This window comes from Sturnira hondurensis, unplaced genomic scaffold (genome assembly GCF_014824575.4).
Source record: "Sturnira hondurensis isolate 20B ecotype Veracruz unplaced genomic scaffold, ASM1482457v3 Scaffold0017436, whole genome shotgun sequence".
NCBI lineage: Eukaryota > Metazoa > Chordata > Mammalia > Chiroptera > Phyllostomidae > Sturnira > Sturnira hondurensis.
This window is the reverse complement of record NW_028090067.1, coordinates 4,186,446-4,300,995: the sequence shown is the minus strand read 5'-3', so window position 1 is coordinate 4,300,995 and position 114,550 is coordinate 4,186,446. Positions and strand designations below refer to the sequence as shown.

Below are 114,550 nucleotides of genomic sequence, written 5' to 3'. Positions count from 1 at the left end.
GTTTAATGATGAAATCTGTCTGATTTCTGTCAGCTTCTTCTCAGTCATGTGAGAACTTTCTCCAGTGGATGTGCTTGTAGGAGAACGGCCCTGCCAGGCCCACCCAGGCTGCTGCAGTGAGATCACTCCACAGCACTTGTGCTCCGTCCATGTGCCAAGTTTCCTGGTGTGTCACGGATGCTGTCTGTGGACCACACCCACGGGAACAGCTCAGAAACAGATTTTCCTTAACCACATGTGACATTGGTGAATTGGTACATTTTTAAAATAGGTCACATAGAGGTCTAATTGATCATTTTTCCTCCATTTGTTTTTCCGAGAAAACTTTAACAGGTTTGTTTATCATTGTTATGATGTTGAACTGCTGAAATGTGTTCACGGAAATGTTTTGACTTGTATTCATGCTTTATGTCTCCACGTTATATTAAAAATGCACACACAAATGGAAATGGAAAAACTGCCAATACCTGCTTTCTATCCCCTCTTTTCAACTTGCAATCATATACTTAGGCACCTTTTGACCCCATGGGGGGAAAATCTAACATTTACCACTAATAATAAGAAAAGGAAGAGAAAAATTTTAAAAAATAAAATGTTTCTCATCATAGTGGATTCTCAAGCACGTTCTCCATGTATGCAGAAGGCTAGCTGGATGTTTTTTAAGCATAATTGTTACCATTTTGCATGGAGAGCACACAGGTTGGTATCTCCAAAAAGGCCAACCGGATGAGTCTCACTTGCCTCTTGCAAAGCACCAATAGTTACAGTCTGGAAGCACAGATCTGTATTGAAGTCCTGAGCACTAGGTGCTATTTCTTGTACTAGGTGCTATAAGGGAAGTTTGTGAATAAGTTCAATGGACTTCTGATAACTTCTGAAGTACCACTCTACCAGGCCTGTGACAATGAGGTTTCCTTACCCCTCTGATAAAGGGTGTACTCCTTTGAGTAGCTTTGGTGGGCAGTTGCTTCCTAGGTGGATTACCACCAGTTCATTTGCAGTCAGCTTTGTGTGTGCCGTAGTGTAGAAGTCCTCCTTACTCACCCTCCTTCTTCTTCAGCTGGAGCTCAGCAAGCTAGGGGAGATGTGGTGGTGGCTGCAAACACCCCTCCATTTTCAACAAATATTTATTGAGAACGTATTCTGTGTCTGGCAGCTGTGAGATAAAGATGAATTGATCGCAGTTGCAGTCCATGGTCACCTCATGTGGCAACAAACCTAATATGCCTTATACATTGTCAGTGCAGACTGCTTTTGCTTTTCAAGTTCAAGTTGCTTTCCAACTCTTAATTATTCATAGCTTTTCCTTATAACCTGTGATTTTTATTTTTGCCTTCTGTTTAGCTCCTATGTTAGCATTATTATTTGCAAATATGTCAGAGCATCTAAACTTTTTTCTTTTTCTATCACCTTTTCCTTTTCACTCCTCTTTTGGCTCCATCGAGTGGGGTTTTTTTCCTGACAGTGCAAGCTAGTTGCATGTATTTCGTATCTAACGCATATTATTTCCTTTGTGGTATTAACTCCTGTGAGGTCTTGACCTGTGCTATCCAATACTGAATGAATGACTGTGTAAAATATTTCCACAAATATATATATATGAAATATTTTTATACACATATAAACTCTAGATGTGCAGCTACAAAGATGAATTGACTATAGTCTTTGCCCTTTTTAGTCTATACAGACCTGCCTTCATAAAACAAGAAAAAAACTTTATGGTTTCAATTTGACAAAATTAATTTTGACATTGCTTGGCCATGAGATGAGAGTCCAAGAACTTACAATTGGAAATCTGGTGTCCCTACATGTTTGGCGTTCATCACTAATACAGACTTTTCTTAGTGAAAAAGGAGCAGCTATGCTATGTAACCCTCTCTCTCTTTCTTAAAATAATTTTCTTATGGTAGAAACAGCCGTAATGCAGCTTAAGTTTGGAACAACGCCAAACAACTAGAATTTATTATTACCATCATCACCTTACCATTATCATTATCTCATCACAAATATTATTATCACTACTAATGAGATTTACAGCTCTATTAGTTTTGTGTTGATTCTTTCCCCTAGGAATTCTTCCCAACCCTACCCCATTTGTTAAAACCTCATCCTAATTGTGTTTATAAACACAGAAATGACCGTTTATTTAATTATATAATACTAAAGTAAAAACAACTGAATTGATACTGATTGGGGGTAGAAAAGCATTGCCCTACTGAAGTGATATAGTAACATGTCTCTCAGACATAATTATTTTTTTCTGCTTGCAGCCAAAGAGTATTTCTGAAACACAGGGTTATATTTGGAGTCAGACTCTTGAAGATCATCACTATTTGCTTGAGACGGACCCTACAGCCCTAGACAGAAAAGTGAAAAAAATAGGCAAGGAAATTGTGAACTGCACAATCCTAGTGCATGACAGTCACAAAAACAGTGATATGACAGGTGCTTCTGATGTGCAAAACAGCAACCTGCATGTTTGGAGGTACTGGAAACACTGTGGGAAGAAATAGGAACGTTTCACTGAAGTGTTAGATAGACCCATAGTCATCTCATTGCCTTTGAAAGTTATTTTATTTTTAATGAAGTTTTTTCCCCTGTAAACCATGAATATTAAGAAATAATCTGAATGATAAGAGAAATACAACTTCTAGGTAAGGAATTGACTTCAAAGTCAATATTCAATTTCATAAATATACACCATTGGAAAGGAAAAAACTAAATTTAAAAAGTGTATAAAGAGCAATCAACTAATAGAAAAATTAAAGCAATGGGAAATGACTAAAGATAGGCTATGACTCTAGCAATAGTTTAGACTGCTCAGATAGTACAAAACACTTAGTGCTAGGTAAAAATAAAAATCTCTTTAAACACTTCACTTACATCAGAAAGATAATAAAAGAAATCACCAGTCTTCCAATATTGTGACTATTCAAACTGTACTAAATGTTCTGGTTGGTCTAATTGGCAGTGGAAAAAGTTTAGAGAAGAAGAACCAAACTATACGTGTACGTACATAATGTGGTTGTTTATGCAGAAAAAGTCAAAGCCACAAATTATTACAACTAAGAATTTAGTAAGGTTGCTAGATATAAGATCAATATATGAAAAATTAATCACACTCCAATATATCAACTAAAACTTAGACATATTTAAAATATATATCATTTATAAAAACAAACTAAAATAGTGTCTAGGAATAAGTTTAATAAGAGATTGGCAAGGTTTTTATGAAGAAAGTTATACAATTATTAAAATGTCTTTAAAAGCACCTAAATACATAGAGAGTTATACCATGTTCAAAAACATGCAAACTCGATTCCCTAAAAATGTAAGTACTCCTAAACTCAATGATAAATGTAATTCAGTTTCAATTCAACCCAACCCAGAAAATGCGAGTAGTAAATAGAACTGAGTTCCTGGTATTTGAGGTGAATCTGGAATTTTTTGGAGAGCCTCATATAATTAATGATACCTCTGATAGAAAAAATAATCCTTATAAATTCTGGTATCAAAGGATGAATGTTCAGATATATACTGCAATTAGAAAAGCTACCTTATTTACCAAGAGCTGGAATATTTATGTCAATGTTAGGAGATTAATAATGTGATTTCTTGGCAAAGGAATTTCTGTCTCAGTTGCAAGATGGCCTTTTTCATCTGTGACTCAGAAGGGAGGCCTGGAATACAGGCCCACTGCCTAAGAGGCAGACTCTAGGTTTCCAGATCTAGAGAGGAGAATGTTTTATCAGATGCACCCTGCCACACATGAGAGCATCCAAAGCATCCAGAGGTATCTGAATGACTATACCTCACCCACAGGCCATTTGTTAAACTGTAACAGATATGCCACCTGTTCCTTTAGAGGCCAATAAGTGATCTTTGAACAGGGCTGGAGTTAAAAAGTAAACCTATGCTTCACGTCTTTGCATTGTTATAACTAAAACAAAACAACTGACTTGCTGTAAGTATGCAGTCAATATTTGCTTCTCAGATTGGCTCAGTGTTTACATTTTAAAGGAAGAACACAGTTGTGAAAAAGGTTTTCCAAATAGTCTGGTTTGCTTTGAAGCAGCTCTTGAAACTATAACTCCATGTAATCAGCTAAACTTTCTGTACTACAGTTACCTTTCCAACTCTGTAACCGTGAGTTTAAGGTATTTTACAGTGAAACCAGGGTCAGTTCAAAACATAAGAATATGGATGTTCTTTTTAAGAGTTAAATTATTTTTTCATTAAAAAATATGCATTCACAAGATAGATAAAGATTAAATCCTAGGTCAATAAGGTTTTTTTTTCTTTTGTTTTCTTCAATGATAGATAAAGATTAAAACCTTGGTCAATAAGCTTTTTTCTTTTGTTTTCTCCGGTAAGTGTGAAAGCATCATGTAGAATTGGAAAACTCTCAGACTGGTGACGTGATCAGTGTTTTCTTTCAACATTTTCTTCTGTGTTTCTGGCTCACCTTCTCACCCAGCTTTTCCTCCCATACATCCTCTTCATTGTCAGAAAGGGTACTAGACAAAAACTAAAGACTCCATGAAAGCATGCATGGAAAATCTGTTTCCTACAATATAAGTTTTGAGCATAATTTAGTTTTTATATACTTTTCTCTTCTGTTGTCTTTTCACTAGTTGCTAAAAGTGAGTGCAGTGTGAAAAGAGTGAAAGCAGTAATGATGTAGATGACTTGAATAGATCATTCAGTCTGATCGAGTTGACACTTATAGAACCTATTGTCCAACAATAGAGGAATACACGTTCTCCTCAAACTCACATGAAATACACACCAAGACAGACTGTATTCTGTGCCATAAAATATATATTAACAAATTTAAGAAAAAAATAGGAATTATAAGAGGTATGCTTTCAGACCACAATGAATAAAACTAAAAACATAAACAGAAAGATAGCACTTATTTCCCCAAATATTTAGAAATAAACAATCTACATCTGAATAAACTGTGTACCAAAGAATAAATTGCAAAAGAAATTCCAAAATATTTTGAATTAAAGAAAAATAAAAGTACAACAATACAAAATTTGTTGGATAGAGCAAAATTAACTTGCTTAGAGAGAAATTTATATCATTAAATGCATATCTTAGAAAAGAAGAAAGGTTGAAAATCAATAACCTCAGTTTCCACTTTAGGAAACTAGTGTAAAATTCAATTTATATATAATCCAATAAAAGAAATGCAAATAAGTATATCACTTTTCACACATTAAAGTCAGAAATTTATATTCCTAAAGTGTAATATCCAATGCTGGTATAGATAAAGTGAAATAAAACCACGTTAGTGGTAGTTGTGCAGATTGATACAACCCTTTTGGAAAAGAAATTTGGCAGTATGGCTTTAAATCTNGATTCCCAGTCAGGGCACATGCCTGGGTTGCAGGCTGGTTCCTTGCAGGCTAACTACCAGCAGGGGATGCACAAAAGGCAACCATACATTGATGTTTCTCTCCCTCTCTCCTTCCCCTCTAAAGATAAATAAATAAATAAAATCTTAAAAAAAAAAGAAATGCAAATAAGTATATCACTTTTCACACATTAAAGTCAGAATTTTATATTCCTAAAGTGTGATATCCAATGCTGGTATAGATAAAGTGAAATAAAACCACATGTTAGTGGTAGTCGTACAGATTGATACAACCCTTTTGGAAAAGAAATTTGGCAGTATGGCTTTAAATCTACCTTTTCATTGACCTGGTATTTTCATGTTAAATATTATAAAGAAATAATCCCAGATTAAGAAAACGTTTCACATAGAGAGGTATAAAAGTGTTATTTATAATATCAAAAATCTGAAAATAGTCCAAGTAGCCAAATAAGTGTGAATATTCACTGAAACAGTGGATGGCCATGAAAATTAATATTTTGGGAGAATTCTTACAACTTAATAATGTGAAAAAGAGTGTGAAACAAAAATTGTATGGATACATACATACAAAATACATACATTAATACATACAAAAATTGTATGTATTAATTGGATACAAATAAGATCAGAAAGAAATATGCCAAAACAAAAGGTTTCTTGGGATGCTGAGCCTGCCCTTTTAACAGATTTTCTGTATTTCTTAGAGACCCATAATGAACATCATGGTTTTGCTCATGGGCTTTGGAGACCAGCGACTTGGATTCCAGTTTGCACTCTGCCATGTCTCAGTTCTCATTTGTAAAGTGGGGATGATAAGTAAAGGTCTCTTCCTAAGGTCTCTTCCTAAGGTCGCTGTGAGGACTGACAGTGACAACGTATTTAGAGTGTTCAGCACTGGGGCCTGCCATACATGAAGTCCAGCCACTACTATGGGTTGTAATAGAAAAAATCTTATCAAGAGTAAGTACATTAGGGCATGTTCATTCAGATTTGCATAGGAGAGTTTTTGTTTCTTCATGGAACTCTATTTACTTACCCTTTGGATTATATACATATTCAAGCTATTTGTTCACTCATTGCAGAATATTTTTAGTCCATAAAGGAGCAATTAAATATTCTTTTATATAGCAAAAAAGGGGCAGACATACTAGAAATCATAAGTGTATTTGACTCTCTTTGTATATTGAAAAGTGCCATATCTAGACCCACCCCAGTGAGACTGAGCAAAGAATTCAAAGCTACTGGCTTTAGCTACTTATTACCTCAAGCCTGTAGGGTAGTTTTTTTTTCTTTCCAGAGTAAGAAATAATAACCTGTACCTCCTTGTTTTCCCCCTTGGGTGGGTAGAAAGTCAGAGAATACAATAATTCCACTGAGCAAACATCCTATAGGGTCATTTGTAGGCTGAGAAATCTCTTCTTGCTTCAGAATTCTTTTTAATAAATATTTTAATATTGCTTTAAAAGTCTTAAGATAGTTCTATATACTTTCATAACCAGAAAGAGTTCTGTCTATAGTAGGAGTATCATGTATTCTAACAATAATTAACCATTTTTTAAAAAAAGATTTCTTTTGTCAGTTGGCAATAAAACTTGCACTGAAACATTCCTGAAGGAAGGAAGGAAGTGGAAATGATGTCCCATTCCTTTATGATGAGGAATCTTCTGTAGTTACACTAAAGAGATGAACTGCATGCATGAAAAAGTGCTTACACTTCACCAGAAGTGCTTAGACATTTTTATATTCATTTTGTATTAACTTTGACTTTAAGGTTTTTATTCCTCAAGTTTAATATATAGGGAATATTTCTTTGAGCAAATAGCCTTTATAAGTAGAGAAGATTTAAGGTAGGACATTGGCGGTATTATTTTGAGTTTTGCAGGAACATAAATGAACTTCTTTATATTTTAACCTTGTGTGGCTATGGCTTCCCAATTTCTTTTGCTGATCATTTACAGGTTTTCAAAATGTATTAATACCCTGAAGCAGTTACCTTGAGCTCTGAGGACAGTGTTGTGGTTTGACACTGCTTGATGAGGTTCTTCTGACATTCCTGGTCACTGAATCTCTCTTTTACAATGAGCTCCGCTATACTGAATTCAGAGTTAAAACAAATTGTGCCATAGACTTATCCTCCAAATTTCACTGCAATCTTGTGAGATTTGAAATTAAAATATTTGGAAAAGTTCTTGTACTTGAAATTACAGTATAAGTTTAGGATTAGAAAACTTCTGTTGAAATTAAGAGCTCTAGGTAAGACCAAACTAGAAGCATATCTAGCTCAATTAACAGCTTGAATACATTGTCCTATATTATTAATCTTGAAATCATGCTTATAGACAAAAGTTTTTTATCAAATTGCTGCTTTAGGAGACTATGGGCTTTTTAAGATTGGTTTTATAATTTTTGAACAACAGTTTCTTTGATTTTAAGCTAAAGAGCTAAAAAAATATTTAGTAGCACCTTAGTGCTCTTGATTGCTGACATATGAGTGCTTCCTGGGCACAGAGAAGGCTCAATCCCAGCTCAGCCACCAAATCTAACTACTTGTAGAAACTTGACCAGGCTAGGACTTATGGGATAATAGGTTTTAAATATATAAATCTCAGTGAACCTTAGTTTTCTCATGCCAAAAAAGGAGGTTGGCTTAACTAACATTCAAAGTTTTTTCCTCTGCATAATAAAAATGCTTTATTATGATCATTGCAAATTTCAATGCTTTCATTATGATCATTGTAAAGTTATAAGATTAATGGTACATGATTTTGAAATAGTTCACTCCTCTTGGAATTTCATTTATGCTCATTATTTCAGCTATACCTTTATTTAAATAATTCCTAAACCTGCATCTGGAGAATTGACTGCACTCCTGAGCTCTAAAGCCAGGTTAGCTAACTGTCTTCAACACATGACTGACCTTGCATTCTCTCTAAACCAATCTGTGCAAAATGGAATGGACTCCTACTATCCCACCCCCCAAAACGACTAAATTTCCTGATTTTCCTATTATTTAAAAAAGAAACTATTATTTTTGCTTTCAATTTTAAAACATTTACTTACTAATTTTATATAGAGAGAGAAAGGGAGAGAGGGATAGAGAGGGAGAGATTTGTTCCACTTATTTATGCATTCATTGATTGATTATTGTATGTGCCCTAACCAGGGATTGAACCCACAATCTTGGCACACTGGGACAATGCTCTAACTAACTGAGCCCACCTGGTTAGGGCAAAACTATTGTTTTTTCCAACTAACCAGATTCAGAGTGAGTTATCAAGTCGTTCTTAACTTCCTCCTGTCTTCTGTCAATTCCTATGATCAACGACAAAGTCCTATCTATTCCTTGGGTTTTGTTTTTTCTTCAATCCATCTCTCTGTTTCCATTTTTCTATTATTATCTTGGTTTAGACTCAGACCTTTTCACAGAGCATCTCTTAACCCTCCCCCTAGATCCTTTCTTTTCTAATTGATTTTATGCTATTTCTAGATAACGGTGGCCATAATCATGTAATTGCCCAACACAAGTTAGCTGGACTTACCACAGCCTTTAACTTTTTTACCATAATCTACTTTTTCTTCTCCATTTCCCAGTGATCCAATAAACTCACTCTCCTGGAAGCACTTTATATATTCACAGCTGGGCACTTATGTGACCATTTCCAGCAAGGCTCATCTACACCAACCACGACATCCATCCACACCAGCCCACTTGTTACAGCCCAGCTAAGTACATCCTCCACGTAGCAGTTTTAACCTCCGGAGCCCACAGTGTTCCACCTGTCTCCATTCACCTGCTCCAGGCACTGCTTTATCATATCCTGCCCTAGGTTGTTATATTTTAAAAATAAAAACATAATCATACTAGTTATGTAGTATTGCTAGAAGTTCAGAAGGCAGAAAAACAATCATATTTAATATTTTGATATAGTACATGCACTTTCAAATGTATGTTTCCCATAGTTATAATTAAAGCATAAATATAATTTTGCTTCCTTTTTTTCCCTCATTCGATTTGTAAGAAAAAAAACTATAATTGATGATAATGAAGTAATCCATGAAGGACAATGAAAGATACAGGAGAACTAACCCTGTTGATAAAGGAGAAAGAAAGGTATCACAGCAGTTATGGTCTGAACTAAATTTCCAAGGACTGCCAAAGCTAGCCAGAAGGAGGAGAGAAGAGGAGGCAAGAGGAGACTGCGGATCTCAGTGACTGTGGGCAGAGCTAGAGGGCCTGTGGCAGGAACTGATCCAGCATAGACGGTTGGGGTGCCAGGTCAAGCAGAATGACTTCCATCGGTCAATGACAGGGAGCAAAGCAATATGTTAATAGGTGCTTGGGCCAGATACATCAGTGAAATTGCTAACTTTTAATGACATATACAGCCAGTGGTCTACTTGACATTTCTCTCCTTTTCTTGCTAATAGAAGCCTGACTGTTACAGGGTGGCCATGTGCCCAGTTAAAAAAAATCACCTCCTTAGACTTCCTCATGGTCTGGAGAGGCCACGTGACCCAAGTTCTGGACAATTACAAATAAACATGTGGGTGAGGTGGCTGGAAAAGTTTTTTAAGACTTAGCTGGCATGTATCTTCTTCCCTTCTCTCTTTTTCCATTTCTTTTGCCTAGAATGGGGACACAAGACCTGGAGGTGGAGCAAGCATTTGTGACCATGAGGAAGAAAACCACACAAGTCATGATGGCTTCACTGAGAAGCTGCAGTTGTATTGGACCGTCTACCTCCTGACTTCCTGTCTTGTGGAGAAAATTAGTCTCAATTGGTTAACCTACTGAGTTGGGTTCGTCTAACTGAATACAGTCTTATCTAACGTAATATTATGTCTTTTTCAGAGATTTGCAATGAACTTAACATATTAAAGGTTCCATGGAATCCTATGTAACTTGGTTTAACCAAATGTTAAGGTTATTTGACTACAGAACTCTTTTTCCCTCAGAAGCCTCAGCATATCTCACTGAACATCAGTGTTTTGCAGAAGTTTGGAAGATGCTACCCTCTTTGTGTCCATCCATTAAGGAGATGGTTGTGACAGTCTACAGGATAGGCAGTACAGGAGGAGAAACGTATTAGGAGAGAAAGATACTGAGTTTCTTTTTGAATGTATTGAATTTGATGTGTCCATTGATAATTGAATATACAGCCCTGAAGCTCATGAGTGAGATTTGGAGGTAAGCAAGATAGGTGGTGGTTAAACCCATCATGGCTCTATGGGTTAAAATTAAACTGTGGTTGTTATAGAAAACATTCTAAGAGTGTTTTTACCACTGAGGACATTGGCAGTCTAGTTTCGAACCCCTCCTTTAACTGCCTTGCTATGTCACCTCTCTGGGAAGAGGAAACAGGAAGAATAATCCAGTCAGACACACTGCAGTTCAAATCCTGACTCATCCATTTACTTATCTGTGTGACCTTGGTTCAGACACTTAACTTCTCTGAGCTCCAGTATTCTCAGCAGGGGTTGAGAACCCATCCTTAAAGCATTGTTATGAGAATAATGAAGTATTCGGCATTGTGTCTAGCAGGTTATAGATGTTTTATCAGTGCCAATTCCCCTCTCCCTCCAGTTGGATTTGTTGCATTGCTTCATACTTTCATCTTCTGTGTAGTGTGCCTTTTATAGATGTACAACAACATTCAAAATTAAGCTAGGGCAACAATTTAGTTCCTATCTATTAAATATCTCTATATAACTGGAGATGAAATTCCAGGACAGGCAAATACTATATGATTTTACTTGCATGTGAAATCTAAAAACAAAACAAACAGCAAAACAAAACAAAAACAGACTGATAGATACAGAGAACAAAGTGATGATGCTGAAGAGGAGGGGTTGGGGGACTGGGCAAAAAGGTGGAAGAAGTTTAAGGGGTATGAACTCCCAGTTACAAACTGAATAATGGGGACGTAATGTACAGCATAGAGAATACAACTAATAACATCATAATAACTTTTTATGGTGAAAGAGGGTCACTAGATTTATCAATAGTATATTTATATTAGACTCTATAAGGTATATGAATGTTGAATTACTATGTTGTATACCTGAAACTAATTTAATTGTATGTCAACTATAATTCTAAAATAAATATACAATTAAAAAAATAAAATTGTATAGGGGAGGGATTTGGAGGAGCAAATATAAGGGATACATGGGCAACAACTAGGAAGGGTGGAAATGGAGGGGAGCACGGGGGTTGGGATGTGATGGGAGTAATAGACAGAAAACTGTACTTGAAAAATAATTAAATAAATTTAAAATAAAATAAAATAAAATAAAAATTGGAAAACATCACCAGAAAAAAAAATCCCAGGGCAGGTGAAAAGATATTGTATGTAAATGATAGATTTGTATTTTACTATTTTATGTATTTAACTAAACTTAAAGAGCTTCCTGTGTGTCTTGCTCTTTTCTAGCACTTCATAAGTATTAACTCATTTAATATTCATAATAAAATTATAATTAGGTACTATGATTATTCCTATATGGCAAATGAGAAAATGGCTGCACAGAGAGGTTAAACAACTTGCCCACAGTCACACAGTCGGTAGGTGGCAGACCCAGGATTGAATCCTGGGGACTCAGACTTCATAGTCCCTACTCCCAACCACTCAGCTGCTGGATACAAGACATAAATAGATAAAAGGAATCACCCATCCCGCTTGCTGTTCTTTCATCCTCTTAAGGCCTCTGGTACTTGTCTCGCTACCTATTTTCCTACACTTTAAAGAAGTGGCCCTTTGACTCCAAGCATCTTTTCATCAATGTCAGAAATAGCAATATGTATAGGAAGCCTTAGCTAATAACTGTTTAGGGGAGAAAGTGTTTAAAATTTGTGTCAGTACAGTGCTGTCCAGAGCAGCTATCTGTGTAGCAACAACAGAACTGTTCTTGTTTGTTTGAACTTTCTAGGCTCCATATAATTAATCTAAACATGAGGGAGCACATGTATAGTTTTTGGTTTTGTTTTTAAGGAAGAACATTGCTCACCTTCTTGGAAGAGCACGTGTATTTTCAAAAGCTCTCACTCCCTTCCTAGGAATGAGCAGCTGTAGCCAGGAAGCACGTGCAGTAAGAACCAGTGCCAGCGGCAGAAGGCTGAGGTTAAAGCTGAAGGAAATTCCCAAGATGATGTCTTTCAAAGGGTATTTGAAAGACACCGACCAGGTAGAAAACAAAATACAGGATTATTTCAATGGGAACAATACTCTATTTCTTTTCCTCCCAATGGCCTTCTAGTTCAGAGAGATAAGATTGTATTCATGGAACACTGGTGGATAAGCAATGATTTTAAAAAAACGAAACCCACGTCCTGTCTTCAGTGTATACTTGTTGGATGATGTAAGTTTGGCACTTACATCTTTCGCATCACTTTCTTTCTTTAAATGAGCACAGCTATTCCTGTTCCTTCCCACACATTGATGCTGCAAGGAGAAATGAGATAATGTTTATAGTTTCACAGAGGCAAGATACTAGATACACTAAAAATCACTGTTGCAAGGTCCTTCCTTTCCTTGGAAATGCATGTGTATACCATGTGTATACAATGTTGCCGAAGACTCAGATTTTCCATACCAGTGATTTTTTTCTGGCAAATAGATACTTAGCCAATGCTGGACTAACAATTTATTTTTAAAATTTAACCATTTTTCAAATTTTACAATTTTATTTTGCTTACTTTTGTTCTTTAAATTTATGTTACCTGAAATGTATCTGGATAGGAACTTTTCCTTCTGGTTAAACAAAATATATTTTACCCTCTATCAACTATCTTTAAGACATCAATATATGAAAAGGGGATTTTTATTTGCTTCAAGCATATGAGCCAATGTCACAAAGCTGCTAATGCATTTTTAGGTTGCAGCAATGTAAGTCCTAGACCTGAGTTAAGGGAACCACTATTCCTGTTTTATTCTATATCGACCCAGACAAACCTGAAGTTGAGTGTTCTAGATGCACAGCACAAAAGCAGCAGTGACAAACTGTAGTGTATCTGAAAAGGGATGATTAAGATGGTGAAAGGTTTGGAAATCACGCCACTTGGTGATTAAACAAACACTTGGAGAAGAAACTAGTTAATGGAAGCAATGAAACTTTAAATCTTCAAATATAGCAGCATTATACACAGTAACCAAGACATGAAAACAACCTCAAGTGTCCTTCAGTGGCTAATTAGATAAAAAAATCTAGTGTGTGTGTGTGTGTGTGTGTGTGTGTACATATAGTGGAATATTACTCAGTCACAAGAAAGGATGAAAAGCTGCCATTGGTGACAACATGAATGGATTTACAGAGTATTAAGCTAAGTGAAACAAGTCAGGCAGAAAAGGACAAGAATCATATGTGGGATATAAAACAGAAAGCAACAAGTGAACAAACAAAACAAACTCACAGACACAGACAATAGAAGGTTACCCAGGGGCAGGAGGGTCATGGGAGGATGAAGAGGGTAAAGGAGGTCAAATATACTGGTAATGGAGGGAGACCAGACTTTCGGTGGCAAGCACAGAATGCATGATATGTTGTAGAATCGTAAGTTTGAAACTTCTATACTGTTATTAACCAATGCTACCCCACCACATTTAATTTTAAAACAATCTTTGAATACCTATCAGGAAAGAAATTGGACCTCTTCTGTAAACTCAGGTAGAATTTAACAGAGGTATCATTGCTGAATAAAACAGTACCAAAAGTGAAAAGGGCTGCTTTCGAGGCTTTCACTAATGGAAGTTCCTGGAAGAGAAACAGGATGACCATTGGACAGATTTGGTGGAGAGGGTTCCTGATAGGGAGAGCAGCTGGGCTCAAGGATCCCTAAGGTCACTTCTGATGCTGAATACCCCATGATCCACGAGGACCCTCACACACTGGACTACCTACAGTAGAGCGACACCACTACAGCCCGTGGTGCTTTGCCTCTGCATTGAAAGGCCTCGGATTGCTGGGGGGGGTTTTGTCCTAATGGCTACTTTTCACATTTCTCCCATCCTCCTTATTATCAGGTTGTCTCAAACTCATTCCTTGTTTTAATCACATTCTAAGTTGTAAGTTCTAATACGCTGTGGCCCAGAAAAACAGCGTGACCAAACTGATTAACGTTGCAGGAATAATTTAAGTGAAGACCTAAAGAGCTCTTCCATGAATAAGATTTTTGGCACACCAACATTTTCCCATCTATTTCAGTTCTTAAAGGCCCTCTGGCTTTCTTCCGAGTTCTCAGTAGTATTCTAGATTTAACTGTCAATTGTGCAGCTTCTAGAAACTGTTATTGAACTTCCATAGATTTGCTAAGCTTTAAAAAAACTAGGAATCATTACTGAAATATTCAAAAACACTTAATCACAGGCAATGATACGCTTATCAAAGATTCTCCTTATGTAAGTAAAAATTTCCTGAATAGTTTCTTTAAAATGAAAAGATAATTTCTGTCTAAATTATGATTGAGTTTAATTTGAATTCAGAACTAAGTTAGACTACCTGACCAAATACAATTGATGAGAATGCTAGTTATTTTTCTCTCCTGCGCTGTTCATATATAAAGTATTGTAAAGGTACAGATTCATTTAGAATGTAGAAAATAATGTTGATTTCACTTCTTTCCTTAATCCCTGTTCTTAGTATAGAGCAATTCAGTCTAAAACATTGAATGAAAGTTTCCTATATACCTAGCAGATATTCTCAATGGAGAACAATGAAGAACATAAGAAAAACCCAATAATGGTTTGTATAGACTAAGGATACAAACTGGCTTACCGTCAAGGAACTTACTGTCATGTTAAAGGGAACAAGAACCAGGGACACAGGCGGTGGTGGGCAAAGTAGCTTTATAGTTGTGACTATGCAACACAGTTTATTCTTGTATTATTTCTTAAATAACATATTGTTTGTATTATTTATCTCATATTTTTTATATTATTGCATATCCTTAATCCCAACCTGCTTGTCTTTTTCCACACAAACAACTGTAAACCCACTTTTACCCATCCTGTGTTACCAAGGCAGGATTGCTGCAGGCAGGAAATGCTTCTGAAACATGCAATGAGAGAAGTAGTTTCCCCTGAATATGCTGCTATATCTTATTATATCAGAAGTTAATAACAAATGTGCATTTTCTCCTTTAAAATTAGCTTTGACCATTAGGTCAATATTGTTGCTAAGAGCTTTTGGCTGTTATAATTCCCTATCATTTATTTGGTTAAAAAAATAATTTGAACAGGTGTTCCAGTGACTCCACTGGGGCCACATCTCTAAGACATGAAGAAAGTCCCAAACATTGGTAATATTTGAAAACGCAAAGTTTTTTTTCTCCTAAAGTGTTCCATGAATTGCAGTCCCATACTCTTTGCCACTTTCCAGTGCTGAACAGGAGAATAATTTTAATGTCTCCCAAGTGGATGATGCTGATCTCACCTCAGTTCCTCTTGGGAGATTTAAGCTTCTTATATGTCCCCAGCTGAGTCATTATAAATAATACCTACATGTGCCCCAAAGCTCTGAATTGTCCTCATCAGTAACACACAAAACTGAATGGTATCTGTGAAGTAGTTAATTTTCTGGAAACCATTCAAAGGCACAAAATAAACACTGCAATAAAATTGCTTTCTACTTAACTTTGTCAATTCCCCCATTAGCGTACATAGAACAATGTTTTCGTAGAACTTCCCCAAACCCTAGACTCAAGTGCTATTTAATCTCCTTCCATAAGCAGCAGCCTTGAGCAATTTATCCACAATTAGTTACTTGTGGTTGCTACTGAATTTTCCCCATAACATTCCGCAACATTATTGTTTCACAGCACAACGCACTCTATAGAATGAAAGGGCTTGGAAGGACCAAGGACGCGCTCTTTGTCTTGTCCCTGTCTGTAGACAGTGATGTTTTTAAACGGCGCACTTGCTAGTCCTGTGATCCTTTTCTTTAAGCACCTTGAGTTTGAATTGGGGAATACCTTTTACGTCAAAACCGGATACACCTCACCTAAGAGTATTGATTGCTTAGCCGAGAGGTCTTCCCAGCCACTTAGCAATTAGTGCGCCCTCGGATGCCTGTGACCCGGGGCTGGGTGGTGGGGGTTTCTTCCTGAGCTCGTGAGACTCCCAGAGAAGAGGTGTCTGGGGTGCGAGGAGAGAGAGAGGGAAGGCTGGTTTTCCCCGGGGATGTGGGAAGTAGGCGCTAGTCTGTTTCGCGGTTTTTTAAGCCCCTTGGCATGCCCTGACCTGAACAAGAAAGTCAACTGCTCTCTGGAATGTTCCGGGAGAAGGTGGGAGACTGCTTCCCCGAGGAGGCCTGTGGGTGCAGGAGGGCACCAGGGTGGGGGGCATGCAGGGAGATGCAGGGCAAACGCTAGGAAGGACACAAGAGAAGCTGGGGTCTGAGGTGACGGGCGCGTGTGGGGGATAAGGCGGGCGGGACCAGCTGGCAGCGAGGCACCGGGGGTGGCCGGTCGGGCCCAGAGATCCCTCCCGGGGCGGTGTTGACGACCCGGCCACGCGGTCTGCACCGCCCCGGCTGTCAAGTGAGCGCAGGGGGGCGGGAGGGCGGGCGGGAGGAAGGGGTGGAGGTGCGAGGGGAGGAGGGCTGGCACCGGAGCGCCGCGGTGTCGATGCAATAAAAATGCATCCCATGGAACTGCCCATGGAGAAGGACGGGACTCAGACGCAGAAGCCAGAGGAGGTGGCAAAAGCCGAGGAGGACGCCCGAGAGACAGCAGCAGCGGCGGCCGGGAAGTGAAAGGTCTCACAAAGTTCAGCAGCAGCTGCTGCGAGCGCCGAGCCCCGGGCTAGCAGCGGAGGAGCCGCAGGACCGCTCAGCCGGGCCGCGCGGCCGGGCCGGCTATGGTCCGGGGGCCCCCCGCCGCCCCCGAGGTGCCCGGACCACACCAGGCCATTGCGCAAGGGTAACCCCTCCGCCCGGCGCGACCCCGGCCCGCGGCTCCCAGCCGCCGGCGACCACTGACTAATCCTGGTGCCCCAGGAGGAGGAAGAAATATAAGAGCCCCGGTTCCTCCCGAGGACTATCGGCGCTTCATCCCACAACCGAGAGGGCTCGGCTCCCTCCCGCACCCGCCCGGCCCCAGTCCTCCCAGCTCCTCCCGAACATGGGGAGCTGCGCGCGGCGGCGGTTGCTGCTGCTGCTGCTGCTGCTCTGGGGCTGCTCCGCGGTGGCCGCAGGTGGGTGGTGACTGCTGCCGGCCCCCCACCCTTCTTCCCTTGCTCCCTCGGTTCCCCACTTCAGGACTCCGGGGTGCAGGGGAGTGCAGTTCGGGAGCGCTGAGCGCAGCTCCCGAGAATGAAATGTGTGGCCATGTTCCGCCTGTTTTCCCCGGTCTCCGCAGTTTAAAATATTGATACTGTTGATTGCTTTTTTTTTTTTTAATTGCGGTACACACGCCCTTGAATATCCTGGGTGCGCCCTGCTGGAGATACGGAGACCTTGGTTTCTTTCTCTGGGCTAGTGAAAAACTGTCTTTCCACTTTGTGAGGGAACAAAGGACCAAGCTCGCCATCCCCCGGCACTTCATGGCCTGAGGAACGATGGGGAGGGGTGGCCCAGCAACCTCGGGCGCGCGTGGGCCGGGGTCGCTCTCTCGGTGAGAGCGATCGCCGCAGTTCCCGACCTCGTGCTGAGTACTAAGAGATCCAGGTAGGGGCACCTGGGGCGGGGTGAATGCGCTCTCACCGGGGCAGTGGCTGGTACGTAGTGAGACCCGGAGCTTGGGACGATAGGGGGTGATCACCTTCCGTTTCGAGAGGCAGGCTGGCCGCCCCTGGGGAATTGGTACCCTGGCCAAGGCTCCGCGGGAGGTCGGAGGCGGGTCTGCTCCCTGTCTCGGTAACTGGACGACCAGCAGAGGCGTCGTCAGATGCGCTTTTCCTCTCACTCCCATCCAGGCTTTCTTGGGCTGCTTGTGGCTAGCCGTTCCTAGCTCGCCCTTTTTTAATTAGGGAGTATCTTCTTCTCCTCTACCTCCCTCTTGGGGGTCACCTGGTTTCCAATTAGATAGAAGTGCAGCTCGGTGTGAGGAGGAAAGAAAGGGAGGGAGTCTTTGGCCCTCCAGTCTTTCCAACTTATCTCGCTTGCTCCAGAAAGGGGAGTATAGGGACGGGCTGGTGGATAGAGAGCATCGCTTTCTTCTTCCCTTCAGTTCCGTCCGCCTTGTCCCCAGAGCCGCTGACACGTAGTAAAAGCCAGGCTCTAGAATCCGCATCCCAAACCAGTCAGACTCATGGGAGCATCCTTGCTATACTTGGCTGATCATTTATTTAGGAATCTCCAAGTGTTTTTGTCCACTCATTATTTATTTGGCTCCAATCTTTTCTGGACTTTTTGTTAGTTTAGAGGCCATTGAAACTGATCCAACACTTTCTTCAAGGAGCCTTAAAGGTCTAATATTTTTACTTTATTTCTTCCTACTTGTGAACCCCCGGCGTGGACTTATGCCTGCTCCCCTAAACACAAAATGAACTTTAATAAACCTTTCTCTTTCCAAACCATGTTATGGCAAAAACATGCAAGCAATCAAGAGGCTGTAAATAAATATCACAAGCCAAGTTTTTCAAGTCAAAAGTACTTGTACGGGCAGTATATGATTTTCCCTGAAATGCCTGGCAGGTGAGTCATAGCACATTGTGTATTTGGGCAATCCTGGCCACGGGCAACCATTGCCCCAGCTAACCAGAGCAGCAGCAAGTGGAGTCCAGGCATGATGCACACTTGAATGTGACATTTAAAGAATATGCCTAAGACATCCCTTCCTTTTGCTTGCAAAGGTCACGTGGGGCTGGTGAGCCTCAGTGTGTGAGATGTCTGTTTTCCTCTAAGCTGTCATTTGGCTCCCCAACAGTGGTACTGTGATAACAGTTCAGAGGTGCTCCCTGTTAAGAAGCACAAACGTTCAATTAGCCAGAATTTGGGGTTTGACTTCCTTTTCTTTCTTTCCCTGTCTGTTTTAACGTTTAAAATAGATGATTTTGCTTACGATATTCATAATTAAAGCAAGAAACCCAAGTTAAAGGATTATAATATGTAGTCAGGATGTTAATAAGTGCATAATGTTTATCATTTTCAGTAATTTTGAAACATTAAAGTCTGTTAGACCTTTGTTTGGCTGGAAGTGCCTGTTTCTTTAAGAAGGTGTTTTAGTTCACAGATAATGTTTAAAGGTGCTGTTGGTGGCAGCCAGTCTATAAACATTCTCCTGTTAAGCAAACAGGTAAGTACTATATAACCTGTCATAGGCAGAAACACTCAAGAGGCAAAGAGCATGTCAAGTAAGCTTTTCTGCCATTTGGCAGTTTAGAGGGGTTTTTTTCTTATTTATATTTATTTAATATTAAAAATAGCTATCGGGCATCTGAGTACCAGTAGTCTCTAGCTTTGCCTCCCAAATGAGATCCTGTATATTAATTAACTACCTCATATTGCTTTTCCTAGGGAATATGTCCCATTATATTTTTGGCTTAAAAATATAATGAATTCTACATTTCCTCCTTAATGCATTCTCATGGTTATGTTAGATAATGTTAAGGACTGAAATTATATTTGAAAGACTAAGGTGGATGATCTCAAAAACATTATTGTTTTGGATATTATTTAAGTCATAGCATTAAAAACAAATATTTATATTTCAAATATAGAGAATGTTTAGAAAGCAAAGTACTTGAAAAGGGTTAGGCCCATTATCTTTACCTCTTGCCCTTTACCATTATGTATTGAGATATTTAATCGGTATACAATGGGATCTCACTTGGGAGGCAAAACTAGAGTCTGTTGGTACTCAGATGCCCAATAGCTATTTTTAAAATCAAGTAAGGTGGTCTTATTTTCTTTCATGTGAATTTTACATATGAACATAAAATGCACATACACACTTGTGTACACAAATGTGGTGTAAATACAGAGTGTTTATTTGTGCTCAAATTTGGTAGGATTTCCTCTTTCCTGAAAGTCTGAAACTCTGTAAGGATAAGTTGACTGTTGAAGATGAACTAGGTGGACAAAAGAGCTTTCCAGATGGGTTTGTCTTGAATAACATATGCTTTCCCTTCCCCAGGACCGAATGGAGTAGCTGGAATGAGTTCCCGCTGTGAACAAGCCTGTAACCCTCAGATGGGAAATTTGGCTTTAGGAAGAAAACTCTGGTCAGACACCACCTGTGGTCGGAACACCACTGAACTGTTCTGCTTCTATAGTGAGAACACTGATCTGACCTGTCGGCAGCCCAAATGTGACAAATGCAATGCTGCTCAGCCTCACCTGGCTCACCTGCCAGCTGCTATGGCAGACTCGTCCTTCAGGTTTCCTCGCACGTGGTGGCAGTCTGCTGAGGATGTGCACAGAGAAAAGATCCAGTTAGACTTGGAAGCTGAATTCTACTTCACTCATCTGATTGTTGTGTTCAAGTCCCCCAGGCCGGCAGCCATGGTGCTGGACCGGTCCCAGGACTTTGGGAAGACATGGAAGCCTTACAAGTACTTTGCAACTAACTGCTCAGCGACTTTTGGCCTGGAAGATGATGTTGTCAAGAAGGGAGCTCTTTGCACTTCCAGATACTCCAGTCCTTTTCCGTGCACTGGAGGAGAGGTAAGGGCACACATTTAACTCTACACTGTAAGTAAGGTAGAAAAATGTTACCAGCCCACATTTTTTTAAAGCATGAGGTATACTTGTAGCAACATGAACGAAATTAGAATTTTTCATGAGCTTTATTTGTCATAAATTATTTCTCACCCTTAGACATGGATGTGTAGTCATTTTCAAGCAGGTTGCCCACCGGCTGGTTTTAAGTCGGAATTCTAAGACTTTTTCTTTTTTCCCCACTATCATCACTGTGCCTTAGAGGTTTTAAACACTAATGATTTCATCAGTTAGACTACTTACTGCACTTCTGAAGGAGCAAGAGTCACTCTGACAGCCTGTTCCTGGAGCCCGGGCTGATTCTTCCTGAAACTGTTAACATAAGTAGGAAGTAAATAAAAATAAAGCCAAGGGAGAAAAAAATCTGTTTGTCAGAAGGATACTTTGTATAACATTGGAGTTTTATTGTTAAGATTACATGAGTGCATAGCAAGCAAATGAAGGTAGGTTTCTTTTTTAAACTGCAACTGTTATTTTTTATACTCAAAGACACATTAACCAGTTTAGGGTCTTGGGTCTATCCTGGGCCCCAGACCATGCCAATTTCATTTTGCAAAAACCTGCAGCCTCCTTAGCCATTAGTCCCTTTTTTGTATAGAATGATTTATCTTTGTTCCATATATCCTTTCCCCTGAGAGGGAAGCAGGTGTTTTTAACTTAAATGGGTGTACCTAATGTACCTCTAGATATATGAAAACATTCAGAGAAAATTGGATGAAAGCAGGTTAAGAGAATGAGATATCTTCAACATGGAGATCGAGATATATTGAATCAAAAAAAAGAGAAGAGAGAATATAATTTTTCTAATTCTGGTTATCAACTGGGGGTGATTTTGTTACCATGCTCCCTCCTGGAGGATATTTGGCAATGTCTGGAGACATTGTTGCTGGGGGGGAGGGACATTGCTGGCATCTAGTGGGTGGAAGCCAGGGATACTGCTAAGCCTACAGTGCACAAACAGCACCCCTCCCATTCCCAGCAAAAAATTACTAGCCAGAAATGTCAATAGCACCAAGGTTAAGAAAGCCAAGACTAGTTGTTACACATGCCTCTAATGCATATACTACAATGGCTACAGAGACTAAGATAAACACTCTTTTAGCAGCTATTTATATTACTATTTGCAGACTTCCCAGATGTTAGTATTTAGTAAACATTTATTGAGCCCCTACTACGTGTCAGGCACTGGGGTCAGTGCTACTAATTCTGACTTTAGTTTTGGGGGGAGGGGTGCTTGCCAGGGGCCTGATGAAAAGGTTGGTTTGGGAACCTCTTCCCTCCACTTCTGTAGTGCATATGGACTTTGCTATATGATTCAGCTATTCCTTCCATGTGTACTTTGAAGACCAAGAATAGTGCCACTGGCACCAGAACCAAAGGATGTGGCACAAACAGCGAATAGTTTTCCATTTTTCTTCATGGTCTCTAAAGTTGGCTTAATATTGTAAACCCATGTGCGCCCTGCCATGATGGGACATTTTTAAAGATAACAGGACAGGAAAGAGATTATGTTAGACTCATTGTTTTTTTATGTGGAGAACACTTTGTGTTGCAAACAAGTGAATGGCTTGAACTCTCAAATTGCTTTGGAATTGATCCACAGGCTGATATCAGCTCCCTACATCTCACTGCTGCTGGGCCATGTGTATCTATGAGGTAGCAAAAGTACAGTTTCAGTAACCAGATGGCAGGCATGGTTGCTTAGCAAACATCACATTGAATGTATTACAATGGCCCAGCAATAACTTAGAGATGACTAAGGTAACAGTTAACCCACAGTGGAAGCACAAATCTTGTCTTTTTAAAAGCCAAACTACTTATTGTCATCAATGGTAACATCAAATTTCCAGCAGACAGAGACCAAAATTTGTTAGTTATTTCCAAGTACAGTCACTTTTTCTATCCAGTTAAAAATTTTCTTCATTATAGTTATTTCAACAGACATATTTCAGTGGCAAGACAAACATCCAGAGCCACCTCCCTCCCTCTACAGTAGTATTTGCAAGGGGACATTAAACCATCAAGGAATCTCTTCCCTTTAGAGGAGAGGTTTGGAATGGATCTGTCCCTCCTGAGATAGAGGACAGAAGAACATTTTCCTTAAAGATAAAGAGCAGAGCAAGCTGCCCTGGAAATGACAATTACCCGCCTCTCCCGTACTGTTCTGGAGTACCAGTTAGTTCTGAGCTATGACTTTATCTTGCAGTGCACCTCTGTATCATCAGTATTCGTCTTTGGAAACTGAGTGATCAGAAAACTAAGCCAATTGATTCAGTGTCAAATAAGTAGTCTCAAATTTCATTTATTGCTTGTTTGTAATATCATAGACCTGTATCTTCCTCCATTCTCTATAAGACTTCTTAGGACTTCTCTAGGTGTTATACTACTATTCAGGCTAAGATAAATATATCGCAGACTTAATTTGTTTCCATTGTTTATTCCAAAGTAGTTCCTTGGGCTTTTAAGGCCTTAGAGAGCCTGTAGCTTCATGTCAAAGAAATCAGATACCTACATTTACAAAATTAAAGGCACCAGTCATCCAAAAAAGGCCAGCTAGCTCAGTTGGTTAGAGCAATGTCCTGATATGCAAAGGTCGAGGGTTTGATCCCTGGTGAGGGCACATACAAGAAGCAACCAATGAATGCACAAATAAATGAAAAAATAAATTTCTCTCTCTTGCTTGCTTTGATCTCCTCTCTCTCTTTTTCTCTTTCACTCCTTCCCTTCCTCTCTGTCTCTAACAAAAATCAATTAAAAAAATGTAGGAGTAGTCCCTGACTGGTGTGCCTCAGTAGATTGAGTGCTGGCTTATGGACCAAAGGGTCGTGGGGTCGATTCCCAGTCAGGGTACATGACTGGGTTTCGGGCCAGGTCCCCCAGTTGGGGGCTCACAAAAGTCAACAGATTGATGTATCTCTCGCACATTGATGTTTCTCTCCTTTCTCTTTCTCCTTCCCCTCCCCTCTTTCTAAAAATAAATAAATAAAATATTTTAACCAAAAAATTCAGGACTACAAAACCAACCCAGAAGAATACTTTTTAAATCAAAGCTAAGTTGGATATATAGAAATTTCCTAAACTGACCAGCAGTTTCCACCAATATGGTAGGGTTATCCTAAAATTCTCCTTTATAGGAGCAGGTCAAGACTCAGAGGTACAAGTGATTTGCCCAAAGACATAGTCAGATCACAGAGGCAGGACTACATCATGTCTTCTTACTCTAAGTCTACTCTTTGTTCCATAAAACTGTGTTCTCTCTTCATAATTGACCCCCAAGAACTGCTAGAAAAGAGATTATACGCTTATCTCTCTCCTTGCTCACTCTTACTTGCTTTGCATTTGGATATGACATGAAGGTAAGAAGAATTTGCCAAACAACATTCCTCGGGGCAGGAATGTCCTCTGAGATATCTGTGGTGTTCTGAGAATAAAGGTTCCATGATCAAACCAGGTTGGGGAATACTGACTGGGTTTAATAAAATTAAACATTTACAAATACATAAATATTCACATTATTTATCCTGTATCTCCAAGTGAGAAATACAGGCTGTAACACTCACAAACTCACTTGTCCATGGAGATCTCTTCTTGTACAACTCCAGTTACTGCCTCTCAGAATTCCAGAGATCCCCAGAACACAACTTAGGAAATGCTGGGGTGGAGGCATAAAATGATCCCAAAAGTTCTGGTAAAAGGCACAACCCAGAGATGCTGTTCAAAGCGTACACAATTTCAGTTATGCAAGATGAGTAAGTTCCAGAGATCTAATGAACAGCAAATATGACTATGGTCAGCAAGACTTTATTGTAAACTTGAAGTTTGCTAAGAGGGTAGATCTTAGTGTTCTCACTACACATGGGCATAAAGTGGTAATTGTTTAGCTGATGGATATGTTAATTAGCTTGAAAGTCATGGTTATTTCTATATATATATTGAAATAATATATAGAGAGAAATAGTATATATATATTTGAGATATATATATCTCAAATGATCAAATTGTATACCTTAAATAAATGAAATTCTTAACTTTCAAATATACCTCAATAATTTTTTAAAGAGGCACAGGCAGGCTTGGTTAGACATCAAGGCCCTCTGTCAATTGGGGCCTTAGTCTCTTATTCAGTTGGAGCAATAGATAATAATCACCTTGAAGCCAAAGATGGTAGGCTAATTAGCCTTTTTTGGGATGCAAAGAAGCACCTAAGATTACCTCTGGAACAGAGAATAGAAGGAAGTGGGGAGATGCAACAAGCCACACAGTCCTCATAGAACTAACAGTTTATCACTGTTTGGCAAACAATATCATTCCAGTAACTCCAATACAACTTTCAAGGAATGGAGTTACCATCTTCTCAGAAGTTAGCATCACTTGCTCCCTGCTCTATTAATTCTTATTAAAAGAACTCTGTTCATATTTGGATGTCAACCAACCAAACTACAGATTTTTTTCTGCAGGACATTATGAATATATAATGTTCAAACAGAGGAGCAGCACAGAGGGGCCACGAACAGGGGGAGGTTGGGTCTCCAATGAAGCACCGGGCAAAGCCGGTTAAAGAGGGTAAGGGCTGCACCAGTCTTATTCAGCTCTGTATTGCCAGCATTTAGCATATTGCTTGGCACTTAGTGAATCTATAACTGAATGAATGAACAAAGAAACGCTATGACAAGCAGGGGTAGAATAGTAGAATATCCTGAAATGAGACAGATGAAATGTAGGGCTTGGGAAGGGGATAAGATTCAGAAACTCTGATTTATGTGGAGAAGCTGAATTGGTAATAATGTGGGGTAAGTTGTGGTTGAGGAAAGGTGATTAATGAAATATCTTTTAAAGAATGTTTATCCATTTATTCACTGAGTAACTTTTTAAGATTTTACTTATTTACCTTTAGAGGGGAAGGGAAGGAGAGAGGGAGAGAAATATCAATGTATGGTTGCCTCTCCTGTGTCCCCTGCTGGGAACTGGCCTGCAACCCAGGAATGTGCCCTCACTGGGAATCGAACTGCAATCCTCTGGTTTGCAGGCCCACACTCAATCCACGGAGCTACACCAGCCAGGGATCACAGAATAATTTTTGAGTTACTATGTGTCTGGTCCCATTCCAGGTGCTGGGGATATAGCAGTGAACCAAAGAGATAAAAATGCCTGTCTCCATGAAGTTTCGGTTTTAGTGTAGGGAAGGGGAAATAGAGAACAAATAGTTGAATAAAATATATGGTATGTCAGAGTGTGATAGTAAATAAGAATTAAGGAGAAAATAAAATAGTGTATGGGTTGGGGAATGTGGCAGGGAAGGGCTTACTGTCTTTAAAACAGATTGAAAGATTTGTGTTTGATGGAACAGACCATGACAAGAACTCGGAGTTCCTGGCAAGTTTTCAGGACAGAACAAAATCTGTAGTCAAGGGTTCCATTCCTTTCCATTTGTAGATATGGGAAAATGAAGTTGTGTGTTTAAGTGACACACGTTGTTAGAAATCCCTCTGGCTAGTGTTTCTTAGAATGAGAGCTTTGGAAAAGGAACCTAAATGTCATCAATGGAAAAGAACATGACTGATGACTAATCTGAAACCTGAAGAAAGTTAAGTGACTTGTCCACAATTACTCAGCTGAAATCTGTATTTCCTGACGTCAAGCCCAGTGCTGTTTGCACTAGGTTAAAGTTCCTTTGTGCCACGCCAGGTAGTGTGAAAGATACAAAAACTGCATACATTCCTTTCCTTCACAGTCCTTACAATGTACTGGGCAAAGGATTAAATGTGATCACTTATGAACTTATTTCCTCCAATATGTAGTACAGGTAATATGCCTTTCACGATCTGAGTATTTGTTTGTTTCTTTAGGCCATTGGAAGGATTGTGTTTTGGTACCTTGTGATAAAGTCAGTATAGCACAAGTATGCAGAAAATTATAAATTACTTAGTAAGGCTTCTGTAGGTATTCACATTTGCAATGTGCTAAGCAGTATTTAAGATTTTTAAACTTAAAAGCTAAAGCAAAGCAACACAGAAGTAGGACTGTTTTCTAAGCACTATTCTTTGGTTAGGTGCTTCTTTCTTCAGTCATTGAAATCTGTTTGCCTATTTCTGTAGCAGCAGAGGCCATAAGTCACAGTGGCAGCTAAAGTCAGTTGAAGTCTTCCCATATGCCAGGCGCCCTGTGAAGTGCACTGCAGCCCTCATTCTCTCAAGAACCCTGTTAGTTGTAGGATCAGACCCATTTTACAGACAAAGACACCGAGACTCACTGAGTCTAAGTGAGTCGTTTGGAATCAAATAAATAATAGCTGATCTGTGCCAAAGCTGGGATTATTAGCTTGCCTTGAAATTGTTTATATGATTAAGCTTTATTATCACTCTAAAATGCCACACAAAAAAAGCCAAACCTCTGCACCTGGCTCACATCCCTAGCAGGCATAAATGTCCAAAATACATTTGTTGAATTGAATTTTATGAAAAGAACTATAACTGTTTGTTAACTGTGTTGGATGTTACACATCTCCTAAGGATTGATCCTTTCAAAGCAGTTGTGATTCAATCATTCTTTCTACAAGTATTTATAAAGTGTCTCCTATGTGCCAGCCACTATTTCAAGAGTTGGGGATACAGAGCAAAAGTTTAAAACTCCTGCCATTGAGGCTACATTCTAAATGTAAGGTGCTGAACAAGGTAAGATATATAGAATGTTAGCTATTGATAAGTGTAAGTAAAAAAAATAATAATAAAGCAGGGAAGGGGGCTAGGAAGTTGGGAGGTGGTTTTGTTTTTTGATTTTTTTAATGTTTAGACAGAATTCTGAGCGAAAGCTTCACTAAGACTTCTGAATGAGGACCTGAAGGAAAGAGAAGTGAGCAGTGAGCACATCTAGTGAAAGAGCAAAGGCCCTGAGGAAGTCTGCCTGGCACCCTCAGGGGGGTGAGGAGGGTGGTACAAAGGCTGAAAGTCAAAGTACAATAGGTTAGGTCAGAGGTCAGAGATCCTGGAGGATGTGGGAGAAACCAGGGGGCCTTGTAAATAGGTGCCTGGGATGGCTCAAATTTACACCTACATCAGTTAAAGCCTATTAATTATGTTTATCATGCCCCTTCATTTTTAAGTGGATCCCAATTTGGGCCATTGGTTATTACAAGTTATTACTATAAGGTCGTTGCTTTTACTCTGAATGATATTGGGAGCCATTTGAAGTTTTAAGCAGAGGGGTGATGTGATCAGTTTATTTTGAATAGGATCACTCTGGCTTGTGTGTTAAGAAAAGACCGAAGTGGGAAGGAGGACGACTAGCTAACATGCTACTGAGATAATTCAGGTTAGATATCATGGTGCATGGACAGCAGGTAGCCTTGGAAATGGTGAAAAGTAGTTGTGTTCTGGCTCTATTTAATGGAGAGAACCGACAGCATTTACTGAGATGTTCGATGTAGAGGATGAGAGGAAAAGAGTAGTAGGGATGGTTTTAGCCTGAGCACCCGGAAGAACAGAATAGCCGTTCACTGAGAGGGAGAGGAGGACTCTTGGGGGAGCGGATCTGTAGAGGGATGCCAAGAGCTCGTGTTTGGACATATAAAGTATGAGTTGCCTATGAGCTAACCAAGTGGAGACACTCGGATAGTAGGTAGTTGGATCTGTGAGTTTAAAGTTCAGAGGAGAGGTTTGGACTAAATATATAAATTCAGTAGTCATCAGTTTAGAGATGATATTTAAAGCTGTAAAACTGGATGAGATCATCAGGGAGTGGGTGTGGATAGGAAAGAGGAAGGTCCAAGCCCTCAGCTCAGGGCAGAATCAAACTGTCATTTCGAAAACACTTGACATTTCCAAGGCTTATACGCAAACCAGTCTCAACAATCTATAGGTCCAACAGTTGTTTAAGCAGCAACATGAATCAAATAACATTGACTTACTGTGGTCAGAACAGTGGGTGTGAATTCTAAAATGACAAGTGAGAGAGAATGCATGAGAGCTGCAATTTGAGGTTTACAGAAGACAAACTAAAACAGAGGAAGAGAAAACACTGGCTAACATGTGATAATGGAAAAGAGAGAGGAAACGATGTAGAAGGAGAAAGTTATCTTTGAAAACACCGTGCTGAAAGAGAAATGCTGAGTTTAGGGGCCTTCAGGTTTTAAGGGCCTCATATTCATTTTATCCTGATTCCTCCAACTTTTCATTTTTTTTTTAGACTCAGAATTCCAACTATAGGAACAATATGTGTTTGAAATGCTCCTAGACCATCACAGTGTCGGAAATGGAATTAAAATATAGCATTGTACCCATTTTTCTCTTAATATGTTGTAAAATTTGATTTGTGGAATGTGACGCAGAGCATCTTGCTGTTTTAATTAATGTTTACTATACTGACATTTAATTGTTCCATTAAGAGGGAGAAGAGAAAATTGACATGTAGAGATCACAGTAGAAGGTGCAGTTACTGTGCTGGGCATTTTGCACACGTCTCACTTTGCCTCTACAAAACATTCTTTTCCTGGACAGTTTGCCTTGTTAACAAACAACAAAACAAAACACCAATCTCTTTCTATATCATATTTCTCTTCTTTTCCTAAACTTCCTGCAACTGACACAGGAGCAGAAGTCTCTCCAGGTGTCAGCTTTGTTTGTTGATGTACACTTTATAATCACAGTTCCTAAAACAAACAAAAAATATGAAAAACATTCAGATGTTTTCTGCATGATGCCATGCTTATTTGAGCTAACACTATTTTTCAGCAGCTACTGAAAAAGACTTTGTTCTAAAATCAGAAAGAGAAAATGTTATCATTTTCATATGCTTCTGCGGTGTTCCCATCTGCGCTTCTTTTCACAGTGTGGTGTTGGATGATGGGGGTTGTTTTGGGATTCTGGAAAACAACTGCCTCATGACATTGCCTCTGGACAAACTGGTGCAATTATTTGGTTCACTTGAATAAACTGCCAAGCTTGTTACTACCTCTCCCTAAGTAAGAACTGTTATTTCAAGTAAATCCAATCCAATTTACCTGCATTTCTAGAGTTGGGAGGAGAAAGTAACTTTGAAGAAAGAGGTTTCAATATTATTTTTAATAAAACACACAAACAAACAAAACTTTTTTAAAAGCCCTCAAATTTGTAAGCTATGTCCCTTTCCTGTTGCCTGAACTTCATTGTAACATAATCCTTCCTTCAAGGAGTCCACAGTTGGATTGAGACTTTTAAATTGTTGTCCTTTAAAGGGTGAGTAGTGGAAGGTAGGAGAAGGAATTCCATGAAAAATGCATATGTATAATGAAAGTAAATCCTTACAATGGGTAGAGAGTATAGAAGTGGCGGGCAGGGGGAGGGAGTGAGATGTGGGCAGTGAGGCTGGTCCTGGAGGCCCAAGTCAGATTACCCAAGGTCTAGTGAGCCAAGGGTTTTGGACTTGATCTGGTGGCTAGGAGAGATCAATCAACAGTTCTCCTGGGTACAGATAACATAATCAGAGCTGTTTTAGAAAGACAACTCAGGGAACAGTCAAAAGATTCTTGAGCAAAACTTATGAGGTTAAATTTAATAGCATTAAACGTAAATTCCTCTTTTAAAAAATCATCTGTACAAGCACTAGAAATGTATGACTTATCAGTTGTTCATGTGAAAAAGACCTGAGGGTTTCAGTTGAGTGTAACTTCAATACAAGTCAACAATATATTGTGACTACCAAAAAAGCTAATGCAACTTGAGGCTACATTGGTAGAAGAGTAATGTCCCAGACAAAGGAGAGAATAGGCCTTCTGTTGTGTTCTCTAGTTGAAGCATAGCTAGAATATTATGTTTGGCCAAGATATTCCTATTCAGAAAAAGCTGAACAGAACTGGTGAGATAAATTAGAGACCTCATTACATAATGAAAAACTTGGGATATTTCACCTATGAGAGAGGATTTATGGATGTTCAGGCATTGCTAGCATTCCTCAGATATTTGGAGAGGGATTAAATGGATGCCGATGCTTTCAGGAAGCAAGAGTATGACCAAAGAAAGACTTTCCTAAAAGCTGGATGTGTCCATAAGACAAAGAGAGCTCCCTTGAGATTTTCATCCATGAAATGTTTCAGCAAAGGCTGAATGATCCCCAGGGAGAGATGTTACAGGGAGGTCTCTGTAATCATGTGCAGATTTAAAGGTTTGTGTCAGGACTCTCTCATGTCTCACTCACCTCTGAATGCATAGATTATGCCACAGAATGAGTAAACAACTGAAAAAAATCCTTTGCATCCAAATTACTTAGCTAGTCATGACAGTCTTCCTGCTAGGTAGGCAGAAGCCCTCACTTTTGGTATAATCTTTTTTATGAGATATCATTTCTTGCAAGGCGAGTGGTCCTTTTTCATAACTATTGAACATAAGGAAGTCACTTAACTGACAAAGAAAGGGGAGGCAGGGAAACAAGGAATGAGTCCCTTTTCTCTGAGTTCCTGTCTTGCATTAATACCTGACAAGTTGTTGATAGCTCGTAGTATTACTGGGTAGCATCATGTGGGAGGTGGGGTCCCACGTCTGGTCATCACTGTGCTGGTGGTTCTGTCTCTGAGCTGGTCCTCATCTCCACTGTCACCATTCCACTTCGAGCTCCGTTGTCTCACACTCGAGCCTCTCAAGTAGCCTAAGTGGCTCCTTAATGTAGGGGTCTTGGATTCTTTGTTTGTAAATTGAATCAGTATCAAAAGAGTAAGATAAGGCATAGACATGTGTTTATAAATGGCTAACTACTATATAAATGCTAATTGTCATTCATAATATAATTCAATTACATCATTGGTGAAGTTGACATGCTAACACTGGTCAACTGTCCATGTTTACATTACTATGCATTACTATCTAATGCATGCAGGGACATGAAGTTGGACAGTGAAGAAGGCTGATAGGGAAAAATTGATTCATTTGAAATACAGTGTTGGAGGAGAGATCTGTGGACACCCTGGGCTGCCAGAGAGATGAACAAGTGAGATTTAGATCAGATTTGGCCTCAAATATCTCTGGAAACAAAAATGACAAAATGAACCTCTCCCACTTCAGGCACATCCTGAGAAGGCAGGGTTCTTTGGAAAAGACAACAATGCTGGAAAAGTAGAAGGCAGCAGGAAAAGAGGAGACCAAATATGAGATGGGTTGACTCCATCAAAGAAGCCACAGGCAGGAGTGTATAGGAGCCAAGCAGGGCTGCTGAGGACAGGACAGTGTGGACACCTGGGTCTCCAGGACTTGGAGTTGAGGACATGTAATTCACACACATATCCAAGAGCGACAAGAGTCTACATTTTTTCTTAGTGCTTTTGGACACTTACTTAGAGAGGTCTTAGTCATTTAATAGTTGATAACATTAACAGAAGGAATTATATACTTTTTATGAAAGCAGTAGCCCAGGCATCTTCATAGAAAGGCAAAAATAAGCTGGAAGGAGTTAGATTTAGAGAAAATGAACAAGTCATATATACAAAGGACAAGTCATGTCTCTTGACGCCATATTTAGTCCTACGTATCTACTTGTGACTCTACAAATTCTTTTTAAACTATACTATGAATGTTAAGTACTAGATAAGGAAAAAAGTTTTTAACGATATTTTTAGATGGCAATGTTGTGATACAAGTATGAACCTAAAGCAACATTTCTTATCAAAACTGAAAAAAAAAATGTAGCCACCCACATCTTGTTGGCATTTCAGACTCAGGGAGGAATTCCCAAGTGACTCAAGTGAGTAGTTCCTCTGTAGTGAACTTAAAGTGAGCAAGCAGAGTTTGGATTCTGGCCCTCATCTGGATTCCCTATTCTTTCTTCAGGAATAGATGATACTCCTTGTGATTTCTGTGGCAGGTTGTTGTTGAGATTAATACTCTTTTAAAATAATGTGCTTGAAAAAGTCTCTTTGAGGCCCTGTTCAAGTTAGTAAGATTATCAACTTGAAATTCTGCAACTATAACTCTCAAGCACCTTCTTATCACAGAACTTGCACCAGGCACATATGGAAATTCATGGCTGGGAGTTCAGTGATGTGCTATTTCTGCTCCTTTCTAGCTTTCTTTCTCTAAAAGCCCACTTACAGCATTTAACTACTTCCGTATGGTAGAGCAGGTGCTTTGAGTGGAACCAGGAAGATATGTTCCCTCTGAAGCTGTCCCTGGTACTGTGGCCCTCAAAGGCCATTTTAAATCTCCTAGTCAATTTCCAGCCAGTTATTTTACTCACTTCATTGGTAGGAGAGGGACCCCGCTTGGTATCACAGGTAGCTACTGAATATCTAGACTGCTGCCAGCTCCCCACCTCGCCCCACCCATTTGTTACCTCAGCCTTTCCTGTCAGGTTGCCTGTCGGTTTAGCTGGCATGTAACCAGAAATATTATTTTCTCATGAACTAAATAATACAATGACAGATGTTATGGAAATATGCAGATAATATCACAACATTCTATTCAGATGTAGAAGTAACTCTTTCATCCCCTTCTCCACTTCCGAAAATAATGACATTAGAACTGCAATCATGCCTTCCTGTCTTACCACGATTAGAGAGGAGTGCTCAAGAGGCTACGTAACTGGTATTCTCAGAGACACAGTTTGTTTTTTCTAGTTCCCTGTCTCCACTCATCAACTCCATTTTTTCCTAAACTGCTGCACTGAAAACACTGTAGGTCTTTTAAAACCTGAATATTCTCTACATTACAGAAAAATCTTTGAAATACATTTGAATTAAAAAAAATAAACTTAGCCCTGGTCCATGTGACTCAGTTGGTTGGAACATCATCCCATACACCAGAAGATCATGGGTTTGATTCCTGGTCAGGGCACATGGGTTTGATACCTAGGTTGCAGGTTTGGTCCCTGGTTGGGGTGTGTATGGGAGGCAACTGATTGATGTTTCTCTCTCACATAGATGTTTCTGTCTCTCTCAAACCAATAAATATAACCTTGGGTGAGGATTTTAAAAAAGAGAAATGTTTACTGTATGCCATCCACGTATTAAATATTGTGTCAAACACAATATAAAGACCCACCACAATAAAATCCTTCTTTAAAACAAAAAAATAAAATTAGGAAAAGAGATGTTCAGAGATTAGAGTTTGTTTGACATCTTAGAGAGGAAAATGTCTGGAAAATATTGTCATCAGTAACTTGTGCACAGAAATAAAACAGGTCATTTGCCACTCAGTCAGAGTGGTAGGTGGTCTAGAAATTATGTAAAGTGATACACGGTAGATATTTTACTTGGAGAATGAAAGTTAAGTTGATGGCTGACTTTAAATGTGTGAAGGACTCCTTATTTAGGATAAGATAAACATATTTTGTGTAGCTCCGAGGCCAGTATCAGAAATTGCAGAGGACAGATCCTAGCTCAGCACAGAGGAGCTTTCCTATAATTAGAATCATCACAAACTGAAACATGCTGGCTGATGAGGGTGTGGAATCCAGCAGAGAATGAATTAGCTAGTCTAGTGGAATTTCCCGCATTGAGAAATTTGGGTTAAGGAGCCTTATGTTCTCTTCTGATTTTTAAGAGCATTTTGAGCTATTTTCTAATGCCACTTTGACAGAGCTTAATTTTCAAGAGTTAGGGGACAACTGAAATCTGTGCATATTGTTGATTTTTTATTCAGTTTTGTATCCAGAGTACCTACCAGAGTGCCTAATATGAAGTAATGATTGAATTAATAAATAAATGATGTAGTAAGTAAATGATAAGAATTCCATTATTAAAAAGTTTAATGTCACATAGACCCAGAATGTTACCTTATTTAATCACAGCTTTGTCATCATTTAGAAACAAAAATGACACTGATGATAAGAGATATAATTAGAATTTATATTAGTCAAGTTTGCAAACTCTTCAGGTTGAAAATGCCTTTTTATCATGTAAAGTATAAGAAAGAAACACTTTTAGAAACTGAAAAGAGATTTAATTTGTTTCTCTTTGGAGGTTAGGATTTCTATTATGGGCTTTCTTGCTTTGTTAGCCCAATGACTTAAACATTCTTAAAAAAATTCTGCACTTCCAGCTTGTCTCTATATAACCTGTACTCTGGAACAGAAGAAAACATAAACAAATCTTATAGTATTTACTATTTTATGTCTTTATGAATCCTATAAATTAGGCTACCAGTCTTTCAGTTGAACTGATTGTAGTTCACTAAATAAAGTCAAAGTGGAGAAAAAGAGTATCTACTTTTTAGTTCTTAAGCCAGTTACTGGCTTTTATTTCTACCAAGCCTTTTCTTATAATTCAGCTTTAGCTTCTCTCCCTTAATTCATCTCTTGCAACTAATCCTTATATCTCAGATCAGAAGTTAATGGGAAAAGGTAAATGAGATTCATGTCTACTGGGAAAACTTTTCTTGATGGTGATCAATCCATCTTGAAGGTCTCCTACAAGTGAAGGACACAGTGGCCCTGCCCTCCCTAGAACAACAGTAACAGCAAATATTTGTCTGTGGTTTAGGGAAAGTTGGGAGGCCCCTTTGAAGTCCATTTGTTTGGTAGCCAAGATGTCCTCACCAGGGTAACAGTGGTTAAAGTTTGATATTTTTAAAAAAACTTTAATCAAGACATTTTGGTTGCTCCTGATTAAGTGTCCTAAATTAAAAGATGAACGTACATTCTAGTTAGGTTTGCATTATGGAAATCCCTCAATAGGGACACACATGTTCAACAAGAAAGCTAGCTTTAAAGTCAAACTGCAGTAATTCTCCCTGAAATCCAGGGGGTATGTCGTTCCAAGACCCCCAGTGGAGTCCCAAAACTACAGATGGTACTGAGCCCTATATATACTGTGGCTTTCCTTATACATGCATACCTAGAATAAAGTTAAACTATTCTTGTACTTTGGGACCATTATTAAGTAAAATGATGGTTACTTGAACACAAATGATGGTTACTTGAACACAAATACTGCAATATCAAGACAATTGATCTGATAACCTAGATGGCCACTGAGTGGCCACTGAGGGCAGGGAACATATACAGTGTAGACACACTGCATCCCTGGGAGGGACGGAGAGGGATGGAACAAGATTTCATCATGCTACTCAGAAAACCATGCAGTTTAAAACTCATGGATTGTTTGTTTCTGGAATGTTGCATTTTCACACTATGGTTGACCATGGGTAAGATAAACCGAGGAGAAAGAAACTATGGATAAGGGGAAACTGCTGTAATTGCCAACTATGGTTTTCTATGGCATCCAGACAGTGAAACTGTTTTATGTATATATACATTTCGTAAGGAAGATTGAGGGGATAAATAGAGGTGAATAAAACCATTTTAAAGCCTTTACTGTGAAGAAATAGCAGAGGCTTTAGCACAGTGGATAATTTTACTGGCATTTGGTCTTGTTAGATTTTAAGAGTTGTCTTACTCTTAAAGAAGAAGATTTAAAAAAAGAACTGTGTTTACAGAAATGAAGATACATTAGGTAGACTTAGAGAATTCTTCTGATGTTAACAATTGAGTATTCATGATTTCTTTTTTTCTAATGTGACTGGGTTTTGTAGGCCAATAGGGGGTCCAAGGATGACTTGTTAGTGCATTTTTTTAAAGTAATATCTCTATTGTCCTGAGGGAGGAAAACTCACTTTTACTATATACATAATTTTACATTATTTTACATTCTGCATTAAAATACCTTGATATTATAGGTAAGTGCCTGAGGCAGAGAAGAGTGTAAATAGCTTTGTTCTGATCATGTTGAAAGATAACAGGGCCAGAATGAAATTCTAGGAACTTTTTTTTAAAGATTTTATTTATTTGTCTTTAGAGGGGAAGGGAAGGAGAGAAACATCAATGTATGGTTGCCTCTCGTGAGTCCCCTGCTGGCAACTGGCCTGCAACCCAGTCATGTGCCCCGACTGGGAATTGAACCGCGATCGTGTGGTTCACGGGCCCGAGCTCAATCTGCTGAGCTATACCAGCCAGGGCAAGGGAACTTTTAATTCAATAAGTGAAATAACCACTCAGAGCTGTTGTAATTTCATCTACTTTGAAAAAAAAAGATATCTTCCACACTGTAATACTTAAATACTGAGTATGGTCCAAATACAACAAATTATATAGAAAGCAATTTTATTTGCTCAAGGGAAAAATCTCAAGAAGAATCCTCTACCCTTTAGGGAGGAAGGGGAGATGGGTAGGGAAGGAATAAGAAAGAAAGAATAATTACATTTCATATTCAAACTGATCTTAAAATCAGATAGCTTTTTCCTTTTGTCTCATTTCTGACACTCCATAAGTTACAACATGTTATCAATTTGAAATGGGATTTCTGTTTCTGCTAGTGAAAGGATTAACTGCTATAGTAATTACCTTCCCACATTAAAAAACTAGAAAATCAGAAAGCCAGAAAAAAAATGTGATACAATTGTTTCAGACATTGGACAGCAGGCAGCCTAAACACTGATTTCTGAGAGGGGAAACAGACACAGTGAGCCCGCCCTCAGACTTCCTGCTTACTGATCTGCGTTTCTGAACCACAGCATGGGGAGGGAAACCCAGACCCTGATGACTCACTGACTTGACGATACAACATGTGACCTTTTGTGTTGGCTTCATTCACTTAGTATAATGTTTTCAAGGTTCATTCATATTGTAGCATGTATCAGTACTTTATTCCTTTTTATGGCTGGACAATATCTCATTGTATGAGTGTACCGCATTTTGTTCATTCACTCATCCATTGACGGACATTGGGTTGTTTCCACTTCTGGGCTACTGTGAACATTCACGTACAAGATTTTGTGTGGACATAGGTTTTCAGTTCACTTGGGTATGTACTGATGAGAATTGCTGGCTCATATGGTAACTATATTAAACATTTTTTAGAAACTGCCAGACCGTTTTCCACAGCAGCAGCACCATTTTACATTCCCACCAGCAATGTATGAAGGTTCTGATTTCTCCATGTGCTCACTAACAACTGTTATTACATGTTTCTGATTACAGTCATCACTGTGCATGTGAAGTGGTGTCTCACTGGGGTTTTGATTCACATTTCCCTAATGACTAAGGATGTCAAGCATTTTTTCATGTGCTTATTGGCCATTTCCAAAACTTCGAGAAATGTCTGTTCAAGCCTTTGCCCATTTTTAAATTAGTTTCTTTTCTTAGCATTCTATGGATAAATGTGACATAAAGATAATGAAGATTAGAATTAGATACATGGGGTTTCTAATTCCAGGTCTCAATAATCTCGGATAAATTCCTTAATAACAAAATATATTTTCCTACCTTTAAAATAAAGATAATAATGTGGGCCCCATGTGTTTGTTCAAGGATTAGAACAGAAAATGTATATAGATGTGTGATACAGTCAATCAAGAACAATCATTATTAATGTTATAACATTATTACCTGAAATGAACCTCTTATTTTCATTTAGTTTTAAAATATTTTGATCTATTTATATTTAGAGAGAGGAAGGGAGGGAGAAATACAAGGAAACATCGATGTATGAGAGATAGATCGATCAGTTGCCTCCACACACCCCCAACGGGGGACCTGCCTTGCAACTCAAGCATGTGCCCTGATTGGAGATTGAACTGGTAACTCTTTGGTTCACAGGCAAGCACTCAATCCAGTGAGCCACACCAGCCAGGGGTGAATCTTTTATTTTTAAAATGCCATCAATTAATTCATTCATATATTGACCCAGTGGGGTTTTTTTTCACCATTATGAGAGACATAAAAATTTTTTTTAATTTTTTCAGTTGCAGTTGATATACAATATTACATTAGTTTTAGGTATATAACATAGTGACTAGACATTTATATAACTTATCAAGTAATCACCCTGATAAGTCTAGTATCCATCTGACATCATACATAGTTATTACAATATTACTGACTGTAGTCCCTATGCTGTACTGTATATTCCCATGATTGGTTTTATTTCAGGTAATCTGTACGTCATAATCCCTTCCTCTTTTTCATCCACCCCCCTCTTATCTGGAAACCATCAGTTTGTTCTCTGTATCTATGAGTTTGTTTCTGGATTGTTTGGTTCTTTGTTTTGGTTTTTAGATTCCACACATAAGTGAAATCATATGGCATTTCTTGGTTTGATTTATTTCACTAACATAATATCCTCTAGTTCCATCCATGTTGTCACAAATAGCAAGATTTCATTCTTTTTTTGGCTGAATAATATTTCTTTATATATGTACCCCCTGTTCTTTATTTGTTTATCAACAGACACTTAGGCTGCTTCATACCTTGGCTATTGTAAACAAAGCTGCAGTAAACTTAGGGTGCATCTGTCTTTTCAAATTAGTTTTTTGGATTTCTATAAAGTAAAACTTAGCCCTTTGTACTTTGTTTTTGTTCTGATAGTCATTTCTTTTTCCTCCCACAAATGGGTGTTCTGCCCCCCCTGCCCCCACTGCCTATAACATGCTTCAGGCTTTCCTCTTTGCCAGATTTATTCTCCTGAAAGGAAGTTCTGATCATTTAACTGCCCTGAAGACCAGCATAAGACTTTTGATTAGACTATAATTAAACAAAGTCAGCTGTGATGTAATGGTAATAGTACTGAACTTGGATCTAATACCTTGGTTCCAAATAGTAGCTCTGCTACTTATGAGCTAGGTAACTCTAGACAAGTCAATTAGCATCTTTTCAGAGATTCTGTATCTGAGAAATGTGAATGAATAATAACACACCATAGGTATGTTAATATGAAATAATAATAATAATAATAAAGCAATTTGTAAAATGCAAATCACTAAGCATGAGTATAATCTTCTAACAAATATGTGTTTATTCTTATATGTGCCAAGCATTAGCTATACACCAGTGGACAAATAGACCAGGCCTTCTGCCCTCAGGGAGCTCACAGTATAGAGAGGAATATAAGCAATTAAAAGAGATATGATAAGTTCTACGTCTGGAGGAAGTAACAGGTGACTGAGGTAGCACATAGGAAGAACAGCTAATCTAAGCTAAAAGTGGAGAGGAATGATGAGGAAAGCTTTCTGAATGAAATGACATCTAAGATGACATCTAAACAAGTTGAATTGGCCAAATAAAAGGGTGGGAAAGTGAGTGGCAATGGCAAAGAGGTGTGAAAGGTATTCCAGGCAGTGGGAACAGCATGGGCAAAAGGTAGACAGACCATGGAGCTTTCTAGGAACAGAGAAGAGTTCAGTATGACTGCAGTACAAAGAGGGAGTAAGAGTTGGAAGGAATGGGAGTGATCACACAGAGACAGTGCAGGCAATTTTCAGCACAGGTCAAGCAAACAGAGGTATCAATGATTCAAACTGCACCAAGCATGGTGATAAGAAACAGGTGATCAATATTGAGAAGCTGCTCATGTAGACAATCAACGTCTGTCTTCTAGCCACTGTATTACATTCACTGATAGGGCTCTGCCCCAAAGATGGGAGTGTGGCAAAAAAAACAGGGCAGAACCCAAGTAAAAACTGTTCACAACCCAATTTTATCTATAAACAGCATTGGTTTTCAAGGCATTTCTACATGTGGTAGCTTTTTAAAAACCTTCATTGCATCTTTGTGAGCCAAGCAGGTACCATTACTTTTATCAAGGGTACAATTAGGCACATCTATTAATAGAATAGAGGTGGCACAGTTAGTCTACCCATTGATTATTAGGGTGACAAGTAGAGGTGGGATAAATTATATATAGTATTTTCTTTAATCCTACATCTTAAATTTAACTTCAATCCAGGGAGGCTAGCTGCCAAACAAACGTAAAATGGGATATAGTGGGAAAATCATTGGACTGGAGATCAGAAAACTAAGATTCTAGTCTTAGCTTGGTCACAAAACTGTTGGTGGACCTTTGGCAGGTCCCTTGAAGCATTTTGTGCCTCAGTTTTCTGTAGCCGGTCAAGATCACCAATTGCTAAGGACCCTTCTGACACTCAAATCCTATGACAGTAAGTACTAAGAGCAAAAGAAAGCTAGGATTCCAAATGTACTGCAGGATTTAAAAAATTTATTTTTAGCTCCAATCTTAATTTTTATTTTGGTCTTCTGTCTGGTTTTTCCTTCCTCCTTGTAGTTCTGTAATTTCTTTTCCTACTGAAGATATTTAAGAAGCTGCCTTTTCATCACTTCAAAACTCTAAATATGCCCTTGAAACATGCAAAGAGGCTTTTGTGTACTTACAAATCGAGGTTATTATCGTACAAGTAAGTCACTTGAGTGCACTGCATTCCTCAGCTTGCTCCACTGAGAGCTTTATTAGGTTATATTGCCCTATCTTAGAAGGGCTGGTCGAATAGATAAGCCTTTCCCACTTTAAAAAGTGAACTATCTGATGAAACAGGGTGCCTAATGCTCCAGAGTGTAAGCAAAAGGGTTTTGGTGCTGCCTAAAAGACAGACACTTCTCTAAGACAAGTAGGTTCTCCACTTAAAGTGACACAGTCAAGGACAAATGTTCTAAAATTAAACCAACCAGCTGCTTTCGCACAGATGCCCACCTGTCACTTGTGCTGTCTTCTCCTGTCCAGTCTTCTCTCTTTGTGAAACCAGAACTCCCACTCACTGAAACCCTCTAAAAGCCTGAAGTGTCACATACTTTCCAAAAGGTCACCTATCCAGGAGAGCAGAAAGCCTTTTTCAAGAACATATTAATATTAAGGTACCCGTAATGACTTAAGGGATCTATACTCTTTGGGCTTTTCATCTCAAATAACTAAACCTTTAACTCAAATGATGGCAGTATCTGGCTTCAGAAGTCAATTGACATAAAACCTCCCTTGTTAGTGAGGTGACAATACAAAGTAAATTTTAGGAATTTAATCCCGGTAAATTTTAGGAACTTAAAAATGAGTTTTCAGTTTGGGAATAGCTTGATAAACAGTAGAAATGGAGACAAATATAATGGTTTCTGTGTTTAGGTCTTAGGTATGTCATCAACCTAACCATAAGCAGAATGGTTGTCAATGTATAGTAACAAGCTTCAACTGAATTCACCAGATACTATTTGTAAACAACTAGTAAACAACCTTATAAAACAAATGATGGCTTTGTAATACAATTGAAAATATATCTTGATATAGATGTTATTTTAACCAGGCTTAAATAGAGTAGGGAAGAAATATAATTTTTCTTCTTATATAGAAGTAGTTTTTAGTATGAGGTGATTTGTCTTTTTATTAGATTATGTTAGATTATTAAGTTCCAGGGATTCCTCTCTAATGTGTTGTCATTCTTGCAGTTGGTATAAGTTTATTATACTCTATAACTATTCAAATTTGGCACTCAGAGTATTTTAATATTAATTGATAGCAAATCCATTGTTTTAAAAAGTAACATTTTATTAGTTATGTGGGGTGTAGTATATGATTAGCATACAACTAGGATATTTTGTAAGATGATAAATTACCTAGTATATTCTCTTAAGAACAAAATGCAGCCCAAGCTGATGTCGCTCAGTGGATTGAGCACAGGCCTGCAAACCAAAAGGGCACCCATTTGATTCCCAGTCGGGGCACATGCTTGGGTTGCGGGCCAGGGCCCTGGTGAGGGGCTCATGAGAGGCAAACACATACTGATGTTTCTCTCCCTCTCTTTCTCCTTCTCTCACCCTCTCTCTAAAAATAAATAAATAAAATCTTAAAAAAAACCAAAATACACATTATATAAATAAAATTATATTTATATTATTAGTCTTATGTCATAAAATAAAAATAAGCCTGTTTTATCATGATTCCATATTGAGTCACTACTGTAATATGTATTACTGAGAATCTCTAAGGCAAGGTACAAAGATGCATCAAACCATAAGATAAATAAAATTATTATAGGTATCATAAATTATTCAAAAAGTTATAGTGAGGGCTTACTCATCTTTTAAAAGATGCAAGTTACTGAAAAAGAATTGAATAAACATATAAAGTTTAAATGTTTATATTTTAAATTATTTTTCATATTTATTAGTTTGATATGCGCAATAAGAAAACTCATTTGTTTTTCAAGCTTTTTTTCTGCTAAATTCAAATTTTTTCTGCTAAATTCAAATAAATTCCACACATCTAAATTTATTATTATAAAACTTCCAATGTGTCATTTCTATGATATTTTTATACAAAAATAAGGACCTGGTCCAGTTGTAGTTTTATAGGTGGTATCAGTTAAGCTGATTTGGTTTTTTAGACTTCAGCTGTCAGCCAAGACGCAGTAACAAGAACCATACTAACCCTGCTGCCTGAAACAACTAAAAAATTGGACAAAATATATGAAACAATTGTTTTCAGGTATTAGACATTAGGTAGCAGAGGACAATGATCTCTGAGAGCGTAGAAGTAAATGAAGTGAGCCCTATGATTGCCTCACCTTCCTTCCTAGAGAGCATTTCCATACTGGAGTGCAGCGAGTAGGAGCCAAAGGGAAGCCTAATGTATTTCCTGAATTAATAAGCTGAGAGTCTGGGAAGGCCAAGGAGGCTGGAGTTCGCAGGGCAGAATACCAGAGAGGAGAGAGTTGCACTGGGAGAGACTTCCAGAGACCTACAGATGGTCCCCCTCAAGTCCTGAGCTGGGTACTGATCAATACATGCATGGAAGAAAACTACCTGAGATCAGAGAAAAAACAGAGGGACAGGTTTTCAGAGCTCACTTAGGACCAGGACTGTGGGAAGCCATAGTGGAAAACTTTACAGTTTAAAATTTTAATGCATCAATAGATTAATTAGCCCTATACTAAAAGGTACAGTGGTTCTGCCTAGCAAAACTTAAAAGCAAGCCTCAAAGGGATTAAGCTACTTCCAAGTAACTTAACTGCATCTCAGAACAAAGCTCAAGAATGCAAAAATATTGAGCACTCAAAAAGGGAAAATTTACAACGTCTTGTAGTCAGTTACGCTATGCAGAAAAGCAGGAAAATACAATCCATAATGAATAGAAAAATAAATCAATAGACACAGATCCAGAAATGATAGAATTAGTAGTTCAGGACATTAACATAGTTATTATAACTATTCCTATGTTCAAGAAAAAAAGAGAAAAGATTGACCATATCAAGTAGAGCATGGAAAATATGGCAAAAATCCAAACTGAATTTCTATTGTGGAAAGATACAATTTCTGAGATGAAAAATATATTGAATGGTATCAGTAGATTAGACACTGGAGAAGATTTGTGATGTTCAATATGTAACAATAGAAATGATCCAATATGAAATGATAAAAAAGAGAAAATAAATCAATTTTAAATAAATAAATCAGTGATCCAATATGAAATGATAAAAAAGAGAAAATAAATCAATTTTAAATAAATAAATCAGTGAGCTGTGGAATACTCTCAAGCAATCTAATAGATGTGTAGTTGGTTGGAGTCCACAAGCGAGAGACATGAGAAGAGTGGAACAAAAATAATTAAGAAATAATGGCTAAGAAATTTCTAAATTTGGTTATAACTATTAGTCCATAGGTCCCAGAAATTCAACAAATCTTAAACACAATAAACAAGAAGAAAACTACCCCAACACACATTATAATCAGATTGTTTAACAACTAGTAGTAAAGAGAAAATCTCAAAAGCAGCCAGAGGGGGGAAAAATAACACATTATGTACACAAGAGCAAGTATAAGACACACAGCTTTATGACAACAATGCAAGTTGTCAGACAGTGGGGTGGAATCCTGAAAGGACTGACAGAAAAAAAAGGTCAACGTGAATTTTTTCCCAGCCAAAATATTTTTCAAAAATGAAGATGACATACAGACGTTTGCAGTCATAGGGGAAACGTACAGCAGCAGCAGTCCTGCATTATAGGAGATGTTAAAAGAAGTCATTCGGGCAGAAGAAAAATGATACCAGATGAATATCTGGACCTACACAAAGGAATGAAGACCATCAAAAAGAGAAAATATGTGGAGGCATGTAAATGCTTTTTTTCCTTATTTTTAAAATCACTCTAATATAACTGACTTTTTATCTACTATAAGATCATTGTTTTCAGAGCAAAAATATTAACAATGTGTAGTGGAGGTTTTAATACATGTGGAAGTCAAATGCATGACAGTAGCAGTGCAAAGGTGGCGAGGAATGGAAGAAGAGTGTCGTTTCTTACAGTACATGGAAAGGACAGACTGTGTTAAGTTAAAGACGTATATACTATAAGCCCTAGAGCAACCACTATTTAAAAAATTAAACTAATAAGCAAAAAAGTAAATAAAAGGGAACCCTAAAATACTCAATTCAACAGAAGACAGAAAAATATACTTGTAATAGAATATAAAACAAAAGTCAGGTGGTAGCTTTAAATACAACCATATTAATAATCATATTAAATGTAAGAGGTCTAAACACTCCAATTAAAGGCATAGATTATCAGCTTCGACAAAATGTTTTAAAAGATGTATCTATGCTGCCTATAAGAAATCCACTTTAAATATAAAGATATGTCTAAAGTAAAAGTAAAAGAATGGAAAAAGATATACCATGCTAACATTAATCAAAAGGAAGTTTTTGGCCCTGGCTGGTGTAGTTCAGTGGATTGAGTGCAGGCTGCAAAACAAAGAATCACCAGTTTGATTCCCAGTCAGGGCACATGCCTGGGTTTCGGGCCAAGTCCTCAGTGGGGGACACATGAGAGGCAACCATACATTGATGTTTCTCTCCCTCTCTTTCTCTCTCCCTTCCCCTCTCTCTAAAAAAATAAATAAATAAAATCTTTAAAAGGAAAAAGAAAGTGTTTGGTAGTGGCTATATTATTATCAGACAAAGTAGATTTCAGATCAAAGAATATTACCAGGGATAAAGAGGGACGTTTCATACTGATAAAAGAGCCAATTCGTCAAGAGGACATGACAATCCTAAATATTTGTGGACCTAATAGCAAGGCTTCAAAACACATGAAACAGTTGGAGATCCCAATGCCTTTCTGTAATTGACAGAGCGAGTACAGAAAAGCAGTAGGGACACAGAAGATTAGAATAGAATTGTCAGCCCACTTGACTTAACACTCATATGATGTTCCACCACCAACAGGAAAATACACAATCTTTTTCAGTGTACAAGGAGCATTTATTAAAATAGTCTATGCCCTGGGCCCTAACACTAGTACTAATAAATGTAAGAAAATTCAAACCATATGAGGTATGTTCTTTGGCCACAAATCAATTAATATAGAAAACAATAACAGGAAGGTATCTGGGAAAGCCCCAAATATTTTGAAATTAAATAATATACTTTTGAAAACCTCTGTGTCAAAGAGGAAATCAAAAGGGAAATTAGAAATCATTTTGAACTGAAATAAAAATGAGAACACAATGATCAAAATTTATGGGAGGCAACTGAACAAGTACTTAGGGGAAAAAAGTTCTCAAATCAATCAACTATGATTCCATTTTAAGAAACTAGTAAAAGAAGAGAAAATTAGACCCAAAGTAAACAGAAGAGAGAAAATAATAAAGATAAAAGCAAAAACAATAGAAAAGCAATAGAGAAAACCATTGAAATGAAAAGCTGCCTTTTTTTAAGAACATGAAGATATATTTCAAAAACCATTAAAGAAACAACAGCAGTTCTTTAATAATCCTCAAGCTTCCGTTTTTGGTAGATAAGAAAACTAGACCAGAAATCATAGAAAAGATGTAGTATTTACGTGAGTTTGGGTGCTTGATCTTGCCTGCCTGACCTGTTTTCTTCAGAATGTAAAAGATCTTGTGTGCTACTGAAGAAAAAGAATCTATAAAGCCATTTGAAACTACATGTTTTTACATAGGTATTTATACATATGTGTGTGTTCACATACTTCTTGTCAAGAGCATGGTAAGAACATCTTGCTTTTTCTATTTTTCTAAACCCTATTCCATATTTGGCTTCTCCTTTTAAAACATTCTATTTGGAAAGATAATTCATTCATTTCTTGTGGGACATGCCTCCGGACACAGCTGTTAACCAGACAAACAAGATCCCTGCCCATTGAACAGAGTCTAATGTGAGATACAGACAAGAAATGGGCAATAACAACAACACGCTCTTATAAAAGTGCTATCGTGCAAAGAACGAGTGCCGAGGGAGTTCACAGGATGGGTAATCAACTTGGACCTGAAATATTCCTCAAGCTAGCATCTAAAGAGAATTTTTTTAATGTGCTAACTAAGTTTCTTAAATTATTATGATTTAATAAAAATTTAGGCATGGAGCCCTGGCTGAGTTGACCAGTTGGTTAGAGCATCATCCCAATACACCAAGATTGTGGGTTCAGTCCTTGGTCAGGGCACATACAAGAGGCAACCAATAAATGCATAAATAAATGGAACAACAAATCAGTCTCCCTCTCCCTCTCTCTCTGTCATTAATAAATTTAATTTTTTTTAAAAATTTTCAGCCCTGGCTGGTGGTGTTTAGTGGATTGAGCACCGGCTTGTGAACCAAAGTATTGCTGGTTTGATTCCCATTCAGGGTACATGCCTGGGTTGCAGGCCAGGTCCCCAGTTGAGGGGTGTGAGAGGCAACTACACATTGATGTTTCTCTCCCTCTCTTCTCTCTCCCTCTCCCTCTCTCTAAAGATAAATAAATAAAATTTTTATTTAAAAATTTTAGGTATGGAATAATATGTAAGGTATCAGTTTGATACTGAAAAAATTCCTTGACTATTATGTAGCTAATATTTACCTAAATATGTTCACACTGTTAATACTCAGTTGAAATTTTCACCTCAGAGTATAAATATGACATATAGAATGCTGTTTTTTTCCTACCAATTTTCAGTATCATAGAGAGGTTTTTTAAGCATTCTAGAAAAGATAGAACATACAGGCAATTCTAACCTGTTCAGAACTTTTTAAAGGTCTCTTTGTTATACTAGGGCATAAGAAATAGCAGAACATAAGCCAAGAATAAATCTTTAGGCAAAGTTTGATGGAATTCGAGGTTTAGAGAAGTAAGGCAAGATCAGGAAAATGTGAAGATTCCAAAGATTAGGTGGGAAAAGGTCCATGACTCATTCAGAAGCTCAGATTATTTCAAAATTATGCATTTCCTTTAACTCATTGACTTCACATTTGGAATTGTATCTTCAGAATATTATAAACTTCCACATTTTAGCTACCAGATTGCCACTGGTTACACTGGGAAGGTGGAAATAACCTAAATGCCTACCTATAGCAACCTGGCTAAATAAATTACATTGTAGCCATATAACAGAATTCTAACCACGTTTTTAAATAATGTAGCAGTGCTTCTCAAACTTTATTCAGCATCAGAATCACTTGGAAGGCTCGTTGAAAACACGGGTTGTGGGCCCCCCCCTCCAGAGTTTCTGCTTCATCAGCTTGGTATAGGGCCCAAGAATTTTCATTGCTACGAGTTCCCAGGTTGATACTGATGCTATTGGTCTGAGGTGCCAAACACTCTGAGAGCCACTGATGTAGAGTTATTTTTATTGACTAGGAATAGTATTCACAAGGTATTATTAAGCTGAAACAAAGCTGTTTACATTACATTCTTTGTATATACATACAGAAGTTTAGATGGAAGAATATAATCCCCTTGGGATTATATGTCTTTAGTGGGGATTGCATTATAGATTCTTCTTGTCTTCTATATTTTTCAGTGACAGATTTTTCTGTAATGAGCATAGTATTAATCACTAAAATACAATCAATTTTTTTAAAGATAGGGAGAGAAACATCAATGTGTAGTTGCCCCTCACACACCCCCGACTAGGGACCTGGCCCACAACCAAGGCACATGCCCTGAGTGGGAATTGAACCAGGCACCCTTTAGTTTGCAGGCCAGCTCTCAATCCACTGAGCCACACCAGCTGGGGCTCAAACATTTTAAATAATAAGATCATGAAGTCCTGACTAATAGCACTAACACACCGGAAACATCAAAGTAGACTTGATCCTAGACCCCCTCTGACTTTTTAACTTTGTCTTGTTAGAAGTGTATCCTCAGAAGCAATCACAGAGAAACAGTGATGGGCCCAGAGATACAGCCTGTTCCTGAGGGGAACGAAAATAGAAGAGGCTGGCATTCTATGAAGTGCTTCTACATTTTTTCTTACTTCATTTTAGTAGTGCCATACAGGCTTCTTCTGGGGATATTTGAAGAAAAACTGGGTGGCACCCAGAGGGCGACCTGCCAGAAGCTTGAAGCATCTGGATTGGCGCACTCTTTGTTTCCTGATGCAGGGCAGATCCATTTCCCAGGGTATCAGATTAAGGCGTCTCCTTTCTGGAAAAAAGATTTCATGGTTTAAATTCCCGTTCACTTTTGTGTCTGTGGCACTCTGCTGTCTCCTTTCCAGCATGCAGCCTCAGGGGTCATGATGTCCCTTCCCTGCTGATATCAGCGTGCCAACTGTGGTGTCATGCTCACCAAGCACAGAGCGGCCATTCAGCTTCCAGTCTGGGGTCAGGAAGCAAAAGAGCTTCTAAGTTCCTACAAACCTTGACAGATCTTTCTCAAGCCTTGCATGAGACCAGTTTTCAGGGCAAGGCGGGTGAGGGCAAGGAGGCTAGAGAGAACAGGATAAATGTCAAGGGTGAATATGTAACAGGAGCAGGGAGAGCAAACAGCTTCGTCACCACTGTTCAAAAAGGAAGGGTGGGTGACAGTGTAGAGAAGTACTCCACAGACTTTTCAATGGAACACTTATTTGGTTAACCCTGGCCGCCCTCTTCCATGTCCTTGCATTACTGTGGTTGGTAAACTAGGAGGTAGTGGCATCATAAATCTTGTTTAGAGCAAGGGTTCTTCATGAATGTCTAACAGAATGCCAGTGTTTGCGGTGTCAGTAAAAACAAATCCCATAGGAAACTCACAATGAATTCTATGTTTTTTGTTTTTTAAATGATTCAAAATATAAAATCATGTTCTGATTTAAGCTATTGTTAAAAGAAAGAGACATTATTTCTATATTGACTTTGAAGTAAGTGACATTATTTGTTGGAAAATTTTATTCCGTAATGTGTTGCTTTCCGCCACTCTACATGTGAATAAATGTGGTAGAGTATTGTTTGAGTTTAAGATACAATTACTAGCTTTTGCAAGTTTAAAAACAGGTAGAAATGTAGATACTAGTGCATTATGTAACTATTTATAACTGTTTATAATACAGCTTCTTATCTCTCACCTTCTGATACTATAACATGAATTCAGTATGTGAATCTGTTTAGGACCCTATAAAAGGAAGTTAAGTTACTTGAAATTCTCACCTATTGCTTGAATGCCAAGAGCAATGTTATAATTAGTCAATTAATTTACCAAAAGTGTATTGAATACCTACTCGGTGCCAGACACGGTTCTGGGATACATCAGTGACGCCTCTCGGGAAGTTTATATCCAAGACTGGGAAGAGAGTAAATCGTTAAACAACTACAAATCTAACATGTCAGGTAGTAATGAGCACTAAGAACAAAAATAAGGCAGGGCCATTACAAGGGCTTTGTATTTTGAGTGAAATAGGAAGTCTTTGGGTGGGGGTGGAGAGAATCACTCTGGCTGCTGGATAGAGTTGGCTATAGGAGGCCAAGTATCCACTGACTCACCACCCCTCCTCCAAAGCCATAGTTCACTGAGGAATGTTCTGTACCAACAGGCCTGGAGATGTGATCTTACACAGTTGATTTTTACCTTTTATACTCTTGGTGTAAAACTAGTTTCCAAAATGAAAATTTTATCTCTAAACTATTCTTTAAAGAAGTGTCTTTCTGGAAAGGTACTTTTAGATGCATTCTCTCTAAATGGGAGTTTATCTAAAGTCTATATTTTTTAAACAACTTACTTTTATACTACAGTTGATGAACAACACAGGTTTGAACATTACAGGTCCATTTATATGGAGATTTTTTCAATAAATACTGTAAATGTATTTTCTCTTCCTTATGCTTTTCTTAATAGCATTTTCTTCTCTAGCCTACTTACAGTAAGAATACAGTACATAATACATATAACATACAAAATATGTGTTAAGTGACTGTTTATGTTATCAGTAGGTCTTCAAGTCAACTGTAGGCTATTAGTAGTTGAGTTCAGGGAGAGTCAAAAGCTATATGTAGAGTTTTGACTGTGCAGGAGATTGGTGCCCCTAAATTCTACCTTGTTCAAGGGTCAGCTGTGTTTGGTTTTCAAAATATTTCTGTATATGCTAACTATAGTTCAATTGAAAAGAAAAAAATATTTCTGGGTTGATTTTTGTGTATGTGAATAGAGTTCTAACATATTATTTAAAAGCCAAGAGATACTTAAGAATTTTTCAGGGGAAATTTGTTTCTCTTATTACATAAATTATTGAGGTTGCTTGAGGTTTTTTCTGTTTTCTTTTTTAATTTGCATAATAAAGTATAAGTAAGTGTTGGCCTCCTTAAAATATGTTTCATGTTATATTTTGGAATTCCTTTTTTATATTCGTTAGTTTCCACTGGCAGTGATTTCCACTTGCATCAGTCTCTCCTTCCCCAGAGTAACACTAGGGAATGTTGCATCACCCCATCCTAGGGCTCCTTTCATTTCCCCACCTATTGTACCTGACCCACACGCCCAAAGTTGGCCCCTTCTGAGCCTTCCTCCCTCTGGTTTTCTCTTCAGAACTAAAGTTTTAAATCGCCTTTAGAGTTCATCGGTAACTAAAACAGTAAAAAGAGTCTCATTGCTTCATTATGCTCTGCATTTAACTGAAAGTGCCATTGACTGATTTAATCAATCACTTTACTCACCACATCTTGGTTTATGTGACTTTTGATTAATTTCAGATATGAAATCTACCCTTAAATGATTTTATGTTTACTGCCAGTAAGGATATTCCAAAAACAGTGCCACGAGCTTTCGAGGCAGATACAGAAAAGGAGCACCAAGAATATTGGTAGCAACAGGGACCCCATTAAATCACTGACTAGTCCTGAAAGGGTCACACCTCATTTAGAAGTGGAAGTGCCAGGATCTTGATTTTGCAGCCACTGCCTACTAGGTGTCCTGTTTCTATTCTTCACCCTTTATAACCCATTGTCACAGAAGCAAGAGTTACCTTTGTATGTGCCTGTTTGGTGTTATATTGTCTTTGTCATTTTTTAAAAGTATTGTTTGGTTACAGTTGTCCCACCTTTCCCCCCCGTTGCTGTCCCCTGCCCCACTCCCCTCTCCCACTTCCACAGTCAATACTGCCCCTGTTGTCTGTGCCCATGAGTCCTCTATTCCTGTTCCCTGACCCTTCTTTCTCCACCCTGTTACCCCCCTTCCCCTCTAATTACAGTCAGTTTGTTCTTTATTTCCATGTCTCTGGTTCTGTCTTGCTCATTTGTTTGTTTTGGTGACTAGGTTCCACTTATGTAAATCACATTATATCACTTCTCTGCCTAGAGGTTTGCAGTGGCTCCCACTTAGAGTAGAGTAGCTCTGTGTTGGCCTTTAAAGGGCTGCATTCAGGATCTGTCGGGCACCGTCTCTGTCCTCCTCTACAAACACAGTGCCCTCATCCCCTGGACTCCAGGAACACTGGTCTTGTTGTCCCTTCTTGAATAAGCCAAGTTTGATTCCACTTCAAGGCCTTTAAACTTACTATTCCTTCTGTCTGGAATGCTCTTCCCCCGAGATCTTTGCGCAGCTGCCTTCACCCCAACAGTCAGTTCTTGCTGGTGACTCAGTTTATATGCATCCAAATAGGCAGCACATCTGTTCCTGGAGTAATGGGGTCGCTCTTCCCCCAGGGTGACCAGGGGCTGAAACCTCTTGTGATTGTGTCACTTACAGATAACAAGAGGTGTGAATCAAACCAGAATGATACGGGGCAAACAACCCGGGGTTTGCACACAGTCCTATATACTCATGGTGTTTTCTTTTTCTTTATAGGTTATTTTCAGAGCTTTGTCGCCACCGTATGATCTGGAGAATCCTTACAGTGCCAAAGCGCAGGAGCAACTGAAGATCACCAACCTTCGTGTACAGCTGCTAAAACAGCAGTCTTGTCCCTGTCAGAGAAATGACCTGAACGCAAAGCCTCGGCACTTTACACACTACGCAATCTATGATTTCATCGTCAAGGGCAGCTGCTTCTGTAATGGCCATGCTGATCAATGTGTACCTGTGGATGGCTTCAGGCCTGTCAAGGGCCCAGGAACATTCCATGTGGTATGTAAAACAAGTTCTCATCAATGGAAACCAAATCACCTTACCTCCAGCTTTGGGCACTGGTAGTCTACGTTCCCTTCCGGTTGGTCTTGTTTGCATAGTGCTCTTATTTCTTCCTCTTTTGCTGATTCACTTCTCCAACTCCATGCCCATCCTATAAAGTATGTATTGACTTGTTTTTAATCTTCAATTTTAGCATTATAAATAGTCAAGCATGATAACAAGATTCCTTGGACAGCATCCATGCCAGTTTTTAGTACCATGACCTTCAGATATGAAGTGTAAGGTGAGCAGTAGGAGAGGTTGGCATGATCATACTAGTGGCATTATCACACAGAAGCCAGCTTTGACAATAAATGGGGACCATTGTTGAGTGCATTTTATAATGGAAAAAATAAGAACTTCAGTTTAATGCCTGGTATCTTTTGCTGTTCAGTCAATAGACTGAACAATAATTCTCCTCTGTGAAGCGTGGACTCACCCCGTCTCTCCCTAAGGCAGGATAGGCTCTCTTTCCTCTAGATTCACACATCTCCTTGTGCTTCCTTCATAACTTTTACTGCCATGTATGTTCTAGGACAGGGACTGTGATCTTTGTAACCTCCAGACCCAGTGCATTACCTGAGCGAGAAGTAGGCTTTCAGTGGGTGTGTTTGACTGAATAGTGGCAACATAGGAATATAGAAATGATGGAAAATTACTGCCATTGTTTGATCTCACCTCACTTTCTTCCAACCTACTACTTTCTAGACACTAATGATCTTTGAACAAATATTGCTTCAAATAAAAATGAGATGATTTGTTATATCTAAGTTAATTGAGTTTGTATATGATTCAAATAGAAAATAACCGAAATATTCTTGAGGTAAGTCAACCTACTGGACTTTAATTTGTGTGAGGTAGAGTGCTAGAAATTTCTGCCATTATATTTAATTGAATGGAGAACCCATAGGCTACAATGGACTTAATGTTTATCTTCCCCCAAAACTCCTATGTTGAAACCCTAATCCCAATGTGATGGTATGTGGAGGTGAGGCCTTTGGGAGATAATTAGATCATGAGAGCGGAATCCTCATAAATGGTATTAGTGTCCTCATAAGAAGAGGCCAGATAGCTAGCTACCTAGCTCTCTTTTTGCCATGTAAGGACACAGTGACAAGTTGATAGTCTACTACTGAGAAGAGATCCTTACCAGAACCTGATGATACTGATGCCCTGATCTTTGGCTTTTAGCCTCCAGAACTGTGAGAAATAAATTTAGGTTGCTTACAAGCCACTCAGTCTATAGTATAGCAGCCTGAACTCAGATGCTGGTCTTTGTTTCTTCAACTGTCTCCTAGAATCCAAGCCTTATAGGGCCACTTCAGGATAGTGTCCTGAGCAAAAGGGCATACACAAGCAGGCCCCTATAACATGTCCCAGAGTCGGCCACCTGGGAATGAATGACCTATGAGATAATCTGAATGGCTCTGATCAACCAAGTTAAATTACCAGAGTTCTCATGAGCCTTACAAAACTTTCATGTGTATGCATTTAAAAGCAATAGTTTCTTTATTTTTTTTAAAGTAAGTCCCCTGATGTAAACTTTCAATAGATAGCAACACTTTCTAAGGCTAAAGAGAAAATTCTAGACATTTCTATTCTATTCTCTGGGTATATGCAACTACACTGTGCTAGGTGAGAACCATTCTCAGTGGGCATCTTGCATCTGCTTCTCATCCAACAACAATAATCCCAATATCGTGCTGGGACAAGCTGCAAGCTGAAGACAAACCACATCAGCCCCATGGGTCACCTAAACACTGTGAATGTCTCTCCATCTGGATCCCTATTGCTTCTGGAGGCAAGATAGCCAGGCCATGCTCTGGAAACTCAACAAAGGCAAGCACCTTTGCATGCTAGATAATGAGGCTTCATCATCCTGTGCTTCAGCCCCAACCACTGCTGGCTCTGCGCTGCCATGGGCTCCAGCACTAAGATCTGGAATTTGAAAAGGTTTGAAATTTAATAAATTTCAAAAGCAAGAAGTTATCAGCCCCAGCAGCAAGGCAGAGCCACCCCAGTGTACCTCATTGGCTTGGTCTACTGATGGCCAGATTCTGCTGGCTATATGAACAGCCTGGTACAGGTGTGGCAGGTGACCATCAGCACCCAGTATATTCCAGAGTTTTAGAAATTTTAAAAACTGGCTTCATGACTTAAGAAAATAAATTCTATTAATTCTGCCAAGTTCAATAAGGGATAATTATACAGACTTACCAGAGATTTTTGCAAAAGTCTTCAAACACAATTATTTTATACAATCCTCTGCCAGCAAAAAACCTGTTAACCATGTGCCTACACCCCTGTGTCTGTGCCTGCTGGCTGTCTGCTGTATCCTGCCATTACCCCCTGTTCTCTTACTGCCCACCATAGCTCTGACACCCTCCAGCTGCATCCTGTCTGGGATCACTGCCACCTTCCACCCAGGTCTTTCTGCCTTGGCCTTTGCCACAGCCAGCCCCTGGTGAGCTCCTGTGGAGATCCCACCCTGGGAGCTACAAAAACATATATGAGAGACAACAACATCAAGAAAGTGAGTCTGGAAGGTGGTGCCTGCGAGGATGATAATGGAAAGTATTACCTGCACTCTAGTGTCCAGATTGCTGCAAAAAATCTGGGCAAACAACACCTCCCCATTGCTGAAATGGCTGAATTTTGCTAGACATCTGCAGAATTAGCCCTGGATGTGACTAGAAGTGTTGGAAAGTGACCAATATGTCACTATGCATATTATTTCTGGAAATTGAGACTTAAGGATTGGAGCCAGATATCTGCAAAGAGGTTTTAAGTTCAGTGGACAAGTCTTTCTGCCCAAACCATCCTGAAGAAATTACACACCCACTTCAGGGACACTGGCATGCAGCTACATGGTTATATATACTATGACACCAAGACTTGTGGCTTTGACTTCACAGGCACTAAGAAGGGCGTTTCAGAAATGTGAGAGCAAAGTGTTCTTCTGCACACCTGTGCCTGCAATCTCTTAAGAGTAGACACCTCATCTTGAGCAGTGGAAGGAAACAACAGTGGTGAGGGTAAAGAATCTCTCTGCATTCTTTGACATGAACTATCAAGGCTTTGCCAGTTGTGATGGTAACAAGGATGCCTGGGCTATGTGCCACTTCATCCAAGAGTGCATTAATGTTTTTCTCTGCCAATCCTATGCCAAGAACATGTGCTTATATGGTGAGTGTGTCAGAGCCTTCACTGCAGTCTGCACAGACACTGATGAAGCCAAAAGAGTGAAATCACAGTTAAAGGTCTTGCTTGATCCATCCAGTGTGATCCAACCCTCCTCTCAGTTGGAACCAATACTGCCTCAACCATTCTGACTGTCCTGGATTTTTGAAAACAGTGATTGCCAGAAGTTAAAGTCATGGCCAACCTCATCATTAGCACGCATACTCAACTGGTCTCCAGCCTCAAGAAGGACTTCTCCCACAACTGGCAGCACATTCCTACCAGACTGACATGTTTGGTTTCACGGGGCTACCAAGGAGTTCTCCACCTACATGGCAAAGGTCAGCCATATTTCTGTGGCAGGGTCACCTCAGACAATGGGGCTACCTTGCTCATTTAGTTGGATACCAAATGATTTCCCTGGTGAGAAGGAACAGAGACATTCTTCCTTGTCTTCAGCCTTTGCTATTGTGAGATTCACATGGAGGATGAGGAGGGTGAGTGGATCATTTCTTTTAACTACATTGCTGATTGAACCTGCTTCATGGAAAAGAGCATGTAGAAAAATGGGGCAGAGACATCCATAGCAGAAGTCTGGGACTTTTTGGCTCTAAACCAAACTCTTCCTTGTCCTTTTATCTCCAGCTTTTTCAGAACAGCTTACACATGCAAAAAAAAAAAAAAATTCACAGCACCCACACACCTGCCAATCACGCCATTGTAATACTGTAGGAGCTTTAACTTAGGCACCTTATGGTGTTGAGGGTTTCCTCTGTGGATCCACATTAGAGGCTTTGTGAGAAGACCTAATTCTAACAGTAACATCTGTTACTGCCCTCCCGTGACTGAGCAATCTTATCGACAATGTGATAGAAGTTGTGTTTTAGGAAATCCAGCATATGTGCTGCCACTGCCACAAGGAAAACACAAGATGCTGTTTCTTATCTTATTTGAGAAAAAAAAAAGAAAAAAGGCCCTCCTTTTAAATAATTGCAGGCATTTTAACGTTCCTCTCTTTCCCTTAGGTATAAAGGTTTATATATGTAACTAGCCTAGATTTTCATCCAGCTGTATTGCTTGACTGACCATCAAACCCATCCTCTCAGGATTTATTTATTTGAAGACTGAAGAAAATAACTTACTGCTCATCCCATACCCTCACCTTTCTTGGCAAAGAATAGTGAAGAGTAAGCAACTGTGCTTTATTTTAGCTTCCTCTCTAGTGATCAGTTGTTTCCCATTGGGTTTTTGTCTCTGCCCACTTGGACCTCATACTTTGATTCATTGTGGCTGTGCAGTCACTCATCTCTCATAGTGAGCCAGGCAGCGCAGCACAGTGTCAGGAAAGAGGTTATTCTGGGCTTTGGTTTACTGCGTGTGCTGCCAGCTGGGCTCGGGCGTCACCCTTTGGAAAGATGACCACCATCTGCTCCAGTCACGTACACTTACTGTAGCCTGGTTTCTCAGTTATAATGAAATTACTATAGGAACCCCTTCTCTTAAAAAAAAAGAGAGAGATTAACGAGGGAGAAAGAGAGAGAGAGAAGACTATCAACCTATAAAGAAGATCTGGCCCTGGCTGTCGTGGCCCAGTGGATTGAGCACCAGACTGTGAACCAGAGAGTTGCTGGTTCAATTCCCAGTCAGGGTACATGCCTGGATTGTGGGCCGGGTCCCCAGTTGGGGGTGCGTGAGAAGAAACCACACATTGACGTTTCTCTCCCTCTCTTTCTCCCTCCCTTCTCCTCTGTCTAAAAATAAATAAATAAAATATTTTTAAAAATTTCTTTAAAAAATAAAGATCTGGATAAGCAAGTAAAGGGGATTATAGAGTAAAGGTTTTCCCATTTCAAAAAGATGTTAGAATGAGAAGTCTCTATTCTAGAAGACCCTTTAAGATGGGGCTGGGGAAACCTCTGTTCTTTATTAATCTCGGGCTGCTTTGAAATCAGAAGCAATCTCCTTTCAAAATAATACTAGTTTTGTGACTTCCTGCTCCCCAGCTTTCATACTTATTTCAAGTTCTGCAGCAGTAGTGATAGCCCTACTGCTGTAACTATATCATGTGCTGAAACCAGGCAAGACCAAGTCCAGGTCAAGCCTGGAGTTAGAGCCAGGGAGAGCTAAGAAACAGGCTATGTGGTCAAGGCTATATTGGCTTCCAGGGATCCAGTTCCCTGACTCGTTGCTGTCTCTATTTAAAAAAGAGAGAGAGAAAGGAAGAAAGAGAAAGAAAGGAAGCCATAAGCAATTGGACTAACAGGGGCTTATGGCTGGAAATATGAATGGTTCTGATTTCAGATTTTTCCCCTCCCTAAGCTTCGGTGCACTTTACTTTTATGTATTTTTCCCCTGGATTATGAAGAGCTGGATTGAATTTCGGTATGGTTGCCTCTTTTGAATATGATATTCTTATTCCTATGATTGCTTAGCTGAGCAAATTGCACATTGAAAGCATAGTCTTTTGCTTCATGAAAAACATGGTCATAAGGTCGACTGTGCTCCCACAGTTGTGTATCTGTGAACACCACTCATTATAGGTATGTGGAAATAAATGGTTGGATTTGTAAATTGTGCCTGCAGAATGGAAGGTAGCCTCTTAAGAAATGTGCTTCTTTCACTAGTTGGCTTGCCCTAGGTATGTGTGTACAAGTCAGACTTGATTTAGCAATTTTTTTTCATTTTTTAAAATTTTATTCAATTACAGTTGTCCCCATTGTTCCCCTGTTACTCTCCCCACATAATGGCCCATAAACATATGAAAGGATGCTCAGCATCACTAGCCATCAGAGAGATGCAAATTAAAACCACAATGAGATACTATTTCACACTGGTCAGAATGACCATCATAAATAAATTGGCACAGTTTTTTTCATAGCACTCATTCTAAAAGAGTTGGTCCCTGAACCAGCAACATCAGCTTCACCTGGGGACTTGTTAGAATTATGAATTTTCAGGCCCTAACCCAGAACTACTGAGTCGGAAACTAGTGACGGGGCCCAAGAACCATTGTCTATCAAACCCTCTTGGTGATTGCAATGCTTGCTAAAGTTTGAAAGCTACTGCTTTATAGACAGCTACACCCGATATTGCTGTGAGGGTCACTAATTAATAGAAATCTGATTTTATGTGCTAGAATATTTGATGGCTGATGGTAGCCAATTAAGGAAGTTAATGGGACTGATACTTTGTTTCTTAAGTTGTATAAGATTTTAGGGTCACGTTCTTTCTTTAGGAGAACAAAGTAGGATATACGTCCGTAGCTTCATTTACCTTAAAACGCTCTTGGGTCTTTTTATTTTTTTATCCTTGCTAAAAGATACATTTTTAAAAATTGATTTTAGAGAAGAAAGGGGAGAGAGAAACATCCATGTGAGAGAGAAACATGGATGGTTTGCCTCTTGTACAGCCCCGACCAGGAACCACACCTGCAGCCTAGGCATGTGCCCTGACCAGGGATCGAACCTGAAACCTCTCGGGGCATGAAATGGCATTCCAAGCCACTGAGCCATACCAGCCGTGGCACACTACCGGATCTTTTAAAGTAGTGTCACCTTTTCCATGTTTGTCCTTCTCAGACCTATTTCATTTATGTTTTGCTAGTTCAATTTTTGTTCCTTTCACTGGAAGGCAGAACAGTGATTGATACCCTAACACTGGAGTCAAATAGACCTGGATTCGACTCACCACACCATTTATTAAGTTAGTCTCACTGAACCTCAATTTCCTAAGAAAATGATGCTAATATCTATGTTATAGTTATTATGAAAATTAAAAATGGCATATTTTGGCATAATTAAAAATGGCCTAGGATACAATAGGTACTACTTGCAGTTACCACTGCTATTAAATTGTGTTACATCAGCCACTTCCACGTCTTCTCCCACATACTTTTCTACCCCAGTAACGACAAAAATAAATTACAACTTGTTTGACATGTATACAGGAATAGAGGTTTTGTGGAAAGAAAAACTACACTTTGACTCCACCCTTCTGGGATCCCAGAAATTATATGAAGAGATCTCAAGCTTTTTTTTTTCTTTGCAGCTGGAGAGGACTTATTTAGTTCTTTTTTTCCTAGCAGCTGGTGGTTTTACAGCTGTTGAATGATAGGTGATGATAAGAAGGAACATGGAAAGCTTCATTGTTTTACCAAAGTGTCATCCACTGGATAACACGGAAGCCTCAGAACACCATGAGGAATTGTTTAAATGTCTTGAGTTACACTTGTCAAGGTAGTTTTTTTCTTTTGCAATCAGAGACTCATTATAAAAAAGTATCAATATTTTGACTGATGTGTTCAAATCTAAAAGTAATATTGAGACCTATAGAACCGTGCGGTGGGGTTGAGGAAAATGTTACTCAGCTGCCTGGCTGGGTAAGGCAGGGTTTAGAATCATTCATACAGTTTCCTGACGGAAGTTGTTCTCATCTGAACCTGAGTACATTTATTTGTGTATTTACATTTGCACATTTTGTGTGTCATGTTTTGTAAATTCAGTGTAGGTTTATGACCATTGTTCTTATCTCCTCTTTTGAAATTCCTTATTATATTATGAATAAGCAAAAAAGTAATAATTAGAAAGCTCTGGACTCTTCAAGATGTTAAGGAAAAGAACAAAGGGATTAAAACACAATCAATAAAGGCCCTGGCTTGGTGTCTTAGTTGGGAGTATCATCCCGTACACCAAAAGGTTGTAGGTTCCTATCCCAGTCAGAGCACACACCTAGGCTGTGGGTTTGGTGCATAGTCAGGGTGCACATGGGAGGCAACCTATCAACATTTCTCTCACACATCGATGTTCCTATTTCTCTTTAAAATCAATAAACATATCCTCCAGTGAGGGTAAAAAGTCATTAAATGAGAACATTACATCAGGAGTTTAAAATACTTTTATGTAATAAAAATTTATGTTTGAAAGTGAACACCTGTATATTAGTTCTAGGTCTTCTTATGAGAGAAAAAAACTATCGTGGATTCTAAATACTACTGTTAATAGTTACTACTTACCAAATGTTTATTGTGTACCAAGTCTTGTGCTATTGGGCTATCAAGGTTGTTAAATTTAATATTCACAAAAACTAGATGGTGCCTTATCATCACTTTCTTTCATAGGTGAGGAAGTGAGGCTCGGAAATGTCATCTGACTTCTCAAAAGTTTAGAAAGGGTAGAGCCACAGTTTAAATTCACCTGCCAGACACTGAGGCCCATTCTCTTTTTTGCTACTGTTGTGCTGTTAAAGATTTGGATCTAACTAGAACTGACGTTATGCCAAGAACAGGGAAAAAAGATGGGATAAAGGACAGGAAGGGCAAGGGAGATGGGGATGGGCTCGAGGGACTGATTATCATGACGGACTGTAGAATCTAAACTGAGCAAGGAGAAGAGTGAGGACACAAGAGATCATAGACTATTCCCACTAAAGATCTGCTGTTTTATATTTTATAAAGCCCTTTCTCATGTATTATTCACTAGATCCTTACTACAACACAGGAAGTACGTATTTTTATTTCAATTCTGTGGGTAGATTAATTTACTTGCTTGAAGTCACACTCAGAATCTTTATTTCTGTACCCTACCTGCACTCCTAATAGGCTACCAAGAAAAAAACCTTATTAAAGAGCCTCTTTTTTATAGGAATAGGTAATCTCTCTGAGTCACCTACATTTTAATATGGAACCAGAAATTGTTGTTGATTATCTTCTCTTTCATTCAGTAACTAGTGAAAAGGCTCAAAGAGAAGAAAGAGTCAAAGCAGTAAGTTTGGATAATCTACAAAGTAAATACTTTAAGAGTAACTGTCTTTGGGGGAATAGACATCATGTTTGATGGGTATTTTTGCATTTATTAGAAAGAGGGGTTTCTGGCCTACAACCCTACTTCCATCTCCAGCACTAGATAATGTTCACTGTGAATGAAAGATAGCTGCAATAATCACAGTTATTTCATCTTGTCACCTTGGATATGGAGAAATGGGTAATCCTATCATGAAGGGGGCCACAGTGTTGCCTTCCTAATGTTAGCAAAATGTAAGGCCTGCCAACTTGATAGTTTTAATGCAAGACTGTTCTCAATCCCTTTCAAGGTCTTAACCTTCTTATTTCAATGTTCCTGTGTTAGCATGGTATAGTTTTACCAGTAGTCCCTTGGCAATGAATAACTACAGGTACCATACAAGGTGAACAGAATGTTGTTACACTTTGTTTACTACCTTGTGTTTCCTGGCAGAAGGGCAAGCCAGTACAATATGTTCATGGTTGGAAATTACTAGTGTTTTCACTGTGAAGCTTCCAATTAATCTAGCCTCATCTTCTGTCCGGATAGTAAGACATGCTTTCTTTTAATGATGAAAGTTGTCTGAGATTACTTTCTTATTGGATGTTCAGGAAACCGGAAGACTTTAGAACTAGAGACATTATAAAATAGCTTTTACACTCATGAAAGAATTCCCAACGGGGTTCCTTTTAAGAGTTGCCCTAGAACATTTAAATATTTATTTATAAGTTTTTGACTATTCCACAGATAGGTTAAAGTATAAAAGTACCTGAAAGCTAAAATGTTGTTGTCAGAGCCAACATCTCTGAAGGAAACATAAACCAATAGGAAAGTAAGGTTGATTCTCCTGATATGATATTCATAGATTCAGCATTTCATGAACATGCTTTGCAGAATGTGAAACACGTGTGTATATTTAGATCAAAATTAGGGCATCACAGAGGTACAAAAATGAGTTTCTTCAATAGGCTCATGTTGCTAGTTTTATAAATTTGGGAAACAACAAGTTAAATTTGACATTTTTCTTACTATAAAGTGCTCCCTAGATATCTCACTTTGCAATTTTTTAATGCATCATTCCTCCTCCGTGTGGCAGTTTGGGGTCCATCCTGTGGATGGTTGGGAGCCTGGAGTCTGAGCTCTGGGTCAGGAAAGCCTAGTTTGCCCATGTAACTGCTGATATGATGTGCTGCAGGGGAAGCTTCACAGAAAGAGAAAAGCTGAGGTTACAGATAGATATCTGACTTCTGGTTCACAGCCCCAGCTATCACATCTCTAAGGTATTTCATTTGTGTCTTGCCAATTTTGTAAGAGCTGGAAATGTACTTCAATTTTTCCTAAAACAATTACATTCAGTAGGAGATAAACTGTAATTTAAATCCTTAGTCCCTCTTATGAGGAGAAATTTTTAGTGACCAGACACATAAGGTTAAAATACAAATACACACGCACACCCCATATACATACATATAATTATTCCACTAGACAGAAAATTCACAACCATTTTGAATAGTGAGAAAACCAAGGTCTGTTAATTTTGGTATTCAAAACCTTAATATTATAATTGGAACTATAATTGTATTAAATCTTAGCAAAATAAATATTTTAATGGAATAAAACAGTACATGTGTAGGGGTATAGAGGGACCATAGTCCCTCTATAATGATTAACAGATTATAAGATTAATGATTAACTCATTATAAGATTTTTTTAGTCATATAGAATCTGGCATCTTTTTAACTTTTCTCTCCAGCTCTTTAGATAGAAAGATAAAATAAAATCATGGTTCAAAAACTAAAATATATTTACTTTAAGAGAGCTCACATACTAGAAATAGAACAAAGATTACGTACTCCACTATTAAATATTATGTATATACATATATGTATTTTTGTAAAAGTAAACACTGATCAAGTGTTCTTTGCCTTTTATTTTTGCATCTCTGAAGGCACCACTACCAGATGTGTAACTTAGCTGGCTGTCAGCTCTCAGAATTTCCGAAGGGCAGTGGTTTCATCGTCTCCCATATAAGGTCCTGGTAGTCATTAAAATTAAAGAGAACATGGGATTCTAGCATTTCTTTCCTTTTAAAAATATTTTTTATTTATTTTTAGAGAGGGGGGATAAGGGAGAAAGAAAGGGAGAGAAACTTTGACATAAGAGAAAGGCATCAATCCTGTGTGTGCCCTGTGCGGGAATCGAACCAGCGACTTTTCGCTCTGCAAGGTAAGGCCCAGCTAACTGAGCCACCCCAGTCAGGCCTGGAATTCTACTATTTCCATATGCCAAATAGAGGCTAAAGATGGTAGTTTGTAGCCTATTAATCTTCTAATTCTTATTTGTAATTTAATTCAATTCTAAAGTATAATAAAAAGGGAATTTAACACTATCAGATTACACTTTGCCACCTGACTTCATTAACATTTTGCAAAGCAAGGAATTATAGCTTATTTTGTCAAACATTCCCCTACCCTTCCAGAGACCCTATACATCCCTCAATTAAAACATTTACCTAACTGTATTATAATTATTTGCTTACATATCTAACTTTTCCTATCTGCTAAACTGTCTGATTCTTTAATGGCAAATACTGGAGCATTCACTATGCATAACATAAAAAGGTTCAAAAACTCCCAGTCACTATATAAATAAATTAATCAATGACATTTTTAAAATAAGAGATAATGGTGTTCACTTGAGATAATAAATGTTAATAGCAATAATAATAATGATGGTTCTTGATTATGTCACACAGCCATACACACTTTCTGTTTTAACCCTCAAACACGTGGGGCCAGTATCATTATGCTTATTTTATAGGTTGGAAAATATAACTTGCTCTTAAGAAACTTACTCAAGATTATTGAGAGAAGGGATTAGAAATCCTATATATCTATTTCCAAAATTTATTTTCTCCACATCACATTTATCCACATAATGCTAAGAAAAGAACCCAATTTAAAATGGACAAAAGTTTAAATGAACATTTCTCCAAATTAGTTATGCAAATGGCCAATAAGCACATGAAAAGATGTCCTTAGTCATTGCTGACATCCTTAGTCTTAGAGAAATGCAAATCAAAACCGCAATGAGACACCATTTCACATACACCAGGATGACTATAATCAGAAAGACATAGTAACAGTTGTTGGCCAGCACGTGAAGAAATCAGGACCTTCATACATTGCTGGTGGGAATGTAAAATGGTGCTGCTGCTGTGGAAAATGGTCTGGCAGATTCTAAAAAAGTTTAATGTAGTTACCATATGAGCCAGCAATTCTCCTCGGTACACACCCAAGTGAATTGAAAACCTGGGTCTACACAAAATCTGGTACACGAGTGTTCATAGCAGCATTCTTCATAGTAACCCCAAAGTGGAAACAACCCAATGTCCGTCGGTGGATGAGTGAATGAACAAAATGTGGCACCCCAATTGTCCAACCATAGAAAGGAATGAAGTACTGATATACTCTACAATGGAAATGAACCCTGAAAACATTATCTAAGTAAAAAAGACAAATACAAATGGCCCCATATTGTACTATTTCTTTTATATAAAAGCCCAAAATAGGGAAATTCATAAAGACAAAGCAGGTTATGATTTCCAGGAGCAGGAACTCACGGAAGAATGGCGAGTGACTGCTTAATGGGCACCAGGTTTCTTTGGGGGTCAATGAAAATGCTCTAGAATTAGACGGTGGCAATGACTGCACAATTTTTTTAATATACTAAAACCCTCTGGACTGTATGCTTTAAAATGATTAAAGTGATTAATTTTATGTTATGTATACATAATCTCAATAAGAAAAAATCCACACCTAAAAAAACAAACAAAAAAATCCCCATGGCTGATTATATAGGAATTTCACAGTATGAATATATTTCTTTTCTAGTCCCTGTCATTAAGCTGACCATTTTAAACAACAATAGTTTGGGTGGATGGGTATTGGAAAAAAGCAATTCTTGCAATAGCAGTGGCCGTGGCTGTTGTTTTATCATCACACAGATGACCATGGGTTTGTTAATGACTGCATTCTGATGAGTTGCCAAACAATCATAAGTTTTTAATAAATCATTGTTGATCTTTCATATGAGCATACTCTTTAATGAAGACTATGTTTTATAAGGCTCACCTAGAAACAAGCAATTTTTCAATATACAAAGAAGCATGTGAATGAATTAAGTCAACAATGACAGACTATGGAAGAAAACATGCCCTAGCAACTGGCTTCTTGTACTACAATCAGGGGCTCATTTATCTTAAACAAGTCAACTTTTGTAACACTCTCTGCACTGTATAGAATACTGAGTGACAGCCTAACAGAGCTGTCAAGAAAAAAGGAAAAAGTAGAAAATGTGAACTAGAATGAATTAAAAAAAACTTTGTAAGAGAATGCAAAATAGCCTGTGACAAGGAATTTTCCTTTAAAATAACGAGGAGCTATGTGAACACATTGAGCAAGTGAATGTCAATGGGGTGAAAAGTACTTAATAATCCCCCATAGCATTTCTAATAGAATTTACCTGGCCCCCAACTAATTGTAAAAACCCATCTAAATCTTAAAAGACGTTGAACAAAACCCCACAAAACGTTCCTTCATTCTGGAATCAAAGGCTGCTTGACAGATTACGAAATGAGTTCTATTAGTTTTTGCCTTTATTCATTTTCCCAGGTTCTTGCCCATAGTTGTTGTGTTAATAGTTTTAACAGCATATTAGAAGTTCTATATTGTTAATAACACTTCTGCTTTTTTCTAAAATTATTTAAGTAGGTACTAAGAAATTGACATTCGTGTGACGCCCCTTTCCCTCAATGAGATTTTAAGAAGCTATTTTAGGTGTGGGAAGGAAAAAGTCCTCCCTGTGACATCACTGTTCTAAGATGGAGCCTCCAATATTTTAGGACTCTCTTGGGAGTTCTGCTCCCTGTTCCAACACTGATTTGCATTCTGACCTTAGAAAAGTTTAAGTATAAAAAGATAAATGTAAAATGCAATTATGAAAAGACTTAACGAGATCAAATGAAGAGCAGAGGTGGAGTGGATGGAATGACTATTAGTAATGGTTCTAGTTATTCAATACAGTGACCAGGTAGCAATTTTATTTGAAAGAAATTTCAAATTACTTAGCTATATGCTGAGATAATTGCTTATAGAGTATTATAAGAAACTTAAAGAACTGCAGCATGATTACAAGATTATAAGATTACAAAAACTGCAACAAGAATATAATGATATTTGCCAATCTTCTCTTGCTTTACATCTTGCCACTAAAGAAACTGTGGCTTTTAGAGAGGAGGAAAGAAGTTACTTTAATATTTTAAGTCAAGGAAGTCTTAGATATACTGAAAGAAACACCCTAAAATCAGAATGTCTTGCTTTATTGCCATTGTATACAAGCAAATCTGAAACCAAATGGTGCATATAACCTAGGATAAGTCATAGAATTCAGCCAAATAAATGTGTGTGTTGGATAAACATCACTTTTAAAAACCCAGTAGTCAGAACTAATTCTTAAAGCCCACTGGAAACAAAAAATAAGTAAGAAACAGTTCTATACAGTGAAGTAAAAGTAGAAAACAATCTTATAACTTGGAAATAGTATGATTATATCTTAATGTAATCTTCATAAGCCTCCTGGGCATTGCAATTTTCAGTTCAATGCTATTTGTATTTTTAATGGCAGAAATATTTTTTACAGTCATCAGGGGAAAATAAAGTGCCTGAGGTACAGAAAAGAGGATGCTAGTAGAATTAATTTTGTGAAAATATAAAACATTCAAAACACATTTAGCTATATAATACATGTTGAAATTCTACTTTTAGAAGTATATCTTCAAGTAGTCTTGATAGAAGAACTATAGTGGAAGATAAGAAATGGCAGTGTTAAAGATATATATTTTTTAAAGATTTTATTTATTTATCTTTGGAGAGGAAGGGAAGGATAGAGAGAGAGAAATATCAACGTATGGTTGCCTGTCATGTGTCCCCCACGGGGAACTGGCCCATAACCCAGGCATGTGCCCTGAGTGGGAATCGAACTGCGATCCTTTGGTTCACAAGCCCGCACTCAATCCACTGAGCTACGCCAGCCAGGCTTAAAGATATATTTTTAAAGAGTATCATAACTCTCACACAGATAAAAAAGAAACATGTGTCAACAATTTTACTTAACTCATTATTAATGATGAACCAGTAAGACATTATAAAGTGTTCAGAGAAAAATTCAAAGAACCATACATATACATAGGCAAATAAAAAAGTGCAGAAATATATTTACAAACTGATGCAAAACAGGTCAATATGAAAGGCAATAATCAATTAAATTCTTCCCAGACACAACTGATTTGAATTTCTACAGACAAGAATTATTTACATTAATATTAATTTTCTACAACTTGGAGAGTTGTGCAATAGTTCCATGATAATAACAGGTAGGGATAACCCAGAAGAATGTGCTAGACAGAACACTGTAATCTTTGAGGTAGGGGAGGATTTCAAAGTCTTTTATAACCTTTCCCAACAGAAAAAATATTATGCAGTAATTAGGGAAACATGCAAAGAAAGGCTATTCTGATAATGTGGTTTCCAAAAAGATACTACATTTGAGCTCTTACACCTGTGGTTATAATAAACATAATCTCTAACCCTGAACTCACAAAAAGAGAGAGAAAGACTTAATTTGTTCTAGGAGATCCTTACTCTGAGGGTAATAGAATCCTGCCTAGAATTACTCAAGAACCTAAAATTTGAAGTGCTCACTAAGAAAAAACATACTGTTGGGCCAATAGTAGATTTTAAAACAGTGGGAATATTCTAAAATCTTCTTTTACTTAGCTTTAAAAGGTGAGATTATTTTATTAATAATACTTTTAAACTCAAAACTGCAATTTCTTTGAAAGGCCCAAGTGATGTTCTCCTCTCCCGTGGAGCAGCTTCTCTTTCCTTTCTGCTGATGGGCGGGTTTGGGGTGGAGAGGGTGCTTTTGTTACGTTATGTTTTGATTTTGACCAGTTATCTAACGTTCACAAAGGGAGCCACAATGAATATTGAAAGACAAACCACAAAACTTGATTTGAGTTCTTGGTTCTGGTTGTAATACTACAAAACAAAGGTCTTTAAGCAATTTGGGAATTAAGGCCCATAATTTAGATTAGGCAGATTTGATAGCATTTGGAAACTTTGTGTGTATGCCTGCTTCTTTATTGGTGTGCAATGCTACAGATAAACTGCCATTTAGATATATAAATAGAAGTTTTGGGGCATACAAAATTTTAAACATTAAAAAATGGAAATAAACCAGCAACCCAAATCTAAAAAATTACCTAAATTATTAGCTTATGTTCAATGTTCTCACCATGCTCCATAAACTAAATGAAAACTGATTGTAAAAGCAGTTTAACTACTTTTACTATTCATACCAAATCATATCTAATAGGGAGAGTAAATAACATAAAGGCCATGCCGTTGGCAAAGAACAAATCTCTAATTAGAGTTCATGCCAATTTACATTCCTGTTATCATCTTCTTTTGTAAATGTCTTCACTGGTATTTCTGATAAGTAAGGCTTGCAGTGGCCCAGAAATGCCCCAGGAGGCATCTAAGTGGTCAGTACACAGGTAGGTTTTACATTGAACCAATGAGAATCTAAAAGGATTCTCTGTCCCTACATGCCCCAAACTTATTCATGCCAGGTATGGGAAATGGGGACCAATCTTTCTGTATTCACCTATCCCTAAAGCTCCTAGGCTTCTCCCAGAGGAATGGGACTAATAATCCACTCAAGGACACAATACTCTTGAAAGAAGTGGCTCACTGTGAGTCCAAACCAGACTTTGTCCTGAAGAGCTCTTCAAGGGCAAGTTGGTTTGGAACCAATTTTATTTAGGTAAGGCCCTGAAGAGCCTGGACCAAAGTGGATCCCTCAAAAATCTTATACCCCAAGGTCTTATAAGAGCTCAGTTTAGGGGTTAAGATGGTGGCTTGAGGCAAACTGTTAGAATTCAAATAGCTCCACCACTTTTTGGCTTTGTGATCTTAGGCAAATTAAACTCTTCCCCTAAGACATACCCTTTCCCTCCACCAAGAAGTCACTTCCTTGTCTAGGTAACTCAGGTCCAATTCTATTATTGAAAACCAGTGGCAATAATCTTTACTGATGTGTTTGTTGCTAATATCAATAATTAAGGATTTTCCCTTTCTGAGTGGAAGTGCATTCTTGTAGGGAGCTCCTGGACCTAAAAACACCATTGAAGTGTTAAAGGGATAAATCTCTACAGGAAGAATTTCAGACACCTGCTAGCTGGGAAGAGAGAAGGCTCAAAGTACTGGCCAATTTTAATTCTTTAATCATAATTGCCACTGCTCTATATCTGTTTTTATCTTATTGCCCATGCTTTGTAACAAGAGCGTTTTCTGGAGTGTTCCATTCCACCAAGGAATAGATGACAGAGCTTTTCAATTGCTTGCGTTCTTGTTATGTATATTATTGGACAAAGCTTTGGACTACTCAGCCTTCAACCTATTTTGCCCCATTCTGACAGTATGTTTCAAACCCCATTTTCTACCAAAGTCAATGATTATGCTTCATATTCACCAATGAGCTCCCTCTTCTTCTGTTAAATTGAAACATGCAGACCTTAAATGGGGAAAAGGAATATTTTGTTCGTTAATGAACAGACATGTTTTTCTTACAACCCCTGTAAGAAAACCTTCTATTCAAAGGTGTGGGCTGTAGCATTGTTGTGCATGTTTTTGTCCTGCGTAAGAGGAGCAGGTTCTAACAGGCTGGCTTGTTATTAGAATTTATCTCTTTTCATGCTTAAGAAGTTTATTATTTTAAAAGTTAATCCTTTTCTCTAAAAGGGACATACTATCTCCTTACAAATTAATCAGCTTTTGCCTTCACATTCTGTCTTAAATTTCTGCAGAGCATGGTTCTACTTCTAAAGTATTGGTCATAGCTAAATGCAACTGCCTTTAAGAGAGAATTTTCCTTTGGCTCATAGAGTAGGGACTGTTTGTATTCTCTTTTCAGAAACATTTTTTAAAGTTCCAATGATGGTATGAAAGAATAATTTTTTTTACTTTAAATATTTTTTATTTTTCAATTATAGTTGGCACACAATATTACATTAATTTCAGGAGTCCAACCCAGCTAGATGGTAAAGAATTAAAATCATGTGTGTGTAAACAATAATGGTACAACAGCACAGGAATTACCCTATTTATGAAATTCAAGACTTTCTAAATACTTAGCTGTAAAATCTTCCTTTTCCCCACAAACTTTCATCAGAATTTTTAGTTGGACATAATTACTAGTTGTTCCTTTCTTCCTTGGAATGCAATTGAGAAGCAAATTTTATCACACATTCCTAAAGGAATTCAATCAATCTACCACCTCCAGAGCTCCGGCCAGATTACTGTTCTTTTCTTTGGTAATTCCATTATGGTGAATGTCTGTGGTGAGCATCCCCAGACGGTAGAGTATACCTCTACTTCCCTAGATGGTGAAGTATTTGGAAGGCAGGAACTAGAATATTTAGTCTATTATTTCTTTAGTCACAAGCAATGGAAAAAATGCAGTATAGAAGGAAGAAAACAGAAAAATCAGAAAGAATAGAATTTAGTTTAGGTACAGTCAGTATTGACAACTGAAAGTCTGTCTTCAGAAACTATCTACTAATATTTTTTTTCATTCATGTCACAAGTAGTACCTGCAAGAAAGAGGAGATATTGTCCTATCTCTCTCATATTATTTTTGGATGATCTGGAAATGTTCTTCATTGGTAAGATGGTAACAGGACTCAGAGTTAGAATATTTAAGTCATCTCTAGTAGCTCAGAAAGGATTATGGGTAGTTGCCTACAACCAAGCAGTATTCACAACACAGAGAAAGAAACCTTAAAATTATAGAACCTTAAGATTAGAAAGACCCTAAAAGCTGTCTAAGCCAATCTTCCATTTAATGTTTAAATATTCTACAACATCTTGATAAGTGATTGTTCAACCCATTTGTCTGACACTGTCAGACAGTTGTGACCAGATTTTCACAACTCCGTGACTGCTGACTACTGAAGGGCCTTCTGCTCCCAAGGAACAACAGTAAAAAAGCAGCTTTTCTAGGCAAGAATGTGTATCTTCCAATGATGTATTTCAAAGACAGTTATTTCCTCACTTTGCTCCCCACCTAGATTCCTGTGTCTGTACCCTCAAATATTCAATATAAAGAAATGGTATATTTCTCTTCTATACTCATTTGGCTATCTCTGTCACCAAAGTGTACAGCTATTAATTAGCATGCTATTCCAATAATTCTTTAAATTATTGGTTCAAAATTTGTGTGAGTCCCTCCCTGTGAGATAAATACGCTAAAAATGATTTGCACATAAGTTAATATTAATAACAAATAATATTAGATATAAGTAGTAAATTTTTTATATCAACAGAATACAGCATTTTAAGTATAAAAGAGCGGCCATAAAATTCACAGAACATCCCAAATGCCTCTTAGACAATTAGGAGTTATGGATCTGTTGTTAGATTTCTCATTTTCTAATTAGATAGCCAGACACCACTCCTCTTCAAATAAGCCTTAAGTACATAATCTCATTTTCTTGCTTTTTTTTTCTAGTTTATAGTTGTGTACCAAACAAGAGATGTTCAAGTTTCCTTTATTTGTTTTTTTTTCAATGAAGACCTAGTTTTACTTGCACATTTTTCACAAGCATCAAATAGTGGGTGATCTTTCAAGCTTGAACAGTAACAGTTGTATCGCTGAGGAAGGATTTCTTGTTTCAAATGATCTAGGTAATAATTTACAGCTATTTTTGGTAATACTGAAAATGACAGCTCCTTGAATCTTTTTGTGTGCAGAAAAATTTGCTGGGCTGGCATCTTTCAGACCCTGGGAGGCTTACCCCAATTCTCAGCATGTGGGAAACAAGGGAAGGCTCTGAAATCCTTCCTTCAGAGGGAACTGACCTGTCCACATTATCTTGTGATACATGTGAATGTTTGATGAGATTTTCCTCAATGTCTGTGGCCTCCTAAGGCCTGGAATTTGCATCCAGGGCTAACCTATAAGCCCGGTGAAATTACTTACAGGCTGTGGGAATTCTAAGACCAAACCTAAAAAATTGACTTATAATGATAGTTTACTCCTTTGGCAGTACTTTGTAGCATCTGTCTTTATGTAGTACATTATACATGGTTGTTAAAAGGTATAAAAGATGCCTAAAGGCAGTAAATAAGAATTAACAATCTTTTAAAATTCTAAACATTACCAGAAGACACACAGGGTACCACTGGCTGTTGGAAAGCATAAGCTGAGGTATAAAAACAAAGTGTATTTGTTTTTATGTGTATATATACATACACATACATATATGGATAAGAAATAATAAAGGAAGAAGGGGAAGAAAAACAATAACAGACTATGTATTGGTGGGGAATTATATGACTTTTTATTATTTTTAACTTCATTTGAAGTCTTTTTTTGTTTTCTTTTTAAATTTTATTCTTTTAATTACAGTTTACATTCAATATTATTTTGCATTAGTTTCAGGTATACAGCATAGTGGTTAGACAATCACGTACTTTACAGAGTGGTCCCTCTGATATGTCAAGTACCCACTTGGCACCATTCCTATTTATTATAATATTATTGACTATATTTCCTATGCTGCACTTTACATTCCCCAGGACTATTTTGTGACTACCAATTTGTTCTTCTTAATCCCCTCATCTTTTTCAGTCAGTCCCCCACCCCACCCCTGCCTCTGGCCTCCTAGCACCACCCCTTGGTTCATTTTGTTTCCTGCTCCTGGTTACTTTCTTCCCTTCTGTCAGAAATACTGTCCATCTTCAAAGACAAGCTCAAAATCTAACCTGTCTCATAAAGCCCTCCTGAACTGCCAACCTCTGGTAATTTTTGCAACTTTTGAATTCCAACATCATTTTGTTTCTTAGGGACTTACTTATTGTCTAGTTACCTGTAATATTTTTCTATGCAATATTTTCTGTGCAATATTTTTCTCCTTCTATAATATCCTTCTCTTAAAGACAAATTGTATTTTATCATGCTTTGTGTACCAAACATTGCTTAACATAGTGCCTACTCAGTAAATAATTTTTGACTGGTTGATATAATTTATTACCTTTATGCTGAGTTACATTTAATACTGTTTCTGAAGAAAAAGAAAAGAACATCTCATAGACACAACTTTGGGAGCCCCATTCTGAGCTACTTTACAAAACTCTCATTTGTACAGTCATGATATCAATGTGTCAATGTGTGCAACTTGGTTCTGGGATTCATGGCAATCTTTAGTTACTAGGAAGTTTTCAAGATGATCCAAAGTATTATTTTATAGAAATTTAGTGAGATAATACAAAAATATTGAAATTCTCATAAAAGTCTCAGAGCCCAGAGAATTCCACTCTAGTATTCCTCCTTGTGAGAAATACTATTTTAATAAACCCTCAACTACTCTGAACCGTGGGTTAAAGGAAAATACCCAGCTGTTATGACAAAATGTATTCAAAGTCTTAAAAATATGCATATTTTGCCATTTAACTTTACTTCTAGAAGATACATTTTAATAAATAATTAAAGATGTACACAAATAGCTCCAAAGGAGGATATTATAGCATTAAAATGTAATACATAAAAATATCCAAAACACAGGTGAATGAATGTCACATGGCTAAAGCCAACTAACAAGATAAGATTGTGGAAAGAATATTCTCCCCTAGCATCATTTCTGCTCATAGCTCTTTCTTATTTTTGTTTTCAGGTCCATGGGCAATGTATGTGTAAACACAACACAGCAGGCACCCACTGTCAACACTGTGCATCATTATACAATGACCGCCCCTGGCAGGCAGCTGATGGCAAAACAGGATCTCCTAATGAGTGCAGAAGTAAGTACCAAGCCCACAAGACTCAAAGCCTTCTTAATGAAGTAAACTTATCTGTGGATTCTTTGTTGTCTCTGGAAACATAATATAAAGTTGTGGGTGACAGACACAGTAACCTACACAAACAGTCCATATCACTGCCCACTGTGACCTCAACCATTGGAAACAGCTGCTGCTTGCCAAGTTGCCAATGTGACTCTTTTGCCAAGAATGAGTTGCCCATTTGCCTGACCACTTTGCAGGACCTAAGCACCCTTCTTGATAATTTCACATCATAAAAACATGGCTAGACACAAAAGCAACTAGGATTATGGTGTTCAATTACTCTTGTAGCTGAATTAATGACTTATAATCATGAAAATAACCATTTTGAACATATTTCTCAAACAACCCTGTAATGTAGGTAGTATTAATCCCATTTTAGAGAACAGAAAACTGAGGCTTAGTAAGATTAAGTAAATTACCAAAAATAGTAAATTATAGAGTTAAGACTTGGTTCCAAGTCTTCAAACTCCAAATGAAATACTTTTTTCCCCATAATACCATAATATTACTTGAAAGGATAAATCAAATTTGAAATTGTGCTAGTCAGTCAAAAAGGAGACTGCATTACCAGAGTTAACTCTGGGTTTAAAGTTTAAAATTAGATAGGAGGATAAAAATATGGCAATATGAACCATTTCTTTTATAATTCAAAATGTTTAGAGAGATTCACATGCCCATAACAATGTTTATACACACAAACTTCAATTTTATTCAGCTTTACAGGCAAACACTGTAGGTAAATTTGTGGAAAGTTTCTTCTCATACATAATTTGGAACCATAACTAATTTATTTTAGTTTCTAGGAAATGTAAAGGATTTCCTCTAAGCATAAATCTTAAATTATCTTATACTATGCTTTTTCAAGATTATGAATCTGGTCAAAATATCATAACACATCAAGGAAACAATGAAAAACAATAGCACAAACATTCTCAAACACAGTTGACCTCCACAAAAAAAGCCTGGAATCTTATTCTAAATCACTCATCAAGAGAATCTAAAGAATTTCTCCCAAATTCCTAGAATACCACTGTGGCCCTTTCAGAGAAACCCACTGCATATCTAAATACATATAGAACACAGAGACTTGTCACTTGGTGCTATGGACTGTTAATCTTAAAAATGTGTTTGAGAAACGGGTTACATAAGAAACACTCCTGGCATCTTCTATAAGAAAATTGAGGCTTCTATAAGAGAATACTTTGAACTCACCAGTGCAACAATGGCTAATGAACAGAAAAATAAATCAATCTACCTGCCAAGTTACTAACTATTGTCAACCAGAAGCTTCCTTCTAGACTCATTAGTGAGCCTAAATCCAGGCCTGCATCTGTAATATGAATTATCATTTTCAAGTAATGCTTGACAATCTAGGGTTTTCTAAGTAAGGCCACAGGACCCACAGTGATAACAGTGGTCCTTGGGAAGTAGCAGGAATGAAAATGGTGATGTATTACCATTAAAGAGAGAAAACAATTGGTGGCCACTCAAATAGTCTTTCCAAAATAAGTGTGAACTCCAGTTGCTAACTGTAACTGGAGGTAACTGTAATATCTCTGCATAAGTAGAGAAATCTACATTTGGTTCATCAAACTTATTTTTTAATTAAAAATATAATATGTCAGTTACCCGTATATCTCAGAAATCAATAGAGAAACACTAAACATATACACACAAAAAATAACTTTAAAGAAAGAAAGGAGTAACCTATTGAAGGTGAGAGGAAACAGGCTAAATGGGGATGGGAGACTAGAGTTTTCAATGTACACCTTTTTATATTGTTTTGATGCTTGTGCACTGTGAAAACGTACACTATTCAAAACACCAAAACTAAACTTTAAAAATTTTAAATGAATATTAGAAAACTGACTACTTTATATTTTTAATTATTTGTTTCTCATCCGTGCTTCTTTTTTCAGCCTGCAAGTGCAATGGGCATGCTGATACCTGTCACTTTGACATCAACGTGTGGGAGGCATCTGGGAATCGCAGTGGTGGTGTCTGCAATGACTGTCAGCACAACACGGAAGGTCAGCACTGCCAGCGATGTAAGCCAGGCTTCTACCGGGACCTCCGGAGACCCTTCTCTGCTCCAGATGCTTGCAAATGTAAGCGAACTCATGGTTACTTAAGAAAGGGGGGGGGGGCGGTGATTTGTACAACAGAGATGTTTTCATCCTTCATTTGCTGGCCCAAGGAAGAGAGGTCATGAACTTCCACAGAGTACACTCACACACATCAGTTTCTTTCTTTACTGATAAGGGGCAAGAATTTTCAACTTGTTAGGTAAAAACAGTGTAATATTCATAAAAGAAATTCTCCTTTTTCACTCTCCATGAATTAAAATTACTTCCTGCAGCACCACAGTGTGGAAAACTATATGACTAGTGTAAAAGAAAGAATGATGAAGAAGGAGATATACTTAAAATTATCTAAGACAAAATATAGGAGTAGAGTGTAGACAATAAATGGACTGAAATTAATGAAATAAAGAGTGGCTACCTGCATGTGGGTCATTCTAGCTTTCATAGCCAGAGTGAACTTGAATACCTGTTTTGGTTTCAATATGAATGTGCTTTGGTTGACACTGCTCTAATGTACCTCCCACATCATAAACAAATTTAGAACACAATAAATCCCTACCCTCCCCCAAAATACTAAATTCATATAGAATGGATTCTGCTTTTTTTCTGTTGGCATAACTCCATAAAATTTATTTGAAAAAAAAGTAGAATTTTAAAATATCTGTTCAATTATCTTCTGAAATGTGACTGTACAGAGTACATGCAAAAGTTAAGTCAATGTCCAGTGTGGGTGAATAGCTTGTCGAACTACATGAGTATTTACATGCCATTAACTCAGAAATTATTAGAGGACAAAACCACTCAAGACTGTTAATGGAGATTGATGAACATGCCCTTCCTTCCCCTACCAGGGACTCCATGTTCTAGCTCAAAACAGTGACAGGAAGGGAGCAATACAATGCAAAACAATCATTTCAAATCTTTTTTTTTTCATTTAAAGGAACAAATCTATTATTCTTGAAAATGCATATTTTTAATATTAGGCAGGAGATATCTACATGAAAATTTGAGTGGGCTGATTTGTTACAAACTTTCGCTCTTAAATTATGGAAGATAGATTGTTGTGGCACAGCTCACTTTCAACAGTAAGCCCCAAATTTGGATGTCATATCTCCCAAGGTTCTATTTTACTCCTGCTCCTGTGCATATTCAGACTTGAAGCTAGAAACTAATAATAATAATTCATATTGCTAATCTCTTCTAGTTAATAAATCTTTAGATGTACCGAGTAGGGAATTATGAAAATAACTGATACCGCTTTAATCCTTCTAGCATAATTTGTAGGAGGTGATGTATCTCCTTTTCTTCCCCAGGCAGCTCCCTGATTGACTGGTAGACTGCCCAAGAAAGGCCTATCTCTGTTCATTTTATGACTGTTCCAGTGTATGTTTGGGGCAGAGATGCCTGTGTCTGTTAGCATGGTTTTTCTTATTAACACCTTTCTGGTTCTTCTTTTCCTTTTTCTGAGCCAGGGGTAGATCCCAACACATACCAGCACATTCAACTCTTCTTTCTACCTAAATATTCTCCATAATATATTATTTAATTGACAGTGTTTTGGCAACATTTTCACTATTATTTAGTAATATTTTCATATCATTAACTATCTCCTTGGCAGATCTACCCCTGTGTCACCTCTTGAGTTATTAATGCTGGTAATAAAATTTTGACAAATTAATGTACTTAATATTTACTAGGTACCTATCATGTATCAGATTTCATGCTAGGTGCTGATACAGATGTTGCTATAGTGACAGCTTTTCTCCTCATTAGTTCCCACTTTACTTCTAGGAGGAAGAGAGTATCAAGAAAACAAGTTGATATTTTTAAAAATTTGAACTATCTCAGTGTGTGGTTCCATCAACAACATGTACAATGTTATTCAAAATAACAATTTTATTACATTTATTTTACCATGCTCACCAAGGCAGAAAAGTAACCTGCTACTCAGTGTGTGGTCCAGAGACCAATCCCACTGGCACCATCCGATTAGAAAACTCAGAACTTCTGACCCAGACCTACTGAATCAAATGTGCACTTTAACAAAATTCTCAGGTGATTGTATCATATGGAAGTTTGAGAATGCTGCAGAATGCTTTTCAGTAACAGTTAACTGCATTTTAGCACTTGCTGTAAAGGTTGGTTTTTAAAAATTAACCAGAACACCCTATCATTCCCGGAGCATTGAATTAACCAAGGTTTGCATCTCTACCTGTGCATATAGACTTAGAATTTTTTTAAGCTGAATTACATCAAGGTTTCCTGAAGGAAAATAAATGGAAATCTGGATAACTATGTTTCTGTACTATAGCACTTTCCAAAGTTTGATCCGTGGAACACTAACTCCATGATATGTTAATAGGAATTAGTATAAGGGGAAATTTTTCTATGGCCTGAAAATTCAGGAAATGGTAAATTAATCGGAAGGTTTCTTTACTTTAGGATTTCTCAGAGCCTTTTGTTCATACAAACTTCCCACAGAGGTCTGAGGTGCATCTCTCAAATTTAACCAGAGAATGCTTTTCTTACAGAACATTGTGTGGGACCAGTGTTCTACAGAACACAGGGGGAAATGCTGCTATTGTATTGTGGCCATATCTATATGAGGACTTCACTTAGGAAGCCATGTCCTAGAAGATTCCTTCTATTTAGTTGTTACTTTTTTCCAAGTGGTAGATCCCACAGCTGTATATCAAGGAAATAATAAATCTTATATTTTTATCAGTGAAATAATTGCAAACATAATATTAACTAAGCCTGAACATATCAGCAATGATATATGAAAACATGCTTCTCCATTATTTTCTAGTTTATGTCTTCTCAGCACCCCACGCAAAGTTTACGAGAAGCATATAAAGTATGTACTCTGTTTAGATCAGGAGACATTTACTGTCTTCTCTGTGACAGGTACTGTGGTAAGCACTGGTCTGTAAAGATAAAAGGTCTTCCCTAAAAGATCTTACACTCTAGATGAGGAGAAATTTACAATAACAGGCGATTTCAATACACTGGTGATGGTGATGATGTAATAGTAATAGCTGACATTTACTGAGTTCCTACTATTTTCCATTCACCATTCAAAGGGCTATATATGCACTGATTCATTTAACTTTCACAAAAGCACTTTGATGTAGTTCCTACTGTTACCCTCACTATAGGAGGAAAGTGTGATAAAGGGATATGTTGAGTACCTGAGGGAGAGTGTGCAGTGGAATGAAAGCAGTTAAGAGGAGACTTCCTTGATAAGATGCCTCCGACACTTTGATGGCTGTTTTATTTTTTCATCTAAAGGACAGAAACAAAATTTGACCTTTCTTTTTCTTTTATTTTAAAGATTTTATTTATTTTTTAAGAGAGGGGGGAAAGAGGGAGAAAGAGAGGGAGAGAAACATCAAGGTGCGAGTGATACATCGATCAGTTGCATCTCGCATGTCCCCAACTGGGGACCTAGCTTGCGTGGACCACAACCCAGGCATGTGCCCTGACTGGGAAGCAAACTGGCAACCTTTCAGTTCACAGGTCAACACTGTATCCACTGAGCCACACCATCTAGGGCTGGCCTATTTTCTAATCAGTGATTGCCTTCATTGCCTTTAAGGAGTTGATCTAGAAAAATCGAATGAATTGATGTTATTCAATCTACTACACATTCAATACAATATTTACCTAGACACATTCATTCATTCAACAAATACTAGTGACACTAATCTTGACACTGTTCACAGTTAGGCAGCTAGCTCACTGCTAAATAAACCAAGGATATATTGGCCTCATTCATGTTCCAGGCTGTATTTTCCCTCCCACTATCCTGATAAGCACTATGCTATTGTCCTTAATGTGTACACTTAATTGATGGTCATAAATTTATTAAACCTAGATTTAAGAAAAGGCCATGAACCAAATCTACTAGCCAATAGATTTATTCCTGTAAGCAATTAAGCCACCTCTGTTCTCACTTCCTCTTTATTTCAACTGTAAACGGAGTCAACTGTGAGACCCAAATAATCAACTACACATTTCCATTGCTAAGAAATCACTTCTGAGGATTCCAAAGATGTTGTTTGTTTTTTTAAGACTACTGGAGATCATTGAAACTAAATTTATTTCTACAACTCAGAGGAAGAATTTTGAAAGGACAGTGCATTTAAGGTCTGTGAACACAAGGGACAATGTGAAACCTCCTCAGCTGAATCTAAGGCCAAGAGCAGAAATCAAGACTAAAACTGGCTAGTCACTAAGGTACAGAAATAAAATGGACAATATAGTTATCACAATGTACCTTAGTACTTATGTGCATAGTACTTAGCTATTAAGTATCTCTAAGGTACTTTGAGGAGTACTGTATCTGTTCTAAAAGAGAAGTCTGTCTTTTTTAGAGTAACTTCTTTGAAATCTCTAAAGTCACTATGTGCCTTTGGTATCTTATAACCTAAGTAGATTTTCCTTTAGCAGGCACATTATAAGTGCGAGAATAAACCTAATAGACAGTGGCACACTGACTCTCTAGGGAAGGGGGAAAAGCCCTGATTTGTAGCATTGGCCAATTTTGTGGTTTAAATACTCCCACCATGCTAGTTCCAAGCTACCCAATCATTGTTTTTTTACCAATAATTCAATGACTCAGATAGACTCTAAACCAAAAGTGGAGTGGTTTCTCTCCTTTGACCAAAATCTTGTCCTCACAGCCCCTTCTCTGATCTAAGCACTTCTCTCTTGTCAAAACTTCATGTCCATTAGACTCATTTGAGAGCTCTTATTGAAAATATGAAATCTCAGAGCCCTGACCCTGATCTTCCAAATCAGAATCTCCAACAGGGATGGGGGCCGCAATCTGTATTTTTTTAAAGCCTCATTGGAGATTCTGATTCAGCTCTTTGGTTTCCTGACCAGCATGTGAAAACCACTACACATATCATTCCTGTTTCTAGTGTGAGCTCTATTTACTTTCGTCTTTAATGAAAGATTTTGAACTAATAATCATCCATAGTTTAACCTACTCACTGAATCAGTCATAATTGACAGAAAATACTAAAGGATTACTAAAGCTCTGGCTAGGACATGTTTTTTTTCTGATAAAATGAAAGATATGAATGCTGGTAAGAATGACCCACTTAAGAATGCCTAACTTATAACCTCTGCTTTTCTCCAAGAAATTTCTGGCAGAATTCTAAGATGTCTATTTTTCATGTAACGGTGTCAAAATAAACACCTAGCAATTCCATTCAGAGAATGCCCTCTTATTTATAGTATATAAATTTATTTACCATAACTATCTCATACTTTTAAGTGAATTATTATAATACAACTAGAATTTATAATAAAATTACTACTACACTGACAATTTGCTTTTATTTCCATATTTTCATAATTCAAAACATGGCATTAAACTATAAGTATATTATTGTGTTTGATTTACATAATCATTGAATCTAGTTCTTCATAAAGTGCTTCTTCCCTTCCCCTCCATAACAGGTAACAAAAGATATGTTAAATGTTAGACAGATGGGAAATTGATTGGATATGGAATATTAACAGCTATTGCATGACATCAAATTTCCTACAGAGAAGTTTCCTTACTTTTGTAGAACACATGGTTTGAAACAGATGTTTGAAGAAAATGCTTTATAAAACAGTATTAGTTCTCCATTTAGGAAACAGCTAATTAGTGGCTATACAATAAATTTATTGACCTTTATGTCAAGATATATTTTATAATCTCTCTCTATATTTAAAGAAAAGTCAGCAAATAGAAGAGAAAGCAGAATTCATTCCTTGTCAAAGTAAACAACTTCTTGAAAACCTGACATGCCCTTCCTTCCTGGCTTGTGGGCCAAAGTAAATGCAGTCAATTGCCTTTTAGTAGACAGTGAATAAAAATAACTCTGGTTCCTCTGCCCTAAAACCCAAACCAAGTGTTTACCAAGGTAATGTCTGGTTACTTAGTTACTGTTACCCTAACTAGCCAGCTCTCTTTGTAAAGAAAGCGTGCTAACATCCATCCAAGTTTTCTTTTCTTCTTTCTGGCTTGGGTAGGAATTGCTTAGCTGATGGAAATAAAAGTGCTTTGGATGGGTGACTATTTTGCCAGGGATATGAACTTCTCATGATGCTCCTCAGAAGAATCTTTATGTGTGTCTGTATGCTCATACCTTTATTTAACAGTTATTTAATTCTACCTCTACAAGAATTTTTCTTTCCCTTCAAATTGTCTTAGAAGTAAAAATTTTAAATTAATAAAATCCATAATACCTAACCACAATGACACATTCGGGAACCCATAAGCACCTTCCCTTTTCTACTCTGGTGCCTATGTTCTGGTCTGCCTCAGAAAAGGATTTTTCTTGAGGGTCATAGACATTTTTTTCAGTAATGAGCTTTTTCTTTCATATTGTAGTTTTAGAAAGCCATGTGAATTCATTTTATGTCATATAAACACATAGGCATCTTTGTTTTATATTGAAAGTAACTGTGATTGATTCCAGCATAGAATCGATATGAAGCAACTATTTTTGAAAAGCAAATTTTAAATAGACTAGTGACTCAGCAATAATACTTAGAATACTCTAATCTCAGCTTTTAAAAGTCTAATATATAAAACAAGAGGGTTAAGAAGTGAAAAAAAGAGAAAATACATATAACATAATGTAATAATCAGAGTAGGACTATCTTTTAAAAATATTAATAGCATATATTAAAACTCACCCAAAAAGAAGAAATTTTATGAATTGATGAATAATAAAAGTCAAATTGGGGAAGAAAAGTAGGAGAGGTTATGAAATTCTTTAAAATGTCTCCAAAACAGAAAGTGTATTTCACTGAATAAATAAATAATATGTCATTTTGCATTTGATGAGGACTAGAATTAAAAAATCAAGTAAATAATTATAAGCCAGCATTTTTTTTGAGTGGCTACTAGGGGCCAGATACTGTACTGGGCAATTTTCATAAGTTATCTCATTTAGCAACTTTTATGAGTTAGGTGGTACCTTTTATACTTTATAAATGAGGACATTGAGGCTTAAATCAATTATATAGTTTGTCCAAGTTCATGCAGCTGGTCAGAGGCAGGGCTGGAATTTAAACACAGCTTAGTCTGACCTCAAAGACTTTGAGCCAAAGACCTACAAAGATCCAAATAATTTAATTCTACACTGTGACCTAGTTGATGAAAACAAAATGCATTAACAAAGGTGGAAATAATCAGGCACATATACTAAAGCCAAAAATAATTTTTAAAGAACTTAAGATTTTAAAAATATATATTGCTCTGGGTTTGAGTAAGTCCCTGTTTACAGAGCAAGAACCATGTAAAGTTTGTTAAAGAACTGCATTTATCTTAAGGATTTTTTAGTACAAGAAAGGTGGGGGTTACTGGAGAGTGATCCAGACAGACCAACAAAACAGTTAAGAAGAGAGACTGATGGATAAATATAAAAAGGATAAATATTCTCGGATCAGCTAGGAAACTTCTCAGCAAGAATATAACTTTTTACACATACTCAAAAGATATAAAGGGATATAGGGAGTGACAAAAAATAATTTACTTCCCTAGAACAAAGAGTCATAATTACATATAATTGGATGGAAGTGAGAAAAGGAATTTCAGATTGATTAATGTAACAAAAAATTTCTGCTACCAGTGAGAGGCATTTATAGGTGGGTAATGTCTCCTACACAGTTAGAATAAAGAACTATTATTACAAACAATAAATAGTAACACTGGACTAAGTGAAGCAATAGATGTAGGAAATAGTCTCACGCTCGTAGGGAACACGATTAAAAATAATCTGTTCTACTTGACCATTTTAGTTTTCTATGGATTTGTTGTTTTGCTTTGTTTTTTTTCTGTTGCCAGTATCCTAGTATTGCAAATGCTGTGGTGCTAAGATACTAAAAACTTATAAAAATCAATAGAATAAAACTTTTAGAAGGTTCATTAAAACATGAAATCATTTCATTGTTTTTGGTTATTGAGAAGTTCATTCATTTATTCATTCATTCAACAAAGACGGAATGAGTCCCTAAAGCAAGTCAGTTATGGTCCTAGGTTTTGAGGATACAGAGATGAAAAGATATGGTTCCTTCCTTCATAGTGTACTATAGAAAGAGCAGTGAGGCAAAACGAAAATCATAAAGAGACTACATTGGAAGCCAAAAGAATATCAATCATTAAGAACTATTTATTAAGTGACTATAATTCATCCGTTTTATAAACTCAACATAGGGTCACTCAGTGCCGACCATGTGGAAGGCTTATCGTAGTCACTGTATATACAATAAAATAGTCCCTAACCCCATGGAAACAGGCTATAAATAAATTTACCCAAGTAAATATGTAATTGAATACTGCAATAAGTGTTATAAAGAAAAGGGTACTATGACAGGTTATAGCAGGGACTAGCACCATCAGTTCAAAAGAGAGATCTAAGATAGATGGAATAAATAAGGGCCTTTCTCCAAAGGAAAAAGGAGTTAGCAATGACCTCAACTCCTGGCTAGGTTCCTGGGTAGATGGTGCTTGAGTGGATTGGGAATACAGGAGGCTTTCTTCAACAAAAAGATAATGAATGGTGTGTGATATAACCAAATTCTTCAAAGCAAAATACAGTGTCCAAAAGTTAGCCGGTAGTAAAATTTGTTCATATATTCAAAAGTACTTTCTTTAGTTTTAACTGAAGTAGCAACCCAGGAATATAAAATTAGCTATTTAGCTGTCAAAGAATGCTTAGATACACCCAGGAAAAAATAGCAACTGGCTCTGTTACAACCAGTAAACAGGAAAGGAATGATACAAAAAAAAATTAAGGATCTGAGTAGGGATCACATAGTGAAGCATTAAAAATAAAAGGTATGATATGTCTATGGGCCCTCTGTATGGTCCTTTGCCCATTTTTTAATTGGACACATTTTTTAATTTGTCTTCTGGTGTGGAGTTCTTTATGTATTTTGAAGCTCGAACTCTTGTCCAAGGTATCATTGACAAATATATTTTCCCATATGGTTGGTTCTCTTTTCATATTGTTGTGAACTAAGCCAGGCAGTGAAAGACAAATACCATATGATCTAACCTACAAGTGGAATTTAATCAACAAAACAAATAAATGAGAAAAATAGAACCAGAGACATGGAAGTAAAGAACAAACTGACAGTGACCAGAGGGGAGGGAGGAGGCGGGTAACAGGGTGGGGGTGGGGAAGAAGAGGAAGGAAGGGTCAAGGAGCTTGTATAAAGGACCCATGGACAAAGATAATGGGAAAGGGGCAGGGGGAGGGTTGAAGGTGGAAGGTAGGGGGTGGGAAGGGCACGGGAAAGTAATGGGTGAAAGATGGGGAAAACTGTAATTGAACCAAAATTAAAAAAAATCATGAAAAAAATTAAAAGTTATCACTTGTGTTTATTAGCACTACTTGGTAAAAGTTTATAGAAGGCAGGTAGTAAATATACTTAAATACATTACATTTATTTTTAAAGCATTAAATAGAGGCAGGAATGGATAGGTTTCATGCACAAATGGATCTTCTTTTGTGTGGGATGTACAGTAGTAACTCAGGAGACACTGCACTTTGGTAAGTGAACGGCAAGTCTTAATTTAGATTATTCTTTATTAGACTTATTCTAGCATAATTTTTAAAATATATTTTATTGATTATGCCATTACAGTTGTCCCATTCCCCACCTTCACTCCCCTCCACCCTGCACACCCCTCCCCCACCATTCCCTCCCTTTCGTTCATGTCCATGTGTCACAAGTTCTTTAGATTCTGTATTTCCCATAGTATTCCTGCCTTCCCCCCTGTCTATTTTCTACCTATCATCTATGCTACTTATTCTCTGAACCTTCTCCCCTGTTCTCCTCCTCACACTCCCCTGTTGCTAACCCTCCATGTGATCTCCATTTCTACGGTGCCACTCCCGATCCAGCTGTCCTCTTAGTTTGCTTTTGTTTTAGGTGTGGTTGTTAACCACACCTAAAAACTGAGTTTCCTGTCCATTCACTGTTCATATTTTTTATCTTGTTTTTCTTAGATAAGTCCCTTTAACATTTCATATAATAAGGGCTTGGTGATAATGAACTCCTTGAATTTGACCTTATCTGAGAAGCACTTTATCTGCCCTTCCATTCTAAATGAAAGCTTTGCTGGATAGAGCAACCTTGGCTGTAGATCTTTGGATTTCATGACTTGGAATACTTCTTTCCAGCCCCTTCTTGACTGTAAGGTCTCTTTTGAGAAATCAGCTGACAGTCTGATGGACACTCCTTTGTAGGTGACTGTCCCCCTATCTCTTGCTGCGTCTAGGATTCTCTCCTTCATTTTAATCTTGAACAATGTAATTCTGATGTGCCTTGGTGTGTTCCTTCTTGGATCCAACTTCTTTGGGACTCTCTGAGCTTCCTGGATTTCCTGGAAGTCTATTTCCTTTGCCAGATTGGGGAAGTTCTCCTTTATTATTTGTTCAAATAAGTTTTCCACTCGTGGCTGTTCCTCTTCCCCTTCTGGTACCCCTATAATTCAGATGTTGGGACATTTAAAGATGTCCTGAAGGTTGCTAAGCCTCTCCTCATTTTTTTGAATTCTTGTTTCTTCCTTATTTTCTGTTTGATTGTTTCTTTCTTCCTTCTGGTCCACTCCCTTGATTTGAGTCCCAGTTTCCTTTCCATCACTATTAGTTTCCTGTGCATTTCCCTTCATTTCAATCAGTTTAGCCTTCATATGTTCCTCTAATTTGTGGCTAACATCAACCAATTCTGTGAGCATCCTGATCACCAGTGTTTTGAATTATGCATCTGAAAGATTGGCTATTTCTTGGTCACTTAGAATTAAAGGCTCTGGGGCTTTGAGCTATTCCTGAGTCATAATGTTTGGACCGTTCACATCTGTTACGTATGAGGAGCGGAGCCCTAGGTGTTCACCAAGGCGGGACAACTCAGTAGCTGGGTTGTGACTCTGTATGTGGGGGTGGGGTCAGAGAGGGAAAAAAATGGCATTTTGCTCCGCTGTGCTCTCTCTCAGATTTCTGTCCCCTCTGCGGCTTCCCACAAGCAAATTGGGCCCCTCTGGTGCTGGTTCCCAGGTGTGTGGCCCCGTGTACTCTCCAGGACCCTGTGGGTCTCTCCCACGAACTCTCTGTGAGCCTGGGAGCCTCTCCCAGCCCCTCGGCCCTGAAAGTCTTTCCAATTGGTGCTTTCAGGCTCTAATTCCCATCACTAGGATCCTAGCCTGGGCCGTCTGTCTCACTGTTCACTCCTTCGCTTGGTTTATCTGCATGCGAATGTGTGGCCACAGTCAGCCAGCTGCCCTGCATCCTCACTGGGTCCGCCCATCACCACCCTACCCTGGGATCCACCAACTGCCTCCAACTCCACTCCTGGGATGGTAGGACCGAAGGATCTTTCCAGCCCAACCCTGCTCCGCCACTGATTCCACCCCTCTTACCGGTTTGGCTGAGTGGTTCATTGTTGTTGGACTTCCCTACAGTTCAATTTTCACTGTTTTGGCTGCGTTTTTGTTTCTAAAACTTTGTTGTCTTTAAATTTAGTTGTGGGAGGGGGCACAGTGTTTCCACCCATGCCTCCATCTTGGCCGGAAGTCCTATTCTAGCATAATCTTATTTGGAATTAACATACATATTAAATATCGTGGAACTAGATATCTTTGAACACAATGCAAATAGCATTTAAAGGATAAATAGAAAACTGTTCCCTAGGTTAATAAAGGGGTAAACCATATTGCCTTTGACGGAGTAAAGTTCATTTACAATTTTTTATTTGTTTATAGCTACTCATCCACTAGCAAATATAGTTAATAGTAAAAAGGAAGAGGAAAACTGTACCAAAAAAAGTAGATTTTATTTTATCTAACATTTAATTTCTCAATATAGTAATAACAGTTCATGTTATCTCTTTTCTGTTTAGAGCTGCATTCAAAGTCATCTCCTTTAGCTCCCAGTTCTCTAAACCTCAGCAGGGAGCTGGACAGTTTTCAAAATAGCTTTGACATTAAAAATTCCCCATCAGAAATGCTGTAGGGCCTTGGCCTTTTCAGGAGAAAATAACGCTGGGAGCCTGGGCAGCCCACTGGAGTAGCCCCTGGGCGGTGATAAAAGGGCTTGACCAACAACTTCTTTCCCAGCTGAGGGCCTTGAACTTTGAGTTCTATTTTTAGCAAAGCTAAATCAGAAGCAAATACTTTCAGGGTATTTTGCTCCCAGTGTAGCTTTTACTAACAAAAGAGCAAAAACTAGAGCCATAAGGTAATCTTAATGAGTCCCAGCAATTTAAAGGGTAACTTACTGAACATAACTGATTATTTCTACAGCAAGCTTGGCATCGTGGATCACTCTTAGTGAAATACATGTGAACAGATTCCTAGAGTTCCAGTGAAGGTGGGAATAAAGGTGAAAAGACTGCAATGGTTTCCTGTGACTTCACCACCAAAGGCTTTAGTGACTCATGAGAATAAAGGAAGCCATAACTTTTCCGTTATGCTCCTGGCCATTTTGTACATGCTTATTATGTTCACATAGGTTGATAGCCATGATTCTCAACCTAGATGACATTGTGGAGTACCTTCTTATAAGCAGCAGGACCCTAGATTATGCCCTAACTTTTTCTCATACTCTGATCCACAAAAGGACAGTAATAGCAAATTGATTTTTTTTAATCCAAAGAAAGAAATGTATAACAGGGGAGTTACCTAATTCTATAGGACTTAGAATAGTCAAGAAAGCTATTTGCCACTAAATTTCTTCCAAGTGCAAAGTAGGGAATTTCAGCTTATTTTGAAAGCCAGTTTGATCACTAATTTCCATTAAAAACAAGCCCTACTTGCAAGAGACAGTTATTGCTCTTTCTTCTGTGTTTCCATGCACCCTAGACTATGTTGTTAGAACATTTACTGCCCTGTAATCATTTATTGCATCTCTCTTTCCTTACTGAAGAGTTAGTGACTCTGTATTCATTTTTGTATCTTCAGCTCCTAGCACAGTTCATGTTAACTCTCAAGTTTAAGAAGTCTTTGATGAAGGTATGGATGAATAAATGGTGGGCATTTTAAAACCAGTGTTTCATCTAAATAATAATAATATTTATTCTTTGAGCATTTGGTGCCACTAAGTGCCTGATACATTGCTATATACATGTACTATCTTATTTAATTCTCACACAAACCTATGGCATAGCAATTATTTTTATATCATCAATGAAAAAATGGAGTCTTGAGATGGTTAATTTCACAAAGTAATAAGCCTCAAAGCCAGATTTGAACTCATCCAGTCTGACTCCTAAGTTTGTGACCTTACCAACTCTATTATATTACCTTTTTTTTATTTTCTGTCTTCCTAAGCGGTATTACAGGTAATTTTCAAACAGCTGTATTTATTGTCAGCACTTGTGGTTGAAACAAATACAGCACTAGTTTCAGAGCATTATGAATGCACAAAGTTACTTAAAAACGTTCATCCATGCCCTGACCAGTGTGGCTCAGTTGGCTAGAGCCTTGTCCTGTAGATCGAAAGGTCACAGGTTTGATTCCCAATAAGGTCACATGCTTGGGTTGGTCACCGGTTTGTTCGCATACAAGAGACAACCAATCAGTGTTTCTCTCTCACATCAATGTTTCTTTCCCCCTCTCTCTTCCTCCCTTCCCCTCTGTCTAAAATACCAATAAGCGTGTCCTCTAGTCAAGATTTTTTTTAAAAATGGTGTTCATACATTGTTTCACTGACAGTTAAGTTTCTTAGTAGAATAAACTCCAGTATAGCCTAATGTCCCAACTCTTCTCTAGAAATGCTCTATAGAGGGACAGTGCTTCACATAATAAATATATTGCTACAACTACATATCTGTAAATAAAATGTTTATAACATTAGACAAGTATCTAAATTCATTATTTGAAGGGAACCTGTTATGAAATTGTTTATAAAAGTACCCATTTCCTCTATTGTATCTGTTTTGAATGTTTTGTATTATTGTTCCAGGTTTTCTTATAACAAGGACATACCAGTACAGAATATACTGTTTTAAATTAGTCATTAACATTTTTTTAAAGATTGTATTTATTTACTTGGGAGAGGGAGAAACTCAATGTGAGAGAGCAACATGGATCAGTTGCCTCTTGTACATGTCCCAGCTGGGGATGGAATCTGCAACCCACACATGTGCCCTGACCAGGAATGGAACCAGCAGCCTTTTGTTTTGCGGGACAACGTTCAACCCACTGAGCCACATTGGTCAGGACTAGTCATTTATATTTTTAAAGAAACCTTGTGACATAATTTAGGAATTAAACATGACATTTTGAATAATTCTGTTTTGCTAATTTGGTTGCAAAAGCAGCTTAGAGCAAATGTTTACCATTAGGTTTTGTTAGATTTTAAAAATATATATTGCTCTGGGTTTGAGATATATATATATATATATCTCAAACCCAAGTCTAACAAAGGAAGGAAGCTGCAGTAAGGCTTTATGTCACTCCAGTTGGGCTGTGACTGTGACATTCATCATAATGAATAGGTAAAAATTAAGTGCTTGTGTTACATTTTAGAATCAACAAATAATAAGGAATATGCATTGAAAAATCAGAACTAAAATCTAAGAAAAACCTATTTTTCCTGAAGCAAGAAGGAACTACATTTGTATTTTGGAAGAAAGTAAGAAATGCAGATTATGTGTGTCAGACATCGTCTGCTGTACAAACTTCAGGAGACAGGTATGCAAGGCAAGCCTCGGTGTGCAGTCTGGAAAAGTATGCTGTGAGAGATGTCAGGGCCTTCTGCCTGGAGCTAGTTCTGCATAGTTTCCAAGTGGTATTTTTATCTTGTAATTATGTAAAACGTCACATTGACAGAAATCTACTAACACATGTGATAGAATCACATTCTTCTCTGGCTATTCCTGAAATGTGTATAGGTTTTAAAATATATGGTACTACAAAGAGGTTAAATCCTAGAAAGGCTTGCATTTTCTGTTGGAGGAAGTGATAATGGTGGTGGTGGAATACCATCTATGACACTAGATGTGGGTCTTACATCAGGTCTTCTGGTTCCACTATGTGCTGTCAGGAACCAAACTGACTTAACTGAGTGATAAGGTAACTAACTATTGGTTTACTCACCTCAAAATAATGAAGTGTTTATATTGGATTGTGTGACTTCCTTTAAAGTCTTCATACAGCACTTTGATACATTCATGTTATATAGTATACATTCTCTCCAAATGTATGATAAACTTCAACCTTCAACTGCTTTCCGCTCAGTGCACACTACAGACACGCTGTTTCTCGTAGTCCCCAATAGGCCGTGCCCTTTCACATATGATTTCTACAGCCTGTATATCCTTTAGGTCAATTCCATAAAGGCTTATTTGGGCTTCTACCTGACATTTTTCTGGGGCCTAGGAAACAAAAATAAGAAGATAATGATCTTTCTGTCAATGAGTTCAGAATCTAGTAGTAAGGGAGATAGGCATATAAACAAATAATAATGAAGTACTATGATATACACAAAATAGAAGTATATACAAAGAACAGAGGCAGCATAGGAGAGAGAGTGGCTAACTGTGTGGATGGAGTAGGACAACAAAGCACGTCATGGTCCAGATGCCCGAAGGTGGCGACAGGCGACGAAGGCACATCAAGGGACACTGAGGCATGAAAGAGCTTCACATTTTCAGGAAGCAGCAAGTGCTTTCACATCTAATACAGAAACTTATAATGCAATGGGGATGAACTGTACACTGTAAAATGGTTAAGATGGTACATTTTATGGTATGTGGTTTTTTGGTTTTTTTAAAACCACAATTAGATTTTGAAAAAAAATCACCGTTAACAGGAATCTAAACAACAAAACAAACAGGCAAGCAAAATATGACCAATGACACTCAAATATGGAACAGGCTGACAGGGTCCAGAGGGGAGAGGGGAGAGAATCATAGGGGAAAGGGGGATGGACTCCCATGAACAAGTATAAAGGACACATGGACAATAACTAAGGTGGGGGGCGGAAATGGGAGGGAGGTGGGGAGCACTAGGCGAGGGGCGGGCAGGGCTGGGAATATAAGACAGAAAACTGTACTTGAACAAGAATTTTTAAAAATTAATTAATTAATTAATTAATTAAAAATTTAAAAAATGCAATGGGGAGACTATCTAAAGGCCAGGCTGGAATAAGCAACTGCCTATCTTCTCCTCCTTTTCAACTGCAGAGTCCTACCCATCTTTTGGGATCAGCTCAGATGTCTAAATGACCCGTCTTTCGTGGGTCCCTGTGTAATTCCCTAAACCTGTGTTCCCTTCCTCGTGTCTCCTGTAGCACTTTATGTAGGCCTCTCTTGGAGTACTTATCAGAGTATGTAAATCTTTTGTTTACACCTCTGTTTCCCCAACAAGACTATGAGTTTTTTTCAGGATCGGCACCATTCTTTATGCCAACACAGATTCCACAACTGTGCAAGAATTATTCATTGAGTTAATTAGTTAATTCACCATTAATTAACCTTGTGCCAGACACTGCACTGTTTTCCACACATAATCTCCTTTCATTCTTACAACAGGTGTAATGAAGGCAAATATTGTTCTCATTTCCATCTTACAGACAAGAAAACTAAGAAAATGACAGGCTCGGTATCTTGCCAAAGTCATAGGTGATAGTTGAGCTTTGAAGCCAAACTGAAGCCAAACTGAGATTTTAATGACAAAGAAAATAATATATAAATAAAGGAGGGAGTAAGATCTAGAATAATGAGAAGACAGCGGGAAGTTGGCCTAGTATGTGTCAGGCTTTGTGCTATGCACCTTGCCGAAATAATTTCATTTAAAGTAATTTCATCCTCATGAAATCTCCATGTGGTAGAGACACTTTACTGAAGAAACAGAGATTCAGAAAAGTTAAATTTCTTTCCCAAGATCACAGAATGAGTGAGTGGCAAGGCTACAAAAGAGCTTTTGAGGTGGAGAAAAGATTATCCAGAGGACTTTATTAATTAATTAGAATTTTTACACTGAGTGGTTATGGTAAATTAAAAAGTCTAGGGATATTTTGGGACAGCCACTGTGAGGAATTTTTTATTTTTAAAAAATTCAGGTAAAATTGAATAAATAAGGTTAATGAGCATCAGTTAGGGGACCCAACTGAGGTTAAGTTACACAAGCTTGTGATGAACCCAATAAGCACATTTTTAAAACTTTGTTCAACTATCTTTTCTATCCCAGCAACAAAGAAAGTATTGAGGATTGTCAGACTGAGCAGTGAACAGTTATGGATGTTGGGAGAGAGCTGAGGGGAAGAACTCCTGATTAATATAGCGAGACTTGCAGACATGGCTTTGTATAAATTCTAGCCTGAGGAGCCAGATTTAATTTCATGTGTCTTAGTCCATGCAGGCTGCTATAACAAAATACCACAGACTGGGTGGCTTAAACAATAAACATTTCTGACAGCTCTGGAGGCTGGAAGTCTGAGATCATGGTACCAGCATGGTCAGATTCTGAAGAGAGCTCTCTTCAGGTTGCAGGCTGCCATTTCCTATTATAGCATTGCATCTTTCACAGAGAAAAGAGCGCTTTGCTCTTTATCCCCTTATAATGGTACCAATGTCATCACCCCCAAGACCATATCCAAACCTCCCAAAGGCCCCACTTCCAAATACCATCACAATGGGGATTAGGCTTCAACAAATGGATGGGGGTGGGGGACACAAACATTCAGTCCATAACATATGCAAATTAAACCCATCTTTCTTCCTGTATCAGACCTGAATCCTGTCAGTTTCTCCAGGACTGGAGAAACAACCAACCAAAGTCACTCCAAATGAATGACTTTAACCTCACATGTGGCCCTCATGCTACCTGACAATTATACTTCACTTCCTAAGTCTCTCATTCATTCTTTCACTCCCATCTTCTCTGTCACCCAATGACCTTGCTTCCTATTTCATCCAGAAAATACAAATAATCAGAAGAGAAATCCCACCAACTGCCACTACTGCGTCTATCTACTCACCTGCATCCATCCACCTTCCATCCTGTCACTATGAACTGATCATCCTCCCACACAAGCAAGGCCAATACAATCTCTTCTACACCAGATCTCATCTTTTCTCCCTTTCTCAAGTATGAGCAAGTATTCCTCTGACAATTCTCCCATCTCTCTTTTAGTCACCAATTTTTCCCTTTTTACTGAATCATTTCCAGCAACAGTGAACATGCCATAATTTCTCCATCTTAAAACAAACAAAGCTCATACCCTCACTTGAGTTCATATCCCTATTTAGTTTTAGCTGCTTCCTCATTTCTGTGCCCTTACAGAAAAGCTTCCCAAAAGAAGTGTCTGTCCTTAGGCTCACCCTTCTCTGCTCCCATTCTCTCCTGAGTCCTCTTCAATTATGTTTGCCACTCACTATTTCCCTGAAATTGTTCCTTTCAAGGACACTAATTGCCTTCACGTTGTCAAATGCAATAATTCATTTCCATCCCTCATCTTATTGGACATATCAGTATTTGACACAGTTGATGTTGCTTACTTCTTTGAAACTTTGTTTGGCTTCCAGAACACTATCTTCATGATTTCTTTCTGTAGCATGAATTGCTTTTTTTATCTTTGATCCCATCACTGAACCAAAATCTATTCATATTTAATGCCTTCAATTTTATAATAAATTACATGGTATGTTTTGCAGCAGACATGCTTTTCTGATTTTATCATCTTGTTTGTAACTTAATTAGATTTTATTCTCTGAGCTTATATCAATTGGCTAACAGAGGAGCCTCAGAGATATGCTGTGTGGTGAAAGGGATTTTTGACATGGCCAGGCCCAATCTCTACAATCTAGTCACTCATCAGCCCTTGTGTGTCCTCTCTGTTGTAGTGTGTTCCTGCCATCCAGTTGGATCAGCTGTCCTTCCTTTCAGCTCAGTGACCTTCTGTGACCCCAGCAATGGGGACTGCCCATGCAAGCCTGGGGTGGCAGGGCCACGCTGTGACAGGTGTATGGTGGGATACTGGGGCTTCGGAGACTATGGCTGCAGGCCCTGTGACTGTGCAGGGAGCTGCGACCCTCTCACAGGAGACTGCATCAGCGGGTAAGTGTGCATGGTTCTTGTTCTCACCTGTGTGTCTTTCAAATTCTTTTGAAGGTCCACTAGTGATGTGGAGAATCTTGCATGCCATCAGTGGAGTGAAGATGTCTTTGCACATCTGTTTAAGAAATTGTTGTCAAATTGAGAATCAAAGCATTTGTTCTTGCAAGATTCTAGAGATGGTCTAGTTCATTTTGTAAGATAAATTATTCTTCATAACAATTGGCCCTAAAATAATGTTTATTTCTGAAAAGTAAAAGGATAGAAAAGGCTTGAATCTGTATAAATGTACTCATTTCATTCAAGTTCTGAAAAATTCCTGAAAAAAATGTATTCATCATTTTGGTTTTTTAGCAGCACAGACATAGACTGGTATCATGAAATTCCTGACTTCCATTCCACACAAAATAATAGTGAACCAACCCGGGAGTGGGAAGATGAGCAAGGATTTTCTGCACTTCGACATTCAGGTGAGACAATAATTATAACATTTTTGAGTTGGGTCTTTTTTTCCTTTGTATTGAATTTATTGGGGTGACACTGGTTAACAAAATTATACAGGTTTCAGGTGCACAGTCCTACAACACGTCATTTGTACACTGTATTGTGTTTCATCACCCTTCCACCATTTATTGCCCCCATGTCCTCCTTTACCTCTCCCCCCGCAGCAATCACCACACTGTTGTCCATGTCCATGAGTTTTTTTCTCTTTTTTTTTCTTTTTTGCACAATCCCCCCANTGAATTTATTGGGGTGACACTGGTTAACAAAATTATACAGGTTTCAGGTGCACAGTCCTACAACACGTCATTTGTACACTGTATTGTGTTTCATCACCCTTCCACCATTTATTGCCCCCATGTCCTCCTTTACCTCTCCCCCCGCAGCAATCACCACACTGCTGTCCATGTCCATGAGTTTTTTTCTCTTTTTTTCTTTTTTGCGCAATCCCCCCACCCTCTTCACCTCTCCCCCCACCCCCTGGCCCCTGAGCTGTGAGCCTGCTCTCTGTGAGTCTGGTCTTGATTAATAGTGATTCATAGCAAACCAGAAAGCAGCTTTTGGATCCTATAGGGGAATTCTTTAATTTTGACATTTAATAAAGTAGTGACCACCATAAGTATAAAACTATTAAATATAACTAAGAGGTATTTTAACAAGCTTTTATTTATTTTTGATAATTATAGTAACGTAAGTAATTAATATAGAAAACTTGGAAAACGTAAACCATCATAGTAAAAAAAAATTGTCACCCCAATCTCTTTACCACACTGTTAATACTTTGCTGTGTTTTCTTCTCTCCAAGACACACTGCTTTACACCCTGACATGTATGGTTCATTTGGTTGAGTGTCCTCCAGCAAAGCGAAAGGTCTCTGGTTTGATTCCTAGCAGAGCACATGCCTGGGTTGTGGGCCTGGTCCCCTGCTGGGGCTCATGTGAGAGGCAACTGATCAATGTTTCTCTCCCTCTCTTTCTCCTTGCCTTCCATCTCTCTAAAAATTAACTAAATAAAATGTTTTTTAAAATTATAAAACCTACTTCTTTGCACAGGTGAATGCTAACTGAATATATCAGGTTAAGAAAAGTACAGATCTATTTAAAAGAAAAATATGCTTACCTAGGGTAACTTAATATGTACAAACTGAAGTCTAGATGTGAACTCATTTTTAAAGCTTCTTCACAACTAAGAAACAAAAACAACTTTACAAACTAAATGTAAGCCAAATAATAAAACTAATAAAATTCAAATTAACAGTAATTGAATATGAAAAATGATTTTTAATGAAGCCAAAACACATAAATATGGTTCTTAGAATTTGCTAAGTCTATACTGTTATTTCCTCTGGCTCAGTTTTCCTGTGATGTTTATCTGTTCCTTCCTTTGAAGAGCATGCTGTGCTATTGGTAGGAATACATGATTTCTGTGTTCATCTTGCCTCTATTGTTTTCTCATAGAAAATTGAGTGGTTCTATTTAGCACCAACTTGCTCCTTAAAACATAAAAGTATGAAATCGTGTGTCAGCATTTGGTTGTAAAATGCTTGCTTACCAAATTAAACTTAGATAAGTTTTAAAATATTTTATTATTAAACATTACAAATGCCAAAATGTTATATAAAAACCTATAAACACACCTTCTAGTATTACCAAATCTTATATTTGCCATAATGGTTTTGTATTTTCATTTAAATTTTAAAGTGTTACAGATACTTTTGAAGCCCCTGGTGTACCAATCTACAACCTCACTAGCCTCTCTTACTCCACAGAATAACCACTAGCTTGAACTTTGATGTTTATCATTCACTTTCATGATTTTACTATATATATATTAATATATCCATAAATATATAATATGTATAAATAAAGTAAGTAAATATATATGTATGTGTATATTTATCACAGACATAAATTACCTACATTTTCAAAACTCTTTTTGACCTGAATATGTATTTATATATTTTTTCTAATTTATCTATTCTATTATATCCACATACCACTTTTTATTTTCCCATTTGTGTGCCATTTAGGATATTTCCAATTTCTAGTTTTTTACTGTTACACATAATGCTAGCATGAATGTTCTCATCTGTGACTTTGTGCATTTAGAAGAAGTTTCTTTGAGTGGGGGCTGGCAAACTACAGTCCTCAGGCCAAATCTGTCCTTCCATCTATTTTTCTATAGTCCATGAGCTCTACCTGCTTTAAAGTTTAAATGGTTACACTTTAAATGGTTATTTAAGTCCCTATATAATATCTTTAATTTTGCCTCTTGACCCACAAAGCCTAAAATATTTATCATCTGTCCCTTTATAGAAAATGTTTGCTGACCCTTGTTCTAGGGCACAACACTTTGGGTCATGGATGTGCTTGTTGCCAAACTTACTACATATTGCCAAATAGCTCTCTGAAGTGATTGTATAAATTTGCATTCCACTAGCAAAATATGACATCACACATCATCAGTAACATTCTGTATTTATTTAACAAATTCTCATATGGCACACACCAGGGACTAAGCACTAATCTAAGCCATTAATTCAGTCACAATTTAAGTCGTTATTGGATTTTTAAGTTAATGTTATTGAACTTCTCAACTTTTGCCAATTTGATGGGTATAAAATGAGATTCTCACCATTTTAAATTGCATTTTCCTAATTACTAATAGGTTTGGTAACTTTTCATGGTTTCTTGGTCATTCGAGTTTCTTTTTCTGTGAATTTTCTATTTGCAATTTTTTAAACTAATTTGTAGAAGTTATTTATAAATTCATTCTTTCATCCAACAAATATTTGATTATTCATACTATGTGCCAGTATTGTAAATACAGTAATTGAGCAAAACAGCCAAAATGCCAGCCTCTGAGGAGCCTATATTCTTGCAGAAGAAGACAGCTAATAAATAAATAAAATATTTTATGTAATAATATGCAGTGTAATAGAGAAATAAAAAAGGGATGGGAAAAAGCAAATGCTTGGGAAGACCATACTTTTAGATAAGGTGATCAGGGAAAATTCTGTGAAAGGTGGAATTAGAGGGAAAAAAGTCTGAAGGAGGTAAGGGGGTGAACTGTACAGATAACAGAGGAAAAAGAGTTTATGAAGAAGGCCCAGCAAGTGCAAAAGCCCTGAGGTGGGACTAGGCCTGACTTATTCCTGAAACAGCACTTATTCCTGAGACCAGTATGGCTGAAGCAGATTTAGAAACTGCAATTTTAATTCATTCTTATAAAGAACTTATGGACCCTTTAAGAATAAAGAACCCAAATTTGAGAAACACTGGTATTTGTAATGCCGTATCATGGTTTTTTTACTTAACAATCAGGATCATTTTCCTAATGGTTTCATTTTAATTCACAACGGGGAAGAAGGTGGGAAGGATAAGGTAATGTGAACTTGTCATATTTATCTTTTCACATTTGATAAAGAAAAAATCTTTCCTGTTATTTTTTGTCTTAATTCTATATAATCTGAATTCGATTTTAATAACCACTCTTGAAAGCTTCCTTCCATTTTTCTAAGATAATGATGTTCATAATTCTCCAACTTTGTCTGCTATGGCAATCTATAAATCGTTTTAAGACACTCATTAAGCAAGTCATCATCTTACTAGGGAGCTGGCAGTGCATTAATTAAGCACATAAAGCACTGGCATCAGAATGACTCCAGACTCTCACGTTCACAACAGCTGTTAGGTCTATGACGTCCCCAGAGAGCCTCTGAAATTCATCTGGAAGAGCTCCAGGTTGTGGAAGACATTGTTCGGTTTCCTGCTAAACAGCAATATTTGCACTGGGTATAGAATAGTACTCCTGGCCACCTTTTTGCAATAGAAAAGTGATAGTTTCCTAAGCATTGTGATTTACTCTCAAATGTATGTGCCTACCTACATATTTACCTACCATAAATTTCCATAACTAGGAATGCAATATCCTATACCAGTAAGGTACTCTCAATTTCTATGACTTCTTGTGGGGTAGAGAACATCAGATGTAAAATTTCACTTTCTGTACAACAAAACTGGCTTTAGTACTGAAGAACTGTAAACAATGCTCCTTCCCTCTCCCCCCGTCCCTTTTTCTCCTATCTCCCTCTCTCTGTCTCTCTCTCTCTCTCTAACATTCTAATACCCTGGTATAGCTAAACAGGTTTTCCTTATCTTCTAGATTTTTTTTAAGAAAATAGATCTAGGCTGAAGCCTGATCAGCAGAGATTCATTCAAAAACAACTTTTATTGCCCAATGCCTTAACATATTAAAAGGCGGTATCAGAAAGCAGCCAAAGAAAGGTCTTTGAATAACAGACTTATGTGTGTTCTCATAGGCTGGAGGACTAAAGAGAAGAACATTATATTAAGGAATAATATATGACATTTGGAATTCCATTAGGTTTTATAACATGGTAGTTACCATACTGTCCTGCTTTGATGGAAAAATCAAAGGCTGTGGGCTGTTCACTTAAGTTACTATAATTTCTGAGTGAGTAATCCTTTCTGTATGTTTAGATTAAAAGCAGTATTATTTAACAAATCACAACAGCTCATTTTAAGCATCTTTGATTTCTCTTACTATTTAATTCTACTGTGATTTTTCTCCTTGCAAACCTTATTCTCTGATTCCTAGAAAAGCTTTAGTTAGAGCCAGTAAGTCACTGATCTCCACATCACCATGTGTCTCACCAGAATTCTACTATCATTTCCACCTGAAGATTCTCTCAGCATCTCTAGTTCATTACATTCCCTTCATCATAGATCTCTGTTGTGTTTTGTCTGACCAGATTAGCTTCCCCTTCTTTTCCACTATTTCTGTGGTAGCTCAACCCCATTTTTCTCTGGGGAAGCCCTCTTCCCCCATTTAATAGACTCTTGGAGAAGCCAATCAGATGTTCTGTCCCTAGAATTTAAGTATTTTACTGGAAGTGACAAAGTCTGAAGATGATTCAAGTTCATGATTCCAGTGGGGAAGCTGTAAAAGAGACTACCCAATAGTCCCTAGATCTCGGCACTCTCTTGATTCTTGTCCTTTCTGAGCTCGAGTCCTTCAGCTTTCTCCCCTGTCTGAGCTACTCCCCATGCTTTCAACAATTAAGTTAGACAATTGACTGCTACCAAAAAAATCTTAATTCATTATACACTTCTGAAATGCTCTCCTCCTCTTAACTTCCCTATTCCTGTCAGTAACAATACACTCCTCTCTTGCTGGCTTGGCTGAAAAATTCAGATTTGTTATGCTCCTCCTTCACTCTCCATTGATGAGATTGGTAGACTCTATCTCTGCAGCATCCCTTGATATTTCTTCCCGTCTAGATCCACCTGTCAGACCCACATTCCATCTGACTTACAAAGACAGCATCGTGGAAAGATCAGGGGCTTCAGACTCTCCCCAACCCAGGCTTAAAATCTGCCTTTTCTGTGTGTTAGCTACACTACCTTGAATAAACTAATTAATTACTCTGAGCCTTCATTGTTTCATTTTTTAATAATACCTATCTCATTAAGGTTATTGTAAAATTAAACAAGATCATATGGATAAATTCCTTATATAGTTTATGACATACAGTTTGCACTCAGTTTAGTTACTGTTGTTGTTATTAATTTCACTAGCTTCTGATTATTCCCTGCCTTCATTTTCTCTTCATTCCAATACTTTTGATATAATGCCAGAGTATATATATAGTTTATATATAATATATATTATATATAATTACATATATAGTTTTATTATATTTTCCCATTACCATTTATCCTCCCATAACCTCTTTCACCTCCACCCACCCCTTCCCCCACCATATATATTTTTTTTAATTTAAATAACTTGTTTAAACTGCTAGCTTTGAAAATTCCCATTTTTATAACAAATTAAATTCAAGCCTTAATTACATAACAGTCAAGGTCCTCCATGACATCTTCTCCTATTCTCTACTCCGTCTGTACCTGGGAGAAACAGAACCACTCACTCTTCCATGGATACACTCTGCCCTTTCTCTCTTACTTTTTTTTCCTCACCCTTTTATCACTATATTCCTGTCAAATTATTATATATTAGAACATTATATCAGTAAATAAATTTAAAACACAATAGTGCCTGCCTGGCACATAAGCCCTCCTCAGTAAAAGTTGCCTGCTGTCATTTCCCCTCGATGTCTATGAAATGCAATGCATGAGGGAAAGAGGGGACCGGTGAGGGAAGGGGTAAAATTATATCTATTTGTTAAATTAGTAAGAATGAAAATCCTATCCATTCTGGGTTCTAGGAATACAAAGATGAGTAAAGAATAACTGTTGTCCTCAAGGATTATAGTCTAGAGAGGAAATAAATAGATAAATAAGTATGAAAATGCTGTATAGAGAGTATGTACAAAGGCATTTTGAAAGTGTTCTGCAAGGCCTGGCAAATCTCTGACACATAATTGTAGTATATGATTTCAACTATTGATAGAACACATACTACTTGTTCTTCAAAATCCATTTCAAATTCTTGTTTGGGTATGAAGCTTATTCTATTTTCTCAAACATGTGACCTCCCACCCAAGTACACTGTACCTGTCTTAGAAAACGTATCACTACTTACCATATTTTTTGGACCATAAGACACACCTAGATTTTAGAGGGAAATAGGGAAAAAAATTTTTGAGGCAAAAAATGTGGTAAAATATTTAATAACATAAATAACATAATATTTACCAATGTAAATGTAAACAGAACTCAACAGCAGCATTAACAACCACTATTCTTCCCAAATTTGGGGGGGGGAGCATCTTATAGTCTGAAAAATACAGTATATACTTTCTTTATTCACCTTACTGAATTGTAAGCCTTAAGGCAAGAATTGAGTCTTGCTGGTACTTACATGCTCTGAAGTTCATAACACCACATCCTGCGTACCAGAGGGGCTCAATAAATTTTTTTAAATTGAATGGCATTACCTTCAAAGGACTTTCCAGTTACTTTATTTTATTTTGAACAATAATCCTAAAGATATCATTGTTTTTATAGGTTATCTAACTGTTTGTTTTTAGTTGTTCCTTTCCATTACCATGGACTATATTTATCACAACATCAATTATAAGCATTAAATTATATCAATATTTCTACATTTCTGTATTTCTCTTAGATTAGTACTTGACTAGATAATAACTAATTCAGTTCAGGAAGTGACTATTTCTTTTGAATGACTTTTCGTGTTTTCTTAGTATTTATGGATTATGTTTTATAAATTACTCAAGCTTTAGCCCTGCCTGGTGTAGCGCAGTGGATTGAGCATGGGCCTGTGAATCAAACAACTGTGGTTCGATTCCCAGTCAGGGCACATGCCTGGGTTGCAGGCCAGTTCCCAGCAGGGGACGCACGAGAGGCAACCATACATTGATATTTCTCTCCTTCTCTCCTTCCCTTCCCCTCTAAAGATAAATAAATTAAATTTAAAAATAATAATAAATTACTCAAGCTTTAAAGAGTTATGTTACTTAGAGTTACTTGCTTATTTCTTTTTTTTTTCTTTGTTTCTAAATAACACCATTCCTCATTTAATTTCTGTAGGTAAATGTGAATGTAAGGAACAAGTGTTAGGAAACTCCAAGGCATTCTGTGGGATGAAATATACATACGGTGAGTTTGAAGTCCTTAAATGCTTCTGAAAATCTATTCAAACTAAGTACAAAGAGTTTTCTGGGAAATGTGAGGCCTGGTGTATGACAGTCTAAATATTTTAAAGCATTAGTCTTATATAATAATGTTAAACATACTATTCTGGTCTTGGACTTGATTTTCCTAATAGAGATGGTGTTGAATGCCCTGGTGAGGGCACAAGACTTGTAGAGCAAAGGAAAGGTTACCCTGCTATAAGGAAAAGAAGCAAAGAACAAAAAGGAAAAAAAATGACACATAATCCTTTCTTACGAGGCTTCCTGTCTTAGTAATTTAAAAGGGAGGTCTCTAGACACTTGAACCATTCCTGTGGCAGTTCATCAGGTAACACTAAACAGAACTCAATCTAAGGAAGTATTTCAAGAGCTCAGACATTGGTTTCACACCTGTATGGGTTTGATTTTTGGTTTATTGGGTGGGTGACTTAACCTCTCCAGGCTTCCTCATCTGTAAAGCAGGGGTAATGCCACCTTCCCCATGAAATGTGATTTTTTTTTTAAGCACATTACCTTGCTCTTACTAGATGCTCAGCAAATGGTAGAGAGGAGAAAGAGAATTTATGTGTCTGAGGAATAAGAGGATACGAACTGTTTGCCTGCATTTTTATCCCCTCTGTATACTCTGCATTTCTCTACCTTTCAAATACCATAAAAATGCAGCACATAGATAAAGAAAAGTGTCACTGCCCTAAATAAAGACTATTACTATATTCAAATTCTAAATTACTTTACATTTACTATTAAATGTATTAAAGATACCTTATCTTGCCAACATATTATTGACTAGTGTCTGGGCTTTTTATTGTTCCATATTTATAGGACCTGAAATATGTATTACAATGAAGAGAAAATTTAAGTTATGATCTCTGAAACTAAGTGTTTAGATTCTTGATAACTTTGTATTTAATCTCATAAGAGATAAAAATGTGCATGTTAAAAACCACTTAAATCTTATCTAAAATTAACATGTATATTTATCTCCTTATCCTGTCAACTTGACTAAATAATAGAATAAAACTTCTGAAATATATAGTGCCTAATAATGCTATTTAGTACTAAAAGCAAAAAAAAGAACTCATTAGGTCAAAGTCAGTCAGTTCAGTGGAAATATCAGTTGGTTTCATTATTGCATAGGTTCAGTAGCGCTCTGACTGAACTTACAAAAAACTATTGTACTTCGGCATCTTTTGATTGTATTGTTTTCTGCTTAAAAGAAGTTAAATGCCTTTAATGATGTAATGAAATATCTTGCGCTTATTAAATACAATACACCTACAGACTTGGGAGAAAAAAGCGACCCCCCATTCTCTGGCTTAATAAAAAAAAAACTTGATTTATTTGATTATTCCTTTAGCAAATATTTATTGAGCTATCATTATGAGCAGACAAGGTCCCTACTGTCTTGGAGCTTATAATCTAGTAAAAAAAATATCCCCGAAATACCAAAAGTAACCCTTGAGCATTGTCTATGTGTGATGTACTATGCTATGTACCCTTCATGCAACTATCTCGTCAGAATTCTAATCCAAACACTACCTCTAACCAACCAAGCAAACTTGAGCAGTTCACTTAATTTCTTAAAGCTTGCCTCCTCATACTTAAAATAGAATTAGATGAGTTCTTATAACCCCTTAGAAATCTAAAATTTGGTGATTCTGAGACAGCTGTCTACAGTCTTATGGATATGGAACCAGCCAGGATAGGATTCTCTCGTTATTCACAATCTTTCATCAAGATACAGATGAACCAATAAAAACTAATAATACAGAATATTGCATCCAGGTCTACTTAGGTCTACTTTCTCCCCTACCCCAATTTATTCCATTGCTTAATCCCCCCATCCATTTCATAGATGTTAGAGCATAACAGAATTATGAGTCATATGGAATACTGGAACTCTGTCATCATCTATTTAGAAGGAAAGCCTCCCTAACCCCAGTCAGCTTGCATTTTACACAAGGGGAATAATAATAATAATAATAATATTTAATCTTTTGGGGATATTTAAAATATGTCCTGGAAGTAGCATTTGCTCTTTGTCATAACATTGTACACAATCAACCAGAAGAGTGTAGTATAGTTAGAATCTAAATAAAAACCAGGATAACAATTCTACTTCCTACATATCTTGTATTTAGTTGATAGCTGAATGTGTTTAAGATTATACTTGCAGTAGGCAAATGACTAATATTCTTTTAGCATAGTGATATGGGAATGAGTAGCAGTAGAAACTATATAAGAAGGAAGAGCATAGTTGATTTAGATGAAGTTAGTACAAAATTTTGAGCCTAATGATTTTTAAAGCTAATTTCCACATTCTCATCATCATTAATTCACTTTTCCCTTATACTCTGAAGTATATATTTAAGTTGTTGTTCAAACCTCAAAAGATATGAAATTCTATGCATTTTGACTTTTGGAATTGTGTTGTTACAGTGCTAAGAGTAAAGATCTTATCAGCTCATGATAAAGGATCTCATGCTGAAGTCAATGTGAAGATAAAAAAAGTCTTAAAATCTACCAAATTGAAAATTTTACGAGGAATGCGAACATTGTATCCAGAATCATGGACTAACAGAGGTTGCACTTGTCCAATCCTCAATCCTGGTGAGCATTAGATTTTTCTAGCTTAATAACTATCTTCCCTATGCTGAATTGCTGTTTGTCTTACATTCTCTGAACCACAACCTAAATAAACTCTGCAAGAACATCTCTCCTTTTCACATCTGAATTCTGGAAAGCCCAAATGGAATTCTTTGAACTGACATCAAAAAAGCTATTTCTCTTCCAGGTGCTCTATTAAAGTATAATACTTTAAAATCCATCAATATAATATCCTCTGCCCTAAAAGAGAAGTTGCAGATTGGTTCCAGGTGTCAGCAGCATAGAAAGTACTTTCATGAATTTATCTGCCACTAACACTGTATCTGAAAGCTAGGTCCCATTACAGCGCCCTGGGTAGAACTTGCTCCCAAAGGAAGCTCAAATGCAAAATTCCATCTGTAAAAATAATATTGAATTCATTTTTACTGTTGCATGAGAAGCATCTGTTTCTCCTGGGTAGAAAACAACTCCCAAGTTATCATCTTATTTTTCATTAAATGATCATTCTGGTTTCAAACTAGAAAGAGCAGAGATAAATAAACAAGCAAGCAAGTAAACAACAACAACCAAAAAAAAACCCTTGCAAAATCTTAGAGAAACTTGGCATGCAGTGAAATTTGTACTTTAAAATGTTATGGCAGAGGTAGAGACAAGTAAGTAAGCAAGGCATTCATACCTTTATACTCTATAAGTATACTCCTCTATTGTGTCATAAACTGCTAATTTTTCTTGTCTCCTTCATTAAGTTTGAGGATGGGATTTAGATTTTTTATCATAGTACACCCAGAACCTACCATTAGTATCCAATAATAGTAACATAGTTCCCAGATAGTAAGTTCCAGTAAAACAAACAGTTTTTTTAAATCCTCTGTATTTGCTAGTTTGTATAATTACTATCTGTGTCTTAATGGCATTGTTGAAACAAGTTCTTAATTTCTTTTTTAGATATAATTCCTACCAAATGTAAGTCCAGGAAAGCAAGGTTATATTAATAACAAGTCATTTGTCGTCTTTGACAAATAAATTTGAGAGAAACAAACAGATGACTAAGAGAGAGAGGAAAAAGAACTATTAATAAAATATCTCCCCCAACCCAAACCATATAAACAATGAATGATATACATTTCTTGACTTTATTTCTACTATTAACTAATCTCTCACACCCTTTATACTCCTTCAATATTTTATTTAAATTAATTTCAATTTTAAGAATAAAAGACATTTGAGAGAAATAAATAAATAAATAAAGTTTCAAAAAACAAATCAAGTAAACAGAATCTTGAATTTTGAATACAAGAAATGAATGCTCATTCATCTGTGTTCCACTTCCCAAATATCTGCGTACAGGGCTGTTCCTATAAGCCCTTTCTACTATCTTGGCAAAAGAAAAAAAAAAATCTGCCCAGTTTTTCAGCCAGACATTAAAAACAAAAGCTTTGACCATCTGATCCACCCTCCAGGAAGTGAACTATACTTCCTAATCAGGTTTCTGCCAAACAAAGAATCAACTGAGTTCATCACAATTGAAAGCATAAGCACAATTATTCAAAGAATTCTTGAAAACATGTTTACTCACTTTGAAGAAAAGACTGGAACCTGCCAAAGCAAAACCAGACACTCTTTCATTTCACTTTGTTTTTGCATTTTTACCAGTTCAATAGCTAAAGCCAAAGAAAGCTGATAAGAAAATTCTGAAACCTTACACTTCAACTTGCTTCCTTGCTACTTTCATAAAGGAGCAATATAATTGGGCATTCCCACAAATTCATTTGTTCCTACATTCATTTGTTAATCACATATTTTAGAATATCAAGACTGGTACTAAATTATTATATATTCTTTTTTATGGGTACAAAATAAACTTTGTGTCCTCAAACACGTAGCAAAGTAGATGTCAAAAATATAGAGATAGGAAAATAAAATGCAAATGCTAACAAATAATACAACAGATAATACTGTTCTTTATGCTAATTTTCAGCGTGAGGCTGCTCCATAATTTATGGATTTATTCAGTACCATTTTTATTATTTTAATTTATATTTATACTTTAAATTAATAGCAAATTCCTATATTATTTGTTCTACTTATAGTTTCAAAGTAAATTCATTTAAAACACTAGACTTAAAATTAAATTTTCCTAAAAATTATTTATTATAACTTTTAATGAGAATTTTATTATTTTAGAGATAATATGAACAATATCAAGAGCATTCTATTGCATTTTAACTAGTCTGTTAATTAAATACAGAGATTCTTTCTCATGCGGAAGCTATGGTTACCCTGTAAAGAATTTAAATACTTTATAATTCATCTTTCATTTGTGCTCCCCAGTGTTTAAACCTCTCTGTGTCATTATTCTCCTTTTATTTCTCTTTTTTTGAAAACACCATCATAGCTATCTTTAAATTTAGGATTCATTTATTTTAATAACCTTTTAAAACAACCTTTCATTCATTTAGGAGCAATATATGTATATCATAGAAATTTAGGGGAAAATTTAAAATTTCACATTTCTGCCCCCCAGAGATCACCTCTGTTAGTTAACATCTTAGTGAAAATCCTTCCAGGTCTTTCTTTTTGCATGTATATGTCATATTTTTAACCAAAATGAAGTCATCATATATTTTTTATTTTACAATCTATTTTATTCAGTTAATGATCTTTATTTTCAATTTTAATTTATTTTCATATAATCTAATACTCAGACCATATTCCACACGTATTCCAATTTCCCAGCTGATCCCCAAATGTTGTTTTGAGCTGGTTTCTTCTTGTCAGTATTCAATCCAGGATCACACTGTGTCTAGTTGTTAAGTCCTTCAAGTCCCTTTTATTCAAGTACAGTTTCTTTTTATTGTTGTTAAAAAAAATTATTATTGTTGAAGAAAGCAGGCCAGCTCTCTTGTCCTACTCTTCTAGATTTTGTTTGGCTGGTTCCTTGTGCTGTCATTTAGCTTATTGCTCTACCTCCCATATTTTCTATGCATTTTTTAAAGTTTTTTAAAATTTATTTTTAGACAGAGGGGAAGGGAAGGAGAAAGAGAGGGAAAGAAACATCGATGTGTGGTTGCCTGTCACACGCCCCCAACTGGGGACCTGGCCCACAACCCAGGCATGTGCCCTGACTGGGAATCAAACTGGCAACCCTTTGGTTCGCAGGCTGGCATTCAATCTGCTGAGCCACACCTGCCAGGGCTATTTTCCATACTCTAAAGAAAAGCTTGATGGAAGCAAGATAAACATTTTGGCTGAAGTTCATTATACTTCTTCATGTTTGGTACTTCATGTTAAATCACATCAGAAGACATATAGTACCTGGATGACCCCCCATCAGTGCTGCTAAAACTTGCTGCTTGGGTTAGAGTCATAACAGTTTGATCTCTCCATTGGGCAGTTTTGTTTTCCCTTTTGAGACTAGAAAAGAATGAGTGTCATGTTACTTAGTCACTATATAAACATCAAGTTTCCCATTAACCACTTAAATGATTTTATCGCCAACTGGTAACCCCTTCCTGAACCAATAATTTCATGGAAGGGCATTTTCTCTGGGTCATTTCAGTAAATAAACAAAAATATATTTATATTTTAAACCATGAGTTTAAATTGATATTTTCAATTGAATTTTAATATTTTGTGATTTTTCTAAATTTGAGTTTTAAAGCCCTGGCTTGTGTGGTTCAGTGGATTGAGTGCCAGCCTCAATTCCCAGGCAAATGCCTGGGTTGCAGGCCAAGTCCCCAGCAGGGGGGGAGGGGGGGTGGGCACAAGAGGCAACCACACACTGATGTTTCTCTCCCTCTCTTTCTCCCTCCCTCTTCCTCTCTCGAAAAATAAATAAAATCTTTAAATAAATTTGAATTTAAAGTATATGTCCCTTTATCTTATATTGGAAATTTTTATTTTATAAACATAATTACTTATTTGTTCTATCCAATAATATTAATGAAAAATGTTTCAAAATAGCAATATTGATATTACTATAAATATATACCGAGGGAGATTATCATATTTCTTTTTATTAATATAGAGATAATAAGACTGTCTTTTCATTTTGTGTGTGTGTTACCCTGAGAGGAATTTTTAATTAAAGGGATCAGCAAAATCAGCTCTAGGTCTGGTCAATTCTCACCCTTTTAAAAAATATATTAAAAACATTCTATATTTAAAAGCACATTGAAATATGCTTTTTATTTAGGAAATATGTGCTATTTTGTATAATCTATAGCTATTATCCAATATGTTTTCTCAAATGGTTATTAAACTTTTATAAAATTCTCCTTAATATATACTACCATACATAATGAGTCCCCAGGAGATACTTATTTGCAGTGGTATGGTTTTTTTAAAAATATATTTTATTGATTATACCATTACAGTTGTTGTTCTATTCCCCCCTTCATTCTCCTCCACCCTGCAGACCACCTCCCCCACCCTTCCCCCCCTTAGTTTATGACCACGTGTCTCAAGTTCTTTAGATTCTATATTTCCCCCACTATTCTTGCCCTCCCCCTATCTATTTTTTACCTACTGTCTATGCTATTTTCTGTACCTTCTCCTCCTCCCACTCCCCTGTTGCTAACCCTCCATGTGGTCTTCATTTCTATGGTTCCACTCCTGATCTAGCTGTCCTCTTGGTTGGCTTTTGTTTTAGGTGTGGTTGTTGATAACTGTGAGTTTGCTGTCCTTTCACTGTTCATATTTTTTACCTTCTTTTTCTTATTTAAGTCCCTTTAACATTTCATATAATAAGGGCTTGGTGATAATGAACTCCTTGAATTTGATCTTATCTGAGAAGTACTTTATCTGCCCTTCCATTCTAAATGAAAACTTTGCTGGATAGAGCAATCTTGGCTGTAGGTCTTTGGATTTCATGACTTGGAATACTTCTTTCCAGCCTCTTCTTGCCTGTAAGGTCTCTTTTGAGAAATCAGCTGACAATCTGATGGGAACTCCTTTGTAGGTGACTGTCCCCTTATCTCTTGCTACTTCTAGGATTCTTTCCTTCATTTTCATCTTGGCTAATGGAATTCTGATGTGCCTTGGTGTGTTCCTTCTTGGATCTAACTTCTTTGGGACTCTCTGAGCTTCCTGGATTTCCTGGAAGTCTATTTCCTTTGCCAGACTGGGGAAGTTCTTTATTATTTGTTCAAATAAGATTTCCACTCGTGGCTGTTTCTTTTCCCCTTCTGGTACCCTTATAATTCAGATGTTGGAACGTTTAAAGATGTCCTAAGGTTCCTAAGCCTCTCCTCATTTTTTTGAATTCTTGTTTCTTCATTCCTTTCTGGTCAGATGTTTTGTTCTTCCTTCTGGTCCACTCCCTTGATTTTAGTCCCAGTTTCCTTTCCATCGCTATTGGTTTCCTGTGCATTTCCCTTCATTTCAATTAGTTTGGCCTTCATATGTTCTTCTAATTTGTGACTATAATCAACCCGTTCTGCAAGCATCGTGATCACCAGTATTTTGAACTGTGCATCTGAGAGGTTCGCTATTTCTTTTTCGCTTAGAGTTATTGGCTCTGGGGCTTTGAGCTGTTCCTGAGTCATAATGTTTGGTCTGTTCACATCTGTTACATATGAGGAGCAGAGCCCTAGGTGTTCACCAGGACAGGGCAACTCAGTAGCTGGGCTGTGATGCTCTATGTGGGGGTGGGGTCAAAGGAAATCAATGGTGGTCCCCTCTGCCTCCTCCCACTGCCGGGCTGTGCGGTCCGTCTCACTGCTCACTCCTCTTCTGGTTTATCTGTGCGCAAATGTGCAACCTCACTGGGTCCGCAATGCTACCCCGGCTGCCTGCGCGCCTGGGTGGCCTGGGTTGCCTGGGTTGCATGGGTCGCGGGATCCTTCCTGCCTGACTCTGCTCCACTGCTGGCTCCACCCCTCTTACTGGTCCCAGTGGAATGGTTCATTGTTGTGGGACTTCCATATAGTTCAGTTTTCTGTTCTTTGGCTGCGTCTTTGTTTACGAAACCTTTGTTGTATTCAAACTTGGTTGTGGGAGAAGGCACAGTGTTTCCACCTATGCCTCCATCTTGGCGGAAGTCCTGCAGTGGTATGTTAACAGCTATGGAATCCTTACTTCTTTACCATAGAGGGTGGTATAATATAGAGCAATAGTTCTATACTTAGATACACGTGAGCTTACATTGAAGTGCTGCTACTACTGAGAGATACTGAACAAATTCTTAACCTTCCCAAGCCTCAGTTTCCTCACTTGCAATACAATAAGAAAAATTATACATACTTATAAGGTTACTTTCAAGATTAACAAGATCATACATATAAAGCACTTAGCAAATGATTATTAAATGTCAGCTGTTATTGTCTATCATTCCCTATTTCAACCATGAATATATAAAACCATTAACTATGCATATATAAAAACATTGAAGTCATCTCTCCCTCCTCAAAAAGTCATGATACTATATAGCTCCTTTCGTTTTCTTTTAGGTTTGGAGTACCTTGTAGCAGGCCATGAGGATGTAAGAAAAGGCAGACTAATTGTGAATATGAAAAGTTTTGTTCAGCGATGGAAACCAACTCTTAGAAGAAAAATCATGAATATTTTAAAAAGAGAGTGCAAGTAGCAATAAAGGTGTGTGACACATGATGGCACTTCTCTATGTATAAAACACAAACTTATTGGAAAGAAGACCTCAGTAGTGAAACTGGAATTTTTTTTAAGTGCCAAAATGTATAGAAATGTTCCGATGCACGGGCCTTGTCTAACCTTTTGGGGTCCACGCTTAAAATACACTTTGCTCCATAAAGAGGAGGGAAAAAAATCTATGCTGAATCCTGTTTTGTATGGAACTGGTTCTGAAATTCCTAAGCATTAAAAATATTTTAATAGCAGTGTGATATTTAACAGTAATCCATTAAGCACAATACATATAACAAGGACTCCTCCCAACTTCAGATATGTTACTTACATTTGTGCTACTTAAAAAAGTAATTAATAAGATTTTAAGGAATCCTCAACTCTTCTATCAGAAAAGGTGTTTCTTCAAAAGAGCCTTCTCTTGTGTGATGTGTGTGAACTTCGGTTTGGGTGTGTTAAGAGGAACCTCCCCACATACATATAGAACTTCTTCGTATAAAGCACTTTACTACCTACCACTTGTGCAAGTTTGGAGATGCTGTTGACAGCAAGAAAGGAAAAGGATGTGTACAAAACCTACTGAAACAGAAGCACTGCCGCTACATGTGGACACAAATGACCAGATAAAGGAAGTTGTACTATGTGACTCTGAATACTTGGAAAAACTATGTGAAGATGCGACCTTAAAGGAGAATACGTTTGCATGAAGTCTCAGCTTCAGGCTACAGATTAGATTCCACAGTTCCTGGCCATGATGAAACTTTAAAAAAAAAACTAAACAAAAAGAGACTTTAAAATAAGAGAAAGAAATCATAAGTATAGAAATATGCTTTGGCAAAAAGGAAATGAATGTTAAGTTTTAAAAAGCTCACTTATTTACAATGCACTATATTCACTTCAAAAATTCTTGTAGACACAGAATTTGCTTCATTTTTGTGTGTAGTTCTTAGACCTGAATATTGAAACATTTCCTTCTTTTCTTTATTAACAGTATATGGTCATCTGTA

General features: G+C 37.5%; 1 protein-coding gene and 2 pseudogenes across 2 annotated transcripts; all 3 read left to right on the top strand.

Annotated features, from left to right (window-relative positions):
* Positions 1 to 16,966: 16,966 nt before the first annotated feature.
* Positions 16,967 to 114,084, top strand: NTN4 (netrin 4). 2 transcript variants are annotated; one of them, XM_037068164.1, is made up of 10 exons: positions 16,967 to 17,571; positions 20,454 to 20,983; positions 52,798 to 53,076; positions 74,872 to 74,998; positions 76,960 to 77,148; positions 95,986 to 96,199; positions 96,554 to 96,666; positions 104,233 to 104,301; positions 106,776 to 106,946; positions 113,393 to 114,084. In XM_037068164.1, the coding sequence occupies exons 1-10, from the start codon at positions 17,499 to 17,501 to the stop codon at positions 113,527 to 113,529; spliced, it is 1,902 nt and encodes a 633-aa protein (XP_036924059.1). In that variant the 5' UTR covers positions 16,967 to 17,498; the 3' UTR covers positions 113,530 to 114,084. The 2 variants fall into 2 exon arrangements, with proteins under 2 accessions (XP_036924059.1, XP_036924058.1); XM_037068163.1 differs by having other exon boundaries at positions 96,551 to 96,666.
* On the top strand, positions 53,906 to 55,282 carry LOC119002410 (receptor of activated protein C kinase 1-like; annotated as a pseudogene).
* Positions 55,290 to 56,772, top strand: LOC119002409 (aspartate aminotransferase, mitochondrial-like; annotated as a pseudogene).
* Positions 114,085 to 114,550: the final 466 nt, after the last annotated feature.

Bases quoted from the DNA above. Each gene is read 5' to 3' on its own strand.
- NTN4 (XM_037068163.1), top strand. From the start codon at position 17,499: ATGGGGAGCTGCGCGCGGCGGCGGTTGCTGCTGCTGCTGCTGCTGCTC. The intron at 17,572-20,453 runs GTGGGTGGTGAC...TCCCTTCCCCAG, and splicing joins CTGCTCCGCGGTGGCCGCAG to GACCGAATGGAGTAGCTGGA. The intron at 20,984-52,797 runs GTAAGGGCACAC...TTTTCTTTATAG, and splicing joins TTCCGTGCACTGGAGGAGAG to GTTATTTTCAGAGCTTTGTC.